The 144,179-nt window shown below is 41.9% G+C and overlaps 2 protein-coding genes and 1 non-coding gene across 7 annotated transcripts; 2 read left to right on the top strand and 1 right to left on the bottom strand.

Moving 5' to 3' along the window:
• Window positions 1-5,412: 5,412 nt before the first annotated feature.
• TRNAA-UGC (transfer RNA alanine (anticodon UGC)) lies at window positions 5,413-5,485 on the top strand. Its single transcript has one exon. It is a non-coding gene; the product is annotated as a tRNA-Ala (tRNA).
• Window positions 5,486-27,040: 21,555 nt separating this feature from the next.
• On the top strand, window positions 27,041-29,289 carry LOC147423076 (uncharacterized). The gene is made up of 3 exons (XM_086502311.1): window positions 27,041-27,256; window positions 28,090-28,386; window positions 29,066-29,289. The coding sequence occupies exons 1-3, from the start codon at window positions 27,041-27,043 to the stop codon at window positions 29,090-29,092; spliced, it is 540 nt and encodes a 179-aa protein (XP_086358437.1). The 3' UTR covers window positions 29,093-29,289.
• A 2,057-nt stretch (window positions 29,290-31,346) lies between these two features.
• Window positions 31,347-91,096, bottom strand: LOC147423077 (BRCA1-A complex subunit BRE-like protein). Of its 5 annotated transcripts, XM_086501753.1 has the most exons (15): window positions 90,941-91,096; window positions 90,776-90,863; window positions 90,497-90,686; window positions 62,354-62,444; window positions 62,230-62,265; window positions 62,049-62,135; window positions 61,848-61,978; window positions 61,713-61,761; window positions 61,534-61,623; window positions 39,546-39,599; window positions 32,678-32,743; window positions 32,497-32,591; window positions 32,386-32,405; window positions 32,306-32,332; window positions 31,347-31,708 (listed from the first exon to the last, which is right to left on the bottom strand). In XM_086501753.1, the coding sequence occupies exons 1-15, from the start codon at window positions 91,031-91,033 to the stop codon at window positions 31,539-31,541; spliced, it is 1,287 nt and encodes a 428-aa protein (XP_086357879.1). In that variant the 5' UTR covers window positions 91,034-91,096; the 3' UTR covers window positions 31,347-31,538. The 5 variants fall into 5 exon arrangements, 1 of the variants encoding a protein (XP_086357879.1); XR_015186612.1 differs by lacking the exons at window positions 31,347-31,708; window positions 32,306-32,332; window positions 32,386-32,405; window positions 32,497-32,591 and adding exons at window positions 45,546-45,580; window positions 45,765-46,271; XR_015186613.1 differs by lacking the exons at window positions 31,347-31,708; window positions 32,306-32,332; window positions 32,386-32,405; window positions 32,497-32,591 and adding exons at window positions 45,546-45,814; window positions 45,906-46,271 and having other exon boundaries at window positions 32,684-32,743.
• Window positions 91,097-144,179: the final 53,083 nt, after the last annotated feature.

Here is a 144,179-nt window from a genome sequence, read left to right on the forward strand (position 1 = left end):
GATTGGCTACGGTAGCAGCCCCCCGCCTGTTCTTCGGCTACAGCCTAAAGCGGGTAACCCACCGATTCTGTATAGGTGGTAGCGAACAGGTGCCGTACTGAGCTCTTTTGGTTAAAGTAGGTGCTTTCCCTTGGCCAGAAGAGCCTATAGAGCATGTAGCATGCATTAACTGCCGCTGTGCACTCGTCGTTGAGTCGCTTGACCAGGCCCCGGCAGCGACTCGGGGTGGCGGTTAGCCGGGTTTTCCCTAGCTTAAGGTGCCGTGCCAAGGGGTAAGGCGTCCCGGCCAATGTAGTGCTGGGCTCCAGGCAACAGGGAAGTTTTCATTACAATTTGAATTTCCTAGCCTAGTTATAAATTTAATGTGCTAATCTGTATACGAATGGAGACGATCGGACTTGAACCAATAACTTCATGCTTGCAAAACATGCGTTCTACCGATTAAACTACGCCCCCGCCCTCGTTTCATGTGCAACACGTATCATATAGGCAAACAAAACTTTTCTTTTAAAGCAAAGAATTTGTGTGGCTAGCGCCATGTAGTCCTTATTCCACTGATGCTCAGGCGGAAGAACCGAAGCTCTAAAAAAAGGTCGGCACGCGTAAATCGACTAACTGCTTCTCTCCGGACGAATCCAAAAAAACAAATTAAACGACTATTCTTTCGAAAGCTCTTTTAAGACGCTACGAATAGATAGGCATGGTCAAATGCTAAAAGGGTAATCCGTGATAGATAGATAGAAAAGGACGCGGTAAAGGGAGGAATCCTTGGGCCTGACCTAATCTCGTAGTCATAGTGCTATCGTTGGCTTCTGCATTTAAACGATTAATTTCACAACCCATCATTCACGCATGCCAGGAAGGCATTGGCTAGATGCCCTTGCCAGCACCTGAGGTCAAATGGCATTTCATCTTAACATGATCCGGCCCCATAGCTTGTTAAGAGTCTATGTGCTTACTGAACCTGGGATGCTACGTAGTGGTTGCCAAGGCGGGACTTCAAGTTGCAACGAATTATCATGATTCGTTTACGTCATAGAATCAATCGACATTCTTCTAGCAATTTCTTTGTTTTCAACGCGGCGTTTATGGCATTTCTTTATGCACGGTTGACATAGCGAAGACAGCAGCTCTTGCCAAGGCAGTAGCTCTATGTCAATAAGGGCTAGCAACAGAGCCTCCTCCTCGCGTGTCCAAATCCCTAGCAAAAGGAGTAGGTAGCTGGGGGGAACCCACATACATCCATTGCATTCTTAGCTAGGGTCCCTTGTCATGTACCGTCATGCCACAGTGGGTTTACTTTAAAAAAACTGGGGATGGAGTCGAACCATCATTCTAGGACTGTAAGTCCAACGCATTACCATTATGTTACCTAGTTGGGGGGTGACCAAAGCAAAGGCCACCCCGAAGTAACCGTTATTTATCTAGACTTATCTTCAGGGTTGTTTATTGATTTCCTTAAAATACGAAGAATATCGAAAAGGCCATCATCAAAGCAAACAGGGCAATAGCTTTTGTTAAGGCAAAGCCTGGAGTAACCCGAATAATTGTTTGGCTAATGATAGATTTCACGCCACAGGGCTTGTCAAAGGACTAAATACGTTTCCAATACCTACTGCTGCTCCTTTTCTCATTCTCGGGTTCATCCTTGCCATTCTCTTTTTCGGGAAGCAGGAAGGGGCAAAGCCAGGAAATTCCCCCGAGTGCTTCCTATTCTCCGGGGTCATTATCGCCCGACCCAATATCCTGACCGTTCCCTTCATTTCCGGAAGGAGTGTCTTCCTCCGGTTTTGGTCCCCTACAAAAACACAAAACCCGGTTCCACCAAGAACGTTTAGGCACTTGTGATTGTGCAAGGTGATCCAGCTTGGAAATCAGCTCCTCTTCTTGTTGTCAAGAAAAGGGGCTCTGGCTCTTTGCCTCGCTAGTCTCGGGAGCCTCGCTAGTACCCTCCTCCTTCCTGTTCTTCGATGACGAAGGGCTTCCCTCAACTTCGCTTGACGGCCCTGAGCTCAATTCGTGTCCGGCCTTGTCTCCTTCTGGAGTGGAGTTGTCATCCTTGATTTCACGAGTATCCCCTCCAAACTCCTCTTCCCATAACGGCGCCCCCGAAGATGATGGAGGAGGAGGAAACGATAAATTCTCTGTCGGCGTCGAGCCTTGTTCGGCGGGCTGCTGGCTTCTTTCCGCTTCCGGCCTGTCTTCTGAACTGTCGGAATTGGAAGAATAGAAGTAACAAGTTAAAAAATTGCCCCCGCTTATTCCTTCCAAATTCGTACATTGAAATGGCGACCACTAAGAAAACACATTCGATATGAACTCCCGAGTCACTCTAGAGTGACACCGTACGGGTAACTCTTAACGAACAAACGAAAAGGGATTTTTCTTTTTGGTAGCCAAGTTCACTGAAACCCCCCGACGGCTAATCATTGAAAGAGTTAGACTTTTTGAAGTTTCGAATAGGTTATTTTTCATCATTTTTTGTTGATGATCTCTTAGTTAGTTACTAGCAAAGCCAATAACCGTAAGCGGAATGGCCACGGCAAGGCGGATCATCTTACATTCCGGAAAAGGGTTGCCCCAATAATCTCCAGTCACCATACCAGTGCTCAACTTAATGACAGAGTAGTAGATGATCCTTCCGATCCAGTTTGGCTCATGACCGGGCTTGAACCGGTGCCGTTTCACAGACTCTCTCCTTTAAGTTACATGAGCTGCGAAAAACTAAACTACTGCCAAGCGAGGAAAGCAAAGCTCTTTTGAGATAGAATGTGGGCAGATTGATTCTTATTTGTAGGCAACTATGGCTCCTCGAAGCGAAGAACTGTACGAACTATAACGTAGGCTACCGCTCTACCCTTCGAAACTCAACCAACTAAACTCTCGGTGTCTACGGCGTTAGAGTGAACTTCGTGCCCAAACGAGCACGCAGACACGGGGATTTCAAAATACCTTGATCAAATAGGGTGTCGTTTGCTTAATTTCCTCGTCCGAGCAATGAAACAACTCTCTATATTACGTAATTAATGGGAGGCAGGGAAACGTAATTAATTGTCCGTCCGAGCAGCAGGGAAAAGGTATTTTGAAATCCCTGCAACCAAGCAAGCACTCCCTGTGGCACTGCTTTAGTAGCAAGAAAGGCGGTCGACTGGTAAGCCTATCTGTCCATACGGTGGTCTACTTACTCGATTCTGCAGCTACCGCGGCTCTAGCCGGGGCCAATTATGCCACTTTTTGCAAGGTGGAATGAAGTCTAATCATGAACCGTGATAGATTTCTATGACTGCTCGACCGAACTACGAATTAGTGAGGGATAGCTATACCGAAATACGTAATAGCTACTCGCTTATTCGGTCATGCAAAAGGGAAGGGCCAGTATGAAAAAATTGAAGCCCGTAGACGTTAGTCAACACTTTGCCCTTCAACCACCGAAGATACGTATTTTATAACTGTTTGTCCAGTCAATGAACGTAGAGGCTTTGCTTTGTATTCTCGAAGCTGCTGCTTAGCGTTGATTGCTTCGTATCCCTGAACTGAAGAAGCTTCAACTGTTTGGCGTTGTCTATGGCTATGATTGCATCGCGGCGGTTCATGCACGGCACGGAGACCCTTCTCACAGTTGTCCTGACGTTAACTAACCGGGGCTAGGGAACTGAACTGTTGGTAGTGTAGTGTTTGTTAAATGTAAAGACGTATCCTTTAGCAATAAAGGCCTGACACTGCCGCTGGGTGATCTAAGCGAGTCGCCCGTCTCGCCTCAACGTACCAAGCATTGCTAGACAATAAGGTGATGGACCAGGGCTTATACGACTTTACTTTAATAGTGAACTATTAAAGGCCATTAAAATTAACGATTTAACCCTTAAACAAAGAATCTATTATGGTTAATAATTAAACCCTATTTACCCTTAGAAAACAAGTTGTTATTAACAAGTTGCACTAGCTCTTCCTTTGCTTTAGTAGCACCTTTGTTCCTACGACATAAAGCTAGCCCCTGTAATGGCAAGCGAAGGGTTTTCCGAGGGAAAGCCCGAGAGATTAAGCGCTATATCTTTTATTAGTAAAATGCATTTACATTCAACGTAATGGTAGGATTAACGAAAATGCCTTTAAGAGTCTAAAGAGCCACGGTCAAAGGCAAGTGAAGATAAATCCCAATTAAAGATGCAAGCGTAGCAAAGGGTTTTTCGTGGGGAGGGAAAGCCCGAGCGGAGCAGCCAATTAAAGAACAATGATTGCATTCCTAAATGGTTAAAGACAGAGAGCTTCACCCGTTTAGGTAACCTAGCTATTACGTTGATTTGTTTCATCCTTAGTTGTTTGAGTTCTTTTCCAGAATACCATGTAGAATGTTATTTTAACACTCTACCCTAGTTTTTTTATGAACCCGGTGGTTCGCGTGGTAATGGATGGTGCTTAATATTCCTTTTTCCTTTCTTTTTCTTTGCTTACAGCTTGCTTTCTTTTTCTTTGTTTGTAGTCTCGTTGATTTTAAACGCTTTACAAAAGAAAATCCTATTCTATTTATTAAGCCTCGTGCTATGTACGAACCAGTTAAGTTATGAAGCGACCTAAAGCAGAGCAAGTGGTTTCACGCAAGAAAAAGTTATGAATACCCAGCCATGTTACTATTGATAAACAATCTTTGAGATAAACTCGGTGCCGTGCCCCTTTCGCTTACTTGTGCAATTCCCCTGGATTTTACTCGACGCATCGGCCTTCGACGCTTCTATTATCATTAAGATGTATATGGGGGCAGGGGGCAGACCCCCGAAGAGATTCAATGAGACCACTCGAATACATAGACAACGTGCCATTTCATAAGTAACTAGGAAAAGCGGGGCCACTAGCTTAGTTCCTTTTTGCCTTCAGGTTTTCTTTGACTTTTATAAGAACTGCGAATCTTTGGATAAGCAATTCTTGTTTATCAAGCGCTTCTTCTCGGATGTATTCCTGTATAAGGGCATCTATCCAAAAATCTAAGTGAGAAAAAAAGAAGCCATAACTATCGGTTGGTGGCTTTTGAAATTTCATCTTTCAAACTTTTTTTGTTTTTTGTATCCAAGATTGCGGTTTTTCATCTCTTGTATCCATAACCTTTTTCTTTTCGCTTCGCTTTTGGCCTCAAGGCTTCCCTTCCGAGAAGACAAGACGGCTTATCCCCTCCCTAACGCCGATACAATCAAAATGGTGGACCGAGAAAAGATTCGTGAACTATTACTGCTTGCTGCCAACGACACATCTTTACTTTATGACATTTAGCCTCTTTCATTGACAGTGTGATGAAATGGGGCCGTGTCTTGGATAAAGTCTAAACTCTGTAGAAAAAAGGCTATAGGCACGCACGTATGAGCAATAGCTCTCTTGTGTTTTGTTTGCCCACATGATACGTGTTGCACATGAAACGAGGACGGGGGCGTAGTTCAATCGGTAGAACGCATGTTTTGCAAGCATGAAGTTATCGGTTCAAGTCCGATCGTCTCCATTCGTGTACAGATTAGCATATTAAATAGAAATCCAAAAGAAAAAAGAGAAAAAACGCTCTCTTTTTCGTGCTCTAGCTACCATCAAACAGTCCTCCTCGGATAACTCCTCCAATCCGAGAATAGCTATAATATCTTGAAGTTCTTTGTAACGCTGCAAAGTCTGCTTAACCCTTTATGCCGTCTTGTAATGCTTCTCACCCACAATCCAAGGCTGCAGCATAGTTGACGTCGAATCCAACGGATCCACGGCCGAATAGATACCTTTTGCTGCTAAGCCTCTTGAAAGCGCAGTTGTAGCATCTAAATGTGCAAACATCGTAGCGGGGGCTGGGTCAATCAGATCATCCGCAGGTACGTAAACAGCTTGAATGGAAGTTATTGATCCTTCCTTGGTGGAAGTAATTCCTTTCCTTTCCTTCCCTTTCCTTTCCTGCAGTAATCCCATTTCCGTACCAAGGGTAGGTTGATAACCTACGGCGGAAGGCCAATAAAAAAGGGTACTCAACAACGCATTAGCGTGCGGAACCAAAGCAGCCCTTCACTCAAACTGACTCATGCGAATGCGGGATGAAGACAAGTGAAACCAAGACCCTAAGGAAACGCACGTTGGAAGAACCAACGAGCCGTCCTAGCCGCGCCTTATCGAGGCGCATGTTTACTATATTCTTAGTACGGCCATCGAGCTGTGAACAAGATATGCAAAAGGCAAGTGAGAATGAAAGGAAAGCCTTGAATCTATGTAAAGCTTACAATCATAACGAAAATGCAGCTCACCAAGAAACACCTAGTCCTATTTTACCACACCACTTGAGCTTAATGAAGAAAGAAACCCGCTGATTTCAATCGTTTAAACACACGACGACGTTAGATAAGAACATAATTAATTTCTTGTATATATACAAAAAAGCACCTCTTTGGCTAACTAGCTAAGTGACACCTTTTTGTTTAGTCCCTGCGAAAGGAAAGAGAGAGCACCTCTTTAGCTGAATAACTAGCTAAGTGACGCCTTTTTGTTTAGTCCCTGCGGTTGGCTTACTTTATCGACTGTGTAGTAACCTTTCTCTTTTTTTCAAGCGTAAGCTTGTATTGAGCTTCAACAACTTTACAGGGCCATTTCCTGCATCCCTTGCCAACTCCAGTAGCTTGTATTGAGCTTTAACAACTTTACAGGGCCATTTCCTGCATCCCTTGCCAACTCCAGTAGCTTAGAGGTCCTTGACCTTAGTGCAAAGCAAATGTGTTCACAGGAAAGGGAGTATTCCTGCGTTTTTCAAGCATCTGCATGAAGATCTATGCACAGAGTATGGCTTGGGTTCAGTGCTTACCATGAGAAGAGTTCACCCCTTAAGGCTGTTTACAGGAGATCCCAGAGCCTTAAGAGCACTAGTAGTCGTTACGTATGGCTCTTGCTGAGATTGTTTTTTTCCTGTGCTCTAGCTATTTTGCCTTTCAAACCTTTTACCGTATGTATAGTGACGGCAGCGTGATTCCATATTATCAAGGAAAGGCAGGGGGCTGCAATTTTCCCTGCTTTAGCAAAACCTAACATACCGCGACCTTTGTTAAATACGCCTACCATGCCTTTATTCATTTTAACATGCCTTGTGGACAAAAAAAAGGAGTCCGAGGCTTATTAACTCACGTTCTTGCTAGCACTACATTAACTCTGGCCTTTACGTCCCTATTGTCGCTTTTTGGGCTCGTAGAGTCGAGTTTATCGTTTACCCACCACGGAGCTTAGGGCTAACAAGTCATGACATACTCCTCGCACAACAAATCCACTTTAAAGTTAACTTATTTACTTAGCCAATTTCCGGAATGTATACGAAATCCCATAAGGACCTGAGATCTCAATAGCACCCTTGTCTAAGGCTTTAAATGAGACTTCGTATCCAAAATACAAAAACGATCTCACTATAAAGTCGTTGAAAACTTTATCAAAGAACCGGCGCTTATTCAAGAAGCAATAAAGTCTATTACCGAAAGTACTGGTTTTAAAAGCAAAAAGTAATTCGTTTGCAAAAAGATTTACATTATACGCCGTAAGAGCCCCTAAGATGCTAAACGTAATAGGTACTAGTTTGATAGTGATTAGAGTAGCAAACTCAGATTCAGCAAGAATATCATTTTTGGGTAGCATTGAAAGGGAATTGGCCCAAAAATTAGTACCTAAACCAATCATCATATCGGTCCCTAGGCCACCCCATTGTTGCTAGAAAGGCCCGGCTTCAAAACCGTACGTGAAGCTTCTACCTGCCTCATACGGCTTCACCCAGGATCGAAGATCTTTATTGGCTTTACGAACGAAGGTTCAAAAAGGGATTTTCAATATGACAATGCCTGCATAGGAGCTGAGGTTGCCTTTTATTAAGTCTTTGTTTCAAAAAACAATTCTATACGGATATGTAAGGCAATCTCTAAATATATGTATACCTGGAGATAGATTACCTAAACAATTTTTCTTTGGGCCACAAAGGCTTCTGGCCTTTGTTTGCGTTTGCAAAGCTTTTTTTTTGTTGTTTGTAGTTTCGTTGATTGATTTTAAACGCTTTACGTTTTACTAAGCTTCTGTCTTACTTTTATGTGCTCTTAGCTAGCCATTCAACTATTCGGTTCGGCGATTACTTTTCAACTGAAAAAAGAAAGTAAAAAGAAAGAAGGGGTTGTGCAGCTTTTCCTGGCATAGCCCCGGGAGCCTTTGGCCCTATAAGTCTTTTTGTTGTCAAGTATTCTTTGTTTTGTTGGAATGGAAGTTATTTTGTTGGCCGGCTTTACGAGACGAGTAAAGGAACCTTCAGGGCCCTCTCCAGTTCCCCGCCCTCCCTTATGTAATGTGCTTTCGAGGACTTGCGTTCCCATTGAACCTTTATTCGTGTGGTCAACTCCGCAGCGCGGGGTTCACCTCACCTCCACCTGTTAGTTTAGTGGTTGGCAAAACAAATAAAAGCTAAAGGTGCGAAGTAGTCGCTTTTCTCTTTCTCAGGCTTTAGTATCTATATTCAACAAATGAGTACTATAGCCTTTCTACCCAACAGGAGACCTTCTCTTGCCGTCTCTATTCCGTGCGACCCTAAGGTCACCACTTACCCCATTGTCGAGGTCTGGGGTGTTTGTTTTTTGGTTACCCTATGTGACTCGTATTACTATAATCTTGCGTGTACATTTTGTATGAGTTGCCTAGATTAAAGAACATACATTTTGTTCATATCGTTCGTTGGGGCAAGAAGCTTGTTGGTAAATGCTAGGTCTACAACTGCCTTAGCTTTGGGCCAGGGGATTTGTTTCCATCAAGGTATTGTTTAAGTATTATCTATGTAAAATATACTTATAGTCCATTTCTCTTTCCATTGACCATCGAGATCCTAAATCTCCAAATGGGCATATCCCTAGCCTTTATTTGTTAGGGCTTTTGCTTTTCGGAGAATCCTGCTCCCGTAGGGCTTGTAGCTTGGCAGCCCACCGCAAGGGAACCTTATTAGGGTACTCCAGTTTCAAGTGTATTGAACAGTTATAGTGGCCCATAGGCGCAAGATGTACCTTGTGGGGCGGTCTCTTGGACATAGTCTTTTCATGCAGTGGCTGTTTATTAGTCCATGGTCCATTGGATGTTCGATGCAAGGCCGAAAACTGACACTGCTTGTACCCTTTGTTTTTGCCCTTTGCTCACTGGGCCTGTCCCTCGATGTAGTCAGTACTGGATACTGTTGGGCGGCAAAGCTTACACTTGTTCACTTATGAAGGTTCGCCGGGGCCTCTTTTCTCTCTTCCTTTTTGCTTATCTGTGACTCAGAGGCTGCCAGACCTCCTACAAAGGGAAAAGAGTCGACTGAACATCTCAGCCATTGGCGGGAGTTTCGCTCGCATCCAATCCTCAATTATTGTTCACTTTGCTTGGATCATGCTAGGTGAGCAACAGTCGTTTCGTCACGGGACTGACTTATGGGCTAACAGGTCACACTTTGGCTAAGTATCCTACAAAAATGCTTCCGAAAGCCAGAAGGATCAAGGGGATGGCCATAAGAATAGGCGCATCATGGCATCATAAGATGTCTCGCTTGAATGAATTGGTTGGTGCTAGAAATGTTAAGAAAAGTAAACGAAAAGAGTGATAGGAAGTAAAGAAGACAGAGACGCTTCCTAACCGGAAAGCGAAGTTACCACTAATGGTATAATCAGGAAGGATAGGCTCTTTCAAGCTTTCCCCCCTCTTTGAACCGCACATGCAAGTTTCCTTGCATACGGCTTAAGCAGCAAAAAAAAGTGACGGCTGGGCTGGCCTCAGCAAGTCACTGATGGACACACGTAATGTTACTTCGCAAGTTACGCATTTGCCTGTTTCTAATTTGCTTTTCCCTAGCCCAGTTGTAACATCTTTCTTTTCTCTTCTTTTGGGGCGGGGCACGCATGAAAGGCAAATTCTTTCCCTTCCCCCGCCAGCCGTAACTTCGCGATTGACTCATATTTACTTAGTACTACTCACAGTCCCGACTACCTCTACTCTTGTGTGGTTAATGGAAGTGGCCCGGCAATAGTGTTTTGTTATCCAGGATTCGAGTCAGCACTTTGGTCGGCAAATTGTTGCCTATCTTACCTCTCTTGAAGGTAAGCTAAAGCTTTTCATATCGTCTTCTGCCCACTGGACGGTATCTGATCTTACGACCAGACCTCCTGAGGGGAGCCCATTGGGTTTACCTTGTCGACATGTTGACTTTATTACAAGGAAAAGCGATCCTGTGCTATACTCCGGTGATCATTTGCCGATCGGAGCACGCAACCAAACGTCGTGTCTTAAATCACATCCCTTCCCTACAGGAGCAAGGGCCTATTTAATTACAGCTCGTAGGTGTGTGCTAGGCCGCTTTGTAGAAGCGAAGCGTCGTTGCACAGTTCACTGTGGTTAATCAAAAGGAATAATCTTGCTTCTTTTAGCAGGTTCTATGTTGCATTGTCTATTCTTTGCTTTGTTTTCCATGCTTCACACCCTCCCCAAAGGAACGCATGGTGGGGTAGGAGCCTCCCACTGGGCTGAGATGGCAATATAGCCCTTTTCTCTTCTCTTATAGGAGGGCTATACATATTGTCTTATGTCCCTCAAGTCGCACTTTGGTATAGGCGGGCTCCAAAATCGCATCTTTAGAATGAAATCCGGTCAAGAAAGGGAATCCAATTAAGAATAAGCTGCCTATAAGCATCATAACATAAGTGGAAGGTAATAGAGAAACAAGCCCTCCCATTCTACGCATATCTTATTCATCTAACATAGCATAAATTGCTGAACCTGCGCTCAAAAAAGGTAATGCTTTAAAAAAAGCGTGATTCATTAAATGAAATACGCTAACTGAATAATTAGGAATGCCGCGAGCAGGGATCATATAGCCTAATTAACTACAAATTGGATAAGCTACGACTCTCTTTAGATCGTTTTACAACATTTCAGTAGTTGCCGCGAAGAATAACGTTATAGCTCCCACAAAAGTAATAACAATCAAAGCATTGGGTGAATATTCAAATAAAGGGGAGCACCTTGCTATCATGAATACGCCTGCTGTTACCATAATAGCTGCATAAATCAAAGCGGATACTGGAGTGAGACCCTCCATTGCGTCGGGTAACCGAGTATGCAATCCCATTTATGCAGATTTCCCAATAGCGCCGACAAGAGGTAAAATACGAATAACAGTTATGGCATAAAATCCCGTATTACAAAAAAGAAAATAATGATTAGATTTAGAAAAAACACTAACACGAGCAAAAGTGGTAGAAGAGTCCACTACTTAAAAAAGAGTAAAACGACCAATAATCCCGAGAGCTGATCCGAAATCACCTACTCAATTAACAGGCATAGCTTTAATAGCTGCTTTATTGGCTTAAAGTCGTGCGAACCGAGAATTAATCGACAAATATAAAACGAGACCTACTCCCTCCCGTCCTGGAAATAATTAAATAGAGTTATCCCCAGTAACCAACATTAGCGTAAGAGGGGTAAGGATAGATAAGTAACACATGAGTCAGGGGCTATGTGGATCCTCGGACATATATGAAATGGAACGCTAAGTTAGCTACAGCACTTAGGGGTTGATACGCGCAGCGCAGCGATTAGTCTCCATCGTTTACGGCTAGGACAGGGGTATCTAATCCCATTCGCTCCCCGCTTTCATCTCTCAGTGTCAGTGTTGGCCTAGCAGAGTGACAAACTTATTGTAATATATAAATAGATAGATGTAAATAGAGAGATTAATTGCACAATGTTTGTTGAGACTTGCACAAATCAACATATCTGCATTGGTATAGAGGGAGCCCCCTCCCCCCCCCCCCCCCTTTCCCATTTCTTATGAATTGAATGAATCCCTGTAAAATACAAAATTAATTGCGGAACAATCTCATAACTTGGCATGGTATTCACTATCTCTTGGCCTTGGGCACATGATGGATTCCCACATACTAGTGATGTGCTGACATACTACCTGGTTTTCAAAACACTCTCCTGTATCATCACTTCTACAACACACGGAGCAATTGCAAAGGTGACCTTTCCCATGATGCCCAAACTTGTTTTGCCGCATCTGATTAAAAGCCTCTTTGAAATAGAGTATCTGCACATGGGATACACAACATCAGGTATATCGCTCTTTCAACTTTCAAACAAAGTACGGCTTTAATGCCTCAAATCATCTAAGAGACACGACCACTGTAGGGTGATTCCTCTTGCATCTTTGGTATAGCTCTACCTGTGGAACCAATACAATAAGAGTTAGAAAATTCCAACTTCATGCAAATGGTAAAATGCCACTAATGTGCAATAGTACCAAAATTGGCTGTATATAGTACCAAAGAATGTATTATATAACCAAAATTGGTTTTAAACATTACCAAAGATAGTAATGTACCAAAATTAGATGTACACACTACCAAAGCTTGTACTGTAATACCAAAATAGGTTGTAAACAGTACCAAAGAGAGTATTGTAGAACCAAAATTGGATGTAAAGAGTACCAAAGATTGTATTGTAGATCCAAAAAATTGGTTGTAAACAATACCAAAGATAGTAATGTACCAAAATTGGATGTACACACTACCAAAGATAGTACTGTAGAACCAAAATTGGTTGTAAACAGTACCAAAGATAATAATGTATCAAAATTGGATTAACACTACCAAAGATTGTACTGTAGAACCAAAATTGGATGTAAAAAGTACCAAAGATTGTACTGTAGAACCAAAATTGGTTGCAAACAGTACCAAAGATAGTAATGTACCAAAATTGGATGTACACACTACCAAAGATTGTACTGTAGAACCAAAATTGGTTGTAAACAGTACCAAAGATAGTAATGTACCAAAATTGGATGTATACACTACCAAAATTGGATGTAAAAAGTACCAAAGATTGTACTGTAGAACTAAAATTGAATGTAAACAGTACCAAAGATAGTATTGTAGAACCAAAATTGGATGTAAACAGTACCAATTTTAGTAATGTAGAACCAAAATTGGATGTAAACAGTACCAAATATTGTACTGTAGAACCAAAATTGGTTGTAAACAGTACCAAAGATAGTACCATAGAACCCAAATTGGTTGTAAGAAATACCAAAAATTGTACTATCTGTCTACTTTTGACTCATTTTAGAATTGTTTGCAGAAGAGTATTCATATGGAAACTTTGCAAATGCTTTGGTGATAAACAAGAATGTTTTGGTACTATACAGGGAATAGTTTTGGTACTGCACGAAGACTTTGGTACTACACAAGTAGGCGTTGGTGAAATAGAGTGAGGCTTTGGTACTAAAGATTGAGGCTTTGGTGCGTGTAGGGATGGAAAAGATACTATACAGAGGCTTTGGTATTGTACAGATAAGCTTTGGAATCACTAGTATGCAGCAGACTACCAAATTTGGTACTACATAGGGGCTTTGGTTCTTTATGCAGGATAGCTTTGGAACTAGATAGGAGTGCATTGGTACTATATATAACCTTTGTAAGGTACTGCATACCACCACTACCATATAGCAGACTACCAAATTTGGTACTGCACAAGGGCTTCGCTTCTATAAAGGATAGCTCTGGAGCCACCCAGGAATGCATCGGTTATGTATACAACCTTTGTAAGGTACTGTATACCACCACTGCCATATAGCAGACCACCAAATTTGGTAATGTCTTGACCAAATCAGCCTTAAGAATCACCAAATAAATTACAATTGCTAAGATTTGTTGGTACCTGAGAGTCATCGAGTAGATGCACGGATGTTTGTGAACACTTTTCCTTCCAATTCTCTTCTTACATATGTCCTTCTTGTTTGGTGAAACTCTGGTTTCTAATGTCCAAAAGGCATACACCAAATCTTTGTTTCATTAGTGATAATGGTTCCTTGTGGCAATTGTCTCTCACAAGCACTCAATGGCAACACTTCATCCTCATCTTTATTCTCCAGCCTTGAAGTTGCAGCAGCTATATTCCTTCGATGGACACCCAGGACACTAGCAATTTTGGATTGGTTTACTGAGGCTACACTTGTACCATTGTTCAAGATCATTGTCAGAGAGGTTCTCTTAACAAAAATTTCACTTGCTAAGTGCGGGACCTGAATTCGAGCCAAAGTGTTGAGCACACCCGATAGAACAGTGTCTTTGACATTGTTGAAATTTGTTTTTTGCAGCTTGGAAAATGTTTGGTGGTCCAATAGTTGCTGAAATATTTCCTTTTGCTCATTCCTTGACAGCCCGAGTGTTTGCTTGCGCCAACATCGTGCCACCACTGCACAAATGTTCTTCCTTGCCCTAGCTTTCGGTAATCCAAGTGCAAAATAAGGATGCTGTTCTTTCCTTCTCTATTCACGTTTCTTTGCAACCCAATAATCACGAAGAAAAGCTTGATTAGTGACACATGTCTCAATGGAACTGACAATGGGATGGTTTTGTATTTGTTCATCCATGCGTGATTCCTCCTCATCCAGCTCATCGAAAGAGAGTAGCTGTGAGTCACCCGAGCAGTAAACTCTTGTAGTATTGTCCATTGGCAAGGAGCACGCACACACACACACACACACACGCACACACACACAAACTCACACACACACACACACACACACATACACACACACAGATGCAGCAGTGGTCACTAAACATCAATTAAAACCAGGTTTTCGTGTGCATCTTTCTGGTGTAGAGAGTGAGAGAGAGAGAGAGAGAGAGAGAGAGAGATGCAGCGGTTGGTCAACCAGGGTTCAGCTTGCTGGTGGAGAGAGAGAGAGAGAGAGAGAGAGAGAGAGAGAGAGAGAGAGAGAGAGAGAGAGAGAGAGAGAGAGAGAGAGAGAGAGAGAGAGAGAGAGAGAGAGAGAGAGAGAGAGATGCAGCGGTTGGTCAACCAGGGTTCAGCTTGCTGGTGGAGAGAGAGAGAGAGAGAGAGAGAGAGAGAGAGAGAGAGAGAGAGAGAGAGAGAGAGAGAGAGAGAGAGAGAGGTGGTGTCGTGAAAGCCAATAACCATAATGTGGGTCTAGCCCTCTCCCCCCACCTCCTCTCTTGGGGTGGCCCCTCCAAATAGTGAAACATCTAAATACAAAGAAATATATGTTCATTTTCTTTTTCCAGTTAAAAGGTCCAATGTATACACAAATGAACCGCCAAGCCCATGTTGTGTCAAGGACAGTCCTTTTTGTACCACCATTGCATGCTTTCAGCCTCTTACGTAACCCCAACCAAAAGGCCTATTCTCCCTTGGGAATTTACAAGCACACACCCACCTAAAGGACATAGCACATAGGAATAAAACTGTGTCAAAGCGTGAATTTACAGCACATGTCCAATGCGTATGAATACAAGGGCCTCCCCTTTTACAATTGAACATCACAAACCCACAACTTCAACTTCAATTCCACAATTCATGGATACATGTCCTTCCAATCTGTCTGCACACAATTTGCCACTAGGCTACCATAGCCATAACCTTGCAAAGAACTAACTGTAACCCGAAGAGCATAACTCCAATTGGGGCACTTTAAAGCTTGAAAAAAATATTGAAAAATGTCCGGCAAGAAATCTTAAGATGACCAAAATTGATTCTACACACTACTATGGGCAAAATTGACGCGAGCAGAGAGATGTCCCGGTATGACTACATGTAGAGAAGGCAAGGCGAGGACAATTTTTTAAGTTTGTACAGGAGTTTTAGTTATATACAAGTCTCACTTCAAAAAACTCACTAAAGGGCACATATAGTAACCCAATAGCTGGCACTATGCTAGTCACTTGCCTTGCATGTACATACGCTTGCTAAAGCAACCTAAAATACGCACAAAAATGAAACCCACACACCCTTTTGACATCGGGCGTCATGTCCATATATACAAATTTACAAAAAGTAAGGTTCTCAAAATGCGTGCAACAACGTGTAGGATGTCTATCTAGTCAAAATGGAATGAATTTCACTCCAGAGGATCTCCACCACACAAGAAACTCACTACCACTTGCAGAATGTAATTTCACCATCTATTGTGTTAGATGTAGTCAAATCAAGCATTCACTTGGCTTAAATCCGCCGTCTCTTGGTCTCTATTAGCCTTGAATTGCTTCAAAGTCAATGGGACTTGGCCTATTTACTCCCTAGATACCTTTAAACACAATTGGTCACAAAAGGTGTCCTTTTAGCTCAAAATATGGCCTCCAAGACATCATACACGTATGATTTCTAAGTTGTCATAATGAATTTGTGTTTCTTTCCTAGGTACCCCTTGATGTGTACAGCATGCACAAGTGCTCACAACAAAGTTTGGATATCACAATTGCACCTTATCACCACTTCCAAGAAGATTCTCAAAAAAATTAAAACTTCTTCAATACTCAGTTCACCTTTAAACACAATGGGTCACAAAAGGTGTCCTTTTAGCTCAAAATATGGCTTCCAAGACATCATACAGGTATGATTTCTAAGTTGTCAAAATGAATTTTTGTTTCTTTCCTAGGTACCCCTTGATGTGTATAGCATGCACAAGTGCTCAACAAAGTTTGGATATCACAATTGCACCTTATCACCACTTCCAAGAAGATTCTCAAAAAAAGTAAAACTTCTTCAATACTCAGTTCGTATGCCCAAATGAGATGAAACTTGGGGTATGTGCTCTATAAAATATGCAGACTATGGGTATTAAGTCAAATGCCCAGTTTTATTGTTAGATCCACTCTTGAGACATCATACGTGATGTCTGCTAGTGGGAAGATTTGGTCCAGAACTCAAGCACAAGATTCCCCAAGTCTTCAACACTGCTTCCAAAGCACTCTTACAAATTTTCAATGCAAATATACGTATTGAATCACAAGTTTCCTATTTTATTCATTTTCACACTCGACTTTTATCTTTTGGGGATCAAATGTTGGTCCAAACCTTAGTCCCAAGGTGTACTTAGGGTAAAACACTCCTTTCGAGCACTCTAGTACAATATGTTTTGTCAAATTTGGTCTCTTGCTAGGCCCTACTACATCATATGCGTATGATGTCTGCAAACAAAAAATTGGAGATTCTTCATCCATATCTCTTGCATATGTGTTCTTTTATACTCAACGTCACTCAACCATGCATAAATGTCTATTGAAGCTTTTTTATTGCAAGTTATCTCTTAAAAATCAACTTTTTTGAGATTACATATGCAAGTAAGCATACAAGAAAATAATATCGATGATGGATAGAGCTAGATCACAATCTTATGTCCTATCTATAACTACTCCTACTCATCATGTGGGATTTTTCAATCGTGGGTAGAAACACACTTTACTGCCACACACGGACTAGTAACACTTTCACACCACCACAACCACTCACATACCAACAATCACAATTATACCAAACTAACGAAAATTGTCTACCGCAAAGCCCCAAGTGAGACACATGCTCCCAAGAACCTCTCTAAAATCTCAAGAGTGCTACTCTTGTATCCTACATAGAGTAAAATAACACGACTCCGACAAACCATAGTAAATCTCACCTCTTAGGACTAGTCTAAGGTCACCTACCTAGGGATCTCATCCCCAACAGCGGTGCCAATGTTGTCAGGAAGATTCAGTGCTCTAGCAAAGTGAGAACTAGGCCAAAAAATAAGATGTCAACCAAGGACAAAGCTTGACCCGTAGGTGCATGGAAAAAAATAGATGGGTGTCATTTATCTACTCGGCCTTCTATGAAAAGTCACTAGCAAGGAAAACCAACTCAAAACACACTATGTTTGCACAAAAGTTATCTTACCTGTCATAAAATCTAATATCTAACTAGCCCAAATGATTTTCTCATATTAAACTGATCATTTAATGTGGATGAATAGACGGAAACAAGGGTTAGAATATAGACATGTGCTTATGAGTCTATCTCAACACGGGGCCAATGGTAAAGGGGTCCAAACGAGAAATGATCTGTCATACAGCAAGGCTAGCTAATGAAGCTTAAAGACCTTAAGGTTAGCTTCATTAAAGACCTCCAATCTTTAATGTTAAAAGTCCTTTGACCTTAGGTAAAGCTAGGGCTATGCTTGAGGTGGGAACCCGGCCCAAGATTGAGGTGCTTGTTGTGCTTGCTAACTAAGGTGCTTGAGGTGCTTGTCATGCTTGCTGACTAAGGTGCTTGAGGTGCTTAATGACTAAGGTGCTAAGATGCTCCATGACTAAGGTGCATGAGGGTAAGGTGTTCCACAGAGTCAACATAATCCCTACTCATGAGGGGGTGAGCCCTAATTGTAGGGGCTAGAGAGAGAACACACACATTCTCACACAAGGCAAGCTTAGTACAAAGAAAGAAAATGGGACACTTGTCAAGATCCTCTTCATGTTGCCCTCATGGTGTGCCTAAAGCCTATTTGCTGGCCTCCCAAGGGGTCCAATGATAAATTAGTTAATATAATTAATTATTTTTGCATTTATCAAGTCCTCTCTCTCAAAGGGGAAAGGGGGACACTTGTCCTAGGGCTACTCTTGTTGCTTGTTATGCACTAGGCCTATGATTGACCAACCCAGTGAGGAGGTCCAATCAAATGCCAGGGAGTGCTGGAAGAGGGGGTTGACCAAAGCAAGAAGGGGCTAGCTTGGGGGGTATACTCTCCCACACACACACTCAATGTGTGAAGTGCATAGTGCAAGAGCTCTATCTCCTTCTCCTTCTCCAAGCTAGTAGAGATGTTGAGATCCTACACCAACACTCTTGGCTATGGAATGAAAATCCAACCAAGAGCCATGCTTCAATGCTTAAGCTTTCCATCTTCTCCATCTTCATTACTATGCTATTATGTATGCTAGCAAGAAGAGGGATGATAAGTGAGGAACTACTTCTTTTTCCTATGAATGTTTCTTCTTCCTCTTCCCTACCCTCATTCCCTCCTAGCTCTCTCCACCTTTGAAGGTGTTTGAGGCCTTGGGACTGAGGCTTGGGATAGTTAATTCTTTTTGCAAGGTCTATGTTATGTTTGTGATGCATGAAGCTTTCCATATTCATTGAATCACCTAGGTCACTAGGAACAGAAAGATTATAATATACCAAGTCTCTCTTGATGAAAGAATTCTTAATACAAATGCCTATTGGAGGGGGGACCGGCTTCACATAAATCTGGCATCAATTGTTGTCAAGTTTTCTAAACTCTCTCTCTCTCTTGCAAAATTATTGTTCATGCTAATTTAATTAAGTACTGTGATTATTTTGCTACAATCAATTAAGTCTACCCTCTATGTTCTCAAAGTAGTTTCACAAATATGCTCTCTTTAATTCTCCTAGTTCCGCTATCATCAAAGTTCATAGGCCATTTCCATTACATTGGTACCAGAGCTATCGATTTCTCTTTTCTTGCTTAAAAAGAGAGGTCCTTAAGTTTTCCATGAAAGGTTGGGCCTTTTTATTGTAATAGGGTAAGTGGGACAGGGATCTATTATCTTGTTGAGAAGGACTTAGTTTGAGGTACACCGTTGGGAACTATATTCTTAATAATGGAGCCTCTTGGGGCTTGCCTTTGGCTTTAACCATTATTGAGCTACGAGCAAGCTCAATAGGAACCATAATCAACCAAGCAATATTAGACCCTCTCCACTAGCCTTTGCAATCAATAGTGTCTAAACCACGAGTGTGGCTACTTGAGGACTGATTTAGACAATAAGGTTTTTGAGGGTACCAAAAGCACACACTATTCTATACATAAGTTTAATTAGCATGGCTGACAATAACCAAGAGAGTAGAATAAACATTGATAACTTTGATTTTGTACATGAAAGTGCTAATGATGATGCCCCCATGTTTGTTAATTACCTTGTTACTAGTTTGCAACAAGCTATGGACAACCCTGCTTTGCAAGCCGAAGTTACTCAACAACTTCGTGCTTATGGGATTTCCCTTCCTCTCTAAGAGGAGAGAGAGAGATTAGGAGTCCTCTTGATGAGACCCCCAAAAGAAGACTCTCTCTGATATGAGAGGAGGAATCCAAAGAGCGAGGAAGTAATGAATTTGTAAGTTCCTCTGAAGATGTATCTCCACAAAGAAGGCGGTCTGGACGGTCGCCAACTCCTCCCAAGAGGAAACGGTCAACCTATAGTCCTTCTCCTTATCACTCCAAAAGGGAAGAGAGGAAACAAAGGAAGAAAAGGGCAAGAAATAGGTCACCCTCTTCTCCTTCTTCTTCAACTTCCTCCTCTTCCGACAAAATCTATGGCTATTCTCTAGAGAATACAAGAGGGGAGGACATCACAAATTATACCCTGCATGGTGAAGGTCCCAAAAGCTAAAGAAGTTCAAGGAGGGAGTAAATAGTATATCTCTTTTCACCTTATGATGGCACCTCTGGTGCTACCGACAAAGTATTGGCCTTCATCCATCAATTGGATGCGGCCTTTGGAGACAAGGGCTTCATGGAGTCCTCCAAGCTACACCATGTAGCTATGCACTTCTAGAAATCGGATTGTCAATGGTGGGCTAGCCTTTGTCAATGGTGGGCTAGCCTTTGTGGCAATGGTGAAGCCCCAAAGATATGGAAAACTCTACGAGTTTCCATCATGAAGAAATTCCTTGCAAGCGATGCAAAGGACAAAGTGCTTACCGGATGGAGGAGTTTGAAACTTCTCTCCCATGAGTCTATCCACAAATATGTAGACAAGTTTTGGGATTTACATCTCAAGGCTACTGTCTTTCAAAAGATAGACTTTATCGAGAAAAAGCAAAAATTTTGTGCGGGATTGCCTGAAGAGATGGCCGAGTTCGTCAACTCCCAATGGCATGGTTCTATCACCAAAGTAATCCATCAGACTATGGTTGCTTTGTGCATCAATTTTCAACAAGGAGCTAGATGGAATGTCAAAGCCCATGGAAAGCAAAGACAAAAGTGATGCAAAGGGGAAAACCAATGCCCAAAATTCTTCCCAAGGCAATTCCAACAACAACAACAACAACAATCGGTACAAGGAGAAGGAAATTTACAAAGGTAAAAAAAAACTCTCTCCTGAAGAGCTTGAAACTTTTTGCAAGCACCATAAATGTTTTAAGTGTGAGGAGCAAGGACATGGCTATCATTCTTGCCTCAAGAGAAATGCCCGCAATAAGACTCCTAGAGCTTCCACCATAGAAGCTCCAAAAGTGGATGCTCATTGCAACGAATCACCTCTCTGCTATGCTTGGGGAAAGGTAAGGAAGCAGGATGCCTTCATCTTGTTTGACCCTGGCTCTACTCACAACTTCATATCCGTTGGTGCCTCTATTGCACGTGTCAAAGCAAGGGACTTGCCGTACACTATGTGCAAGCCACAAATGGCTGCAAGCACACAACCACATTAATCTAGCAAGCTCAAGAGAGCAAGGGTGTGTCACTCACCACTCTACACTCGCTTTTGTGGAGGATTCTTCGTTGTGAAGAAGAGGGAGTTACCGTTGTGCCGTGCTCAACCACCTTGCCGCCGCCACCGCCATGCCGTTGCAATTCTCTCTCTCTCTCTCTCTCTCTCTCTCTCTCTCTCTCTCTCTCTCTCTCTCTCTCTCTCTCTCTCTCTCTCTCTCACGCATACACACACAAACAAGGAGATGAAGAAGAAGAACATGGAGATGGAGCAAGATCACTCTTCAATTGCACAAATGAGAGAATGAGTGATTTTTAGGTTTAGGTGACTTTTATATGAGTTCGTCCATTCACACTTGAGCGCCCATGCTTAGGCAATTGGTTGTTGTTGAATCGCTCGTTTGGATTGCATCGAGAATTCAAATTCTTTAGGCGACTAATGAAGTCTCTCACGGATTCACCTTCTTCTCGTTGGGCTTTCTGGAGCTGAGAGGCTACACCCCAAAGTACTCCTTCTCGTATGTATTCTTTTAAGAACAGTCTCCTAAGAGTAGAGTAGATCTTTTCCTCTTCTACTCTTAAGGTTCTATACCAATCTCCAGGCTTTCCACTTAGGGTCAAAGTCAAAGCCTTACACTTATGTAGCTCATTGTGCTCTTCCAAGGAATCACACACATGTTCAAAGACTTCCATATTCTTTCTAGCATCTCCGTCTCCACTGAATTTGTGTGTGAGCTTAGCTACTTGAACTGCCTTGCTCCTAGGCTCTCTATCAGATGCACTACACATGTTTTCCGCAATAGAGCGACCGATAGTTTGAGCAAATGCTGCCAAATCTCCTATTTGAGCAGGTATAATGGGTGTATGTGCTCCTGGAAGCACATGTGAGATGGGAGTTGGCCTTGGCCTTGGCATATGCGCGGCTCTTGGGTCCCATATTTCGTATGGTGGTGTACCAGACGGTGGTCCAAAGTTTATAGGCGTGCCCTAGGCATAGGGGGTGCCTGATATGGCATGTTATTATTAAATGGCATGGCTCCACTTGTATAAGAGCTTGGATAATGCCATTGTGGATTGTAAGCTCTTGGAATAATCGGAGGTGTAGGAGCTACATGAGGCTGAGGTACGACAGGTGCACATGATTGATACATACATGTAGGTATAGTTGGGGGCACTGTGCTACTAGGCATTGGCGCAGTGTTAACAAATGAACTCCATGGTGTACTTCTTATCATGCTCACCACTGGGATATGCATGGTAGCCGTAGTGTCATTAAGCGAAAGATGAGCTAGATCTGGGAAGGTAAAGCTGCCACTTGTGGGCTCAGATTGTACTGAGGCTCCTGGCAAAACAACATATGGAGGATCAATGGGGCTCACTGAGGGAGTCTCCATTTGTGATAGGGTTGGTTGGTTGGCCTTTCCCGTATCCAAGAATCTCATTAGGCCTATTGAAGGCATGTTGATCCCTGTGTTCTGTCTTTCTAACTCGACAATCCTATGGAGGACATCACAGACTTTTTGTTGTTGCTCATCTATGCTAGTAGCACCCGATGTGGATTGTAGAACATCTAACCAACCCACATGATAGGTGTGTCCTGTGTACCAATCAGTTAAAGCTTCTGCTTGTAGGTCATACTCCCAATTTTCGTTTAGGAATATCCCATCTAGGCCTGGCGTGCTGGAGGTTTCCCTCGAAGTGGAAGCATTATTGCTCCCCATCGCTTGCCCCTCCGTGACTGCTACCTTGGGAGCACTTGGTTGCTCGGCTGGCATGATTTTTGTCATAGGAGCCTTTGCTTTCAGGGCTCGACTTTGTTCTAGCCTTCGTAGGTTCTCAATTTCCCTCTCCCTTGTTGCTTGCATATAGCGTTCGATCTCTTGTACTTCGGCAAGACTCCTACCATCGGGTAGTAAAACCTTAGAGGGAGATAGTCCTAAAGGATCAGGAGGTGCAGTGGATGGAACATTCACATGCACACTCTCAAGAAGCATAGGGTCTATTTTAGGCATGAATGACGAATTTACTTCCCCACTCCCTTCATTTATTTCATTAACCGCATGTTCGGAGCGAGTAGCTCTACTAAGGGTCTCTTTTAAGCGGCTAAACACGCTGGACCCGGGCCGTGGGCCCATGGCATGCATGTCTTGACTTGAACTATCAGGGTTTGGTGTAGGATACCCCTCCATGACTTCGTAGTCAAAGGAAGAATCACTAGACGCGATATGAGGATCTTGGGTTGCGCTACCTTGAGTCCCAGCCGAAGGTCCAAAACCTAGGGTGGAGGAATAATGGGTGCCCGCGTAAATGGAGGCACTACCAATATGCTCGTGCTCTAACACTCGTCCAGAACGTAGGTTCATATGACTTGGATCCCCTAGAAGTGTCAGTGAGTGCCCGTGAAGGTTGCTCACCTAGTATTTTTGGGTGTTTTGCAACCCAAGTCTTTTCTTTAATTTTTTTTTATTATTTTTTGGTCCTTTTTTTTTTGACCCAGCTATAGAATAGAACGTATGATAGCTCAAAACGAGCGTCTCGGTTAGAGGGACGTGCCGTGCTTTATAGCCCTCCGTTTGGTCACTTTATGCCCTCGGAATCCCTAAAACCGTCAATTTCTAGTAGGGAATTAGGCCCAAATTAGAAAGTCTAAGGGTGCAAGTGGAAAGAGAAGGGAGGAGAGTGGAGGACTTGCCCCACATGCTCTCATTCCCTTTTGAGGGGGTAGGGTATATATATAAGAGTGAGTCTAGTATATATCATAGGACTGAGGACTGGGGCCTGGGCCTAGGCTTGGGCTTGGGCTTGGGCTTGGGGAAATGATCCCGATCAAAATTTTAGTGTAGCCCCCCAGTCACTCACGCTTAAATATTTTCAGTTTTTTTTTTTAATTTATTTTTTAAAAAAATTTATTTTATTTTTTTTTTAAGGCGACGACCGCGCGCGGTTTAGGTGACCCTTTCTTGGCCACACACACTGTCAACACCTACCTAACCTCTCTGTCAACAACTCACTACCTTATCTACTTACTAACAGTGCTGCTAACCACTAACTAATCTACTAACTAATCTGTTAACCACTCTGCTAACTGCTTACTGACAGTGGGCTAAATGTCCACCTACTTCCTCTCTCACTACCTTACTATGCAAAGACTGTGTGCAGGCAAACCTTGACAGAAAACTGTGTACAGACTGTGTGCAAACAGAAATTGCTAACTGCCTTCCTACTTATTCATTCACTGCGAACAAGCTAACGACTACGAACCTTGCAAAGACTGTGTGCAAACAGAAAACGCAACATTATGCAGAAATCACAGAACTTGCAGACAATACAAAAATTAACAACTTGCAGAAAAATAACTCGTTCCTCTTCCTCTTCCTCTTCTTTCCTACTACAAACAACTCATAGGAGAAGCACAAAGTGCCTCTTGGGCTTAGTGCAGGGCGATTCCCCGGCAACGGTGCCAAAAATGTGCGCTCCTTGCCGCACTGTCGAAGCAAGGGCCTTGCCTAACACTGTGTGCGAGCCACAGACGGCTCCAAGCACACAACTAGCTTAACTAGTAAGCTCAAAAGAGGGCAATGGTGTGTCACTCACCGCTCTATGCTCCTGCCGTGGAGGATTCCTTGCCGCGAAGAAGAAGGAGACGCCGCTACGTCGCGCTCAACCGCTTCACCGCCGTCGTGCCGCCGCAATGCTCGATCACTCTCTCTCTCTCTCTCTCTCTCTCTCTCTCTCTCTCTCTCTCACACACACACACACACACACACACACACACACAAGGAGGTGAAGAAGAAGAAGATGGAGATGGAGATGGAGCAAGAGCACTCTTCTATTGCACAAATGAGAGAATCCATGAATTTTAGGTTTAGTTGGCTTTTATATGAGCTCACCCCATTCACACTTGGGCGCCCATGCTTAGCCAACTAATCCCTTGAATGTCCCAGTTAGAGTGCGCCTCTCATCGGCGATCACTCTTACCCTTTTCCTATTGGTCCGACAAGCCCGGTACCTGACTCTACCAAATACATAATACACGTCCGTCGTAGGTGATGGGGTGTTCGTGAGCCGTGAGGGTTAACAGCGTGAAATTGTGCAATTTGATGAACAAAAATAATATTTTCTCCCTTCTTTTTAAAAGAGCTTGGCTCCAAAATGTCGATTCTCAACGTAACGTTAGCCTCTTCCTCATTGGTCGAGCGCCACTCTCTCTCTAGAACTGAAAGGCCCAAAAGTGAATCCAGCTTTCTCCTATGCTTCAAAGTTTATGTTATGCTTGTGATGCATGAAGCTTTCCATCTTCATTGCATCACCTAGGTCACAAGGGACACAAAGATTGTATTGTAACAAGTCTCTCTTAATGGGAGAAATCATAATACAAATGCTTATTGAAGGGGAGACCGGCTCCACATAAATCCATTCCTCAATTGTTGTCATGTTCTCTAAAATTCTCTCTCTTGCAAAAGTATTGTTCATGCCAAGTTAACTAATTGCTATGTTTATGTTCTTCAACTATGTTCACTCGTTATACTCACAAAGTAATTTCTTAAAAGTATTCTCATTAATTTCCACTATTCTCAAGTTAATAGGCCAATTCCATTACACATTGGTTTTTCATAGTAGTGTTTGTTTTGCAAAAATTATGTATTCTAAACTGTTTGAAATAAGCTTCAATTACAAGATGCATGTGAGCTTGAAACTTTGAAAAATTCTTAGCTGATGGATGTTGGCATATACATACATTATAAACCTAAATTTTCTTCCATAACCTCATCATGTTAATGAAAGCGACTACATTATAAACCTTAAGTTTTTCCTCATTGACGTTTGTCAGGAGATATTATATTCAATTTATGAAAATTTTGTTAAAATTGCACTAATTTTTTATGATTTTTCATCTTAAAATTCATCACTATAATCTTGTTTTTAGTTTCACCAAATAATTATGACAGGTTGTTAGAAAAACATGACACTTTAGTGTCTCAAAACGAGTGTTTAATTACAAAACTAGTGTTAAAAGAAAAGGAAGAGAAGAAGTTTTGTTTCATCATTCAATCAAATTTTCCATGTGGCACTAATCAACAAACTTTATCAAATGGTCCACAGTTGCCCCCAAGAGTTCAACACTTTACTAAGGCCTTCTATAGGCCAAAAAAATAGAAAGAAAATTGATTGTGCAAAGTGAGGGATAGAATGGTGGATTAATCTAAGAGCCGGTGAGTTTTGCAGTATAAAAACCTTAAAATCTTAAAATGATGGTTCCACAAGCATGACATCAATAGAAGATTCTTAAGGTTATATATACACAAAAGCAGAATGTGGAACTAAAGCTAAAAGAAAGGTTAAATTCCCGTGCAATAGTTCCATTTGGAGGCTCACAAGACAAAGAAAAGAGGGGGTAATTGCAACGTTACTATAATCGAGGACCGTGTCCCCTTCATCATCCAAAATTCAACACAAGCAAGTGAGACCAATATTAGACTAATGCAAACATCACTAAAATGGCAGCAATGAAATTCTAAGATCCAGGATCGCTGACCTTTTTCAGTGAGTGAGCATATGTAAGAGGTGTCCATTCCCCCTACTTGAGAGACACATGTATCTTTTTTTTGCCATTCTTTTATTAGTACAACTTCTTACTTCTCTCAAGAAAAAATACATTAGACTAATGCTACTTAATACCACAAAGAATACTACTACGACTAGGGAGATTAAAAAGGGTGGGCATGTGATTATATAGAAGGGGCCGTGTTGAGAAGAGGGGCCGAAAGGATGGGTACGAAGAAGAGGAAGTTATTAGTAGGGGTGGGAGTGTTATTAGCGGGGTGGTGGGCAGCGGCGGCGGGCGTGGAGGGCGCCAACGACCTCAGCCTCATCCTGCCGGCCACCTACTCCATCTTCGTGGCCGCTGCCAATGCCGTCAATATCACCCCCTACAACCTTCCCCCCTTCTACACCATCTTTGCCCCACTCAACTCCGCCTTCGAGGTATGCACGTCTCCTTTCATTGACTTATGTATATGATAGATAGCATGCGCGCGCGCGCACACACACATACATTGTTTGTATGAGACCTGCACCTTGGCCGTCTCCCTTTCAAACATAGCGCACATGCATTACAAACTTGAGGCGCTTCAAAGCATTGCATACACTCAAGCAAAGTGTTTGTGTGAGTGCTTTAAGGTACGATTGAAATTTGATAGATCCTGATGGGTATCGAACTCGGGGCTTTACGCATCCACCTAACCACTAGGTTACAATTGCATTGGCTGTGGGCACAAGAAGATTTAGAAATTTTCTCATGTAGGAAAAGGGAGCCTACATAACATCATGAGCTTCTGTTCGGGAGGCACCGCATACCTAGCTAGGTATGCCGTGCCTCCCTCACAAAAGCTCATGATGTTGAGGTAAGTCATAATGTGGGAGTTATTGTGTGCATTGTCTCCCTTATATGAAGACATACCCACATCAAATCTTACTTGCCCTTGCATGCATATGCACTACAAATTTGAGGCCTTTTAAAGGATAGCATACATTCAAGCTGAGTGCATTCCTATGAAGGCACATGTGCATTAAATCTTACTTTGCCCTTCCAAGGATAGCACACATGCAATACAAATTTTGAGGCCATACCATTCACTCAAGCAAAGTGTTTGTGTGGGTGCATACACGGATCAATTCTTTCTTGCACTTCCCAAACCTGCATAGTAGCTTAAGATGTGACAAAGTACTCATAAGTAGAGATTGAGATTTCTAATTTGTTTCTTACATGAAAGGGATCAAGTTAAGAGTGAGTCATTAATCAACGGTTATGTGTATAGAGACTAGCGTGCTTGACAGACCCAACTGCCAACAAGACATTGACATCAGCCATTTTGAAGTACCACATGGTCAACAATCCCCATGACTACGCAAACACTATCGAGCTAGCCACCGCAAGGAATCCTTGGATGCCACGCTCCTTCTTTAATAGCTACCAACTCAGCATTTTCTTTGAAACAGACACTACTCTTATCTCCATCAACAATCGTTCTTGGGTTGTCTCCCCCGATGTCACCAACTACGCAACTCTCTCTGTCCATGGCATTGACACTGTGCTCATTCCTCCACGTGTGAAGGTAGGTTACTATCTCCTCTCTATACTGTGTAAAATTTGTTTCAAGGTTTTTAAGTTTGCATCCATGTTTTGCATGCTCAATGTCATGCACACTTGATTAAGTGCTTATGGTAACTTTTCATGCGAGGGTGTTCACAAAGGTATATGTTGCACGATAGAGGACGCAAACACATCGTAATCATAATAGTCATTCGTTCAAATGTGATGTGTGTTTAGGTTGAGCTGGAAGTCGAAATCAATAGCTTACAGCTCGTATCGTGTGCTTGTGCATGCACACACAACATGCACAACACTTAGCCCTACTGTTTCTACCATTTATTAGCCACTTCTATAAGAGCAACACATTGAACAGCCAATTCTCATTTTCAATGCAACAAGTAGTCCACAACATGAAACTTATCCGACCAAAGCATAAGCTGCAACTTCTCATTATTATAGTCAAAGATATGATGCATATGTGTGGCTAATGCACATCACACATCCCCAATTTTGAATTCCTTGCGTATGTGGGTATTTAGGAAGCACCTACCACACTCACAATCATCGTGTAGGATTAACTTTTTGATCTTTTAAGAAGAAAAAAACGGAAAATATTTCTCAATTTAAGAGCATTTCTAACAATCCCCAATTACACATTTCTTTCTTTGCAAATAGTTTCTAACTCTCTTTTGTTGTAACAGTTACCATCAGGTTGCAACACATACTAGAAGGTTAAGATATAGCAAAAAGATCAGTTTAGAAAGGAAAGTGACATTCTCTTTTTTGAAATGGTATCCAAGGTTGTTGGAATTAAGTTGTATCTTGATGAAGCTAAGCAGAGAGCTTACACTAAAGTGGAGCTTTAGACAATTCAGAAACAAAGTGTTGAAGGGAAAAAAATGCATGCTTAGAATAAGAATTTGGATTTACGTTGCACAACCAATTTTTTTGAATCTCTCCAAGTTCTGTTCATTTGTAGAAGTCTTGTAGACTTTAGACCATATTGTTAATGACATTACTCGCCAAACAACTTCTTAATTGCATGTAGGGCCCTCTCTCTCTCTCTCTCTCTCTCTCTCTCTCTCTCTCTCTCTCTCTCTCTCTCTCTCTCTTCCATGCATCCCGTAGGAGAGCACTTTACCCCCAAGGGATTCACTGGTAATAATAGAGAGATGTCACCTACATGCACCAAAATTGACTTAATTATCCCTATATACGGTTCTCTCCTTGGTAGAATTTACCTCAAGTGCAAGCATATGGTGACTAGTGAATGCCCCAGTACTTTAGACTACAACGTGTAGGGAGATCATTTGCACCCTATGACCATTACTCACCAAGCAACCTCTTAATTGCATGTAGAGCTACCTCTGTCTCTCTCTCTCTCTCTCTCTCTCTCTCTCTCTCTCTCTCTCTTCCACGCATCCCGTAGGAGAGCACTTTACCCCCAAGGGATTCACTGGTAATAATAGAGATATGTGACAACCTACATGCACCAAAATTGACTTATTTATCCCTATATACGGTTCTCTCCTTTGTAGAATTTACCTCAAGTGCAAGCATATGGTGACTAGTGAATGCCCCGGGACTTTAGACTACAATGTATTTGGAGATCATTTGCACCCTATGACCCATCTTATGAAGCACCGACACAATCAGGATCATTGAGAAAATTCGGGTCCATAGGTGCACCAACTACACAAATTGCATACTAAGGAATAGTAGACTAAGAAATAAATTTTGTGCCAATGTTGGTATATGCAAAGAGCTCACCCAAAGGCATGCAAATCATATGGAAACTAATGAAAACTGAGAAATAATCAAACCCTAAAAAGGCATTCTACCATAAAAGTCCCCACAGAAAATGAAATAGAAAAGGATTCAACCAACCCATTAAATCCGAGTCAAAAAATGTGAGAATCTTCTGGAGTTAAAAGCATCGTCTCTCAATGCACACATGATATTTGTAGAAGTCGCCATGGCACATTCCTTTCAATGGCTATAAGCAATTGCTTGAAAGTAAGTTTCAAAATTTTGACATCTGAAATAGGCATGAATATCTTTGGATTGGGGGTAAGTTTACAGAGTACAACCTGTCTGACAAAAATGCTCAAGAAACTACCAATAAGAGAGAGAGAGAGAGAGAGAGAGAGAGAGAGAGAGAGAGAGAGAGAGAGAGAGAGGATGCTGGCACATGCAAGATTGCCACATGGACTAGTAATGTGGGTCATGAATTGCACTTGTTGCACACTCTGTCCTTGAGTCTATTGCATTGGCTAAGGATCTGCCCCATGCTCATTTGGATTAGAGAGCAATTAGTGGCATGGTGTAATGTGGACCGCTATCATGCTTTGTGGTCTGAAGTGAACTTTCCTTGCTCTTTGAATCTCATCTATTTTGCAAGGGGCCAGCTGAGGAACCGACTTTCTCACTTACCGGGATTGGTTATAACTCAAAGACTTTTTGATATGTTACCAATTACAGTGCAGGCTTATTGGAATGCACGAGGGAGAGCCAGTGTTAACAACTATTTGCAGCACCACACTCGAGGGAGTATGTAAAGCACAATGCTCACAAGTTCTCAGCAAGGAGCTATCCACTACTCCAATATCTTGCCAGAGATCATTCACGCGCTATGGAGTCATTGGCGTTTATCAACCAGCTCTTCCAGATAATGGAAGAGCATCAACAATGGAAGAGCTAAACCATTGGATTCCAAGGCATCAATCGCACACTTCCATCGACTTTAACCTCATGCAGAAAATATTTCCTAGTCCCCCACCCCCTTCTCTACTGATATTGCACTCTTGTCTCATGCCATGTTTGCTTTGCAGACTTTGCACTCTTACTAGCACCCCAAGGACCTCTTACTTTTAACTTAATAGAACTCAAACAGAACCAAATACACACGGAGTCTTACGCAATAATTAAAGGCTTGTTACAACTTCTCACTACTCCGTACTCGGCATATTTTGACACGTAAACTTGATGGAAGGCTTATGTCGCATTCGTCATTCAAAAGCGCTCGATAAATAACATTCAAGAAATAGCAATGGCACTTGGCCATGGGTAACCTTTGTCAAGAAAACTACAACATAATATTTACAATTCCCTGTGGCAGTATCACCTTGAATTTTGTACACATTATTAGAAGGCAAGTGTGCAAGATGCTGGAGACTACCTCAAAACCACTTTGCTATTTGTGTGCACAAAGTGTCTTTCACTTCTTAGGTCAATAATCAGAAGCAGGTAAAATACTGCCGGAGTAATCAAGAAGAGTTGCTTGTGATCCTGTGTGTGACTAATGGATCCCACGCAACCCATGGGTCCTATGTAAGTGCTGAATTCTGTGTCAAAACAAACCACAATGTAAGTTCCAGTATCTGTTAAAATTCAATTTTTTAAAAAGCAAAGTTCCCTTTTATTGTTCTTCCAAAAGAAAATTTTGAAAAATTGAGCTAGTTTTACTACTTTACACTATTTTTCTCAGCATCTAGGTAGAAATTCATTTATCTAAGCATCTAGGTAGTGATTCATTTTCTGAAATACAAAATTCCCTTTTATTGTTCTTCCAAAAGAAACTTTTGAAAAATTGAGGTAATTTTACTACTTTTACACTATTTTTCTAAGCATCTAGGTAGTAATTCTCCTTTTCTGCTGATCTCAAGCGGCACTTTTGAATCTTAAAGCGGCACAATTGTAAGCTGAGATGTAGCAGGAATTCTGGGACATTTGCGTTTACATCACTGCAGATTTTGATATTGAAACTCAAATATTCTTTAAAAATAGATGAGGTTTCAAATAGAACATGACAAGTTTTTGTGAACAGCTTTCACTAAAGACAAAAAGTGTGACCCATATTGATCACTCGACAAAGCTTCTCTATAAATCACGTTGTAGAGTCTGTCATCCAACATGTATCTAAGATCAGGAATCGAACATACCTCCCACAACCACCAGCATGGAATAAGCTTCATTCATCGATGCTGCAAGACATCATTGCAGAATTTCTTGAAGTTGGTACTCTCCTCCACGATGTACTCACTGTTGCAACACTGCCTTTATTAGTGCACAAGTGACTCAGGTTGATAGTTCAAAAGATAGCTCTACCGCAAAATGTCGGTTAATAACTTACTAAATGCGCTGCGCCATTTCAGATGTTTCCCACCTTGGGCTCCAAGGATACTCCTTATACGTTCGCATTATAGGTTTTCCAAAATTGTCAAAATGCTACATGTAAACCAGACAAATTACAAATTTTATCAAAATGTACGTAGAACGTTTGCATCTTCATGTGACAAAGAACATGATATTACAAGACAACTCTGAAGAGTTACTGCGGGCTGCTGCTTGGGAAACTGACTTGAAAGTGCGAAGTGGACCTACAAAATGAAGGTGTTCAGATATCTCAATGCAACCAGAACAACAGTTATTAGACGCAACCATATCAACAGCCAAAAGATTTGAAATCCAAGGGAAACCAACTAAAATGGAAGACCACCAATAAACTAAAGAACGTGATTTTGAGGGGACACATCCCTAAAGTTACCACGGGGAAGCTGGGGAAAGAGAGAGAGAGAGAGAGAGAGAGAGAGAGAGAGAGAGAGAGAGAGATGAAATGAAATGTTATATTAAACGTCTTCAAAAGGCCAAATTGACCTATTGACCAAACTGATACAATCTTGGTGGATCTAATATAATGTCTGGATACAATAAACAAATGAAGGAAAAAAACTAAAAATCATCATCATCATCAATGTCCAAGGATGCCCGGCATCAGGAGTTGTCCGAGAATGTATTGCATCGGCCGCCGAAGAGCATTGTCAATGTCCGCCTCTATAAATAGTCGTATTGGACGTCTCTCATGTGGTGCTAGAATAGTCTTGATCCTTTGATGGAGCCTCCGTTGATGTCGTGATCGGCCTCGTAGACATGGGCGTCTAGCTCTCCCAAGCTCAACGGCTTTGTCAACTAATCTACCTTTGCTATAGATGGCTCTGAAGTCTGCTATGAAGCTTGCTCATCAGACTGTCGAGTCTCTGCTCTAAAGAAGTCAGTGATCTCCCTCTCAAAGTGTCTCCCGCTGTCTAATCTCCTCACGAGACTTCGCTGTGTCTATGCAGCTCTAGCAAAAACTGTAACAAACTGCTGACGTGTCAAAGCGTAAAGAATGGAGCCAACTTACATATGTGGCCGAGGGGCCTAAACTGTCACAAAGTGATGACATGGCTGCCCGAGAGAAAAAACCCTAACCCTAATTTCTGCCAAAAACCCCAACTGCTGAAACCCTAATTCTGGAAACCCTAACCCTAAGGGCAGCAGGGAGATTTTTGAAAATTGCATTGACTGACGATGTGGCAGGCTGTACGGATTTCTGTGATTTATGCTTGTAGCGATTTGGCTTTGCTTTTGGACCAGATGCTTTTAAGTTTGAAGGCTTTTCACTGTAATTGCTTTCTAGGCCAAGGGCCTTTAAATATGAGGTTAGGGCTCATTCTCTGGCATGCTTCCTGGAGAAGGTGCAGAGACTGGATTACCGGCTTGTACTGTGTTGATGCAATATAAAGAAATACCAAAAGGGACGCCAAGGTTTGGGGCCAATACTCTCTAGGGTCGAATTCCGCCACTCCATGTCGCGTGTCGTCTCTCTTTCAGTTGAGTTGTTATTGAAGTGCTAAAAGTCTGTTCGGTCTGTTCTTTTCTATTGGCAACGTGGTGCCCGTCTTGTGACAAAAACAACCCACGCCATCTCCGATCCTAATATCTCAGGACTCTAGCGAGTGGTCCAAAGCCCTCTCCGAATAGACAATGAAAGCGGCCTCGTATCTCATAGTATACCGAACAATGACATATGTGACGCACCAAGATTGGGGTTAGGTTTCTTCCATAATGTTGTAGCCGACCGCATCATGGTCCATAAGCTCTTGGACAGACAGTGTTCCTGTGGCCGTGATGGTAGTCCCAAGACATAGCAATCACACTGGACCTCCAAGGTTACCAGCTCGAGAAGAGACACCTGTTGAGAGATGTCGAAAAATTTCAAGTTTTCATCTGCTATGGTTTCTGTGGCAAGCATTTCAGAATACCCCACTCTGCCAGAAGCTGCAATCCGAAGGAAGATGTATGAAAGCATGTAACTTTGGGCCAAAAAAATTCTTGAAAGCTTGCCAAGTCCTTGGAGTGTACGGCTTGGTAGCTATAAACATCCACCACTACATGACACTACCTCTGAGAAAAACAGCAGCTTGAAAAGAATCCTTGATCCTTCTTTGCAAGTGATCTTTATGGCTTATGCCCTGTAAGACAGAGCAATGAAGACGAGAGCGCGCCCGATGCGTGATGAAGTAAGGGCGGGAGTGGCTAATAAGTCTAGGGTCGGGGCACAAAGCTTCTTCAAATGTCTTGTTCACCTGAGGGGTGATGTGAATGTGATAGTAATTGCTCTTTGGTGGGACCGGTATGCTTTCAGAAAAGCACACGCCTGAAGCTTTGATACCATTGTCACGAGACGGGCACCACGTGCCAACGGAAAAGAACAGACTGAACATCTTTAAGCACTTCAAATAACAACTGAACCGAAAGAGATAGAAGACACACGAGACGGGAGTCAAGGAGTTCCAGCCCAAAGAGCACTGGCCCCAAACCTTGAACTTAGTACATCGCCGGTACTCCATCCTCCGCACCCCACGCGGAGCATGCCAAAGAATGAGCCCTTGGCTCATATTTGAAGGCCCTTGGAGGCTTGGCCTATAAAAAGCAATTTACATGAAAAGCTATAAACTCAAAAGCATCTAGTCCAAAATCGGGGGGCCAAAAGCTAATAGCGTGTTTTGCGGAAATCCATACAACTGCCACGTGGCATGTCAGTGCAAAGTCCAGGATTCTCCATACAATCTGTCACGTCAGCATGTCAGCGCGTTTTGGGGGAGTTCCGTACAACAACCACGTCATCAGGTTTTTACGTTGTGTGTGTGTGTCCAACTTTATTTATTGTCTGTGTGTAACAAACTTGGACACCCCAAGTCTAAATTCTGTCGCGACACGAGAGAGATTCAATTAACACACTTCACAATTTAATTGATTCGACACGGCTCGACGTAATTCCGTGCCAAGAGAGATTGGCCCCAGAGACTGGCACCCCTTTCGGTATTTCTTTTTGTATTAATCTTTGAGCAAAGTACAACTCCCGTAGGGGACCTCCGCTCTCATATACTCTGCGTCCGAATGCTCTAAAAAGTGAGGCCCCTAAGGCTCTTTTTATTCTTACAAAGGATGCCAAAAGCAGAGCCCAAAAGCAGTTAAACTCAAAAGCATTGTATTCCCAAAAGAAAATTTTGCCAACAACATTTTTAGCAATCGCATCTAGATCCCTCCCGGACCTCACTGATGTCGGATTAACTAATCCTTATTGCGATCATGTCTATAGAGATTTTTAAGACCGAAATGTTGTAGTCATTTCATCTTTCAGTTCTTGCACTCAAACAAGTCACATGAGAGAGTACAAATCATTTATGTTCAATTTCGGGAATTCCATTTCACAAAGTCATACAACAGAATACTGTCAGCACAGCAGTATCCTTGAAATCCAAAGGGATATCAGTGACTCTATTCAATCGAGGTAATCTATGACAAAGGAGCGGAGTGACTCCCCTCTTGTGCAATCCCTCTGCACCATATTCAACCCTACTGATCTGTGGAATCTCTCAGAGTAGACGCAACTAAACCGAGTACTTCAAGGTAAAGTTCCAAAATCTGAAGAGTATCTGCTAGGTCCTCCTCCATCCACTTCGCATTCAATGTCGTATAGTTCTTGAATTTAACTAAGAACCGCCGAATCACTTTACCTTTCACTTTCTTTCCTTGTGTGCCATAATCTGTTCAGGAACGAGTATCTCCTCGCTCTCTTCCACTTTGAGTTGCTCATCTGGCTCCCCATCAATTGGCACCTCACCTTTAAAAGGTTTCAAGAGACTCACATGGAATGCATTGTGAATCTTCCAGGTATCTGGAAGCTTGAATTGAAAGGAGATGTCATTTATCTTTTCTTTAGTCTGGAAAGGGCCATAATACCTCATGCTAAGCTTTGGAAAAAGCCGCTCCTTTCCCTTTAGTTTCCTTAGGCGTACCTTTTCAAAATGCCAATCGTCTTCCTTTAATTTCAAGTCGCGTCGATGTTGATCTGCTGCCTTCTTGTGTCGTACTTGAGACTTCTCTAGAGCGTCGCGGACCTTGGCAAAAGCAGTGTCCAAGTCCCTCGTGTATTGGTCGGCTTCAAAAATCTTGTCTTTGGTGCTGAGAAAGAGAGGAACCTTCTAAGCACCTTCAATTATCACAAAAGGCGCTTTCCCTGCCGAAGAGTCAACCATGTTATTGTAGGAAAATTCCACCAAAGGCAAATATTTTTCCCATTGAGTCTTCTGGTAAGAGAAGTAAGACTTCAAAAAACCCAAAACAACTAAATTTGTGATCTCGGATTGCTCATCTGTCTGCGGACGGAAAGATGACGAGAACTGCAATCGTGTGCCAATGTTCTCCCAAATAGCCCTCCAAAACAAACTCGTGAATCGGGGATCTTTGTTGGAGACTTTTGTCTCAGGCATGCCATGTAACCGAAATATATCTGTAATGAATAGTCTCACTAAATAGTCCGGCTTGACTGTTTTCTTCACTGGAATGAAGTGAGCTTGCTTGCTAAATCTGTCAATGACAGTCCAAATGCCATCGTTCCCACTCCGGGTCTTTGGGAGATCAAAGATGAAATCCATTGCAATACTTTCCCAGGGGCGGGTGGGAATGGGTAAAGGTTGTAGTAATCCTTGTGCCTTATGCCTGTCAAACTTGACCTTTTGGCATACTAAACAATTGCGAACAAAGTCGTCCACATCCTTCTTGAGTCTCGGACAAAAGAAATAACGCTCCACCCCCTTCAAGGTGGTATCGCTGCCACGGTGACCCGTAAACGGTGGACAGTGGCACTCTGTCAAGGCCTTTTCCCTTAAAGGTTGTTTGACACATCCCCACATTCATATTCTCATATTTTGAGTAGTGACCAATCCCTTTAGGTACATCAAAATCACCTCCTAAAGGTCATGAGGTTGTCGATGCTGATTAGCATAAAAGGTAGCACGATTCCACAAGGTAGCACGAACCCAATAGACCCCACATCCCCACATTCATACTCTCATATTTTGGACTCTTCCACCTCCTCCTAGAAATTCAAAGTTACTAGGGAGAAAAAGTAGTCTTCACTACATCGGGCATAAGTCGCTCATCCGAGGTTGACTTGCCAAAGTCTTTTATCAAAATTTAGCTCTTTTCAAGCTCTACAACTTTGTAGAAGAAGTTGAAAGCTAATTCTAAGATTACGGAGGTCATCTAACAAGATTATTGAAGACTATTTCAGGAACATCGACTAGTATCCATATACTACTATGCTATGGAGCTTCTGCTCATAACCAAAGCCATGAGGATTCCACTCCTTGCCCTTGTGGTTGTTCGTACTATATCCCCACGCCATCAACTCCACGCCATCAACTGGTTCCGCGAATCGCAGACTTGTCCGTACTATCCAACCACGTCATCATTTGCTACAAAAATTGTGTGTTGGGGGTGTTTTTAGGGTTTAAGGCCCCTTGGCTACTAATCTGCAAGTTGATCGGCCCTTTCGCCTTTACACCCCTCGGTCGGCTTCAGTAAGTTGTTTGAGACATCTTTTGTTAGGGTTTAGGCCCCTCAATCGGGATCTGCAGGTTGGCCAGGGTTAGGATCAAAAAGTCCTAACGCACTAGTTGACCCATCAGCAGTTTCTGTGTGATGGGTTATGGGTTTCTGCGTCGAGGCCATAGACGCATTTGATCACTGCGTTCCTTTGGCCAGTCACACAGCCTTTGGTCCATGCCAATCTCTTTGTCAGAGCCAAAATCCTCTATGCCATGATCAAATCTTTTCTTGTTTTACAAGTACTGCACTTGCCTCTGTAATCATCTGTGTGGTACCAGGAACATCTGAGAGACCCTCGGGTTTTAAACTAACTTGATTGAGTTTTGCATATCTCGACTGAGGGGCCTAAACCCTAGCAGAAGAGGTGAAAACATAAGGTTTACCAACTTATAGAACATCAGTTGAGTGGCCTAAAAATTAAATGGGTTCAGATTTTTACCTAAAAACAAATCCTAATCCCCAACAACTTACAAAACCTGGGCCAATGGGGTCTAAAAATTAAAATAAAGCAACACATACACACACACACAAGATTAAATTGCGTAAAGATGCTGACGTGGCAGCTGTTTTGACAGCCCGCGATTTGCAAAAAACAGGATGACGTGGCAGCGTTGGACAGACAGCCACAAGGGCACTTGCTTTTGGACACATGTGCTTTCAGACTCCCCGTTTTTCATGTATTTGCTTTTAGATGGGCCGAGTGCCTTTAAATATGTATGCAGGACTCTCACTCTAGCATTCTACCATGTGGAGAAGCACAGGAGAGTCCCACAAAGTTGTACCTTGTTGAAGCAATATAAAGAAATACACGAAAGGGGCACCAGTCTTTAGTCTTTGGGGCCAATGTCCTCTGGGTGGAACTCCACGACTCCGTATCTCGGCTATGAGCATACATATATATGTATATACACACAAATGCACACAGACGTCATATATATACACATACATATATGTGTGTGTGCACACATATGTGTGCACCCACACAGATGGTTTCATGCTTAGCTGAACCAATTTAGCTCAAGTGCTCCAAGTTTGTCTGTAGACATTTGGTCGAAATACTATGCCACAGTAAACAGCCTGCCTGACTTCCTTGCAGAATTTGCCCTCTCCTCTTCAAATCTCTTGGTTTTTTCAGTATCCTGTGCTAAGACGAATACCAGAGCTCTCTCCTTTCTGTAAGGGCAGTAAAACGATATGGATGCTAAATTTGTTTCTGGTTGCCCAACTTTTTCCATGTCAATACTACAGAATTGTCATTGTATCCAACCTTCATCATCGCTGTTTTGTGTGTCTCGAATGTTTATAAATCAAAGAGTTTTAGGTCAGTCACTCTTTCATTCATTTCTTATTTCTTGGTCATGCATTAACAGAACTGGCAAGCACAGTAATAGCATGACATGACAATATTTTATGAAAACCATAAATACAAGTTGAAAAGCCTAAAGACAGATTCAGAAAACTTACCAGAAATACAAAAAATCCGGAGGAAGCGATTACCGAGACCTTCCTTCCATAGACCTGTGGCAGCAAGCAAAAAATCATGTTGGCCTACAGCTGTGAAGAATTTCTTATCAACATAAGAAAACCTACGTGGTTACTAGCTACCCTGGACTTTCACCAAGAAGAGTTCTCTGTGAAATGCCTTTACGATGCACCATATATGGCGGGGGGGGGGGGGGGGGGGGGGGGGGGGGGGGGGGTAGTGTATATGCATGAATGCATATATGTATGTAATGTTAAAATCATGCATATCTGTATGTAATGTTGAGATTTTGGGAGTCATCTCCTGCTTTATTCAATCTCATAAGGTCACTTCAGCCCCATCAGACGGGGTCGCATAAGTTGGCGGGAACTCCTCTTTGAAAATAGGCCACTCGGCAGGACTTTGCAAGTTGGTAAAACTTCTTCTGCTGATTCTGTTTCTTCTATTGCTTCTCCTTAGGGTTTCGGTCTCTCGGTCAGGACCTACACGTTGGCTCTGTTCTTCAGTGGCTTGACACGTCAGCAGTTTGTGACACAGAGCGCGAGTATCGGCATTGTACTGAGTTCAAGCAATATAGAGAAATATTGAAAGGGACACCAATGTTTGGAGCTAGTGCTCTCTCGGTGTGGAACTCCGCCACTCCTCGTCTCGTGTGTCGTGCATCTCTTTTAGTTCAGTGTTATTTGAAGTGCTTAAAGTTGTTCAGTCTGTTCTTTTCTGGTTGGCCTGTGGTGCCTGTGCTCGTTACAGCTGGACAGAATTTGGAAAATCCACCTCCACGTGCCTAGAATCTGGAAAACCCTTACAAGGCCAGGCACATCCAAGATCTCGACGGGAAAACCCATGAGATGACCTCATGCTCAACGAAAATGTTGGACCCACATCCCAAAAGCCCATGATCCATGAAATGGGGAATAAATGGAAATCCGGCACCTAAAAGTCCTAGAAGTGGCCAGCCAGAAAAAATCTTGAAAATCGTCCCCACGTTCCTAGGATGTGGAAAACCCTTACAAGGCCGAGCACAGCCACAAAGAAGCCCTCACTCACAAGATCTAGACGGGAAAACCCAAGGGCTTCAATCCATGCCTCGTACACTCTTGAGTGATAGGTAAGCAAAATGGTCTCAATTCTTTAAACAATTTGGTGGAATGAAGGAATAAGTGCTTGGTCGTACTAACCCTATTGCAGATGCATTGAATAGGAAGGGTCAAATTCTCTGTAGAGTGTAGCTCTTCTCTCTTTCTTGAAGGACATGAAAAATAGTACATGGATTTTGAATCTGAAAGCATCAATTGCAAGCAATGTCTACGCAAGGTCCATGCAACTATGCCATACGTGACTTTTCTTTCGGGATCGACTATGCATGTTAAAATCTCATAGAGCACCCATTTTACATGATGCACATGACGCACTCATAGGCATAATCACGTGAAAACCCGTTTCATCCCTTCAAAATGAAATGAAAAGCTCGAAACATTTTGAAACAAGAGGACAAAACGTGTTTCTCAAGTTGAAAGAAAAAGGGGTCTTATTGTCAAAATTTAAAATTACCATATAGTGTATAATGCGCAACATAGTTTACCACTTGTATAACCATTTATATTGGAGGTATCCACCAACTAGACTCCTAAATCTTAGGTTTCTTATATATATATATGCAATTCGTATTACGTTTCGTCTTGGCATTTTCAAAACGAAACAAAACGAAACGCCTCAAAATGATGAAACAACGGGACACACATAACGGTTCTTGTTACATTGCACAGGTGGACATCATGACGTTAATGCTACACTAGAGAAGGTTGAGCGGTATTTCTTTTTGCCTGAGATGCAAAAGGACATGTATAATCATGTAACAAAGTGTAAAATTTATCAAAAAGTTAAGGTTTCTCATGGCAAGTAGTAGGGTTCCCAATGCCTTTGCCGATCCTTAAGAACCTATTGGAACATCTCTATCAATTTACCTCCTCCATCCGTAAGGAACACACAATGTCTGCCTATTCTTTATCGCTTTAGTAAGTTTTGTATGCTTATCCCTTGCAAGTCTAGTATAACCGCACAAAATGTTGCTAGACTCTTCGTTAAGCATTGGTATCCTATTTGTGGTCTGCCTAAATCGATTGTCTGATCATGATACAAAGTTCACATCACGTCTTTTTCGTGTACTGTTTGAATATTTTGGCACACAACTATTCGAGTGTATTTCAACACATTTTTATGGTCAAACTCAAAATAATAATCAATTAGCTTTTCATGTTCTCAAAGCGTATGTTCTTGATTAACAGTCTAAATGGTAACTATTCTACGATATATGCCACTAGTTCAAGCTATATTAAATGGCTGCACTTCTTATGAGGCTGCATTGGTCGTCCTTTTCAATCATTGTTGACAAGGTCTGTTTCTAAATTGCATGATGCTAACCAGCTTAGCCAATGTGATGCTTAGCTTCTTGAGAGCGCTAAGTTTAGGCTTAGCATGGCTCAAGAGTCTTATTGCAAACACACTAACAAAAATCAATAACATGTCTCATTCAAGGAAGTTGATTGGGTGTGCTTGAGAATCATGAAGCAACGTCTCAAACAAGTTGGTCAAAAACGTCCTTAACTCTCTTTTTCTATGTATGTTTCAATTTCTGATCATCAACAATGTAAACAATGTTTCCATGCAACTACAATTGCCCTCTTCTTGGACAATGCATAATGTATTTCATGTTTTGTGGTTGAAATTGTTTCAAGAAGATTCCCTAAGGAGAGTTCCGGACAAGAAGCAACCTGCAATCATTCATGAAGCTTAAGTGATGGAATCTGACGGGAGTCTTTGCACGAAACATGGAAGCAAGCAAGGCAATATTTCCTCAACTTCAAGAATAAAGGATGAAGTTGCATAGGTGCACGAGGATATCTTCATCCACATTTGCTAGCCTCTCACATGCTGCCATCTGGGGAGCATTTGGTTGTAAAAGGCCTCTATATCTCATGGCACAGACCTTTTTAGGTTATTTGTGGGAGGAGTGACGAGGGAGTCATTGAATATCTTATGGCCAAACCTTCTTGGTTATTTGCAAGAGGAGTGTTCATCGGCGACTGTATGTGTAAGGTGCAGCGGAATGAATGTTGTATTTTCTCAAGATGAGTGATCCATACTTGCTCAAGGTTCTTTTTAGTTCTTATGGAAGGGAGAGCCTTCCGTTCTTTATGGAGAGTGTTGTGATCACGAACAAAGTGAGTGGATATTGTGCGTGCAAGTGTATGAGACTAAGAGAAAGAGAGAAGAGAGATACGACACCAGAGATGTTGTAAAACCCTCCTCCGAATGCCCCACTCTTGTCGGCGAGAGTGGTCTACTATTGATTGCACAAAGTTGTACAATGATGATGCATGGAAACTGATGCAACTTAGGACTATGTCGGTGACGACGACGGGGACGACGACGATGACCTAAGGGCTGAAATCTGCAACTTTCTAACTGCTGTCCACAAACACGCTATTGCTGAAAATCTGGGGCTGATTCGGGGCTGCTGAAAACGCTGATCTGGCTGCGTTTTTGGGAGGCTGAAAATGGTCGAATCTGCTTGTGTTTATGGCTGAATTTGCTGCGGTGCTTGAGGCTGAAAACGCTGCTTTGTCTGCTGCAAATGAAGGCTGAAAACGCTGATTATCTGCAGCCTTGATGGTGATAGATGAAAACGCTAGAGGCTTGGTGCTGTTGGGGTCCAACCAAAGCTGAAAACGCGAGTTGATTGCAGCTTTGAGGGCGATCTTGAAAACGCTAGGTGTAGGGGATGCTGGTGATGAGATGCTTGTTGAAAACGCCAAGGTGTAGGAGATGTTGGCGATAAGCAAAAACGCTAGGCTGTAGGAGATGATGGGATCGCCAAGGGAAACTTGGAGATGTCTTGCTGAGAGAGGGGAGTACCTGCTGCCTGGGGCCTGTTGTGCTCCTTACTCATCTGCCAAAAAGTGCTAGCTTTGGTTTGCTTATATATTTCTTACCCAAATTTCCCTAACTACTTTGTTGGAAAGTCACTTAAATTAATAAGTGAAAAATGTCAAAAATAGGAAAAATAGGCTAAAATCGTTGGAAAATTCCCCTAACTGATTCTAATGGATTCTGATGGAAATATTGATGATCATGCTGTGTGCAACCGGAGGATATGCATCTATGCTAAGTGACTGGGCATGCATGGTCTACAAATAGACTCACAAAAGTGCCAGATCACTTCTAATCTAAACTGACTGGACTAACGGAAACCCTGTTATGGTGTAGCTTGTCCACGAACACATAGGGTTGGATGTGTCACGTGACATCTCCTCCTTTTTAAAGTGAGGTATTGGTACCGAGCTGCATGGCTTCCTTGTAGTCTGCAAACAACTCTGGATAATCCTTGAAGAACTCTTCGTCTACCCACACCGCTTTCTGGGTTCCTCGATCTTTAAACTTCAAAAAATATTGTCGCACTTGCTTCTTCGAACCATGGCGAAACCGATGCAACAACACTTGCTCCGGCTCCATGACTTCAGCTTCATCGATGATCTCCGGTTCTTCTTCCCTGAAACACTTTCAACCAAGAAACATGGAAAACGTTGTGCATTGACCATGAGTTAGGCAACTGCAATTTCATTGAAACCTCATTTATCTTTTTAATGACTGGAAATGGACCATACATACAAAAAGACAACTTTGGACACTTCTTTCCAACTTGCTTAAGACGTTGCTTCATAATTCTTAAATACACCCAATCTCCTTCCTTGATCGAAACATCCTGACGATGCTTATTAGCCTGCCGTGAATAAGATTCCCAAGCCTTGCTTAGCCGAAGCTTCACACTCTCAGAAATCTCATCCAATGACTGACTTTCAGCATTGGCATCAGGCATTTGACTAACCGAGCGAGTCAAAAGTGACTGGAACGGACGGCCAGAAGCTGCCTCATACGGAGTTCGACCAATAGCAGAAGAAAAAGAGTCATTCAAAATAGCTTGTACCAATGGAAGATAGAGCTCCCACCGAGACTACTGATCATGCACATAAGACTTTAAAACATCAAAAGCAAACTGATTGTAAATTTCGGTTTGACCATCTGACTGTGAATGAAAAGCTGATGAAAAATTCAACTTAGTGTCAAAATTTTCAAAGAGTGCGCGCCAAAAATTGGACGTGAACTTAACATCCCTATCTGAAACAACGGACTTTGGCAAACCACAAAGGGGGTACCAATGCTTAATGAACAATCGTGCTACATCTTGTGCAGTAACTGTGGCTTTACAAGGAATCAACATGCAAAATTTGCTGAAACGATCAACAATTGTTAAACACTGAGTGTTCCTTGAATGCAAACTTGGTGGTAGGTTAGTCACAAAATCCATAGAAATATCCTGAAAAGGTCCATCGGGAATAGGCAGCAAACAGGGTTAGCTTTTCAAGGCACATACTCAATCAAACCTCCAAATTGCTCAAAAATTGTGACCACCGTGCTTGGCGATCACTCCAATGTGCACTAGGCATAGACTAGAGCCACTTGAGGGCTTGATGATCTGTACGCACTGTAAACTCTCGACCATAAAGAAAATGCTTCCAATGCTTAAGAGAGTGAATGACAGACAAAAGTTCTTTATCACAAACTGAATAATTCTTTTCCGCACTATTGAGCTTCCGGCTAAGGAAAGCTACAGGACGACCATGCTGCTGAAGCACAGCGCCTATGGCAACATTGCTCACATCCCTCCATACCTCAAAGGGATCATCCCAAGAGACAAGGATAAGACACGGTGCTTCTGTCACCACCACCTTGAGAGCTGCGAAAGCCTCAATGGCTGCCTCGGGCAAATCTACGCGCTGACGGCGAGTCTTTACCCCTTTCAAAACATCAGTCATAGGTGCAACAATGCGTGCAAAATTCTCTATGTGCAAACTATATGCTTGACATAAACCAAGAAAAGAATGTACATCATATGCAGTTTTGGGCAAATCTCAATTACGAACCTGTTCCACCTTCGCGGGATCTAGTTTGACGTCTTCTGCAGAAATGATATAACCCAGATAAGTGACTTCAGTAAGAAAAAATTCAGACTTCTTAGCTGCAATGTACAACTGACACTCATCCAAACCAGTAAGTACCCTTTAAGCATCTCTTTCATGTTGTTCCCACGATGCAGAAAAAATGAGAATATCATCTAAAAAGATGAACACGCATACACTTACCATATCGCCGAAACAACCTACCATGAGACGATTGAATGTACCCACAGCACCTGTCAATCCAAAAGGCATAACAATATACTCCCATTGCCCTCGCTCGGTGCGAAAGGCAGTCTTGACAATGTCGCCTTTGAATACCCGTACCTGATGGTATCCACTTTTGAGATCGACCTTGCTGAAAACCTTTGCCCCATTGAGCTTATCGAGGATATACTCAATGCGAGGCATCGGAAACTTGTTCTTGACGGTCATCTTGTTTAATGCCCTGTAATCAACACACAAACGAGACGAACCATCCTTCTTGCGAACAAACAAAATAAGAGCAGCAAAAGGACTTACACTAGGACGTATGAATCCTCTAGCCACCAACTCCGTGAGTTGTCGCTCTAACTCTTCCTCCTGTGTCTTGTTCAATCGATAGGGAGCTTTACTGACAGGCTGTGCTCCCTCCATAAGCTCGATGTGATGGTCCTCCGGTCGCTCGGGTCGGAGACGAGGTGGAAGATCATCCTGCAAAAAGGGATGTTTAAACTTCGTAAACAACTCTGAATACTTAGCTGGAGCCTGAATGCTCTGGGAAACTGGAGCACCATAAATGAATGCCGCTTGTGCTCCTCGTCGTAATTCACGCTTTACCTGCACATGAGAGATGAGAGGCAAAGAATGCAAGCCCTCCTCAGCACGAATGATGAGGGGGGAATCAGTTTTGGCATGTAAAGTGAGAGTGTTAGCCTCCCAATCAATGAGAGGGTTGAGTTCACGAAACCATCTTATGCCCAAAATCATATCACATCCTGAAAGAGGAGACACAAGAAATTTCCTATTGAAAGAAGCTTGTTGAATGGTAAACATCACATCAAGGCACTCCTTCGTGATGAGAGAGGCCATACCAGGAGCGAAGCCAGAAACCTCGAGAGGAGATTTCTGACTAACCTCTAGGCGGGCTCTCTCAACAAGAGGGGGAGTAATCACATCATGCATACTGCTTGGATCAAACAATATGATAAAAAGTTGACCTTTTACATAACCATAACACTTCATGAGGGACTCATCAATATGTGTGTCAGAGTCGGGAGAAGATGCAAGTTGGTTTGTGATAGTGCTTGTGGTTGTTGTGGGTGCCTTTTGTTCTTTAGGTGGAACTGCTGTCTTAGGACAGGCTTTCTTAATGTGACCCTTGACGTGACATTGAAAACATGTACCTTCTTTAGCATAAATCACTTGTTCTTCAGCCGTGATGTATCCTCCTACAATTCCTTGTGCAGCTTTTTCATATGGGGTTAGCTTAGGTTTTGCAGGTGCTTTAGCTTTACCTTAGATTCATTGTTAGAGTTCTTTTCCGAGGAATTAGAGGAAGAAGGGCTAGAAGAATTACCATTCTTACCATTCTGTGTGTTCTTAGAATTCGGCAGGGTTCCTTGAGAAGTCTTGTTTTCCTTAGGCTTTCCTTTGTTGTGCTTCATCTCGTGTGCGAGAGAAATTGCTACCGCTTTGTTGAGATCGATTCCTCAACATCATACTTGATATACTCGTCCACTCCGTAAAGAAATGCCTTCTTGCGCTCCAAATCTGATTTGCGTAATTGAGTGCCGAGCTGCAAAACACGATTAGAGAAAGACATAACCGGCATACCATTTTGCTTGAGAGCACGCCAATCGTCCTTCAATCGTGCGAGGTATTGAGGTGGCATAAATCGCGCCTTGAGCTTGTCTTGGAAATCATCCCAATCGAAGAAAAGGGACGTGAATTCGTCGGCTTCCTCTAGGTGGGCGGCTAGCTGTGCCTCTTGCCATGCGTGGTACCAATTGATGGCATCACCGGCAAGGTACATAGCTGCCGTCAAAACTTTGCTATTTCCTGTCTTCTTAGTTGTTGCAAAATAAGCATTAAATTGATGCAACCAAGAATGAATAACCGTAGCATCCATCTTACCATCATACTTACTGAAAGTCAACTTCTCTGTGACTGGATGGTTGAAATCCGCATCGTGGCTTGCACCACTTGATGAACTCCCACGATCTTTGGGTAGGTCGGACTTCGAGGCAAGTACTTGTCGAATCAATTCTTGAGTGTGTAGTTCTCTTTGAGCCTCACGCTCTATCTCCAAGGCCACGCTTTGGGCGGCACGCTCTGTCTCCAAGGCCACGCTTCGTGCTGTCGCTTCCGCCTTTCTTTGTTGTTTTCTTTCTTTGCGTTCGTCGTGCTCGCGTTCTAAAGCAAGGCGATTTGCTTCTTGTTTGTCCAACATATGCTTGACCATTGCCTCCATAGGGTTAGGTACACTTGGTGGCGTAGATGGCAAAGGGGGAGGGTCGAAAAAATCTCCTCGTGGGGAAAATTCTTCGTCGCCTCTCTCATGCTCATGACCTATATTATGCGAAGTATCCATTCCGCTTCAGGTGACGACCATGCACTTTGATCTTTGGTCTTAAGTCCACGACGAACTTGGGTTCTTGAGGGTCTTGAGGTTCTTGAGATTCTTGAGGTTTTCTTTCGCTTGCAAACCATGTTTGAGAAGGATCTTCTCTTCACCCGAGGGCCGAGTTCTACTCCTTTCCGCGGGCGCACCCCTTGGCGGCCTTGCGCTCACACCAAGGTTGCTTTTTCCCACCTCATGTCGATTGGTTGGCCGCTAAGTGCACGGTCCGCTCTCAATGAGTGAAAAGAGACACAAGGGAAGGCTGGACAAGCCCTTCTTTCCTGGGATTCCTGTCACTCTTCAAAAACACGATTAGGAATCAAAACGCCCAAGCGAACTTGGGTTCGTGCGACCGCAACAAGCAAAAAAAATTCTTGTGATTCTTGTGGTTCTTTCCTTGAGTGATATAGAACACTACCAAAGCTCTGATACCAATGTAAGGTGCAGCAGAATGAATGTTGTATTTTCTCAAGCTGAGTGATCCATACTTGCTCAAGGTTCCTTTTAGTTCTTATGGAAGGGAGAGCCTTCCGTTCTTTATGGAGAGTGTTGTGATCACGAACAAAGTGAGTGGATATTGTGCGTGCAAGTGTATGAGACTAAGAGAAAGAGAGAAGAGAGATACGACACCAGAGATGTTGTAAAACCCTCCTCCGAATGCCCCACTCTTGTCGGCGAGAGTGGTCTACTATTGATTGCACAAAGTTGTACAATGATGATGCATGGAAACTGATGCAACTTAGGACTATGTCGGTGACGACGACGGGGACGACGACGATGACCTAAGGGCTGAAATCTGCAACTTTCTAACTGCTGTCCACAAACATGCTATTGCTGAAAATCTGGGGCTGATTCGGGGCTGCTGAAAACGCTGATCTGGCTGCGTTTTTGGGAGGCTGAAAATGGTCGAATCTGCTTGTGTTTATGGCTGAATTTGCTGTGGTGCTTGAGGCTGAAAACGCTGCTTTGTCTGCTGTAACTGAAGGCTGAAAACGCTGATTATCTGCAGCCTTGATGGTGATAGATGAAAACGCTAGAGGCTTGGTGCTGTTGCGGTCCAACCAAAGCTGAAAACGCAAGTTGATTGCAGCTTTGAGGGCGATCTTGAAAACACTAGGTGTAGGGGATGCTGGCGATGAGATGCTTGTTGAAAACGCCAAGGTGTAGGAGATGTTGGCCATAAGCAAATACGCTAGGCTGTAGGAGATGATGGGATCGCCAAGGGAAGCTTGGAGATGTCTTGCTGAGAGAGGGGAGTACCTGCTGCCTAGAGCCTGTTGTCACAAAGTGATGACGTGGCGGACAGCAGAAACCCTAATTTCTGCCAGAAACCCTAAAATTCCTGCAAACCCTAATTTTTGCCAAAAACCCTAAATTCCGGAAATCGCGGAGGCGGATTATTAAATTTTAAAAAAAAAAAAAATTGGAAAATGATGAGCGACGCGAATTTTGCTTTTGCTTTTTTTTTATTAAAAAAAAAGAGAAAAGACTCTCTAAGAGAGAGAGAGAACTGATGCTTTTGATTTTAAAAGCTTTTGGGGCTCTGCTTTTGGGCATCCCTTGTAACCTTTAAATTAGTGGTGAGGGCCTCACTTCTCAGAGCATCTGGACGCAGAGTCTGAGAGTGAAACCCTAACCGCTCTCTTGTACTTTGATGATTGATTAATACAAAAAGAAATACCGAAAGGGGCGCCAGTCTTTGGGGCCAATATCTCTAGGCACGGAACTCCGCCGGGCCAGTGCAAATCTATTGTGATCTGTGAATTGTTTTGAAGTGGTTATTTGGTGCTGTCGCGGTTGATTCTTGACTTGGAGTGTCCAAGTTTGTTACAGTGGTATCAGAGCACGGCCGATTTCTCTTCTACGGGAAATCCGATCCCCGAATTTTTTTTCCGCGGCACCTATGGCTTCAGGCAATGATCAGTCGACTCCCTCTGCATCTGGAGATGCGGGCTGGGATCACAACGAAGATTCAGACAGAGAGTATGGCCCGCCTCGGCCTACTCAGGCGGAGCAAACAGAGATGGAGCGTCGTCAATTGATTGGCGATGCAACAAAGATGATGCTCAATTTTGCCAAGGACCCGAAGATGGTAAAATATATGAACCAGACCTCTTTGAAAGAGGTACAGATGGAGTGGCAGAGAACCACAACACCACTCCCGAAACCCGCTCTCAAGAAACCTTCTACCTCCAAGAAATATACGGAGAAGGAACTGGAGAACGTGGTTGACGCACGGATTGCTCAGCTTTTCGACGTGCAAAAGAAAGGCAAAAAGCACGGCAAAAAAGCAGAACAAAGGTACTGACTTCCCGGGATATTTGGGTCGTCAGTCGACATTCGACAAAGCAAAGAAACGGAAGAAGCGTGTTCGATTTGAAGGAGTACCCAGTTCTTCTTCTTCTTCTTCTGACAGTTCTTCTAGCTCCTCGGATTAGAGCGAAGAAGACAGAAAAAAAAGCAAAAAGCGAAGCAAGACACAAAGCTTCGGAACGGGCAAGAAAAAGGCAAAGAAGGCTACATCTCGCCCAGAGACTGACAGTTCTACTGAGGACTCGTCTACAGACAGCTCAGATTCCGATGACGGAAAGTTTTATGCGAACAAGAAGAATTTTTACAAAGCCAACCAGTATGACTTTCTCGAAGATAACAGCAAGAAAGTCCGAGAGTTTAAGGAAGGTGGCCACTCGATCAAGTTTGATACTTTTCAGGATACTCAGATGCTTCGAAGGCTTTGTCTCTTATACAGCAGTTTGACATCGCTTTCGCGGGAGGACGCTATTCAGAGCACTCCAAGATTCGGAGAGCTGCCTCTTACTCTGAGGGGAATGCTCGTACTTGGTGGTCCACGCTTCTATTAAGCAAGACTGTGCCAGTTACATGGCTGAAATTCAAGAGGCTTTTTATTTCTTCTTGGTTGACTCAAGAGTTTGAGCGAGATATACGAGCTGCTTGGAACCATCTCCGGATGACCAAGAGCGATACAGTGAATTCTTATTGTGAAAGATTCTGGAGCTCTTTTCTACCCGCCTCTTCATTCAAGAAGATCTCGTTCAGAGAACAAATTGAGCGGTTTACCTTGGGTCTACCTACAGAGATCCGAGATCACTGCTTGGAACAGAAGTCAGCTTCTATTCAGGAGTTGATGAGTCATGCGAAGCGGGGCTTTGCCATTCACTCTGGCAGTCTGACCTACCCCACAGATGAGGCCATGACACAACGAGCCAAACAGACTTCTGGGAATGAAAGTAGAATGAAAAAGAGCAACCCAGAGAAAAAAACGGATGCACGACCCAAGCTTACTCCTGAGGAGAGAGCTCGCTTCATCAGAGAGGGGAAGTGCTTTGGATGCGGGGAACATGGACATATTTCCGCAAAGTGCCCTGATAAGGCACAGAAAGAACAGAATGATAAAGACGACGACAGGTCTGAGAGTTCGAGAGCAGCTGAGGAATGTGGCAGAAAAGGCAGATAGAAAAGCAGAACTGGTACCACATGGCGTGGGACTTGCACCGAATCAAATGAATGAAAGTACAAACTTTGCCGTTTTTTTTTGGGGCAAAGTGAAGGATCAAGAAGCTCTTTTGAAGGAGCCAAGGCCAACTTCTTTTCACTTGGAATTGGCGGCTCGATTTGGAACTGCGCCCGACAGACTGACGCCACTGGCGGAGGTAGTTCGACTGGCACCCGGATGGGATGTTGCCATTACACCGAGCATTGGCAAACTTCGTTTGCAATGACAGGGGTGTTCAGGGCACGTGAGTGACGTTCTACTCGGGATCCCTTGGTACCACAAGAACTACGCCGTGGTTGACTACCGGGCCGAGAAAGCGACTTTGATAAATGAAGGGCTTAGAGATTGTACTTGATGAACTTCAGTTTTCTTACTCATTCTTTTGGGAGAACTGAACCATGGATAAAAGTTGAATATGTTTTGACCTGAAGAAAAGAACGCCAAGATTTTTTTCTCCACGCTCATGCCGATTGCTTTTGAGAGGGCCTGAAGATCATACCATTGATCTGATATCTGGAAGCACACCACCGAATCGGCCACCTTATTGTGTGAGCCGAGTACAGAATGAAAAGATTATGAACTCAGTGAAAGACCTCTTGGAAAAGGGTCTTGTCCAGCTTAGTACTTCACCGTATTGCTCTCCAGTGTTGTTGATTTTGAAGAAAGACAGATCTTGGAGAATGTGCATCGATTATAGCACTCTCAACGAAATCACCATCAAGAACAGATTTCCGATTCCTAGGATCGATGATATACTCGACAGGTTACAGGGATCCTCGTGCTTTAGCAGGATTGACTTGAAGAGTGGATATCATCAGATCAGGATAGCGCCAGGAGATGTCTACAAGACAGCTTTTCGGACGACTTTTGGGTTATTTGAGTTTTTGGTGATGCCTTTTGGCTTAACCAATGCTCCTGCGACATTTAACCGGATGATGGACAGGATTTTTCGAGAGTACAGGCTATTTGTTGGCACTTTCTTTGACGACATCATTGTTTTCTCGAAGAATGAGGCAGAACACAGAGATCATCTGCTTCAAGTCTTTTAGGCATTACGAGATCACACGCTAGTGATTAATGCAAAGAAAAGTGAATTTTTTCCTACCATGGATACACTTTTTGGGACACATTGTGTCAGCAACACAACAGGAGTGCAAATGGACCCGGCCAAGATAGAGACTATCCGTGATTGGCCCGATTTGAGGAATGTCCATGAAGTTAGAAGCTTCTTGGGACTATGTTCATACTACAGGCGGTTCATACGAAAGTTTGCAGAGGTTGCTTCCCCTTTGCATATCTTGACACAGAAAGGAGTACCTTTTTCGTGGGGACCCACAGAGGTGACTGCCTTTCAGACATTGAAAGAGAAATTGACTACGGGACCTATTTTGACTTTGCCGGACTTGCAGAAGTCATTCGAAGTATATTGTGATGCTTGTGGTCGTAGTCTGGGTGCGGTCTTGATGCAAGAAGGCCATGTCATAGCTTACGAGAGCCGTTTGTTCTCTAGGCCGGAGATGACAGCACAGATTTATGAGAAAGAGCTTTTGGCGGTTATCCATGCTCTTACTCAGTGGCGGCATTACCTACTCGGAGCGGATTTTATTGTCTTTACAGACCATCAGAGTTTGCGCTACTTCTTGTCACAGAAGCAGCTTTCGGAAAAGCAGATGCGGTGGGCGAACATCTTGTCACAGTTTCACTTCCAGATTGTCCATGTGCAGGGACAGAAGAATGTGGTGGCAGATGCTTTGTCTCGGAAACCGTTGGTGCTGGCTATTTCCGCGATACATCATAGGAGCTTCGAGGATATGGTCGATCAGTGTGCCACAGATACAGATTTTGCAGATATTTTCACACGGATACGGGATGGGGAGACAGTAGTTGGATACTCCCTTCGGGAAGGCTACTTGATCAAAAAGACTATGTTGTGCGTTACACAGCCGTTGAGGGAAAAGGTTATGACTGATTGCCACTGTCCACCTTTTACGGGTCACCGCAGCATTGCTACCACCATGAAAGGGGTAGAGAGAGATTTCTTTTGGCGGAGACTGAAGAAGGATGTGGAAGAGTTTGTGCGCAGTTGCTTGGTATGCTAGAAGGTCAAGTTTGACAGGCATAAGGCACAGGGATTGTTACAGCCTTTACCCATACCCACCCACCGGCCCCTGGGAAAATATTGAAATGGATTTCATTTTTTTTTATCTCCCGAGAATACAGAATGATCACGATGATTTTCCGATTACATGGCACGCCTGAGACGATTGTCTCCGACAGAGACCCCAGATTTATGAGTTTGTTTTGGAAGGCAATTTGGGAGAACATTGGGACGCGGTTGCAGTTCTCGTCATCGTTCCACTTGCAGACTGACGGGCAATTTGAGATTGCCAATTCAGTGATTTTAGATTTATTGAAGTCTTGTATCTCGCATCAGAAGACTCAATGGGAAAAGAACTTACTTTTGGTGGAATTTGCCTACAATAACACGATACACTCTTCGACGGGGAAGACGCCATGAGAGATTGTTGAAACTGCTGCGAAGGTTCCATCCTTCCTGAGCACGAAAGATTAGAAATTTGAAGCAGATGAATATTCGCGAGATTTGGATACGGCTTTTTGCCAAGGTTCACGAGACTTTACAGAAGTCTCAAGAACGACAGAAAAAGGCAGCGGATCGCCATCGTCGCGACTGGAAACTGAAGGAGGATGATTGGGTGCTCTTACTTTTGAGAAGGCACGCCTAAGAAAAAAAAAGGGGAAAGGAGAGGCTTTTTCCAAAGCTTAGTATGTGATACTACGGACCTTTCCAGATTACTGACAAGATAAATGATGTCTCCTTCCGATTGGACCTGCCAGATACTTGGAGGATTCATAATGCATTGCATGTGAGTCTCTTGAACCCTGTTAAGGGTGATGTGCCTGATGATGGGGAGCCTGATGAGCAACCCGAAGTGGAAGAAAACGAGGAGATCCTTGTTCCTGAACAGATTTTGGCACATAATGATACGAAGAAAGGTAAAGTCCGAAGGCGGTTCTTGGTTAAGTTCAAGAACTTTCCTGCATTTGATGCGAAGTGGATGGAGGAGGAGGACCTAGCAGATACTCCTCGGATTGTGAAACTTTACCTCGATGTTTTGGTTTAGCATAGTCTACTCCAAACGGAACCCAGAAACTCAGCTTGGCCGAAGATCTGGTGCAGTGGGATGCACAAGAGGGGAGTCGCTCCACTCCTTTGTCAACAGATGCCTCGATTTTGATACTAAAGTCACTGATGTCTCTTTGAGCTTCAGGGATACTGAGAGCTGACAGTATTCTGCTGGATGACTTTATGAAATGGAATTCCTGATTATGATACTGATTTGTTCTTGACTTCTTGTGAGTACAGGAACTGATAGACGAAATGACTGCAGCATTTTGGTCTGATTGATCTCGAATAGACATGGTTGCAATAGGGGTTAGTCAATCGGACATCGATGAGGTCCCGATTGGACCTAGATGTGATTGCTAGCTACATTGCCGATAAATCATGGTCTAAGATCCGAATGAATGTTGAATGTCATGTGATGTCCTGTGATGTCTGGTGATGTCCTGTGATGTCGTGTGATGTGACTGTCGATTTTGTACATGTGCTAGATGTGTGTTCCTAGTACGTAGGTACTAACAGTCAGTGTCTGCTAAGACGGTTTATGGCTTTTGTCGGTTTTGCAGGCGTAATCGCGGTCGATTACAATGCTTTCAAGAGGGGGGTATGTCACAAAGTGATGACGTGGCGGACAGCAGAAACCCTAATTTCTGCCAGAAACCCTAAAATTCCTGCAAACCCTAATTTTTGCCAAAAACCCTAAATTCCGGAAATCGCGGAGGCGGATTATTAAATTTTTAAAAAAAAAAAAATTGGAAAATGATGAGCGACGCGAATTTTGCTTTTGCTTTTTTTTTATTAAAAAAAAAGAGAAAAGACTCTCTAAGAGAGAGAGAGAACTGATGCTTTTGATTTTAAAAGCTTTTGGGGCTCTGCTTTTGGGCATCCCTTGTAACCTTTAAATTAGTGGTGAGGGCCTCACTTCTCAGAGCATCTGGACGCAGAGTCTGAGAGTGAAACCCTAACCGCTCTCTTGTACTTTGATGATTGATTAATACAAAAAGAAATACCGAAAGGGGCGCCAGTCTTTGGGGCCAATATCTCTAGGCACGGAACTCCGCCGGGCCAGTGCAAATCTATTGTGATCTGTGAATTGTTTTGAAGTGGTTATTTGGTGCTGTCGCGGTTGATTCTTGACTTGGAGTGTCCAAGTTTGTTACACCTGTTGTGTTCCTTGCTCATCTACCAAAGAGTGCTAGCTTTGGTTTGCTCATATATTTTCTTACCCAAATTGCCCTACCTACTTTTGTTGGAAAGTCACTTAAATTAATAAGTGAAAAATGTCAAAAATAGGGAAAATAGGCTAAAATCACTGGAAAATTCCCCTAATTGATTCTAATGGATTCTGATGGGAATATTGATGATCATGCTGTGTGCAACCAAAGGATATGCATCTATGCTAAGTGACTAGGCATGCACGGTCTACAAATAGACTCACAAAAGTGCCAGATCACTTCTAATCTAGACTGACTGGACTGACGAAAACCCTGTTATGGTGTAGCTTGTCCACGGACACATAGGGTTGGATGTGTCACGTGACAGTATGTTTCTATGTTTTGTAACATGCATCTGTAATCGTCTGTGTTGCATTGTGATGTGTCAACCACTGAATATTCCTGACATAGCAACTAAAAAACGCGTTTTTTAAATAAGAGTACAAAACGGGACATTTTAAAATGTTCAGTACATTGCTTTGTTAAAAAATGTGGGCAGTTTATAGACTTTAATAAAAGTTGGCTTGCCTTAGAGTTTAGGGTTTATAGATGTCAACTTTCCATTTAATTATATGCAACATTTGACTTCAATAAATTATATACCTTTGTGTGGACCCATATAATATAATACTTGTAAAATATATATATATATTTGAAAAAATTGATGTATTTATTTTGATCTTTGAAAAATACGTCTAGTACGCGTATTAACGCCCCGTAAAAGACGTCCCGTCTCGTACCTTAGCTTCTATGAAATTTCTTGATTGAATGAGATTGCCTAGGTATATAACTTTCGTGCATCGAGACACCCCTCTAAAAATCAATGCGATCTGGGTGTGATGGCTAATTTTGCTACGCTAGAATATCAAGAGCTCCGATATGAAATGAGAAAACTAAATGACCCCCGGATTGACCCTCAAAATGACACTCAGATATTTTTTATCTGACTTGAGTTGTTTTGCAAATATAATCACGGACAACTACTCTTCTTTCAAGAGGGGGAATGTCACAAATTGTTGACGTGTCAAGCCACTGTAGACCCAGAGGGTTACGACTCCTTGAGCCTAACCCTAGCCAACCTGCAGATTCAGACCAAGGGGCCTAAACCCTTACCCAAAATTGTGTAAGGACTGATGACGTGGCAAGCTATATGGAAATCCGCGATTTACTTTGGCTATTGATGACATGGAATGGCGGGAGTTTTTGAACCAGATGATTTTAGAACCACCTGCTTTTCATGTAACTACGTTTGGATGGCCAAGGGCCTCTATATATGTACTAAGGGCTAACTCTCTGGCATTCTACTTGCAGGAGATGCAGAGCAGAGCTACAAGTGTTGTACCTCGTTGAAGCAATATAAAGAAATATTGAAAGGGGCGCCACAGTTTGGGGCCACTGCGCACTAGGGGTGGAACTACGCCACTCTGCGTCTAGTGTGAAGTCTCTCTTTTTCAGTGCAATTGTTTTGAAGTAGTCTGTTCTTTTCTGTTGGTGTCACAAACTGTTGAAGTGTCAAGCCACTGAAGACCTGACGGGTTAGGGTTTCACAGACCTACCCCTAGCTAACTTTGTAGATCCCAATCGAGGGGCCTCAACCCTAAGAGAGGCAGCTATCACGATGTTGTGACAATCACTATCTATATTTGCTGGTTTCTTTCCCTTGATTATTTATTTAATTTTTGGGACCCTCTTTTTGAAATCATAAATGCCCGGACATTGCATGGCTAGTGTGCAACAACCGTTGGCCCAAAGTTTCACCCCTCGGAGTCAGCCAAGCAGCCACGAGATGCTTGGGGCGATCGGCACTAGAATCTGTTACAGACTTGGACACCCCAAGTCAAAAATCTGGCACGAGACACAAGATAATCACTTAAAACACTTCACAAACTTTATCACAATTTAAAATAGAGTCGACATGGCCCGGCGTAGTTTCATGCCCAGAGGTATTGGCCCCAAAATCTAGCACCCCTTTCCGTATTTATTTTTATATTAATGTTTGAGCAAAGTACAAAGACCGAGGGTCCTCTCTGCTCAACTGCTCGTCAACAAGTCTGAGGGGGAGAGTGGCCCTGGGTACATATTTATAGACCCATGGCCTCAAACTGAAAAGCAATTACATGAAAAGCTGCACTCAAAAGCTTCAGGTCCCAAAAGCACCCAGAGTGAAACGCGGAAATCCGTACAGCCTACCAGGTGGCACAGCTAGCACAAAACACGAGATTTCCGTATTGCTGTCACGTCAACATGTCAACCCAATTTGCGGAGATTTCGTATTGCTTTGCCACACAAGCCTTCCAACGTGAGGCTGCCACGTCATCAGTTTGTGACATACCCCATTCTTGAAAGAATTGTAATCGGCCTTGATTACGCATGCAAAATCAAACATAAGCCATAAACCAGTTCAATAGACACTGACTCTAAGTACCGACGCACTAGACGACACAAATCCATCATTTGCACAAAGACGATAGTCACTGAACATTCACCCCACATTCAGATCATATCACATAAAAATCCATCCAAATCTAGGACCATGATTCCTGGCAATGTGTTTAGCAATCACATCTAGATCCACGCCAGACCTTAGTGATGTCGGATTAACTAATTCTTATTCCGATCATATCCATAGATTCTCAAGACCGAAATGATGCAGTCATTTCATCTTTCAATCTTGCACTCACAATCACGTGAGTAAGCACAAAAATCAGATTCACTTTCAGGAATTCTGGTTCTCAAATCACACACTTAGTTCATAATGAACACAATGTTTCAATCATTCAGTCTAGTGATCTCATCGGTTCAACAATCTTCATGCACTTAGATCCCTGTGTGGCCATCTCGTCCCTCGGGAACTCTTGATGCGCTCACCACAGTATCCAATCATCTCATTCAATCATTTATCATCAGCCATCATCACTCTCACATGCACATCTAACCCTATGTGCATGCACACAAGTTGTACCTACTTCTAGGGTTTAGGTAGCTTAGGAAGTGTTATGGCACCTTTTGTGAGCCTATACGCAAGACGTGCATGTCCAGGCACTTAAAGAGTAGCTCCATACCCTCTAATTGCACAACCCATGATCACTAGCATCATTACCCAATACCCAGCATAAGCATTTTTACCGCACGAACCCTTTTTTGCAAACTACATGTGAACCAACCCTTGTAGTCAATTTATTAATAAATTGACTTTTCATATTCCAAATCGTGGAGGCTGAATAAGGGCTGCTCGATCCAGCTTTTTGCGCCTATATATGTGGCTCAGGGGGCGCCAGTAGAAGCCAGAAGACCAAAGGATCAGAAGCTCTTGCAGTAGAGCACCCTCTAGCGTTTTCTCAGCAGATACCTCAGCGTTTTCAGCCACCCGAAGCACCAGCGCAGAACCCCATTTGATCAGACCTTCCCTCGTCGCATCGGTCGTTCCATCGTGGCCAAGACAACGCAATCAGATTCCAGCCCACAGATAAGCCAGCGTTTTTCAGTTTTCAGCCATCATCGTCGTCCCCGAAGACAGATCAGCCATTAACTTCGCTACATGGTCCAGATTCCATTAGCATTCCTAGCGTTTTCAGTTTTCAGCCAATTCAGCCCTTAGCCTCGACCTCGTCGCCGACATCGTCATCGTCGTCGTCGTCGTCGTCGTCAAGTACCACAGCATTTAGAACCATTGTACCAAACTTGTGCTATCTAAAGCAAATACCTCTCTAGCAATAGAGAGGGGGGCCCTTGGAGGGGGGTTTGGGACCCCATCTGGTGTCGTCTCTTTTCTCTCCTCTAGCACTCTCAGTACCATCATTCACAGTTTTCCACTATCTCTTTTGTTTTGGTCATTGCACATTCTCTTATTAAGCAAAGGAAGGCTCTCCCCTCCACTAAGTAAAAGGAACCATGAGCACTCACTGATCACTCATCCTGAGCTTACACCATCATTCACTTCCGTTGCACATTACATTGGTATCAGAGCTCTTTCGCAGTGTTCGGGATCATTACTTAAGGAAAGAATCACAAAGAACCACAGGAATTTTTTTTGCTTGTTGTGATCGCACGTAACCCAAGACCACTTGGGCGTGTCGATCCCTAATCTGTGTTTTTGAAGAGTGGCAAGTAACCCAGAAAAGAAGGGCAGCCTCCCCTCGTTCCTCTTTTCCAGTCATTGAGAGCGGACCTTGCACTTAGCGGCAAGCCAATCGACGTGAGGTGGGAAAAAGCAACCTTGGTGTGAACGCAAGGCCGCCAAAGGGTGCACCGCAGGAAGGAGTTGAGCTTGGGTAAGAGTACAACCTTCTTAAACGTAGATTGCAAGCCAAGAACCCAAGTACCCAAGAACCTCAAGAACCCAAGAACCCAAGACCTCATTGCATGGTCATCACCAGAAGCGGAATGGATACTTTGCGTGAAGGTGATGAGAGTGGAATTGGAGAAACAGAAGTCCCTACATCAAGAGAATTGTTCCCCGATCCTTCCCCATCCCATCTACGCCACGGATCGCAGGAAGGAGTTGAGCTTGGGTAAGAGTACAACCTTCTTAAATGCAGATTACAAGCCAAGAACCCAAGTACCCAAGTACCCAAGAACCCAAGTACCCAAGAACCCAAGTACCCAAGAACCCAAGAACCCAAGACCTCAGTGCATGGTCATCACCAGAAGCGGAATGAATACTTTGCGTGAAGGTGATGAGAGTGGATTGGAGAAACAAAAGTCCCTACATCAAGAGAATTGTTCCCCGGTCCTCCCCCATCCCCATCTACGCCATGGATTGCACCAAGCCCTATGGAGACTTTGGTCAAGTCGATGATAGAGATGATGCTACAACAAGAGGCACAATATGCTACCTTGGATCGAGACCATGAAGAACGAAGGGCAACTATGGATCTTGAGCGTGAGCAAGCATGTGAAACTCAATGCATAGCGGCTGAAGAAAGAAGGGCAGCTATGGAGCTCGAGCATGACCAAGCACGCGAGGCTCAACGCATAGCGACCGAAGAAAAGCGAGCAGCTATGGAGTTAGAGCGAGAGGCGCAAAGGGACCAACACATGCAAGAGTTGGTCCTACAGCTACTCTCCACAAAGAGCCAGCCACTCAAGGAGGCCGGTGAGTCATCACATAGCACAGGTGAAGACGACGACTCCAACAATCCAGTCATTGAGAAGTTGACGTTCAGTAAGTATGATGGTAAGATGGATGCTTCGTGCCTTAGCTGTCTAGAGGCTGATGTAGTATCGCCAGGTACTAGTTATGAGGCTACCACGGGATGGCCAGATGGGTTGACGAAAAGACAGCAAATGGATGGCTGTGGTAGGGCAGCAAAAAAGCAAGTGCAAGTATCACAGCCATCCATTTGCTGCCTTCTCGTCAACCCTTATCACTTAATAACCATGAGATTTATTAATAAAAGCGGAGTAGTTGTTGCGTACAGCTTACTAGTAAACAACAAACCAAGCAACACAAAAACTTTAGCAGTTTCAAAAGGAATGCATACAGTGTCAGCCTCAATAGGTCGTCCAAAGGGCATGAACAAGTTCTCTATAAAACTCTTTCGCAATGTCACAGAAGTGTATGCCTCTTGCACCTGTGAAAATTTGGTATCTTTAAAGTCAGTTATCATGATTGAAACAGAGAGAGCAAGAGAAGCAGCAAGGGCCAGGTAGGGAGATGTACCTGTCTCTTAATCCTTTCTTTAAGTGAAGGTAAATATTCACTAATGCACCTGTTTCCAATTTGGAGAAAAAAATTGGCTCTTGGAGTGATACAGAAGGTACCAGATCGACCTTGACAGGTTATAACAAGACCTACATTTCATCAGGCCAAGTTGGCAGTTTGACATCCTCTACATCAAACACGTCCCTTACTGTTGGAGGAGCAAAGAGCTTCAGCTGAGGAGCAGAAAGATTCCAGGACTGCCCTATCTTCACAGGAAAAATGACCTGCAAGCCTACCATGAGTTTCGACATGGGCAAACATATCCAGTAAAAAAAAACATCACATCCAACTTACCTGTAAATGGATAACTTCTTGGTGCCTCACTTTTCCAAGTTCACAATCTACTTGAAGCAAAGGAACCGCAAATTTGACTTCATAGGGCTGCCTTCATTTATCAGACTAGAGCTTAGCATCATCAACCAAAACTCCAACAATGCACTTACATGACTAGAATTTCATCGAGTTATAAGCCCACCTTGTCAGCTACCACGACCAAGCACATCTCCAACCCCTATTGATGCAAGAAAGGGCAGTTATTCATTACAGGGAATTTTATAACATCCAATTGTAAGAGACGAGGAAAGGATGGGTTCAAGTACAGGCATACTACTCAAGGTCCCAATCTCAAACCGTACTCTCGGGTCATCAACCTGCTCCACTAACCTCCGCTGGTACTGCATATATAGTGACCTAGAAGGCAACGTTTAACATTGAATAAAACACCGCAGCAACTGACCTTCAAGAATCTGCAATCGATTTATACAAAGAGGCAGGACTTTCATCGTGAACTAAAACACATTGAACGTGAATCCCTTGATTACAAAATTTGAATTCTCCTACAGACTTGGAATAGCTGCAAGAATTGTAAGCAAGTCTAAGTATGTCATTGTAATGCCTTCACGACTAGAGAACATTGAATCTGCTTTCAGTGATTAAAAATCATCACAACTCAATATTCATTCCTCAAAGAGATTTTGTTCACTCCATATTATGTTTTGGTTCTCTCATTTGTTTTCTCTATTCTTTTTTTTACGCAGCTTTAACTTGTGCTGTTGTCTTTTTCATTATGTTCAGATTAAATATAAAAATTGAACTAGTCTTTACTTAATCATCTTTCGCAGTTTTAGCAGCAGTTCCAGAATGGAGGACTTGGCTTCTCTGCCTCAAATGAACTCTCTCTCTCTCTCTCTCTCTCTCTCTCTCTCTCTCTCTCTCTCTCTCTCTCTCAAGTGTGGTAGATTGGTTATGTCATTTACCTCTTGAATAACAGGTCTTGAGTTCAACTCTCCTCATTGAATAGATCTTTAAGGTCTCTCGGAATAGTTTCCTACGATGTTAAAATTCTCTTCTTCTTGGGTGTGTGTGGGTGGGTGTGTGTGTGCGTGCTAATAAGAAGAGGAAAATGGTATAACCTTTCTATCACCCAAGTGTGGTAGATTGGTTATGCCATTTCCCTCTTGAATAACAGGTCTTGAGTTCAACTCTCCTCGTCTGATAGATCTTTTAAGGTCTCTTCAGATAGTTTCCTACGACGTTAAAATTCTCTTCTTTTTCTTCTTCTTCTTCTTCTTCTTCTCTCTCTCTCTCTCTCTCTCTCTCTCTCTCTCTCTCTCTCTCTCTCTCTCTCAAAATAAAAGTGGGGTTTTGACCCTTTGCATTACATAAAATCCACCATATGTCCATATACAAGAAATTGGGAAACCCCTAAAAGGTATACAAGGAGATCATGGGGAAAAATCCCAAATCAAACCACAAGAAATATCTAGGGTTAAAATTACTCTAATCAGGTGGTGAAGACTAGCTATCCGGATAGCTCTATCCACCTCATGCCATGGAGCAAAAACCACAAATTCCAATGTTGGGTACCTTACTAGTATAAAGCATCCGCTGTAAAAACCTCTTGCAGCAACTCACAAAAGCCAAGGGACTATAGCAGCTCATTAGGCCGACGATGTACAATCATTTGATGTCTATAAAGGCACCAAAGGACTTTAAAGACATAGGCCAAAGTTTGAACACTTTTTCAAGGCCTCGAGATGAGAGCAAAGCTTTGTCTTTTGTTTAGCAGAGTGATGCCGCATTTTCCGAAGGCAACTTTACCAAAGTTTGAAAAGTAGCTTTATTTGTAAAGAGGAATGCACAAACTTGGCATCCAATCCAAGAATTTTGATGTGACCATCAATCTAGTTTGTCCCATCCAAGCCAGAACTCTTGATGCATTAGACTTAATTAAATTGTAATGTGCATTAGAACTCTTGATGCATTAGACTTAATTAAATTGTAATGTGCATTGGAAGTGACTGATGGTGTATGCTCAGGATGAGTGCTTAGTGCATACTCAAGGTTCCTTTTACTGAATGAGATAGTTCCTTTTAGTTCGTGAGAGATGTGCAAAGACTAGAGAGAGAAAGAAGAGAGTGATACTGTGAGTGAAGGTTCTTTAAGTAATAGAGAGAGAGAGAGAGAGAGAAGACTGACACCAGATGGGGTCCCAAAACCCCCTCCAAGAGCACTCCTCTCTCTCGCTAGAGAGGTATTTGCTTTAGATTGCACAAATGCTAATACAATGGTCATAGATGTTGAGATGCTAACGGGACCTTGTGGTAAATGCTTGGATCTGCGAGGCTAAGGACAGAAAACGCAGAACGCTAGGGATTCTCGTTAGGGTTTGCAACTTTGCAATGCAGCTATGGGCTGATCTGCTATTGCCGATGTCGGCGAGATGAGCTGAAAACTGAAAACGCTGGCTGACTTGAGGACTGAATCTAAAAACGCTGGCTGATCTTATGTCTTGGGCTGAAAACTGAAAACATTGGCTGATCTGGTACAATGGGCTGAATTATGAAAACTGAAAACGCTTGCTGGTCCTGGCTGATTTGGCGCCGGAAACTGCAAACGCTAGGCTTGATCTGCTACTGAAAACGCTGGGCTGATCTCCAATTGATTTTCCCTCAACTGCTATGTCACACACAACATTGTTTTTTTCATCAAGTAGCCATCCGGTATGCAATATCCTGGCACTATCTCCCCATTCTGCATCCAAGTAAAAACATCGATAAAATCCGGATCGTTGGCGTACTGGTCAACCATATCCTCGAAGCTTCTATGATGGATCGCGAAAATAGCCAAGACGAGGGGCTTCCGATATAATGCATCTGCCACTAAGTTTTTTTGTCCCTGAACATGGACAATCTGGAAGTGAAACCGTGACAAGATGTTTAGCCCACCGCATATGCTTTTCCGAAAGCTGCTTCTGTGACAAAAAGTAGCGTAGACTCAATTGATCAATAAAACCCGTGAAATCGGCTCCGAGTAGATAATGTCGCCACTGAGTAAAAGCATGGATCACTGCCAATAGCTCTTTCTCATAAATCTGTGCTACCAATTCTGGCCTTGAAAACATTCTGCTTTCATAAGCAATCACATGGCCTTCTTGCATCAAGACCGCTCCCAGACTACGACCACAAGCATCACAATAAACTTGGAATGGCTTTTGCAAGTCTGGCAAAGCCAACACTGGTCCAGTAGTCAATTTTTCCTAAAGTGTCTGAAAAGCAGTCACCTCTATCGGTCCCCACGAGAAAGGGACTCATTTCTGAGTCAATAAGTGCAAAGGCGAAGCTATCTCTGCAAACTTCCACATGAACTGCCGTGATAGTAAGAACACAAGCCCAAAAAGCTTCTAGCTTCATGAACATTCTTCAAGTCAAACCAATCGCGGATAGTCTCAATTTTGGCCGGGTCCATCTGTACTCTTGCTGTTGAGACGATGTGTCCCAAGAAATTTATCTTCGGCAGAAAAACTCGCTCTTTTTGGTATTGATAAACAATCTGTGATCACGCAATGCTTGAAAGACTTGTAGCAAATGGTCTCGATGCTCTACTTCATCCTTGGAGAAAACTATAATATCATCAAAAAAAGTGCCCACAAAAGATCAATGCTCTCGGAAAATCATATCCATCATTCAGTTGAAAGTTGCTGGAGCATTGGTAAGTCCAAAAGGCATCACCAAAAATTCGTATAAACCAAAGCTGGTCCGAAAGGCTGTCTTGTAGACAACTTGTCACAAATTGTTAACGTGTCAAGTCACTGAAAGAGCCAACCTTCATATCACAGCCGAGGGGCCTAAACCCTAAGAAGAACAAGCAACAGCAGAAGAAGAAGTCCTACCAATTTATGGGACCCCATCCGATGGGGCCCAAGTGACATAAAGGAATCAAAATAAAGCTGGACCCTCTCACACACACAAAAGACAACGTGGAAGCTGATGACATCGTAGCAATACGGATTTCCGAATTTTGCTTTGACTGCTGACGTGGCAGCCTGTACGGTTTTCCATTTGAGTTTGACTGCTTTTCAAGGCCAAGGGCCTTTAAATAAGTGCAGAGGGCTCAGTCTCTTGCACGCTTCAATGAGCACCTGCAGAGCGCGAGTACCGGCATTGTACTAAGTTCAAGTAATATAAATAAATACCAAAAGGGGTGCCAAGGTCGGGGGCCAATACTCTTTGGGGTGGAATTCCGTCACTCCGTGTCGCGTGTCGTCTCTCTTTCACTTTCAGTTATTAATTAAGTGCTAAAGTCTGTTCAGTCTGTTCTTTCACTTTGCCACATGCGCGGCAAAGTTCTGTACTTTCATCCATCTTGCTTGGGTCCGTTCCCATCCAATCTGGTAGCAGTCCTGCTTTCATCTTGTCTTTTTTGCCACGTTCCTCCGCTGTTCTAGAACTCTCTGGCCTGTCTTCAATATGTCCTCGTTGTGCTTTTTTGGGCACTTTGAGGAGATATGCCCTTGTTCCCCGCAACCAAAACACTTCCCCCTTTAAGATAGTCAGCTCTCTTCTGCAGTCAATCGGGGTCTGCATCTTTCTTTCTTTGGGGATTCTTTTTCTTTCTATTTTCATTGATCGAGGTCTGTATGGTCTTCTAAGTCAAAACTTCATCAGTGGGGGTAGGTCAAATTCTCTAAATGTATCAAGAATCCCCGTTTCGCATGTCCCATCAATTGTTGTATAGACTCAAACTTTTGTTCAAGACAGTAATCTCGGATCTCTATAGGGAGTCCGCAACAAAACTGCTCAATCTGTTCGTTAAAAGTAACCTTTTTAAACGAAGAGGTTGGTAGGAAAGAATCCCAAAACCTCTCACAATATGCATCCAAAGTGTCACCCTTGGTCATCCAAAGATGGTTCCAAGCAGTTCTCACATCTCATTCGTACTCCTGGATCAACCACGAAGAAATAAAGAGTTGTTTGAACTTCAACCAGTTTGTCGGAGCTTCTTTCCTTAGAAGAAGAGTGGACCACCATGTTCGAGCATTTCCCTTTAAAAACGATGTTGCCCTCCTGATCTTGGAGTGCTCTGAGTAATGCCTTCCAGAGAGGCTATGTCAAACTGTTGAATGAAAGCCAAAGCCCTCGGAGCATCTCGGAATCCATAAAATTTTTCAAAATTTTATTCACAGTCCACCCTCTTTAAATTCCTTTGTCTTCTTGCTCTTATCTTCGAGAAAATCATATTGGTTCCCTCTGTAAAAATGTTTCTTCTTTGCATAAAACATGTGGTCGTCGGAGTCCAAACTGTTAGAGGATGACTCCTCCATAGAACTATCGAAACCTGGTCAGAATCTGATCTTCTTTGACTTTTTCTTGTTCTTTCCAAATCTTTGTTTCTTTCTTCGCTTCTTGCCCTTTCTGTCCTCGCTCGAGTCGGAAGAGGAAGAGCTAGAAGAATTGTCGGAAGAAGAGAAGAAGAACTAGGTAGTCCTTCAAAATGCACATGCTTCTCTTCTGTTTTCGTGCAGATGCAACAAAAGATTGACGGCCCAAGTAACCGGAGTAGTCAGTCCCCTTCTTGCGCTTCTTCAATTGCTTCTTCGATGGCTTTTTCGTGTCCAGAAGCTGACTGGTTTGGGTCTGGACCACATCATGAAGTTCTTCTTCAGTGAATATCCTTGGAGTAGGAGGCTTCTTGATTGGTGGCTCGGTGGCTTTCTGCCACTGGGTATGCACTTCAGCCCATTGACTGTTGGGTCAAAAGTTTTGCATATTGGGGATCCTTAGCAAACTGAAGCATTCGTCAACCTACTGTCAACGTTCATTCTGTGTAGGCCGGGGTGGCCCGTACTGAGTCTCTGCTAAGTCGCTGGAATTTTTCGTAATGCCTCCTCCCACCTCAGCGGTGGCAGAAGAGGTAGATTCATTCTTTTCGGGATCCATAGGTGCCGCGAGAAGAAAGATCGAATTTCCCGGTAGAGGAGAAATCGGCCGTGCTCTGATACCAGTGTAACAAACTTGGACACCCCAAGTCTAGATTCTGTCGCGCCACAAAAAAGATTCACTTCAAAATACTTAACAATTCAAGAGTCGACACGGCCCGCCGTAGTTCCGTGCCAAGAGAGATTGGCCCCAAAGACAGGTGCCCCTTTCGGTATTTCTTTTCTATTAATCTTTGAGCAAAAAACAACTCCAGCAAGTGCTCACTCTCAGACTCTGCGTTCAGATGCTCTGAGAAGTGACACCCCCCTTGGGTTAATTTATTCTTCCAAGGGATGCCAAAAGCAGAGCCCCAAAAGCATGTAAACTTAAAAGCAAAAGGCCCAAAAGCAGCCAACGCTGCTTGCGGAAATCCGTACAGTAATGCCACATCAGCAGTGTGAATCGCGGACGTCCGTACAACTTGCCACGTCAGCAGCGTGAATCGCAAGCGTCCATACAACAACCATGTTAGCATTCTTTACGCATTATTTTAATGCTAGGTGTCCCTTCGGCCCCTCGGAAGTTATCCATAAGTTGGAACTTCTTATTGGTCATGCCACGTCATCAGTTTGTGACAGCCGGAAAAAGGTGAACAATGGCACTCTGTCAAAACCTTTTCCCTCAAAGGTTGTACCCCTCCCGTATGGAATAGCCTAAAACTATCTCTCCACTCTGTATCCGGTGAAAGAAATCTGCAAAATCAGATAACTGGAATACAAATCTACCATATCCTCGAAGCTTTGATGATGTAAAGAGTAAATAGCTAGAATCAAGGGCTTTCTAGACAACGCATCTATCACTAAATTCTTATGTCCACGAACATGGACTATCTGGAAATGAAATTGTGACAAGATGTTAGCCCACCGCATCTACTTTTCCAAAAGCTGCTTTTGCGCCAAGAAGTAGCATAAACTTTGGTGATCTGTAAAGACTGTAAAGTCGGCTCCGAGAAGATAGTGTCACCATTGCGTAAGAGCATGGATAACTGCCAAAAGCTCTTTCTCATAAATCTGTGCAACAATTTCAAGACGTAAAAACATCCTGCTCTCATAAGCCATTACATGGTCTTCTTGTCTCAAGCCTGCTCCCAAACTGTGACCAGAAGAATCACAGTAAACTTCAAATGGCTTTTGCAAGTCTAGTAAGGCCAACACTGGTCCCGTAGTCAACTTTTCCTTCAGAGTCTGAAAGGCTACAATCTCTATCGGTCCCCAAGTAAAAGGAACTCCTTTCTAAGTCAGCATATGCAAAGGAGAAGCTATCTCTGCAAATTTCCAAACGAACTGACGATAATATGAGCACAAGCCCAGATAAGCTTCGAACCTCATGGACATTCTTCAAATCAAACCAATCATGAATAGTCGCAACTTTGGCCGGATCCCTCTTTCTCCTTCTGCTGAGACAATGTGCCCCAAGAAGTGTATCTCAGGCAAGAAAAAAAAATTCGCTCTTTTGGCGTTGATAACAAATCTATGTTTCCGCAATGCCTAGAAGACTTCAAATAGGTGGTCTTGTTCTGCTTCATTCTTGGAGAAGACGATGATGTCGTCATAGAAAGTGCCCACAAATGGTCGGTACTCCCTAAAAATTATGTCCATCATACAGTTGAATGTAGCCGCATTGGTAAGGCCAAATGGCATTACCAAATATTCGTACTACAAACCAAAGGTTGCCCTGAAAGTTGTCTTGTAGAAGTGTCCAGGAGCAATTCGTATCTGATGATGACCACTCTTCAGATCAAGTGGGCAAGTAGAACCCTAAAGTGTAACAGACTTGGACACTCCAAGTCGAGAATCTACCGCGACACCACAAACAATCACTTCAAAACAATTCACAGTTCACAATTGATTCGACACTAGCCCGGCGAAGTTCCGTGCCTAGAGATATTGGCCCCAAAGATTGGCGCCCCTTTCGGTATTTCTTTTTGTATTAATCTATGTTCAAAGTACAAGAGTGTAGGCAGGCGCTCACACTCAAAACTCTGCGTCCAGATGCCCTGAGTTGTGAGTGGCCTACCCGCTTATTTAAAGATTACATGGGATACTAAAGGCAGAGCCCCAAAAGCTTCAAAAGCTGTCCATAAAAAGCTGCCCCTAAAATAAAGCAACTTTCAATTTTCCCTCTCAAACCCTCTTAAGGTATTAAAGGAAGGCCTAAAAGCGCTCTCCAATTTGCGTGGAATAAAGAAGCAAAAACTGCGCAAAACTCTGTCCCAAAAGCTGCCGTAGGATAGTCCGCCAAAAGCGCCGCAAAATCCGGGTATGCCACGTCAGCTGTCAATCCGTACCGCAGGCCACATCAGCCTTTGCGGGGCTGTTTTCAGCAGTAGGCAGCCACATCATCATTTCTGCAATCCTTTTCCAGGTGTGTGTGTGTGTGTACTGGGCAGCCACGTCACCAAGTTGTGACATACCCCCCCTCCCCTCTTGAAAGCATTGTAATCGCCCTCGATTACGCCTGCAAAACAGAAAGAAGCCATAAACTGTCCTAGCAGACACTGACTGTTAGTACCGACGCACTAGGAACACACATCTAGCACATGTACCAATTGACAGTCACATCACACGACATCACAGGACATCACATGACAAATCACTGTAACAGATACCACTGTAACAGACTTGGACACTCCAAGTCGAGAATCTACCGCGACACCACAAACAATCACTTCAAAACGGTTCACACTTCACAATTGATACGACATTGCCGGTGGAGTTCTATGCCTAGAGATATTGACTCCAAAGACTGGCGCCCCTTTCGGTATTTCTTTTTGTATAAATCTGTGTTCAAAGTACAAGAGTGTAGGCAGGCGCTCACACTCAGACTCTGCATCCAGATGCCCTGAGTTGTGAGTGGCCTACCCGCTTATTTAAAGATTACATGGGATGCTAAAGGCAGAGCCCCAAAGCTTCAAAGCTGTCCATAAAAAGTTGCCCCTAAAATAAAGCAATTTTCAATTTTCCCTCTCAAACACTCTTAAGGTATTAAAGCAAGGCCTAAAAGCTCTCTCCAATTTGTGTGGACAGCAAAAACTGTGCAAAACTTTGCCCCAAAAGCTGCCATAGGACAGTCCGCCAAAAGCGTCGCAAAATCCAGGTATGCCACGTCAACAGTCAATCTGTACCGCAAGCCACGTCAACATTTGCGAGGCTGTTTTCAGCCAGCAGGCAACCACGTCATCGTTTCTGCAATCCTTTTCTGGAAGGTGTGTGTGTGTACTGGGCAGCCCCGTCACCAAGTTGTGACATAAAGTCTGTCGAGTATATCATCGATCTATTCTGGTTCATTATTTCTTCATTTTGGGCTTGGCTAACTTTGTAAGGTGGCGGATTCCGTGGTGTACTACCGGGAATCAATCATGTGATCTTCAGGACGTAAGGAAGGCAACTTGCCTGGTAAGCCCTCAGAGAAACAGTCAACTTGAGCTTGCCAAAAATCTTGTCGTTCTTTTTCGAGGTCTGACATATTCAACCTTTGATCATCATTCAGTTCTTTCAAGAAAATCGGGCAAACCAAAAAACTAGATTTCATCAAGTGGGACGGACTCGCCTTTCAGTTTTCCATAAGTACAATCTCTTTGCCTTTCTCATTCTTCAAGATGGCTTTCCTTGCCCTATAATCGACCCCATTTCCTTGGGCGAAATTCCAAATCGAGCTGCCAATTTGGTTGAAGTTGGCCTTGGCTTCTCCATCAAAGAACATAAGGGTTTCCTGGTCTCACACTTTGCCCCATGCTGTGCAAAGTTCGGTATTTTCGTTTATCTGATCAAGGTCGGCGGTCCCCACAAAATCTGGTAGCAGTCCTGCTTTCATCTTTCATTTTCTTCCGCGCTCGGCTACTGCTCTGTAACTCTCTGGCTTATCTTCTGGTGGTCCTCTGGTTCATCTTCTTTTCAAGAATTCTGTCCAGCTCTTTCTGCGAGTATAGGTTCCGCTTGTCTGCACTTGTCCGGGTAATTCTTCAGGTGTTTCGCAAATCTCGGGTCTCTCGACTCTCGAGTACTTGCTCAATCTTTTCACACATATGTCAACCTACATTTGACGTTTGTACTCCATTCTGGCAAACTTTTCTGCCAAGAATTTATCCAATCTTCATTCCTTTCTTCACTTTCCACACCGAATTTCGACTTTTCTTTGCCTACCCACTAAGAAGTGTTATCTCTGTCAAGTTCTCCGTGAGAACCCATGTATAATCTGGGGCTCTTTATGGCTTATGCCCTGTAAGACAGAGGGATGAAGACAGGAGCGCGCCCACTACGCGACGTACGAAGGGTTGGAATGGCTGATAAGTCTCGTCAGGACACGAAGATTCTTTCACAAAAAACTGCGTGTGCTGCAAAAAAAATCGATCCTTCGTAGAAGAAGAATCTTTCTGAGCTCTAATACCACTCTAACAGGCTTGGGCACTTGTAACAGACTTGGACACTCCAAGTCAAGAATCTACCACAACAACACCAAATAACCACTTCAAAACAGTTCACAGTTCACAGTTCACAATTTATTTAACACTGTCCCGGCGGAGTTCCGTGCCTAGAGATATTGGCCCCAAAGACTGGCCCTCTTTCGGTATTTCTTTTTGTATTAATTTGTGTTCAAAGTACAAGAGTGTGGGTAGGCGCTCACACTCAGACTCTGCGTCCATATGCTCTGAGTTGTGAGAGGCCAGCCCCTTTATTTAAAGGTTACAAGGGATGCCAAAAGCAGAGCCCAAAAGCTTTTAACTTTTCTCTCACACGCTCTCTTGAGCCTTAAAATAAAGCAAATTAAAAGTTTTGTCTCTCTCCCTTTAAGTCCTTACGTAAGAATCCACGCAGTCAAAACTTTACGTAAAATAAAGCAATATCGAAAGCTGCGCCAGGCTAAAAAGCGAACTGCCACAAATGTCCTGCTTTTCCGTACGCTCAGCCAGCGTGAATCGCGGAAGGTGCCGTACAGCATGCCACATCATCTTTTTGCGCAAAATGAAGCTGCTGACAAAATTCCTCACGCCAGGGCTGTCCATGCCACAAAAGGATGTATGTACGGGGCAGCCCCCCCTATCCTTGCCCGAGAGGATGTGTGTGTATGTGTACTAGGCACGCCACGTCACTAGGTTGTGACATACCCCCCTCTTGAAAGCATTGTAATCACCCTCGATTACACCTGCAAAACAGACAGAAGCCATAAACTGTCTTAGCAGACACTGACTGTTAGTACCTACGTACTAGGAATATCCATCTAGCACATGTGCCAATCGACAGTCACATCACACGACGTCACAGGACATCCCTAGACATCACATGACAAATCACATTCAACATTCATTCGGATCTTAGACCATGATTTATCGGCAATGTAGCTAGCAATTGCATCTAGATCCAGTCGGGACCTCATCGATGCCCAATTGACTAACCCCTATTGCAACCATGTCTATTTGAAATCATTTAGACCAAAATGCTGCAGTCATTTCGTCTATTAGTTCCTGCACTTAATAACAAGTCAAGAACAAATCAATTTCATATTCAAGAATTCCATTTCATAGTCATACAACAGAATACTATTAGCTCTCAGTATCCCTGAAGCTCAAAGAGACATCAATGACTCTAGTATTCAAAAAAATCAAGGCATCTGTTGACAAAGGAGCGGAGTAACTCCACTCTTGTGCATCCCACTGCACCAGATCTACGGCCAAGCTGAATTATGGGTTCCATTTGGAATAGACTATGCTAAACCAAAAGCTTCAAGGTAAAGTTTCACAATCTGAGGAGTATCTGCTAGGTCCTCCTCCTCCATCCACTTTGCATCCAATGAAGGATAGTTCTTGAATTTAACCAAGAACCGCCTTCTTACTTTACCCTTATTCTTTGTGTCCTTATGTGCCAAAATCTGTTCAAGAACAAGGATCTCCTCGTTTTCCTCCACTTCGGGTTGCTCATCGGGCTCCCCATCTTTAGGCACATCACCTTTAAAAGGTTTCAAGAGACTCTGTTAGGTGCAGCGGAATGAATGTTGTATTTTCTCAAGATTGGTGATCTTTATTGCTCAAGGTTCCTTTTAGTTCTTAGGGAAAGAGAGAGCTTTCCGTCTTGTAGAGTGTTGTGGTCACGAACAAAGTGGGTGGATGTTGTGCGTGCAAATGAATGAGAGTGAGAGAAGGAGAGAGAAGAGATACGACACCGAGAGGTTTGTAAAACCCTCCTCCGAAGGCCCCACTCTCGTCGGCGAGAGTGGTCTACTTTGATTGCACAAAGGTGTACAATGCGAATGCAATGGGACTATGCCGATGACGACGACGACTTGACGGCTGAAATCTGTGGTCTTCTAATCGCTGAATTCGGGGACTGTTTCGGTGGCTGAAAATGACTGTTTTGGCTGCGTTTTCTTGGGCTAAACTTGGGGGATCACTTGCAACTGAATGGGGGCTGATCTGCTACTGTTCCTTGGCTAAGAATCTGCGTTTGTAAGGGCTAAAATCTGCGTTTCTACAATGGCTGAAATCTGTGTTTTCTTCTATGCTGAACTGCAGATTTGCTAGCGTTTTTGATGGACTGAAAAACGCTGGGAAGAGCTGAGGTCTGATGGCGTTTTTGCTTCAAAAACGCTGGCTGAAAGTGAGGTTTCTTGGCGATGAAAACGCTGGGCTGAATGCCTGTAGGAAGTCGCTACCAATGCCAATCGACGGCGAGGCTGATGCTGTGGGGAAAACGCCAAGGGGGAGATGGGAGGTATGGCGATGGGGGGTCATGAGGGGGGGTACTGCTGAGAAGTTGCCTGTTGAGCGGTGTCGTGCCATGGCACGTTCATCATGTGAAATTAAAGTATCTACCTCAGTCTTAATGTTTATGATGTGTGGGACCAAATGCTACAATGTACATAGTGTGATATATGCGAAAATGAATGTCACGGTTGCAGTCGTGTACATACCTTGCCGGGCGGGCGAGGCCCTACACGTGGCGCCATGGAATGCTTTTTCACATAAATATATGCCTAATTTTCTTTAGGAATGTACAAATGTCAAGTGTTTTGAAGTGGCACGTTCATTTTGCCTAGAAAGTTCAATGCGGGCAATCTCGGCCAATAATAGCAGGTTTCATGCGCTGGCGTGAAAGACGTGTCCAAAGTGCTTACCAAGTGGTAAAATGAGGTTCAACATGAAATTTGAGCCCAATATGATTTTTCCACAATTTTAGGGATTTTTCCCAGCTCGTTTGGGCTTTTTACAGACAAAAAGTGACATTTTTGGGCTAAAAATGACCTAAAAATGACCTAAAAATGGTCAAAAATAGCCTTAAAAATACCCAAAATAGCTCAAAATGCCACATCAACGACGCTGGAGTTGTTGCTCAAGTTGTGTGGGAATTTTTAGAGCCAAGAATGAGCTCATTTGGGCACATGAGCAAGGAGATACAGCCATTCCTCTACAGGGTGCTAGTGCAGTCCCGTGCTACTTCCACTACATGGTTGAGGCTGTGAGGCCTCCAATTAGGGTTTCCCCTCCTCAAATAACTACTTGGGCTTCTCCAATGAAGTACTGAAGCTTCCATGAAATGGTCACGACGAAGAATCGAAGCGTAAATTTAGGGTTTTTAACAGGTCGAATGAGCACTACATCTGTGCAATTGGGAGCGAGGCTACACCTAATCTTCACACACACAAGAGTTTTGAGTTAGTATTGGTTCTTTTTCAAAGTGGAGCTTTCATAGCTGGAGTTTTGTTCTTTTTTAGTGTGTTTTTGGCTTCAAATCGTCTACGCCTTGCTTAATTTTGCTACGAATCCTCATAGTCAGAGGCCCGATGCTTTCCTAGTCGCACTACGCACTTCCTGACACGTTTTTGGTGAACCCGATGCGAAGTAGGCTAGGGTGAGGGTTCAAAAGCTTCATTGAAGGTCTCAAAAGAAAGGTTTAAAGCTATGGAGCAACAAGAGCAACAGGGGGTTCGGTTTGATCCAGTCATAATGCAAATGTTTCAAGCTTTTGCAGTGTTTATGCAGCAACAGCAAGCTGCAGAAAGGAGAGCAAGCTGCAGAAAGGAGGGAGCTCTCCTCAACCAAAGCGCTTCAATCTGTGGTGAAGAAATTGGACCAATTTAAAGGTAAAGATGTAACAAAGTATCTTTGTGGATATGTAAAGGAGATGGAGCTTCATCCAGTGCCCGAAGCAGAGATGGTGCAAAGTTTTGAACTTGCTGTGGTTCCCGAGATCAGAGAGCATGTAAGGGGAATTAGAAATGAGCATGGGGCAACTTGGGAAGCATTCAAATTAGCCTTGAAGGAAGATTATTTCATGGAGGACTCCGAAAGGGTAACAAAGAGGACTTTCTTAGAGTGGGTAGTTCGGCCAAAAGAGGGGCTCTCACCTACCGAGCTGCTAAGGGAATTCGAACGCCGTTATGATCAACTGTCAAGGACTGAAAAGGCTACGCTAAACTCAGAGAAGACAGAGCTCTTTTTGCAGGCATCAGGTAAAGAGATTCAAGAGAAGTTAGAGCTACTACTTGAGGATAAGAATGCAGAACAGGGTTTGAAGACCGATTGAAATAAGGTCGAAGATGCCATTTCACTGCTAGCTAAGCGACGACGACGAAGAGACAAGATGATAGTCAACCCTACTCAATCCCCACGTGTTCCTGAGAGTCCTATAAAGCCTGTGATTGTGGTTCCAAAGAGTGACAAATCCATTCTAGATGATATTGTCAAGGGAATGCAAGAGCTCAAGTTAAAGCTTACAAGGCTAGAAGAAAAGGGGCAACCATCAAGTCAATCTACAGGGCAACGACCGCAAACCAGAGAAGGCTTTGTCAATAGATGCATATGGTGTGATAGTACTGACCATGGAAGGAGGGATTGTGAAAGTTTTAAAGATGCTTTGACAAAGGAGCTTGTTTTCTTTAAAGATGGAAAAATTCACTTAAGTGAAACAGGTAAGCTCTTGGGAACGAACTTTGGCAAAGGCGGGATGAAGAAACTAGTTGAGGACATGGCTACTAGCCATGCCATCTCAATGGTTGAGGCAACCGCCTATGGGTTGAAGGTGGATCCTATTAAGAAAAAAGGATCAGTCAAGGTTGGAGAAGAGGAATCTAATGGTATTGGAGAGCTATGGCCATGCGCTATAGAGTCTGCTATGAAGGGTAAAATGCCTACAGAGGTTTTACATGAAGCTGGAGATTGCATTCGGCTTGAAACAGGTTGGAATGACCCTGTGGACTCTTTGTCAGTGCATGCATATATTGCCAAATGTCAAGCAAATGAGGCCATTGTTGAAGAGAAACGTAGGCACCAGAATGGGGATGAAGGGCCTTCAAAGCGAGCAACGAGGAGTGGAGGTAGAAATGACACAGTGCCTCCTAGATCACCTTCCCCGCAACAAATGCCTGTCCCCGAAGTGCCTATGCAAGAAGCCTCTAAAGACAAGAAGAAGGATGCAACAAAATCCAAAGCAAAGGGTCCGGCCTACAAACTCCAATCCGATATAGAGGCAGCAACGGATCTCAAAAAGGTTTTGGAAGAGAGGATTCTAAACAATAAGGTGGAATTTACCTTGGGTGAGGTCCTTGGTATAGCAAAGCAGGAATTTCACGAAGAAATAATTGATATCATAAAGAGGAAGCGGCAGTCTCTTACTGAATCTATCCTTGTACAGGGTGAAGAAGAGACTTTAAATGCACAGGGTGTACACGTCTATGGCAAACAAGGTGATGAAACTATTGTTGGGTACAAGTCTAGGGGAGGAGTAAAACACGTTCGCTTCTTGGATGATGAAGATGAATTGGAGACCACTCACAAGAGCTACTACTTGAATAGTCACTGGGCAAGAGGAACTACCGAGACGCTGGTAAAAGTGGGAGACTTGGAAGAGCCATACATTGCGTTGATAGATCATGGGTCAGAAATTAACCTCATGTCACAGAGTCTTTATCAAAAAGGAAAATGGCCAATTGATATAAATCATGGATGGATGATTCGTGCAGCAAACAACTCATCAGGGGAGCTGTACGGAGCTTGTCCAAATGTAAAGGTGACTATTGGGGATGTGAAAGATGACCAAAATTTCTTTGTACAGGAGATATCTACATATCCTCTTATCCTTGGGCAGCCGTACATCACTGCTACTCGCATGGAAACCAAGGTGATGGATGATGGGTCAGCTTATGCAAGAATAAGGAGCGGGGATGGAAAGCGTGCAGTACACTTCCTTACTGTTTGTGTAGACCATGAAAGGAACCGTGAAAGTCTTAGAGAGCAACCCTTGCCAAAGACGAACAAAGAATTCAAGGACTACAGGGATATGAGGGGTTTTGGCCATGTACCATTGTAGAGCGGGATTGCAGTGGTACAAGAAGAGAAAGATTCTCGCATGATGTATATGCAAAGGATACATTTTCTACAGGTTTTGTAGGATAATCAGACTATGGATCTATTGCTTTTACAGAGTGTGAGGACTTAAAGCGGCGTGAACGACAACATGTAAATAGTGTACAAAGACGTTTGAAGATGAATGGTTTGCTAGAAGATGAAGAATGCATTGCAGGTGTGTTTGATGAGTGTTCTTTTGTGGATACTATGCAAGATTTGGAGTCTTTAGTGGATTGCAATTTGCGTATGGGAAGTGAGGTTGTGAAAGTATGCTCAATAGAAATGTACAAGGCCATTGAGGATTTCAAAAATGCTCAAAGTGTTGATGTACGAGTGGAGACTAAGTATAAGTCCGTGGCAAAGAAAGTGAAACCAGTAGCATTACCTCTACCAAAAGACTGCACAAATAAGATGGAACAAGCTGCTTTGCAACCTAGCCTTCGTGACCCAAGCAAGATTGGACACAAGTTCACAAAGGATTCTTTGAAAGAGTTAAAGGTTGGTTGCGAGGATAGTTTGACAAAAGCTGAAAAGATATGCTTTGAAGCCATGCTTGCCAAACACGGAAAAGCTTTTGCATTTGAGCCTTATGAGATAGGGTGTGTTGATCCATCCATTGTTGCTCCTATGGTGATCTTCACTATCCCTCATGTACCTTGGAACTTGAGGCCTATTCCTGTTCCAAAGGCTCATTTGCCAAAGCTCATTGAGTTGCTTAATGAAAAGATCAAGATGGGTATCTTGGAGCCTTCTTGTGCTCCGTATTCAAATAGGTGGTTCACACTTCCGAAGAAAAATGGTTCTTTACGCTTTATTCAGGATATGCAACCTGTAAATAAGGTGACAATCAGAAATGTGGGTATAGGGCCAATTGTCGATGAGTTTGCAGAGGCATTTGCAGGAAGGGCAATATATTCTATGGGAGATTTGTACTCAGGGTATGATCAGTTCCAACTAGCAATGAAAAGCAGGGACTTGACTACCATGAGGACACCCTTGGGTTTAGTAAGGATGTGCATCTTACCTCAGGGGGCAACGAATTCAGTTGCACACATGAGGAATGGTATGAACAAAGTCCTACGTGACTTCATACCGCAAACTACAATGCCTTTCCTTGATGATCTGCCAATCAAAGGATGTGATGTAAGTGATAAAGATGTGGCTCTAGACTCAAGGGGGTGCCGAAAGTATGTGGCAAACCATATCAACGATTGTGATAATATCCTGTCAAGGTTGGAAGAGGTGAACCTTACCTTGTCTTGCCAAAAGTCAGTGTTTGGAGTGAATGAAGTTCTTACTATGGGACATATGTGCAGGCCATATGGTAGAAGGCCTTGTCCTGCAAAGATTGATGTAATCCAAAGAATGAAAGAGAAATGTACAAATGTCACTGAGGTTCGAAGGTTCTTGGGTGCATGCGTGTTTTATGTTATTTGGATTCCGCATTATGCACATGTAGCAGAGCCTTTGTATCAACTTTTGAGAAAGAACCAAAGGTTTCAATGGGAAGAAGTACATACACATGCCATGAGGAAATTAAAGAAGTTGCTGCTTATGTCTCCAACTTTGAGGAAAGCAAACTATGAATGTGGAAGATATATAATTGTGATAGTGGATACTAGCCCCACAGGAATTGGATGGGCGATTGGGCAAGATGATAATGATGGCAAGCGATATGTGGTGAGGTTTGGAGCAAAAGTCCTAAGTGCTCGTCAACGCAACTATCCACAGGTAAAAAGAGAGTTATGGGGAGTAGTCACAGCTTTGAAATGTGACAAAGAGTATTTGATAGGAGCAAATGTAATAGTGGAGACTGATTGTCTACCCCTTCTTGGAATGATAACAAGTTGCTCAACTCCCGACATTGCTATGTTGAGATGGATTGCCTACATAAAGTCCTTGAATCCAGAATTTAAGCATATTGCAGGGAAAGATGATCCAGTTGCGGATATGCTTTCACGAGCAAGGTATGAAAAAGAAGAAGACATGGTTGTCGAGGGCGATGATGTAGGCACACAGTTCTATAGTATCTCTCATGCCAAAGGTGATCATGTTTGCTTGTCAAATGCACTTGAGTTGTTTACAAAGGACCTGTATCAAGGTGACTAGTTGCTCATTGGACGCTATCTGAGCACTTTGACAAGGCAAGAAGGGGTGACTGATCAAGAGTTCAAAAGAATACGGAGAAAAGCCTATGGATACTTTTTGAAAGATGGGTACTTATGGAAGAGTCCAAACAAAGAAATGGAATGCCCATGAGAGTGGTGAATGATAAGGACAATCAAAATGAGCTTATGAAAAAGTTTCATGAGAGTCTTTATGCTGGACACAGAGGTGTAATGGGCACCTTTACTAAAATAAAAGAGAGGTATTGGTGGAAAGGTATGTATAAAGATGTATCTCACTTTGTGGACTTGTCAAATGTATTCAAATATACGTCATCGTGATGGGTTGCACCCTACTTACCTGTTGGCCATGCATTACAAGTGGGTAGTAGATCTGGTTACAATGCCATTGGGCTTATGGCAAATGAGATACATAGTGCTTGCACGGGAAGATTTAACCAACCAAGTTGAAGGTCGTGCTCTAAGAACGAAAAGCACAGAAGGGGTATGTAAGTTCCTCTTGGATGATGTAATTAGCCGTTATGGTTGTGTTGGGAAAATAACAGCGGACAGGGGTGAGTTGGATGCTGACAAAGCAAGGGAGTTTTTCTCTAGATTGGGCATTAAACTTGCTCTCACTACTACATATAATTCTGAGGGAAATGGAAAAGTGAGCATCCTCCTATCATTAAAGCTTTGGCTAAGGCCTGCAAAGGTAAAATGGGAGAGTGGCCTAGGTTATTGCCTTATGCTTTATGGGCTGATCGTACAACTCACAGCTCGGTTACTGGTTATATGCCTTTTGAGTTGATGTATGGTCAGAAACCTATAATGCCAATTGAGGATGTAATTCCCACATGGAATGTATTACCTTGGGAAGATGGAATGAGTAGGGAAGACCTTCTTGCTTTGCGCATACAACAGTTAGAAAGAAGGCCCCAAGATATTGAGATTGCAGTAGCACGATTAAAAGATGCAAGGTTAAAGAATAAGGACAGATTCGACAAGAGGCATAGGCTCAGACCTAAAGCTATTGAGGAAGGTGATTGGGTGCTGGTGTATGACAGTAGTCTTGAAAACCAACTTTCAACAATAAGAAAGCTTTCAAAGAGAATGGTTTGGTCCTTATGTCGTTCAGCATGTACATGGGAATGCAACTTATACCTTGCATGAATTAGATGGGACAAAAATGAAGATTCCCATTGCAGGGAAAAGAATCAAGTTATTCAAAAGAAGAGGTGATACAGATCCCTTTGATTCACAAGAAGGTCAAAATGAAGGCTCTGATGAAAATGGTATGGAGAACAAGAGGATGATGCGTTAGATTTTGTTGCAAGCGATGATGAAATCGACATGTATGTTGACTTAAATGAAGACTGAACCTGCAAAAGATATTTGTGGCACATGTCGGAGGATGTGCAGATCTAGAGGGGGTGGATGTCGTGCCATGGCACGTTCATAATGTGAAATTAAAGTATCTACCTCACTCTTAATGTTTATGATGTGTGGGACCAAATGCTACAATGTACATAGGGTGATATATGCGAAAATGAATGTCACGGTTGCAGTCGTGTACATACCTTGCCGGGCGGGCGAGGCCCTACACATGGCGCCATGGAATGCTTTTTCACATAAATATATGCCTAATTTTCTTTAGGAATATACAAATGTCAAGTGTTTTGAAGTGGCACGCTCATTTTGCCTAAAAAGTTCAATGCGGGCAATCTCGGCCAAAAATTGCATACGGACAAAAAGTGACATTTTTGGGCTAAAAATGACCTAAAAATAGTCAAAAATAGCCTTAAAAATACCCAAAATAACTCAAAATGCCACATCAACGACGCTGGCGTTGTTGCTCAAGTTGTGTGGGAATTTTTAGAGCCAAGAATGAGCTCATTTGGGCACATGAGCAAGGAGATACAGCCATTCCTCTACAGGGTGCTAGTGCAGTCCCGTGCTGCTTCCACTACATGGTTAAGGCTGTGAGGCCTCCAATTAGGGTTTCCCATCCTCAAATAACTACTTGGGCTTCTCCAATGAAGTACTGAAGCTTCCATGAAATGGTCACGACGAAGAATCGAAGCGTAAATTTAGGGTTTTTAACAGGTCGAATGAGCACTGCATCTATGCAATTGGGAGCGAGGCTACACCTAATCTTCACACACACGAGAGTTTTGAGCTAGTATTGGTTCTTTTTCAAAGTGGAGCTTTCATGGCTGGAGTTTTGTTCTTTTTTAGTGTGTTTTTGGCTTCAAATCGTCTACGCCTTGCTTAATTTTGCTACGAATCCTCACAGTCAGAGGCCCGGCGCTTTCCTAGTCGCACTATGCACTTCCTGACAGCGGGAAGCTCCTGCTGCCTCTTCTGCTAGAAAGTGTGAACTTTGGTTTGCTTATATAATAACTTAGCGAAATTGCCCTACCTACTTTTGTTGGAAAGTCGCTTAAAAATAATAAGTGAAAATCCCAATAAATAGGAAAATAGGCTAAATGCACTGGAAAATTCCCCTAACTGATGCTAATGGATTCTGATGGGAATTCAGATGATCATGCTGTGTGTAACCGGAGGATATGCATCTATGCTAAGTGACGGGGCATGCACGGTCTACGAATAGACTCACAAAAGTGCCAGATCACTGCTAATCTAGACTTGATCGGACTGACTGAACCCTGTTGTGGTGTAGCTTGTCCACGGACACATAGGGTTGGGATGTGTCACGTGATAGACTCACATGAAATGCATTGTACATCATCCAAGTGTCAGGCAGTTTCAGTTGAAAGGAGACATCATTGATCTTTTCGGAGATCTGGAAAGGTCCATAGTATCACATACTAAGCTTTGGAAAAAACCTCTCCTTTCCCTTTTTCTTTCTCAGTCGTGCCTTCTCAAAATGTAAGAGCACCCAATCATCCTCCCTCAATTTCAAATCGCTTGGCGATCCGCTGCCTTTTTCTATCGTTCTTGAGATTTTTGCAAAGCCTCGCAAACCTTGGCAAAAGCCGTGTCTAAGTTGCGCGTATACTCATCAGCTTCACAAATCTTATCTTTCGTGCTTAGGGAGGGTGGAACCTTCACAGCACCTTCAACAATCTCAAATGGTGTCTTCCCCGTCGAAGAGTGTATTGTGTTATTGTAGGCAAATTCCACCAAAAGTAGATACTCTTCCCATTGAGTCTTCTGATCCGAGATATAAGACTTCAATAAATCTAAAACCATTGAATTGGCAATCTCAGATTGCTCGTCAGTCTACGGGTGGAAAGATGACGAGAACTGCAACCGCGTGCCAATGTTCTCCCAAATTGCCTTCCAAAACAAACTCGTAAATCTGGGGTCCTTGTTGGAGACAATCGTCTCAGGCATGCCATGTAATCTCAAAATCTGGGGCACAAACAGTCTCGCTAAGTGATCCGGCTACTGTTTTTTTCACTGGAATGAAATGAGCTTGTTTGCTAAATCTGTCAATAACAGTCCAGATACCATCGTGACCACTGTGTTCTCGGGAGATCAAAAACGAAATCCATTGCAATACTTTCCCAGGGGCGGGTGGGTATGAGAAAAGGCTGTAACAATCCCTGTGCTTTATGCCTGTCAAACTTGACCTTCTAGCATACCAAGCAATTGCGCACAAACTCGTTCGTATCCTTCTTGAGTCTCAGCCAAAAGAAGTATCTCTTTACCCCTTTCATGGTGGTAGCAATGCCGTGGTGGCCCGTAAAAGGCGGACAGTGGCATTCAATCATAATCTTTTCCCTCAACGGCTGTGTAACGCATGACATGGTTTTCCTCATCAAGTAGCCATCCCGAATGGAATATCCCGCTACTGTCTCCCCATCCGTATCCGTGTGAAAACGTATGCAAAATCCTGATTTGTGGCATACTGGCCAACCATATCCTCGAAGCTCCTATCATGTATCGCGGAAATAGCCAGAACCAACGGCTTTCGAACAAAGCATTTGCCACCAAATTCTTATGTCCCTCAACATGGACAATCTGGAAGTGAAACTGTGACAAGACGTTCGCCCATTGCATCTGCTTTTCCGATAGCTGCTTCTGTGACAAGAAGTAGCATAAACTCTGATGGTCTAAAAAGACAATAAAGTCCGCTCCGAGTAGGTAGTGCCACCACTAAGTAAGAGCATGGATAACCGCCAAAAGCTCTTTCTCATAAATTTGTGCTATCAATTCTGGCCTTGAGAACACTTGGCTCTCGTAAAGCAATGACATGGCCTTCTTGCATTAAGACCGCACCCAAACTACGACCACAAGCATCACAATATACTTCAAATGACTTCTGCAAGTTCGGGAAAGTCAAAACTGGTCCCGTAGTCAATTTCTCTTTCAAAGTCTGGAAGGCAGTCACCTCTGTGGGTCCCCACGAGAAAGGGACTTTTTTGTGTCAAGATATACAAAGGGGAAGCAACCTCTGCAAACTTTCGAATGAACCGCCTATAGTACGAACACAATCCCAAGAAGCTTCTAACTTCATGGACATTCTTCAGATCGGGCATTTAGATCAGAAGAGAAAGATTCGATCTCATTGTTTGCATGTCTTGAATGAATGGGTTGGCACTCCGTCTATTTGTTCATCTACATCGCATGCACAATCTTTAGAAAAGACGAGATTTTTTCCAGTCACTTTCCATGGAATAGGTATGTTCATGTTTTTGTGTTGGAAGTGGTTTCAGAAATTTTCAGCCATGGAGATTCTAGAAGAAGAAAGAAGCATGACTCTTGACGAAGTTGAAGCATCGAAGGAGCCTCAGAAGACTGTCGCCTTCGGCACGGCCCAAAGAAGCAAGCGTTGCAGACCTTTATGAAGTTCAAGTACCGCATGACCCACACATCAGCGTGGGCCGGCGAAGAGTCCCTTCCAGGATTCCGGATGCTATTGGCGATCTCCCTCGACGCCATACATTTCGGTACCAGTACCTCACTTTGAAAAGGAGGGGATGTCACATGACACATCCAACCCTATGTGTCCGTGGACAAGCTACAGCACAACAAGGGTTCAGTCAGTCCAGTCAGTCTAGATTTAGAAGTGTTCTGGCACTTTTGTGAGTCTGTTCGCAGACCGTGCATGCCCAGTCAGTCCAGATTTAGAAGTGTTCTGGCACTTAGTGTAGATGCATATCCTCTGGTTGCACACAGCATGATCATAAGCATTCCCATCAGAATCCTTCAGGGGAATTTTCCAATGTATTTGACCTATTTTCCCTATTTTTGACATTTTTCACTTATTATATTTTGAGTTTCTTTTGTTGGGAACTGAGTAGGGCAAATTGGGTAACATAATATATAAGCAAACCAAGGCTAGCACTATTTGGCAGAAGAAGAAGGAGAGCATCAAGCATTTACGTGCAACAGGCCCTTCGGAGACACTTCTCAGCAAGACCAACCCTTGGCGATTTCGGCCCCTGGCGTTTTCCCTCCAAGCAAGTCCCTCTCAGCCCTAGCGTTTTTCATCATAGCTTCATCACAAGACAACCTGAGCCCTAGCGTTTCCAGAAACCTCAAATCGCCCCCCTTTGCATGGCGTTTTCAGCAGATAAAGCATCAGCAGAATTTCAACCTTTGACAGCCTAAGAACCAACAGATTTCAGCCAGCAAAGACCAGCCCACAGCAGCAGATCGGCATTAGATTTCAGCCAATAGCGTGTTTGGACAGCAATAAGTTTGCATCAGTTTTCAGCCCTTAGATCGGTCTCGTCATCCCCGTCGTCGTCATCGATCTAGCCTACACTTGCATCAGTCACATGCATCCACTTTGTACCAATTTGTGCAATCAATCATAGACCACTCTCGTTAACGAGAGTGGGGCCTTCGGAGGAGGGTTTTACGTCGTCTCTGGTGTTGTATTCTCTTCTCTCTCTATCTCTCAGTCTCATACACTTGCACGCACAGTGTCCATTCACTTCGTTCGTGATCATTGCACTCTCTCGTTAAGAACGGAAGGCTCTCCCTTCCATAAGAATAAAAAGGAACCTTGAGCACAGTTCGGAGCACTCATCTTGAGCAAAGTTCAAACATTCATTCCGCTACACCTAACAAGTGCAGGCAGGCGCTCACACTCAGACTCTGCGTCCAGATGCTCTAAGTTGTGAGAGGCCTACCCACTTATTTATAGATTACAAGGGGTGCTAAAAGAAGAACCCAAAAGCTGAAAATCAAAAGCCTAAAAATAAAGCAAAGGCTCTTTCTCTCTCTTGCTTGTAAAAATAATGCAAGTCCCAAAAAGCTGTCCCTTTTAAAATAAAGCAGAAAAGCTCTCTTGTTTAATCCAATAAAGCAAAGATGCTTTCTATATTAAAATAAAGCGTTCTCTCTCTCTCTCTCTCTCTCTCTCTCTCTCTCTCTCTCTCTCTCTCTCTCTCTCTCTCTCTCTCTCTGCTTTTCCCAACGTAGAATGAAGCAAAAAGCCTAGCTGCTTTTTTTCCGTGAAACGCGGGGATCCGTACAGCTCTGCCACGTGTCAACGCGCTATGTCAACAAATCAGGGTTAGGGTTAGGGTGGTTTCTGATTTTAGGATTAGGGTTTCAACAGAATTAGGGTTTAGGACAAAATTAGGGTTTCTGATTTTAAAGTTAGGGTTTCAACAAAAATAGGGTTTCGGGCAGCCACGTCATCACTTTATGAGCACTTCACGGAGATATGTCCTAGTTTCCCCGCATCCAAAGCACTTCCCTTCCCTGATGTAGCGAGCCCGCTCCTGAGGAGTAAGCTTAGGTCGTGCATCTTTCTTTTCTGGGTTGCTCTTTTTTTTTCTACTTTCATTTGTCGAAGTCTATTCCGCTCCTTGTGTCATGATCTCATCGGTGGGGTAGGTCAGACTGCCAGAGTGAATGGCAAAACCCCGTTTCACATGACTCATCTGTTGAATAGAAGTTTACTTTTGTTCCAAGCAGTGATCTCAGATCTTTGTAGGTAGACCCAAGGTAAACCGCTCAATCTGTTCCTTGAACGAGATCTTCTTAAATGAAAAGGCGGGTGGAAAAGAGCTCCAGAATCTCTCGCAATAAGCGTCCACTGTATTCTTCTTGGTCATCCGAAGATGGTTCCAAGCAGTTCGTATATCACGTTCATACTCTCGAGTCAGCCAAGAAGAAATAAAAAGCCTCTTGAATTTCAGTCATTTCACTAGCGCAGTCTTGCTTAAAAGAAGCCTGGACCACCAAGTTCGAGCATTCCCCTTCGAATAAGAGGCAGCTCTCCGAATCTTGAGTGCTCTGAGTAACACCCTCCCGCGAAAGCGATGTCAAACTACTGTACAAAAGACAAAGCCTTCGAAGCATCTCTATAACCAGAGAAAGTGTCAAATTTAATTGACTGTCCACCTTCCTTAAACTCTCTGACTTTTTTGCTTTTCTCTTCCAGAAAATCATATTGGTTGGCTTTATAAAAATTCTTCTTCTTTGCATAAAAGTTGTTGTCGTCAAGTATGAACGTCTGTAGACGCATCCTCTGTAGAACTGTCACTCACGGGGCGAGATTTAGACTTCTTTGTCTTTTTCTTGCCCTTTCCGAAGCGTTGCTTCTTTCTTGCTTCGCTTTTTGCCTTTTCGGTCTTCTTCGCTCGAGTCAGATGAGCTAGAAGAACTGTTAGAAGGAGGAGAAGAAGAAGAAGAACTGGGTACTCCTTCAAATCGAACACGCTTCTTCTGCTTTCTTGCTTTTTCAAGTAGACTGACGACCCAAATAACCCAGGAAGTCAACGCCTTTCTTCTGCTTTTTGTCGTGCTTTTTAGCTTTATTCTGCGCGTTAAAAACCTGTGCAATTCGCGCATCAACCACCTCTTCTAATTCTTTCTCTGTATACTTCTTGGAAGTAGGAGGTTTCTTGAGAGCAGGTTTTCGGAGTGGTTCTGTGGTTTTATGCCACTGCGTGTGCACCTCCTCCAAAGAGGTCTTGCTCATATATTTTGCCATTTTTGGGTCCTTGGCAAAATTAAGCATCATCTTTGTTGCGTCGCCGATCAATCGTTGACGCTCCATCTCTCGACGCTCCGCTTGAGGAGGCCAAGGCGGGCCATACTCCTTGCCAGAATCTTCGTTGTGATCCCTTCCCGCATCTCTGAATGCAGAGGGAGTCGACTGATCTTTACCTAAAGCCATAGGTGCCACGGAAAAAAATTGGGATCGGATTTCCCGTAGAAGAGAAATCGGCCGTGCTCTGTTACCACTATAACAGACTTGGACACTCCAAGTCAAGAATCTACCACGACAGCACCAAATAACCACTTCAAAACAGTTCACAGTTCACAATTTATTGGACACTGGAGCGGTGGAGTTCCATGCCTAGAGATATTGGCCCCAAAGACTGGCGCCCCTTCCGGTATTTCTTTTTGTATTAATCTGTGTTCAGAGTACAAGAGTACGGGCAGGCGCGCTCACACTCAGACTTTGCATCCAGATGCTCTGAGTTGTGAGAGGCCAGCCCGTTTATTTAAAGGTTACAAGGGATGCCAAAAGCAGAGCCCAAAAGCTGAAAATCAAAAGCTTTTAACTTTTCTCTCACAAGCTCTCTTGAGCCTTAAAATAAAGCAAATTAAAAGTTCTCTCTCTCTCCCTTTAAGTCCTTGCGTAGAATCCACGCAGCCAAAACTTTACGTAAAATAAAGCAATATCGAAAGCTGCACCAAGCTAAAAAGAGAACTGCCGCAAATGTCCTGCTTTTTCGTACGATCAGCCAGCGTCAATCGCGGAAGGTGCCGTACAGCATGCCACGTCATCTTTTTGCGCAAAATGAAGCTGCTGACAAAATTCCTCACGTCAGGGCTGTCCATGCCACAAAAGGGTGTATGTACGGGGCAACCCCCCCTATCCTTGCCCGAGAGGGTGTGTGTGTATGTGTATTGGGCACGCCACGTCATTGGGTTGTGACAGCACTCCAAGCGTGAAATCAATAGCAACACACGAACAGAAACTTCAAAATCATTGAACTTTAATAGAGAGAGAGAGAGAGTCGACATGGCCCGGCGGAGTTCCACACCCAGAGGTATTGGCCCCTAAGTCTGGCGCCCCTTCATATTTCTTTATCGTTAATCACTGCAAAGTACAACTCCCGAGGGACCTCTGCTTCAGACCCTGCGGAGTGAGGCCCCAAGGGCTCCTATAAACTTACAAGGGATGCCCCAAAAGCAGTAAACTCAAAAGCAAATTGTCCCAAAAGCATCTGGTTCCAAAATCCGCCATTAAAAAACAGCCAGCGCAAATTACGGAATTCCGTACAGCCTGCCACGCCATCAATTGTCACCGCATAACGCGAAAATCCGTACTATTTGCCACGTCAGCCTGTCAGCGCAAATCCCGGGCCTGTCTGTTCAGCCTGCTCTGCTGCCGCGTCAGCTTTCCTCTGTCTCGGGCAGTACTGTCACGTCATCATTTTGTGACATGATGCCACATCATCACTTTGTACATCAAGTGGGCCTAGACTTAACTTGAGCAGCAGATAGCTTCCCTCCCTTTGAGCATTTGAGAAGTTTTACATAAGAGCTCGGTGCACCTCAAGGATTGTGGTGGTCAACCACGTGCTCCTAGCGACGATGTGATACACCACTTTCTTTTGAATCTATTCAAGTTCCTGTAAAGACCGGCTTCAACCGCTTTTCAAGAACTTTCTTTGGTCCAACATGGATGGACAGGCTACGCATACCAAGGTGGCCTGGGCAGTCATCACGCTACTCACTTTGCAGAGTGGTCTTGGGCTCATCAATCTTTCTTTTCAGAGTCACGCCCTACTAGGGAAACTCATCGTAAGGCTCTTTAAAAGGTTCACCATGAAAAGGTTTGAGCAAATTCACATGGAAGGCAATATGGATCCACCAATGTTGAGGGAGACCAAATCTAGTAGCTACTTCATTATCCGATTATAATTGCTTCCAAGCCTCACCCCTAGGAAAAAACCTCTAACAATGAGCTTGAAAAGCAAGGCATGGAGCTCTCTCTCTCTCTCTCTCTCTCTCTCTCTCTCTCTCTCTCTCTCTCTCTCTCTCTCTCTCTCTCTCTAAAAAAACACACAAATGCACAAATAATCCTGCAATTCTTACCTTAGATCAGCAATCAAAGTAAACAGCTTTGAAGAGTCTCTAACATTCCAATCTTGCAAATTGCTCCACACAACATGAGCATTGACAAGATTCTCATCATCAAGCAATGCTGCTTGGAATTTCTCATCCTCGGGTGAAAATATGATATCGGGAGCATGCAATGGGTGCTCAATGTTGAAGACTATGTCCCCTGATAACCAAAAAGGTCAAGGGGAAAAAAAAATTAATTTGGATAAAAAAAATTATGATCACATATTTCATGGAGATTGTAGAGCTCACATTTTACGTAATCAAGGCAGCAGGGTACTAAAACAGAGTACCGATCAGCAAAACGGGCTCCTGGTAACCCTTTGCGTACATTCTCCACCTATTTTCCAAAACAGAAAGACTGACTCTCTCTCTCTCTCTCTCTCTCTCTCTCTCTCTCCACACAAAAACAAGCACCTGAAACTGCAGCGATCCGGACCCGTTCAGAAGCACCTGCGTTTGTGTGGCGTGCAACGGAGACAAGTCCTTTAGAAGAGTCGCGGCCTCCATGATGTACACGGAGTCTACTTGAGCCAGCTTCTATTTAAACAAGTGATGAAGCCACGAGAGCTGCCCCATAAATGCCACGCCCCAAAGTCGAAGGATCTACGGTGGAGGTTTAATCCACCGTTGATCCCATCCCCATGTCATAAAAAATAAGAACTCCCCACGATGGCGATTGTGCCTCGAATCCTAGACCTCCCCACGCCCTATCCAACCCACCTATCGCGCTTGGTTGCAAGCATCATGACTCCATAACTATAAAACCCTGTCCCCTCCCTGCTGCGTTGATCCGACGGCCCAAAGCCCCCTCGCTCCGCCGATCACGCTCTTCGTAGATCCCTCGACTCCCATCCCGTGGCATTTATAGACGAGGGGAGAACTCAGCATGTAGTGTTTTCCAGAACTACAGAGGTCATTGGATGGAGTCCATGTTTTACTTTTGTTGTTTTTTTTTATTGTCGAGGGAGTGAATTGGCTTGTGGGACAAGGAATCCCATGCGAACATGCGGCTAGTGTGTTGTGCTTCCAACAAGAGGTCTTGGCTTCAAATTACAAGCAGGTGCCATGTGGATCAAAGTTCTGGGCACCATCAATCGCACTATCCTGGGGTTATTAAGACCCCGTGCATACAGTGTTCAAGAGAGCTATCTAATTCCATTACTTCCCATGTTGACATGGAGCTAAGCAAAAACAAGTAGAGGTCTCACAATGGCGTCTCTTGAGGAGGGGGCGGGGGGGGGGGAGAGAGAGAGAGAGAGAGAAAGAGAGAGAGATTGTTGTCTTGTAGGATAATAACAAAGCTATCTTCTTTAGCATGATTTTCTAAGACCATTTTTTTGAACAGTGTCACCCAAACATTCCACGTCAATGAGAGTTTTAATAGCAACGGAAAACGATAGCGCTACTATTAAAAGTAGGAAAACAAAGCAAAGCAGCACTGCTAGTCACATAAACATGATCGACATGAGAGAAGGTATGAAAGACGAAGAGACCATGATAAAGAGGATGAATATAGAAGGGATCTTAGCGAAGGGATGGTGATTGAAGGACTCACAAAGAGCATGATGATTGGAGGGACAAATACAATTAATATCTCACAGTGATGAGGATGATAAATGTAGAGACCAGAGCATGGGGGGTCGGATTGATAGAAACCTACATTTGGCAAGCAATCAAAGCTATCAATATAGGAGCCGAGACAAAGTCCTCCCATTTGCAATCTTATGAATGTTGCAACAAGAGGATTCCATGTCAGAGGGTGTATTTGAACGTTCCGCGTGAGAGGAGAGTTTTTAATAGGAGTAAAAAATAGCAATATTGTTATTGAAAGTAAGAAAATAAAGCAAAGCAACACTATTGGGTGGCGAGGAGACATAATCAACAAGAGACAAGATATGAAAGATGAAGAGATCGTGGCAGATTGGATGATTATAGAAGGGATTGTAGCAGCAAGGATGGTGATCAAAGGGCTCACAAAGAGTATGATGATCGCAAGGACAGATACAGTCGATATGATGACAGTGACCACAGTGATGAACGTAGACACCGAAGCAAGGGGGTTGGGCCAACAATCAAAGCTATCAATACATGAGAAAATAGAAAGTCTTCCCATTTATAAGCTAAAAGCTTAGCTAATCCATGAGAAGGAAATTTTAGTTGGGTTGAGGGAAAACCAACACGGAAGGAAGATTGCTTGCCACAACCTTTGTCAAGCCAAGGGTAGTCGGGCGGGCAGGGCCCAATGGGAACATGCACGAGGGCTCGACCCTATAAGTAGGGAAGATACTGGATGGGAGGAGCGGGTGAGGCATTGTACGCTGCAAATGCATTGGAGAGAGAGAGAGAGAGAGAGAGAGAGAGAGAGAGAGAGAGAGAGAGAGAGAGAGAGAGTCCATACATCATCCACATTTGAGATTTGGTGGTAGACTGCTGAGGAGCTTATATGGCCACTCATGGGAAATCGCACAAGTGTTACTTGTGACAACTTCCTTTGTTGGATAACGGACAGATAAATGGAGGGACTCACTACAATTTTCACACTAAAGGGCTCTATTTGTTGAGCACTTGGAAGCTTGGAGTTGTTGCAATGAGGACTTTGGAACTATACCTATTGATTGTTGGCAAGGACTTTGGTACCAGTGCTGCAGAGTGAGCGAGTGTGGAGCGCGAGGGAGTGTTGCACATGTGATTGTAGTTTTGCAAGGCTTGGCAAGGATGGGTAGACTACATCTCTTCCATTTACGTCCTTCGCTCCCTATCCATCTATTGTTGCTATACATCGGTAAGACCACTGACGCTTGTTTCAACCCATCCTACAAATCTACTCTCACTATTGTACCTGCAGTCTCATTCCTGAAACTACTTGGAAAGATAATCCGCAAAAGTTCGCATTGAAGTGGGGCCAGTATGAGGAGTTTTTACTAGTACCTGTCCCATTTTGCCTGACAAGAAAACAATAGGCACATATAGAATCCACACACACTTATCAATTTGCGGCTAGAATTGTTTCTGCAAAACAAAATCCTTGGCTCTTCACATGTATAGGCAATTGATACTTCTTTATTCTACATCATAAAGGGCATGCGATTGAGTGCACGCCATAGCTATGTTCTCTTTCCCTTCACACTCTCGGTTTGTGGGTGTGAGCTTTCCATCACGCTTTACCTCGAGACAAGTGATGAAAACTAGCCTAGTAACAATTGGTAATATCACGTTTGAGTCTCCTTTCCATGATTATATTTCCTTGTCTTTGTAATGACTATCCCTATCTCCTCGAACCAAAATTGTCCCTTTTTAAAACAATAACCTCTCCTTTTTCATTAGCAAAAAGGGGAGGCATCACTAAGGCCTTACCCTTTTGGGGCAAGTATTAGCGGGTTGCCAGGACCGACGTCTGCAGCATAGCTTTTTGGTACTAACATAATGTCAACACTCAGGGAAGTGACTCGGATGGGGCACAGAGACTCTTTGAGATCGTCATTCTTAAGAAGTGAACCTTAACAAGCAAGTGAACCAACCCAACAAGAAGTGAACCTTAACAAGCAAACACACCAACCCAACAAGCAAACCAACACTCAATGATCAGGGAAATCTGCTTATGTCCTTTCTCACAAATGTAGGTCATCACACCATTTTGGCACTCGAACGGACTCGAAATGCAATGAAACTTTACGAGGAGGTCTAGGACACCTAGAGGCACTATCCTAGCAAGGCTGGTCGCAATCCGACAAGGTACCAAAATCACGATCCATCATGAAATCCTAAAAATTTCAACAGATCATGCCAAAAATGTCATCCTATGGTCTAAGAACACTCTCCTATGGTCAAAACGATTATAAACAATGATTTAAGCACTCAAATCTGCATTTACAGCTCACATACGCGTAGTCGCAAACCTCAACAAAACTGACAATGCTTACACTTGAATTAAAGAGCAAAAGAGTGGAACACAATGCAAGTTTCTGAATCGAAAACGGATTATCAAATCATTAGCTGCGATGATTACAAGTTTGGAGCAGCTCGTAGCTTGAGGGTACGTTTTCAGAGCTCCGTTCTCCTTCCAAAGATAAGCCTCCTTTTCACATTAAGGTTATTGACCTTTATACCTAGGGCATTCTAAATGGCCAGTGGCCGGCTCACACGGACCTTTACAAATATCACTACAGCATTACAACTCAAGGAATTGACCTGCTACTCTAGAATTAGGATTTACATAGAGTATCACTACACTAGCTTGGCAAAATAATTGACTACAAATGAGGTGTTCGGCTATGTGTCCGGCCAGTTGGGGATGCTCGTTCGATCTGTTCTCAAACATTCTCCCCTTCCTAATTCGTGTTGTCCCTTGACATGACCTTTGTGGAATCTTGTCATAGGGTTGTCTTTAGCTTTGTCTTGAAGGTCGGTCTTCAGCCAGCTTTGTCTTGAAGGTTGGTCTTCAGCTTGGAAAGTGTGTTTTCATTGATGACGCTCCCCCCTTCCTTGAGTGACTCATATCTGGCATGTTGTTGATATGTGACTTAATCTTTGATTATCGAGACAACTTTTCTTCTCATTGCGCAGTCTTCTCTTTGTTGCCAATCTTGGCCACCATGAAGAAGGATTTTAATAGTTTTGAGTTAATAGAACCAATCCTCTTTGTGGCGTGACTTTATGATGGGTATGCTTTCCATGTCGACTGTAATTTGAGTTGTTTGCACAATAGGTCACCAATGTTGATGCACTGTGTGAGCTTTTTTTGATTGTTGTTGATGACTCTCTTGCGGAATTTGTCATTGCTTGTTGTTGTAGGCCATTCTTTGACTTGCGATTGTTTGATGGAGCTTTGTTGTTGATTTTGGAGATAAAAGATGCTCTTGATAAGCATATGGAGACCTGCAGTGTTTGCTCCAAGTCAGTTAGAAAAGTTTCTGTCCAAAAATTTCTTAGGGGTACATGGACCGCGATCCATGTTCCACCACTTTTGAATCTGAATTTTTGGTATGTTGATAGCTTGTGATGTTTGTAGCTTGCTCCACAAATCTTTTTGAATTTGGATCAGTTTTGCCCTACCAAAATTGTCTGCTGTGACAATTTTAACAATGTTCAGTTTTTGGCTCTTTTGACCACTTTTTACAACTTTTTTGCATTTGGTTCTTTTGGAAAAAGTGTTTTTCTATGTCTCAGCTACCTATTGCTCAAATCTCAGCCAAATTTTTTTTTATTTTTTTTCATGAGATACATGGATCGTGATCCATGTTTGGAAGCCAAAATGACATTTCTTGGTACCATCAGGATCAACGTGTTTACTAGATGCTATGGTATCAAAATTTTTGGATTTGGATTAGTTTTTGTCATTCAAAAGCAAGTTTTTCTGTATGTCCTACGGTTTCTGACTAGTTTCTATGTTTGGCTATTTTGACCAACTTTTTTTAAATTTTTGACATGGTCCCTTTTGGCAAAGTTGTTCCACTAGTTATAAGGAATGTACTTGTCAAATATTAGCCCCAAATGTAAAAAAGGTACATGGATCGCGATCCATGTTTGGCATCATTTTTTCATGATTTTTGTTCTGGTGGTTCTCTATGCCTTGTAGAAGCCAAATCTTACCCTTTTTTGAATTTGGATCCCAAAATCTCAAGGTTTGCCCAATTTTGTGTCTGAATCCCTATTTTGTTGTTTTTGCCCTAACATCCAATTCTGAAGTGATTTTTGAGTTTTTCTTTCAAGCAAACTTGATCAGAGCAGTTTCCCAATGATGTACACTGTAACTGGTCACTTTTCACCAAAAATGGTTTTTGGGATTACATGGATCGCGATCCATGTTCCTCCAAAGAATCTAGTCAAACTTCTCAGATTGATTCTAGAGAGTCTGCTGATGCCCTTGATCCACAAATTTTTGAATTTGGATTACTTTTGAGGTCTTTACCATCAAATTCTCAAAATTTCAGAGTTATGGCCATTTTTGCCAAAATATGGTTTTCACCATTTTCTCCCTTTGATGGTGGTAGTTCCTACTTACCCTACTCTCAAGTACTAAAATGAAACATGAAAGAAAAACAAACAAAATGGTACAAAATAAATTCAAAATGGAAAACGGTACAGCATTCTGAAAGCATTAAAAAATCGGAGAATGAAATGCTTTTGGCTATCTCACTTACAACCCTTTTTACTTCTCAAGAATAGATCTAGCAAGTCCTCAACTTCTAGACTCTACCAAGCACTAAACCTCGTGTTTAGTTGCTTCACTGCTAAGGTGTAAATGGAATGAAGAGACAAATCAATGCTCTAAATACGCACTAGGTCACTCACAATCTAAGGATCATATCCTCGACAACGACGCTAATGTTAGCGGGTCGTCGCGATGGACGTCTGCAGCATAGCTTTTTGGTACTAACATAATGTCAATACTCAGGAAAGTGACTCGGATGGGGTACATAGATTCTTTGAGATCGTCAATCTCAAGAAGTGAACCTAAACAAGCAAACATGACAACTCTACAAGCAAACCAACACTCAATGATCAGGGAAATCTGCCTATGTCCTTTCTCACAACTCTAGGTCATCACACCATTTCGGCACTCAAACGTACTCGAAATGCAATGAAACTTTAGGAGGAGGTCTAGGACACCTAGGGGCACAATCCTACCAAGTCTGGTCTCAATCCGACAAGGTACCAAATTCACAATCCATCATGTAAAAGGTCCTAAAAACTGCAACAGATCAGTCCAGAAAGGTCGCCCTATGGTCTAAGAACACTCTCTATAGTCAAAATGACTAAAAACAGTGTTTTAAGCACTCAAATCTGCAATTATAGCTCACAGACGCATAATTGCAAACCACAACAAAACTAACAATGCTTACACTTAATTGAAAGAGCAAAGAGAGAGGAACACAATGCAAGTTTCCCAATCAAAAACGGATTACCAAATCATTAGGTGCGATGATTACAAGTTTGGAGCAGCTTGTAGCTTGAGCGTATGTTTTCAGATCTCCCTTCCTCTTCTCTAAAGATAAGCCTCCTTTCACATTAAAGTTATTGACCTTTATACCTAGGGCTACTAGGATTCCGTATCCAAACCTGATAATTTCCGTTGTAAGAGCCTTGCTTTTGTAGCTGAAGACAAGGTATCCATCTAGAGTTCTTAGCACTATCAGTGGTGACTGGCTGTTGGCTCTTCCTATTGATTGTGTGCCTTTGGGTGGAGCCTTGTGCTTCTTGATTTCTCTTGGTTGTTCCAGATTGAGCTTCAACTTTTGGTAACCATATTTGAGTGTTACCTTCATAAAGTCCTTGTGCTTCGAGTAGCTTGACTGGAATTTGCCGCTGCTTCACCTGTTTGTGTTAGGTAGCTTCATTGAAGTTTGACTTTGGAGCCCAAACTTGTCACATTTCTTGCTTGGAAGGTCTTTTCTTTTGCCTTTTGTGGTTTTTTTTTCTCCTATTTGAGTTGTTTGTCTTCCGTTGATAGCTCGGTTTGCTCTTTGTAGAACTTCTTTCTCGAGGTGAGTAGAACCAGGCTGTTACTTTAGGCTTTTTGGCCCAAAATTTAGCATTTCCTTGGAAGTAGCCTTGAGCAATGATTGACCCATTTGATGCTACCCACCTTGTCACCTTTTGTTGTTCATGTTGAACTTGTGCTTCATGTATCCAAACTGGGTCTTTGACTTTGATGTGTTCTTTGGATACCAACACTTGGTTGACATTCTGTGGCTTCTTCTGGATGCTTCATGTGATGGAAACTTTGGTTGATAGACTTTTTGTTTCGGTTTCCATTGCGTTGTTGATGGTTTGGCTCTTGATGTAGAGGCTTCATGGGAGGTTTGATGGAGGCTCGTTGAAGGTAAATTTGTCTTGCGAGGTTGATCTTCTTCAGCATTTACTTTTGCTTTACCCTTTTTCGCGATGGTCGGCAATTCTTTCTCCGCATGGATTTGAGAAGCTTCATGAACTCTTACAATTTTTGTTGTTGAAGCTTTTGATTGTTGTCGAAAGAAGATGCTCCTCCAGCTTTCTGTCAGAACCAGACTCTCTTTGATGTGATGGGAGTCAATTATGTGGAAAGTATCTTTATACTCCCTGGTACTCAACTGGAGTACAGCTTCTGCCACTTCGAAGCTAGGAATCGGCATTTTTGAACTTGTGTACACGATCTCCTCTAGCTCTGTGATTGGTGGATTTCCCATCATGATCCAAGTTCCATATGTCATTAGATTCTTTGTTGCTTCTGGATCTATCACAACTGAACATGTAATTTTGAGTCCTGTTTCTCCGCATATGCTGAATTTGATTGTCGTAGGAGATAGTCAATCTTGTTCCTTATTCTTTTTCGTGTCTTGATCTTGAATTTGTTGAAGATTTTCCGTTGAAGTTGGAAACCTTTCTCCTTCATCTGCTTTCATTTGTGCTTTTTGTGGAGTCGACTTCTTTGAAATAGCTTTTGTCGATTCTTCAGGTATGTCAATGATGACATATTCTCGTGGTTGCTCTGCTTCCTTTGTTTGCACCTTGGAACCATGCTCCATGATGTAGCTATCTGTCTCACATTTTCTACTTTCACACTCACAAACTTCATTAGCTTCTTTCAACACCTTATTGTAAATAAGGGAGTTATATCATACCCATCTTCATCGCAAAATGTAGTCAGGGTCACCTCATTCACACACACATAAAGAGTGTCCAGTATTTGATCCCATCCAAAGGGTTCAAATAACTCCTCTGGGGATGGCTCTGGTACATATGCCTTGTCTTGTATTGACCTATCATGAATGCAATCTTCGTTTTTCAAACTGCCACCCTCAGAAGCTCCACATGTCCAATGGTGAGCTTTGTTTTGCAGCCAAGCAGGTATTTCTCCTTCTTGGTCAGTTGTGGAGTTTAATTCCTCTCTAGGGGTTCGCTCTACATCTCTATAACTATGATCTTTAACACTAATTTTTGTAGTGACCTCTTTGTGTCTCAAGTAGATATAGTCATAGCCCTAGTCTTGTACCATTTTGAGCTAACGCATGAATGGTTTGCCCAATATGATATAAAAGTTGATGCTCTTGTCAAAATCCAGTATGGCAAATGTGTGTTCGTACTCTATGCCACACGAGGATACAATGATTTGTTCTAATATTCCTATTGGTCTTCCACGTATCCATCCGCTAATTGCAGTTTCATTCAAGTTTTTGTAAGAGCAGGTTTTTCACATTTTTTCCATATCTCTTTGGTTGCAATGGCAATTCCTACCCCACTATCTAATATAACAACCGTATTTACTCCTTTGTACTCAAGTAGTAAGGTGGTGTTTCCTTCTTCTCCTTCACAATTGTCACCCACCTTATTTACTGGTACTAACTTTGTCTGTGGCTTCTTAGGCAAAGTGTCGTCCATGTTTTTGTCCACAAGCTGGTCACGTGAAGTGATTTTCAAGCCCATCTTTTCGAGGTTTTTGCCCCTTTGGCCCCATAGACGTGTCTAATTTTGGTAGCTCTGAGAGATAAAGTTTGCATTGTATAGGAGAATGTTCTAGAGCTAATTTTACTCCCAGTTTATTGCGCCCTTCATGCACAACAAGTTGGAGACATGAATGCAAAGCAAGACACTTGAGCAACAAGGTTGTAGCCACACATACAAAACATAAGAAAGACCTAGATGCTCTAAGTTGTTTTCTTTTGATGCGGAGTAAGGTCTTCTCTCTAGATGGATACACACAGTTTTCTTCATGAGCTTACTGTTTCAAATAATGTCTATGGTTTTCTTTGGATCAATGAGGTCTTGTATCCAGATGGATGCAAATGAATGTGTAAAATGTTATTGCTGAGCTTTTCTATTCTGAAAACGGTCTCTCACAATGCATGTCGTGATCTTGTGTAATTGAAGCAAATCAAGGAATCAATGATGATTTCTTGATACTCTTGCTTTCCAAAGGCTATGCTATGTTTGGAGAAATTAGCAAAGGATTGAAATTGTTCCATGATGCGACTGTGATGCAGGGTAGAGCAAGGTATTTTTTACCATATATGCAGTAGTGATGTGTGTGAACACACTTAGGACCATCTGGGCACTTTTTCCCTCACTAGGAGATTTTCTGCCCATGCTTTGTACATGGTCCTAAGTATGAACACACTTAGGACCACCAGGGCACTTTTTCCCTCACTAGGAGGTTTTTTGCCCATGCTTTGTGCATACATCCATCACTCTAGGACTATTTTATCCTTCTATTTGTGCACTAAGCAATAGACTCTTTGTTGAGCTTCTTCAGCTTCTCCAAGCTATGCGTGCATCCCTACAACTATAATTCCTACAATTGGTATCATAGCAGGTCATGTACTCCTAATACTGTTTCCTTAAATTTTTATAATCTTTGGAAAGTGTAGGAAGTCAACTAACACTTAGGACTCAAATTTTTCATTCAAGCTCATTTTCGCCTCCATTTCCATTATAGGCAGTAGTGCACAAGCAATTTCATCCTTTTGTGTAGAATTTTTGTCAGTGATTTTTTTTGCAAAACGGGTCCCTTACAATCCTCTTTGGGTTGTTTTATATAGCAGGTGTTAGTCCTACTTTGTTTCTCCTCTTTCAAAGCAGTTTTCACATCGGGTGTAGACACTCACCATGGATGACAACAAAACAAATTTTTTCAAGATGTTTGATGAGATGAGGAAAAATGCATGGGGATAACTACCCAATGTGGGCTTACATGATGACATATGTTCTTGTGTCAAAGGGTGTTTAATACATTGTGCAGGGCATTGTTGTACGTCTACCTTATGTGGATATAGGCTCTATTGAAGATGTTGCAGGTTCTAGCAGATATGTTTCTGCTAGAGTTGTTTTGCCTACGGCTAAGCAATCACCTTGGGATGTAAGAGAATCATCACCTGCAGCCTTGCTTCATCTACGACTTGTCTTCTCCATTCACCACTCATAAGCTACTTGGCTCGTGCTTCAATGTCCATTGGCCCATGCAATCAATGGCATTTGGTTGGTTTTGTTCATAAGACATCATCCCCATACAAAGAACTCCAAGGCGTATTCTCCCGGTAAGAGTGCTTTCACACCAACCAAAGGGAATTCACAAACCAATAAGGGCTTCACATTGGTTGAGCACAAAGCCTTTCAACCATTTGCTTTGATTCTAGATAGTAGTTTTTTCTGTGACATTGAATGACATTGTACAAGTGTGAACACTATTTTCTATCAAAATCCTACACATCATCACACAAGTAAAACCACACAATGTATGTTTATGTGCATTGTTGTTGAAATGTATGCAATTTTATGTACAAAAGCACAATGAGCACGTGACTAGACATTGCCAAATACGGTAAGACCTTCCTAACGCGTGCACACACAAGCACACAAAATGTAACATATGTGTGCTCTTTACCATTAGCCAAGAAAGGTGCATCCTTGAAATTTGGTACCAATGAAAGAAGAAGATGACAACGACATGAAGATCAAGACAAAGATCAACAATGAAGGGGACCACATCGACAGACCTTCACTTATGAATTAAAACCCATGACATGAATGATATAAAAAGCCCTAGGTCACTAATAGACATACTAAGTCCGACTTTTGAACCGTAACGATGAATCCAGTAGAGAACCGCTAGATGTATCCTGGGACATTGAACCATGGTTGTTGAATCCGTTGAGAATTGCCATGATGTATCCAATTGAGAATCGTGAAGTGTTAAATCCAGTGAGAACTGCCATGATGTATCAGATAGATGAAACATGTAAGCCTATGAGTACACCATGACATAAACATATGAACCCAAAAAAACATGAAGTATTTGTAAATCCCCAAGTTTGGCAAGCCCAACATGTGGCAACTTATGGGCAAGCCTTTTAGCCACCTAGGAAAAAGATGGATGATGACATGGTCCAATAGCAAGAGGGTGCAAACCTCTCCAGACAATGATTGCACAGCACTGAGCCTATTTGAGAGGCTCTTTTCTAATGAATAATTGCAATTTTAGTTTACTATCATTATGACTATGCTTTAGCTAATACTTTTTCTCTAAGCACTAAACTAGCCCTAATTATAATTACTCTAACCTTTAATAAGACACCATGGTGAACTTGAGGCTTCACCCTCCATAGCCGAGCTCACATTGTGGCGTTTAGGGTAGAGCACCCATTCTTACATTACATAGACTGATTGGCACAACCACATACATGAAATCTCCCCATTCAGTAATGAATGTTGTTTTTCCTCAATCTTTTGGTGTTACCTTGAATTGATTATACCCATTGTACCCATCCATAAAATTGTACATTTCATGTCCAACCATCTAATCTGACATCATGTATGTGAAGGGTAATGGAAATGGTGTTTTAATTGTCTGAGCATTAAGTTTTTTGTAATCAAAACATACCCTACATTTTCCATTCTTCTTTGAAACTACCACAATGGGAAATAACATCACTGCTTGCCACTTCAGTGGGTGACGAACCCTATCTTTAGTAGGCTATCAATTTCTTCCTTAACCTTTTTTTGCATAATATGGATTCATTCTGTACCTCTAGATTTGTACTAATCATGCATTTGGTTTCAATGGTGTACAATGCTAGCACAACTCTGGGCCGACACCTTTCAGATATGTATGTTCCCAAGCAAAGATATCTTGATATTTCTAAACTAGTTGCATGGCTTTCTCTTTGATCTCTGATTTTAAATGCTTATTGATCTTTATTACCTTAAAATTCGACTCTGAACCCAAATTCCATTCTTCTATTTCTTAATCATTTGGTAATAACCAGTTTGATATTCCACCCCCTTTTTGTCCGGGTAATGATTTAGCTTCTTTTTCTGTGTGTATGCTTGCTGCATATTCATTGGAAGGGTATAACTGCATCCTCCTCTCGTTCAACTAGCACCCTATTGTGTTCGTGTATGTGAAATCTATCCTTTCATCGAGTTATTGTTGTGCAAATAGCTTCTTGTACACCTTTAGAATATGCTAATGCCGCTATAGGCACTCTACCCAAGAGGGTAAGGTCGAAAACTCTCCACCTAGCCTTGAGAGAATGAGGACTTTGGCTCATCCCCACACACACTTTATATGTGTGGCATGTCTTCTACATTAGTCCGGACCACCCAGGCACTACAACCATGTGGTGTCCCCCTAAACCCTGCCTTCTCGGCTCTATGGCCAAAAGGCAGTCGACCTAGTCATGACCGCCATTATAGGCTACATGACATTATCCCCACTTCTAAAGAATTTTCATCCTCAAAAATACAATGGGGAAATCTTTTGGCAATCTCACTACGACGTTCCCAAGTTTTTGCTTCCTTGTCTAACTTCTAATAAGTCTATCCACTTAATTAGTACCTCCTGGTACACCTTATGGACTGGTTTGTCTATCTTGATATCCTGAGATCCTTTTGGGTTCGTGCGTTATCTTTGATGTCTCTATCAAATCAACCAAAATATCTAAAGAAACTACATTCTCCAACCCATGAACTGACTTCTTTATCTTACTAATGTTAAGAACTTTAAAGAGACCATAATATCCATGAGAGAGTTTGTCACAATTTTCCATTTTCATGGTCTCTAACTTCATAGGAACCTTTAGGAATAAAAAATCACCTTCTACAAAGGTAACTTTTCTTCCTCCTTTATCATCATATGCTTTAGTACGATCTTGTGCACTATTGGTGCTTTATTTTGACGCCTTCTGTATATCATTCATATCTTCAAGGAAACCCTTGACATATTGAATATTCTCCTTCTCTAAGCTTACAACCATAGGAGATTTTCACTGGAAACCATACATCAATATGAATGATGTAAATCGACTTGTTGAATATTTGAAACTATTGTAAGAAAATTCCAAAATGGGTAAATACTCTTCCAAATTAGACTGCCTTTTATTTACATAAGAATGCAACATGTCCTCTAGGATTTGGTTAACTCTTTTGATTTGACCATCAGACTATAGATGATCCACTATACTCATGCTTAAGAGTAGTATCCACCAGCTTTTTGAAGACGTCCCTCCAAAAATGACTATTGAACTTCCTATCTCTATTTGAAACTATATCTATGGGCATGCCATATAGCTTGTAGAGATGTTTAGTAAAGAGTTTTTCTACCTCTGCCATTTTAACCATTTTCTTCATGGCAATAAACTTTTCCATTTTGGTTAACATGTCCACTACCACCCACACTAAGTCATTCCCTCGACTAGTCTTGGGTAAATTGGTAATGAAGTCCATGGAAATGCTTTCTCTAAAGGATGGACTAGTCCCCCAACCTTGAGATGCTCATGTTTATCGACCTAAGACTTATTGCATAAGTTTGGGCATCCTTTAATAGGCTAGGCCAATAAAATTGTCTTTCAACTAGTGCATAGGTCATTTGAATTCTAGGATGACCTGCACTTGGACTACTGTGACTTTCTTTAAAAATGCATGCTCAAAAGTTGTTGATAGTTGGTACACACACTTTATCCTTGTAGATTAAGTACCTTTCGTCAATGGAGTAGTTAGCATACTTCTTCCCCCGATAAAGTTTATCACCACCCCTTCAAGCCGTAGTAGCTGTCAAAGGTGATGAAGGATCTACATCAAATCTCTCCAGTTCTGAACTACCTGGAAGTCTCAATTAGTCTCTTTGATCTAACTCTTGCTTCCCTACTTGTTGCACCTATGACTAGTCTCTCCAGATTAGTATTACGTGCCCACAATAAAAGTGGTCACATTTGTGAGATGGTGCAATCGTGCACAACACGCCAAACCTCTATAAAAGATGGATCATGCTCACATAAACCACATAGTGACTCCAAGACATTGTTCTTGAATAATGTGAAGCTTAATTCATTAATTTGTAGCATGCAACTAAGTCCATCCAACACTGCATCATATTTACCTCTTTGATAACGTACTTAAAGGTCAAACTTCTGTAGGATCTCCGCCCATCGAGCTTTTCTTCCCTTCAATTCATTCTGACTTTAAAGCCATTTTAAACTTTCATGGTCCATCCAGACCTCAAAAGTGGCACCATATAAAATAGTGTCTCCACTTTTTAATTGCACGTACTATAGCTAGTAACTCTCGCTCATAGGTCGAGTAGTCACGCAGGGCATGATATAAATTTTTACTTTCAAATGCAATGGGGCATTCTATTTGTATACGTTTGGCTCCAATAGCCTCATTACTTGCATTTGTCTCCATGAAAAATGACTCATTCAAATCCATTATAGTCAATATAGGTGTTACTGCTATAGCCACCTTCAGCTTTTCAAAGATTTTTTGTTGGGCTCCTCCCCAAACTTATACTTTTACTTTTTGACCTCGTCTGTTAATGGGACTGTAATCTTTGTGTAGTCCTTCACATGTTGTCAGTAAAACCTCAACATACCAAGAAAAAGCTCTAGTTTTTCAATATTTCTTGGCACTGGCCTCCTGAGAATAGCTTCCACTTTCTCTAGTTCCATCTGCATTCCCTCTGCGGATGTAATGTGACCAAGATAATTAATCTCAATCTTAAGAAATCACATTTTCTTTCCTTCGCAAATAGTTTATGTTTTCTCAATAACTCAAACACTACTCATAAATGTTGTAAGTGCTCTTTTTGAGATATACTATAAACTAGTATATCATCTGCGAAAACTACTATGAATTTGTCTGAGTATATATGAAAAATGCTCCCCATCAATGTCATAAATGTTATTGGTGTATTGGTTAGCCCAAATGGAATAACCAAAAATTTAAAATGCCCAAAACGGGCCGTAAATGTTGTCTTCTCAGCATCTTCTAGTCTAATTCTAACATAATGAGGATAACTAGATCTCAGGTCTATCTTTGAAAAATGCTTTGACCCAAAGAGTTGATCAAATAACTCATCCATACGCGAGATCAGATACTTGTTCTTAATCATTATGTGATTAAGGGCCCTATAATCTATGCACATCTGCGTAGATCGATCCTCTTTCTTTACCAAAAGAATAAGTGATGCCCACAACTAAGCCTAATAAAGCCTTTGTTCAAGTCTTCCGTTAACTCTTTTTCCACTTCTTCTGCCTCAAAGTGGCTTAATCTATAAGTAAGTTCACTTATAGGTTTGAACTTGGCATAACATCAATGCCATGATCTACTTTTTGAGATGGCGATAATCCATACAATAAATCACCAACAAATACATCATGAAACTCCTCTAATAAATTCATTAAAGCATCTACATCCTTTTTCTTAAGTGTCTCTTTTGCCTTGGATAAAAAAAAAAAAAACACAGAATCGCATTCATGACAAACAAGGTTCTCAAATAGTGGATCTCGTCCAAGGCCCTCTTTTTTATTGTTCTTTCTATGCAAACATTACTTAAAGTTTCAATTACCGAAACATTTTTATTATTTTCATTTGTAACAACACAATTTAAAAGAGAGTAATAAGAAAATACCTCTACTATCTGGCCTATGTGGACTGCTCTTTGTAGCTCCATGGACACAATGAGAGGGTTACGAGGGGACATTATGGTCATCCTGTAGGGTGATGAACCTACCACCATACTCAAATTGTAGTGTGTTATGCAAATAACTCCTAAATAGACTAGGGCCCATGCCATATAGCCAGTCCCTACCTAGGTACACATTTTCTCTAGCCAAGTGCATGACCTAAAAGTCAAGTGAAGCTTTGTCATCCTCAATGGCTAGAGAATATCTAAAGACTATGGTATTCTATATTGTCTTATCATAATCGTTGGCTAACCCAACAATATGCTCATGATCGCTCAGGGTCTCGATCAACCTTAACTTCTCAGCCGATGATTGGTTTAAGAAGTTATCCATCATCTATGAAAACATTGACTCTATGACCAGATATGGTGCCATACATGCACACCATGTCATAATGACTTACGCTAGGCTGTCACATAGCCAATGTCAATGAATAAGCATACTGCTCATCAGAGTGGCACATAGTCACCTCCTTGAACTCTTTGAAACCGAGAGGAAGTCGTTGCATTGTATGAAACTGCTTAAAGGATTTACCATCTCTCTTGGGTTTATTGCCACTAGTGCTAGCTTTGAGTAAATTTGGGCATTTGACCTTGCTGTGTCCTACCTCATTGCAGCTAAAGCAACAATTTTTCTTTTGCACTTTAGTATAATTCTCTTTTTTTTTGGGATTTTGGGACTGTCTTTTCTTTTTGAATGGTCATGATTTTTTATTACAATGACCACCCTGACTTCCTTGGTTTGTCCTCTCCGCATTAGGGAAAATATGAACCTCAAAAGGCCCTTTAGGGTCAAAGATGCTTTTGGAATATACTCTCTACATAAATGAGAATGGGCATGTGACCACGGTCCCACCAATTTTTGCATTTTTTTGAATGGCCATAACTTGAACATTTAACTTAAAATTTGTTGTACAATAGTGTAATGGAAATGGCATATGAACTTTGAGAGTAGCGGAATTAGGAAATTAGGTGAAGTACTTTTGTGAGATTACTTTGGAGCATAGCGGGTGAACTTGATTGATGGTAGCAACATAAACATGCTACTTAGTTAACTTCGCATGAACAATACTTTTGCAAGAGAGAGAGTTTAGAGAACATGACAATAGTTGAGGACCGGATTCATACGGAGTGGTCCCCTCCAATAGGCATCTGTATTATAGTTTCTCCCATCAAGAGAGACTTGATAAAATACAATCTTAGTGTTCCTTGTGACCTAGGTGATGCAATGAAGATGGAAAGCTTCATGCATCACAAGCATAGCATAAACTTTGTAGAAAGCATTAACTATCCCAAGCCTCAGTCCCAAGGCCTCAAACACCTTCGAAGGTGGAGAGAGCTAGCGGGGAATGAGGATAGGGAAGAGGAAGAAGAAACATTCCATAGAAGAAAGAAATAGTTCTCACTTATCATCACTCTTCTTGCTAGCATACATAATAGCATAGTAATGAAGATGGAGAAGATGGCAAGCTTAAGCATTGAAGCATGGCTCTTGGTTGGATTTGAATTCCATAGCCAAGAGTGTTGGTGTAGGCTCTCACTTCTCACAAGCTTGGAGAAGGAGGTGGAGTTCCTCAACTTTTACCAAGTGAGAATGAATCCCAAAATGAGTGTGTGTGTGTGTGGTGTATATCCCCCCAACATCCCCCTTGCTTGCTTGCGGTGAGTTGTAGCTATAGCTGCTTCTTGGAAACCTTCACATACTAAGTACTATGATCGTGGGGCTTTCTACCGCCTTGGGCATGATCACAGAAACAAACCCTATAAAAGATGAGGGTGCTTTGGCCCTCATTTATTAGTCAGTGGTGTATTTCTCTTTGCGTATGTTTCTGAAAGAGAGGTGTAAGGGCTTTGAACACATACTGTGCAGTCATGGAGGTGGTTGAACTACTGTCTCAGGTCGGTGTTTTTTCTGTTGATAGAATCTTGATAACATACTGTGAAGGTTTCTTTACATTGCTCAAGATTGAAATAATCTAGGAACTTTGACTGATTAAGCATTTCTTTGAAAGCCTTGTATAAGCATTCCACTGCATAGGGTATGTTATCGATTGGTTTACTTAGAAAAAATCCTCACTTAAAAAAAAGGGGGGGTACTGCCTGGCTTAACTTGGGAAGGGTGGGGTTCTTGCCTTGATTACATACTACTCATAAGAGTGATTGATAACCACAATAGAAAGATTTGGATTAATGGTGTTACTCTGTACAAAAGAGGTATGCATGGTGTTTCCTCGGACTTGTGGCAGGTTGTGCTGAGGCTTATTTAATTGGCTATCTCGGATTTGATTACCATATTAGGAAGTTTTATATTATGGCTATCTCGGATTTGATTACCATATTAGTAAGTTATGGGATTTTTTTAATAAAATGTACTACTTCTTGGTTTGATGGAGTAAACACCTCTGCGTTAACTGTTTATTGATAAAACCAGTGGTAGGACAACAACTTTCGCGCATTGTTTGCTGGCTACTGTAATGATTCTGATAGATGTCTTCCATATGCACTACACTACCTATGATTGTTTCTTTTGAAGAAAGATGGGGTAATACAATACACCCTTGGCACTTACATTTAAGGGAATGATATATAGGGTAAAACTAGCCCCAAAAGTGATTGTTCTTTATTCATCGAGAACTAATTACTGCTTACCTTGGAGAAACCTACATTCTGGTTGGTAACGATTTTATATCAGTCTACCAACATAAAAAAGAGGGTGGTACTTTTTGACTGATCATTGGGGCACATATGCTTTTTAACTTTGGTAAAACTAAGATGTTGTCAATTAGTGTGTTCTCTTCTCATTTGGCATACAAGCTGAGAGATGATGATTTTGTAAGCCCAAGTGAGCTTGTGTAATGTAGTTTTTGCTTAAATAACTTAGCTGAATTTGATACCCTTACTATCAAATGAAAGTGTTTTTGGGATATATATGAAGCTTTTTAATTTGAGTTACTTTATGGCATCATGGTACTTACAATGCTAGAAGAATTCGAGCATTGACAAATTTGGCAAAATAATATTAAAAAGACTAATAAGATGGTATAGGATTAAAAAGGGTGGTGGTCTCCTGGTCAAAATAATATGTATGCTATTATCTATTTAAGGTCTAATAAAAAATAGGAATATCTAGAAACCATACTTATAGATATGGTTTTCTTTAAAAAAAGAAAAGAGAGAAATCTTTGGGATAATAAAACTTTTTACAAAAAATCTGGAATACATGAACACTTTGGACAATGGTTTTTAGCTTTAAAAAGTTGTAAGTTGGACCTGGATAACAACTGATATAGTCCTTTGACACCTGTAAAACACATCCAAGGCTAACATATCGGTTGACTTGTTTGGAAGGATGTAGGTGAGGACTCTATCCTTTCTTAGAATTTCTTTTGGCTTAAAGCTATTATCGGTCCATGATTACATTGGCCCCTTCTACTTGGGAAGTACTTCTTTATCCGGTCACTACCATTGTATACTTGAATGAGGCGTCATTCTCATAAGCCATGTACAAAGATAATTCTAAGACTGAGTTGTTTTTGTCACTACCATTGTATACTTGAATGAGGCGTCATTCTCATAAGCCATGTACAAAGATAATTCTAAGACTGAGTTGTTTATCGGGTCACTACCATTGTATACTTGAATGAGGCGTCATTCTCATAAGCCATGTACAAAGATAATTCTAAGACTGAGTTGGTTTTGTACTAATTATTGCCTTTTCTCTGAAGCCAACTGTCTTTTGAGTGTAAAAGTTCATTTATGTCTTATTATTTAAGTAAAAACAACTACACACACACACATGCAGTTACTGCATCATATATTGTTCAAAGCGTGTTGTGTGAACCTGTAGCATTATTTGTCCTAAACTATTCACACATAAACACACAACCTCATAGTTGGTGAGGAAACAGAATTTGGAGAAAAGAGGATCTGACCTGAACTCACTAAATAATGCCTGATGAGTGATAACATACGCCTGCAAAAAATTGCATATAGCAGTAGGTAGCGGAACAATTTTTTTTTGGCTTGTTATTCTCCTTCTCTCTTTCGCTCGAACACACACACACACACACACACAAAATAGCATGAGGTCTTTCTTCTGACTCTTCTATTACAAGGGACAAAAAGAAGCAGGACCGATAAGTATTTTGAGAGCACCTCATCTACATCTCTATTAAACCGCCCATTATGTGATCACACAAACAGCTATCGCAGTAAAAGCAGGTGTTTGGACGCTCTGCTAAAGGCAAGCCAAGACTAACCCATACTCCCGGGTACGTGGAGTACAATTAAAATACCCTCTTAATTGATGACCATAACTACGATACAAAAAGATCTTTTGAGATGGAAGGAATTGGGCTAGTAGGTATAACCGCTCTGAAAAACCTGGCTTCATTGAATGTTCTATGTAATAATACTGTGGCCCTAGGCCCAGAGCCTCTGTAACCATCGCCAATCTGATATTGTTCCTAAAATGCTCTCGACCCCAAAGGGTTACATGAGTCACTCGATTTTGGTATGACCACCATTTAGTCTGGGAAACAGAGGTTCCTAATTGCGGGAATAGATATAGTTCATAACGGAGTAATGTAGCTCTCCATGTAGAGTCACCTGATTGATAAAGGTGTGCTTTTGCTATGGAAAAAACCAGTTCTTGATTGTAGGCCATTTCTTAACACACCTGAGGAGCAAATATAAGTATATGTATATTACTTGAGTACAGTTACTCCCTACTGTTACCTTGGATTGGTTTATATATTAGTGTCTTCTGGCTTTTATAGACTCACATTTTGACTTTGAGTCAGAATTGGAAGTAATAATTAATCACAAAAAAGTGTTGTTGTTATGCAGTGAATCGTACACGGTTAAGATCCTTGCTTGTATACTGTACCCCAGTTGATGGGTGCATGACTTAAGCCGAGTATAAGGGTTAGTTGATTTTGTAATGGGATGTGTGGGATAAACCTGAGCCAGGTTCAAAAAGCTCGATAGTTGATTCGAACCGGGTATCGACGGCATTTGTTTTTCTAGTTGGTGTACATTATGAGGCTAGATATTTTTTGACTTGACCTTGCTTTAAGGTAAATAACATCTCTCTCTCTCTATATATACACTCAGTAGAGTATTTTTTAATTACTTCTCTGTTGTGTCGGGTTGCCTGCAACACGCTTTTGCCTGCGCTAGGGTTGAGGTGGCAGGTGAGTGTAGTAGCAAATGATGGGGTGAGTTAATCATGGTCTGACCGGATCTTTAGCTGGGATAATCCCTGAGTATCTGGCCCGTATGAAAGTCGTCTAATGCTGTAGCTGGTCCGAGTCAGAGGTGGATCTGCTCCCGATTTGCTTCAGCAAAGTATAAATGCCCCTTTAAAATGTGAGTACCCTTACTCACTTGGCATCGTGCTGTATTCACTTGTGTGCATTCTATACTGTGTGGGTTAGTAGATATTTTCTACTGTGTGCTCAATCATGCCGAAAAAGAATGGGAAGGAGACTGTGGACACTTCGTCGTCTCCCAATCTACAGGTTAAACAAAATTTCTGTCTTGCTTTATAGAATCTCTATAAATTATTGTGTAGCTTTGCTGAGACTGATTTTTGGAAATTTTTTTAATAATAAACCAGGTAATTTGTTTCCGGTTACTAAACCTTTCTTGTGTAAAAGGTGTAAGAGGAAATGTAAGACTGGTCTGTGTCTCCTAATCTACAGGTCAAACATATAATATCTCTTACTCTAGAGACTGGCAAGTGTTATTCTGAAGCTGTGCTTAAAAAAAGATTTAAAAGGCTCTAAAAAAACCAGTAATATTGGTTTAGGTATAATGGAAAATTGTTCCGGAAACTGTACGTACAGGATTATGGGAGTAATTTGAGTGGGAGTACATGTCTGCTCTGTGACAGTTTGGAATTTGTATACCTTTGTGACTAATGATGGTTGTTTTCGTAAAATAAACAAAAAAAAGAGTTATAACCTGGTTCTGGAAACTGAGTGAATGGCTCAGTTAAACTAAGAACTGCCTGGATTTTTTTGAATGATGGTAGTAGTATGTCTGGTTGCCGTATAAAGTGCTGTAAAACTGGTTTTCTGAGGAAAAGTCTGTGTTTGTTTAAAAGAATAGGGAAACTGCTAGGTATGAGGGAGTTTTGCTACTGAGGAAAGAGTACTGTATGGTACTTATAAGAAAGGAATTGTATATTGGGGTGATGATGTTATGATTCGGTTAAAAAACTGCTCAATAGATGTAATGAACTCTGAAAAAAGAAAAAAACCAGAAATTCACAAAAAAAAAAAGCTGTAATGATCTTATAATTTGGTTTATGGTAACACTACTTTACTGAGGTCCTTTGTGTAAGATGACAGTCCCTTGTATGATATACTCTCTAGTTCTGGTACCTTTTCTATTAGATCAGCTGTAGATTTTTTTGAGGGCACTTAATACTAGTTTCGGAAAAGGTGTCCTGCCTTCTGATATTTGGTTGGTAGTATGTATTATCTCATAACCACGTGTAGGAGTAAATTTTTGGTTTTGCAAATTGAATTAACCTTGTTTACCATATTACATCTCCTACTTGTAAGATCGAATTTGTTTTTTAGAGCTGATGGTTATCTCACCGAATCGGCTAAAAGCTATTTTTACTTAGTACTAGCTTCTGTTATGTTGCTCTTTCTCTTATTCGTTATAATGCTTAGAGTTGCAACACAGACGGTATGGATTAAGAGTGGCAACACCTACCGGATTGTCTATGGAGCTAAAGTGTGGCAACACATACCGGATTGATTAAGCTGGTTCCAAGATACTTGGTTTTTTTTTTACTATGATGTTTAATGATAGTGTTCAGTGACTTACCATTACTTTAACATGGTGATTGAGTTTTGAAGGGCTTGGCTGGTTTTGAACCTCGACTATTCTATAAAATTTACTGGTCTTCATTTGCTGGATTCCTAATTTCACTCAAAAATATATATGAACTGACTCTTACCTAGCATCTTGCAGTATATACAAAAAAAAGCTTCTAGAAGTTGGTTTTAAAGGCCTTAGTATTATAAGGAAAGTCAGATAATTCCCTTTAAACTGATCTTTGCTGGTTAATCGTTTGTCGTATCTTTCTCAGACCAGGTCTGAGTTTGATCGAAGGACTGACTCATCTAAGGGCTTTATGTTTAAAAAAAAAACAGTTTATATCTGGCTTGGGATACAGTATGACAGACATGACATGATAAGCATTGTTATATCTTGAGAAATAAAGTTTTTTTATATAAAAAATATATATTAATCCTATTTAAAAAAAAGGGGGAGTGTACTCAGGTTTATAAATTTGTAAAATCTTCGATGATCTTTTTTGATGATATCTCAGGGTGATTATAAAATGGGTTCTTATAGTAGGATTTGTTAAAAAAGATTGTTTTTTTTTATATATATACTTCAAACCACAAGGATGAGGTTGTCCTTAATCGAGCAGGGTTTTGGCTTGAGATTAACCTTGCCTACCGATATTGAGTGAATTTCTCTCTAATCAGATTAAAAAAGAAGTTTTTCTTTTTACCTAAAAACTTAAGTGTAGCAAAGAATGTTTTTTTTTTTTAAAGAGAGATATATATATATAAAATTGAGGAATAAACAGATACATAGTTGCTTTATGGGTGTTCACTTTCCTTTATCAGATTGGCAAAAATGCCAAAGAATGGTTTTTTCAAAAATAAACAAAATACTAGTCAAGAACTATGTGTTTTTTTAAAGGTGACATGGATAACAATTGGGATGCCCTGCATCACCTGCGTACACTCACGTGCTAACGAATAGTTTTCTTGTGGCTATGGGTGCAGGTGAGGGCTACCTTCCTTGATTAAAATGTCCAGTTCTTAACAAATGGAGGTTCTCTTAGTGTGACGCAAATTATCCCAGACTTTGGGTTTATGGATTCTTGAACTATATCTTGTTATCTTCATTACCTTGTACAAAATTTATTTTCAACTGCAAATAAATTATTGTGCAATGCCACTGTACTTTTCTAGAATTGTTAGTCTGTGAACAATTAGTGTTCGTTTGCATATATTTATATAGATTTAAAACTATTCTACACACAATAAACGCAAAAGGGAGATGGACTTGTCTGTTGGTCTCTCTCAGACTATGACTCTAGAAACTTTCGCCTATGATAGTATAATGATTATACTCTTATGGTCTGGGGTGCTATCACACAGTCTCTGTGTTTTTTTAAACCTGACGGGTGTTAAGGCTGCTAGCACTACCATACCACTTTATATTTATTTTTCACACTTTACTTTAGATACTATCATTTACTTTATTTATTACTTCTGTTTACCAGGTCGTGGGAAAGCTCACTGCAAGAATGAAAGTCTGCTCTGACCCTGAAAAAAGAGCTATGATTTTAGAGAAACTTCGTCTAGCTAAAGATATAGAAAAGACCTTCCCTTGTGTCTCATATAGGGCTAGGCCCTATCTACATAGGGCTGTAAAATTCAAAAAGATGTAACTCTTTGTTTTTGATCCTCAGGTCTAGACTCCTCTTCCTAGAATATGGAATTCTAACTTATGATATTTTTGTAGATTGTTTCCCTTTCACAAGGACTTGCTCTTCCTGTGGAACCTCTCTCCCTTGCCTCTCTTCATGTGCTAAAATGTATCCAAGATAAAGAAGCTTTTGCCCTAATTTATGATGCTTCGAAGGAATCTAGTCTATCTCTTGTCCAGCTGATTTCATTTGACCTATGGGTTAAAGTTCTAGCTCTCCTTGTAAAAAACAAATCCGATGGTATCAACCTTTTGATTGATTTTCTTCGAATCTAGCCGGGCTTTCCAAAGCTCATATTCAAGACTTAGCTTCTTTTTCTTCTAAAGGTTCTGAACTGTCCAATCTTCTTAGAAAGTTTTGTGGCCTTAGTCCGATCTTTGTTACAGCTCCCTCTACTCCTATTGTCCCTCCACCGAATAGCCTCTTCTGTAGAGATGCAGCCGCCTTAGAAGCAGTTAAAGAATTTCAGAAAGACCTTTGTTCACTCAGTGAAGATTCTCTTTTGGACATGGTACCAAAAGTTTCTAGGGCCTTTCCTTTTTTACCGTCACGGCAAGTTGAGGTAGAATCCTTGGGTGTTGAGCACAAGCTGTGGATGTTTCCAAATAAAGGATTTCTTGCACCCATTTCCATGGAAACCTGGGTCTTCCTTGCCAACTTGGCCCCTGCTACTATTGAGGAATGTAACCTTAAAGTGTTGAAAGGAATCCAACTCTTGGACAAAGGGGATCTTATTAAAGCCCCTTTCAATATGTGTTTCCTTGATGATAAAAAATGTAGTTCGAATACTGGGTTATATGCAAGAACTAAAGGAGTTATGACCTTCAGTAAAAGCAATGCTGATTACTACACCGAGACAGTGTGGAATGTGTTCAGGCCTTACCTTAAGTGTGCTTGCAGATTCTTAGACCCTAAAGCTTCCTGCAAGTCAAGCATAATTTGGTTTGACCATGCTATTTGGTATGCCCTCAACAATCTGCCTAGTATCTTTCCTGATAAAGCAGAAGAATTTCAACTTTCCCTCTTTTGCTCATGGCTCGGTGGACAAGCGAAGGATCTGGTCATAGCCCAAATTGCCTTTATTCAGTATAGATCAATTATGCGTGACACTCTTGAAGAGCTTGGATCTGATGGATGTGGGACTCTACTAACCACTTATGGCGGCTTTAAAGGTATCAAAAGTATAGTTGGCCAAATTAAACCAAATATTGAAGAGGATGAATCTCAAGTTTCCAAACGTCCTAATACTCTTATCTCTCCGACGGCTTCTTACACTTCTTTCTTAACTCCCTCCTCGAGTGATTCAGTGTTTGGGAGAGGGAAAGGTAGAAGTTATGTGAGAGGTAGGGGAAGAAACCTACCAGTCAGAAACCTTTTGGATATGTAAAATGCAGGATCGAAGGATGGCTTGCGGAAGACGTTACCTACCTCCAAATGATGAAGCGTGTAATAGGATTTTCTCACATTGCTTGTTTACAAGCAAAATTTTGGATTTCTTTACTCCCCAAGCTGTCTTTTCAGAATGTTTTGGACATATTTTTGGGTCGAATTTATTACTAAAGGATGTGACGTTTGGTTGGAAATACTCGCCAGCCCTTAAGAATCTATTTTATTCCAATGAGTTTCTCCATAATAATGAGGTACCTATTTGCTCTTGTCATCTATTTCAAAAATTCTGTAAACACTTCATTGATTTTGGTTTACACGTTTGTGCATCTAACTTAGAAATCATCTCGAATCCTCATGTAAGGAGTCTCTTGAGTAATGTCTTGAACCATATTCCTCCTTTTCCACTAAATCCTCAATGTGCTTTATCAGCACTACTTGAATGCCTGGCCGACTTGGCCTTAAAACTCCAATTGGAGGAGGAAGTTCACTTCCAACTTACATCAACACTCAAAAGTATTTTTTGGAAAAAGATTAGTCTTTTGCCACAAACGTGGCTTAGCACTGATACTACTTGGCTTACGCATAAAATAAAGTCCTCTATCTATGATATTAAAAAGAAATGGCTCATTATTGGCCTAAATAAAGCATCAAACACTGCTTCCTTTATATGTAAAAAATTGGCATTTGAGGCTTCCAGTTCAAGACTTAATAGTAATGACTTTCTTAAACTTGATTACTCTCCTCTTTGCGTAGCTACAACATTAAACAATGAATTATCAGGACTCGGTTATAGTCCTACATGTCAAAAAATTCCAGTACTCTTCCCAACGTACAAGATGCATAAGCATAAATTCAGATGGATTTCTGACGCTTCAAATAGCTTGTTCTCCTGTGTTACGAATTATATCACCCACTGCTTAAACTTTGTCCTACTAGAAATCGAAAATATCTGTGCCATCAAACACAAAGATATAAAGAGATTTAGAAATGTAGTTTATTGCCCTTTTTGGGTCATAAAAAACGCAGCTGAGTTATTTATCAACCTCCCAGATTCCATTTACTCTATCTTCACTGCAGACATAACTCAATGCTATGAAAATATCCCTTTAGATGGGCCATTTGGGCTTTTTTATACCTTATCGTGTCTTATAAAGATTGCCTTTGCCCACAGAAAGGAACTTGGGTATACTTGTATCTCACAAAAAGGGAATAAAGGATGGGTTAAAAAATCGAATAAATCTGCACCTTTCATCTTTAAAGAGGAAGATCTATATAAGTATATCTTGTGGCTACTGAATAACAGCTGTATCCAATTAGGTAATACCTGCTACAAACAAACTCTAGGGATACCAATGGGTTTTGCATGCTCTCTGATTATGTGTAATCTTTATCTTTGTTACTTCGAATATCATTGGCTCCTTAAAATATTAACTATACCTGCAAGTAATTCATTACTCACACACTTTGCACATTCATTCAGATTTATGGATGACCTTTGTAGCATCAACAACCCCATATTTGAAACTACACTTAAAGATATTTATCCACCTTGCTTAAGTATTGAACCTACATTCTCTGAGAGAGTACTATGGCAGGATAAATGGATCGTTTCTAGAACACACTTTCTGAATATTGAGTTTACTTTAATTCCCCCTTTTTTGGGAAACTTTTATACTCGTTTTTTTTGGAAAAGAGATAAGCTTAAGCTTATGTCTTCTGAATTTACGAAGAAAAAAAGCAATAGACCGTACAAAAATTCGCTACACACTTGTCTAGGAATGCTTTTCCTTATAATGTATGCCTCTTTCGATTGTTTTAGAGCATATGAAGAGATTGATACTTTGATTACCGAGTTCATTAAGAACGGGTTTACAAAAAAAGACCTGGTTGCATGCATCTGCAACTCCTTAGAAAAACACAACTAGACCTACCTTAAATTTGATTTACAAAATGTGATTAGTCTACTTAAATCAGACTAAATCTAACCTCAGCACAACCTGGTGCATAATAATACAAATAATTCTCGAGGTTGTAGGCCCCTATTCTATGGGGTCTACTACCTCATAGGATTTGGTGCCTGGGAATGGGTGGGCACACACACACACACACTCACACAAAATAGCATGAGGTCTTTCTTCTCACTCTTCTATTACAAGGGACAAAAAGAAGCAGGGCCGATAAGTATTTTGAGAGCACCTCATCTACATCTCTATTAAACCAATTTACGTGATCACACAAACAGCTATCGCAGTAAAAGCAGGTGTTTGGACGCTCTGCTAAAGGCAAGATACGAGTCGCCAAGACTAACCCATACTCCCGGGTGCGTGGAGTACAGTTAAAATACCCTCTTAATTGATGACCATAACTACGATACAAAAAGATCTTTTGAGATGGAAGGAATTGGGCTAGTAGGTATAACCGCTCTGAAAAACCTGGCTTCATTGAATGTTCTATGTAATAATACTGTGGCCCTAGGCCCAGAGCCTCTGTAACCATCGCCAATCTGATATTGTTCCTAAAATGCTCTCGACCCCAAAGGGTTACACGAGTCACTTGATTTTGGTATGACCACCATTTAGTCTAGGAAACAGAGGTTCCTAATTGCGGGAATAGATATAGTTCATAACGGAGTAATGTAGCTCTCCGTGTAGAGTCACCTGATTGATAAAGGTGTGCTTTTGCTATGGAAAAAACCAGTTCTTGATTGTAGGCCATTTTTTAACACAGCTGAGGAGCAAATATAAGGATATGTATATTACTTGAGTACAGTTACTCCCTACTGTTACCTTGGATTGGTTTATATATTAGTGTCTTCTGACTTTTATAGACTCACATTTTGACTTTGAGTCGGAATTGGAAGTAATAATTAATCACAAAAAAGTGTTGTTGTTATGCAGTGAATCGTACACGGTTAAGATACTTGCTGGTATACTGTACCCCAGTTGATGGGTGCATGACTTAAGCCGAGTATAAGGGTTAGTTGATTTTGTAATGGGATGTGTGGGATAAACCTGAGCCAGGTTCAAAAATCTCGATAGTTGATTCGAACCGGGTATCGACGGCATTTGTTTTTCTAGTTGGTATACATTATGAGGCTAGATATTTTTTGACTTGACCTTGCTTTAAGGTAAATAACATCTCTCTCTCTCTCTATATACACTCAGTAGCGTATTTTTTAATTACTTCTCTGTTGTGTCGGGCTGCCTGCAACACGCTTTTGCCTGCGCTAGGGTTGAGGTGGCAGGTGAGTGTAGTAGCAAATGCTGGGGTGAGTTAATCATGGTCTGACCGGATCTTTAGCTGGGATAATCCCTGAGTATCTGGCCCGTATGGGAGTCATCTAACACTGTAGCTGGTCCGAGTCAGAGGTGGATCTGCTCCCGATTTGCTTCAGCAAAGTATAAATGCCCCTTTAAAATGTGAGTACCCTTACTCACTTGGCATCGTGCTGTATTCACTTGTGTGCATTCTATACTGTGTGGGTTAGTAGATATTTTCTACTGTGTGCTCAATCATGCCGAAAAAGAATGGGAAGGAGACCGTGGACGCTTCGTCTTCTCCCAATCTACAGGTTAAACAAAATTTCTGTCTTGCTTTATAGAATCTCTATAAATTACTGTGTAGCTTTGCTGAGACTGGTTTTTGGAATTTTTTTAAATAATAAACCAGGTAATTTGTTTTCGGTTACTAAACCTTTCTTGTGTAAAAGGTGTAAGAGGAAATGTAAGACTGGTATGTGTCTCCTAATCTATAGGTCAAACATATAATATCTCTTACTCTAGAGACTGGCAAGTGTTATTCTGAAGCTGTGCTTAAAAAAAGATTTGAAAGGCTCTAAAAAAACCAGTAATATTGGTTTAGGTATAATGGAAAATTGTTCCGGAAACTGTACATACAGGATTATGGGAGTAATTTGAGTGGGAGTACATGTCTGCTCTGTGACAGTTTGGAATTTGTATACCTCTGTGACTAATGATGGTTGTTTTCGTAAAATAAACAAAAAAAAGAGTTATAACCTGGTTCTGGAAACTGAGTGAATGGCTCAGTTAAACTAAGAACTGCCTGGATTTTTTTGAATGATGGTAGTAGTATGTCTGGTTGCCGTATAAAGTGCTGTAAAACTGGTTTTCTGAGGAAAAGTCTGTGTTTGTTTAAAAGAATAGGGAAACTGCTAGGTATGAGGGAGTTTTGCTACTGAGGAAAGAGTACTGTATGGTACTTATAAGAAAGGAATTGTATATTGGGGTGATGATGTTATGATTCGGTTAAAAAACTGCTCAATAGATGTAATGAACTCTGAAAAAAGAAAAACCCAGAAATTCACAAAAAAAAAAAGCTGTAATGATCTTATAATTTGGTTTATGGTAACACTACTTTACTGAGGTCCTTTGTGTAAGATGACAGTCCCTTGTATGATATACTCTCTAGTTCTGGTACCTTTTCTATTAGATCAGCTGTAGATTTTTTTGAGGGCACTTAATACTAGTTTCGGAAAAGGTGTCCTGACTTCTGATATTTGGTTGGTAGTATGTATTATCTCATAACCACGTGTAGGAGTAAATTTTTGGTTTTGCAAATTGAATTAACCTTGTTTACCATATTACATCTCCTACTTGTAAGATCGAATTTGTTTTTTAGAGCTGATGGTTATCTCACCGAATCGGCTAAAAGCTATTTTTACTTAGTACTAGCTTTTGTTATGTTGCTCTTTCTCTTATTCGTTATAATGCTTAGAGTTGCAACACAGACGGTATGGAAGTTTTTCTTTTTACCTAAAAACTTAAGTGTAGCAAAGAATGTTTAAAAAAAAAAAAGAGAGATATACATATATAAAATTGAGGAAGAAACAGATACATAGTTGCTTTATGGGTGTTCACTTTCCTTTATCAGATTGGCAAAAATGCCAAAGAATGGTTTTTTCAAAAATAAACAAAATACTAGTCAAGAACTATGTGTTTTTTTAAAGGTGACATGGATAACAATTGGGATGCCCTGCATCACCTGCGTACAGTCAGGTGCTAATGAATAGTTTTCTTGTGGCTATGGGTGCAGGTGAGGGCTACCTTCCTTGATGAAAATGTCCAGTTCTTAACAAATGGAGGTTCTCTTAGTGTGACGCAAATTATCCGAGACTTTGGGTTTATGGATTCTTGAACTATATCTTGTTATCTTCATTACCTTGTACAAAATTTATTTTCAACTGCAAATAAATTATTGTGCAATGCCACTGTACTTTTCTAGAATTGTTAGTCTGTGAACAATTAGTGTTCGTTTGCGTATATTTATATAGATTTAAAACTGCTACACAGACACACACACACACACACACACACACACAGACAAGAAGGTGACTCCCAGGAAGAACAAGTACATCGTGATGGCTACTTGTTATGTTACCAAGTGAGTTGAAGCTAAGGCTCTTCTTGACAACACAGCCAAGTTAACTGCAAGATTTTTGTTTGAGAATATTGTCTGCCGATATGGATGTCCAGTGGAAATTGTGACCGATCAAGGGACACATTTCATCAATGATACTATGGAAATCCTATTGGATATGCTTTTAGTCAAGCATCGGAAATCTACTCCTTACTATCCCAGATGCAATGGACAGGCTGAAAGTAGCAATAAGACAAGTAAGACTATTCTCACTAAGGTGGTACAAAAGAAAGCAGACCAGTGGGATTTGAAGCTTCAGACTACTCTCTGGGCTTGTAGGACAACTTATAAGGTAACTACTGGAATGACACCATTCAGAATGGTGTATGGAATTGAAGCTGTGGTTCCTATGGATTTTATAATCCCTAGTCTGAGAATGGTTGTAAAGTATGGACTAGACTTCAACCATAATCTTAAGAAAAGACTGGATGAACTGATGCAGTTAGATGAACTCAGGCAAAGAGCTATATTGGAACAGGAAATTGTTCAACAAAGAAGGAAGCACTGGCATGATCACCGAATTAGAGTCCGAGAATTCCAGAAAGGAGACTTAGTGCTTCTATATCAGTCAAGACTGGGTCCAAGGAAGCCGAATTTGAAGATTGCCTGGGCAGGACTTTTTGAGGTTGATTGGGTCTTCTCCAATGGCACAGTGAGATTAAAAGACTTATCGGGACTGATGTTGCCGGGAGTATATAATGGAGCAAAGATCAAACTTTATTACTCAGAGACCAGAGAAACTGGGTTAGAAGAAGTCACTAAGGAACTGGAGGTTGTTGATCAAGAGATACCAGAATCAGATATTTTTGGTCTTTTCCATGTGCAACCAGTTCCAGCTTTAGAACCAGTACCTGAAGAATCAGATCAGGCTGATTTAAGAACCAGTACCAGTATGGTCCAGCCAGAGTGGGAATCAGTTCAGAACCAGTATGAACACATTTTCCAAATTTTAAGTGGCCAACGATCAAATGGTATGCCAGTGATAATTATTACAAGGATGGGTTGCAGTCTTGTCCAATGCATGTTTGCCACGTCAGCAACGACACACACAAGTCTAGGTGCGGCGAGTGGTGGAGCTTTTATGGCGCGAACACGTATAACAGTCAGGAGAGTTAGCGTTTTTCCTCATAAATCTCCTGCGCGACATTTTCCTCCTGTCAACCATTTGCCATCGCCAAGCTCCGAGGTTTCTTCACTACAGCCGCAAACTTCAACCTCTGACGAGACAGCCGACTGTCAGACAACCTTACCAGCGACACCAGGCAACGACTTTAACACAAGTAAGTCCTCTTCGCCTTCGCCTGTTTCATTGTCGTCAACCTCACAGTGTATGGGTAGAAGGAAACGTTCAGAGAAGATGCAGGAAACTCTTGAAGAAACCCAGGCTATCGTTGCAGAGGCAAAGGCAAGCCTTCTTGTTCTTCCATACAGTAAAATCCAACGATATGTCTTTACTGATCATGCAATGACTCTGCTACAACTCTGGGATCTGCGAGTTATATTGCAAGCGCCAAGGATTGCTTTTGATGCAGGGATCATCAAGCAAGTTCTTGATTCCTTTGATGCAGAAAACAACAGTGCTATGATAAATAATAGGAGGGTGTCAGTGATACCAGAAGCCATTGCATTTGCATTTCGGGTGCCCAATGAGCCTAAACCATCGGTGGCAACTGCGCAGCAAATAAGTATTGCTCTAAAGAAGGATGAAGCAGCTCGAAAGAAGCGCAAGGCAAGTGCTCAAGGAGTTCCAGTAGCAGGACTGGAAGCCTCCGCTGCTTACAGGTTTGTAGCCAAAGCAGTCAGTCTTAAGAATAACCCAACTTATGTGTCAGAAAAATTATTTGCTATGCTGTTGGCCAAGATAATGGATCCACAAGTCCATATCAACCCGTGTCAAATACTCTCGCATAATGTACTTCAACAGACTGCCAAGTTGAAATCTCAAACTGTTTTCAAGGCATGGTATGTCTGGCAATTTCTGTATTGGGCTACTGCTGCAGATGTTAATGAGCAGGTAAAGCTGGATTGGAGTGAACAGCCTATTTCTGAACCTAAGAAATTTGAACTGTCCTCAGACGACGAGGAAACGGACAGTCAAACGATTTCCAATGACCTGAAAAGGAAAGCCACTGCAGAGGAAGCTGGCAGTTCAAAGAAGCCAAGAATTACACTTACAAAAAGCAGTGAGTTTCTGAAGCAAATAGAAAGCCAGGTTAAGGCAGTGAGCATTGAGAAAGCTGAGAGAAGTGAAACGGAGCAGCATATTGTTCAACAAACTATGCCTGATCAGTTAGTTGGTGCTACTGGGAAAGATCAGAAAAAGCCACTCACTGAGGCAAAGGTACCAGACCAGTCAGGGGACAAAGCCAAGAATCAACTGGATAAGGAGAAAGGTCCAACGTCCTCAACTATGTCTGAAACAGTTCCTGTCATTTCTCAAAACCCTCAGCAACTGGTTAAAAAGGATAAGTTACAGCAAATGCAAACTCAGAAATTAAGAGGGCATCTCTTACTCACCAAAACTGATTATGCATCTCTACCTTATGTGGCTCCTGTGGCAATATATGAACCAGTTGATTCTGATCCAACAACGGTCAAAGACAGATGTTCAGTACTGATACAGTCCTCTTGGAATACCATTGTCAGCTGTATGGGACAATTGGTGGAGGCTGATGGATCAGAAGATGAAGTTAAAAAGCTTAAAGCTGACTTGGCAGAATCACAGCATCAGATTGCCACACTCCAGAAAGCCCAGGAAGTGCAGAACATACAACACAGGGTATTGGAAGCTCAATCAGAAAGAGCTCAGGAGTTGTTGAACAAAAAGTTAGCTAAAGTTGAGTCTGAAATTATGATCATAAAGAGTCAAAGGAATGAAGCATCGAGAGCTGCCGAGCGAGCTGAAATGGGGCTCAAAACAAAGCGGGCAGAATTTAGAAAGCTGCTATTACACCATACAGCTATGAAGCGTTTGCTGACGGACGGATACATCTACAATAGCTTGTCTGAAATTTTGAACCCCGCAGGCAATGCTGTTTTTGATTTAGAAAATTTAAAGTCCTTGATGGAAAGTCTGCAAAGTGATTTGCAGGACAAGGTGAGTGAGTTCAACAATGCTCTGATGAACCAAGCCATCATGGATTATATTGAGCAGCAGACATCCCCAGAGGAGGATGAAGAAGAAGAAGAAGATGAAGCTGATAAGGAGGAGGATGATCAAGAAGCCGGGCATACACAGGATGATGATGATGCCCCACCACCATCTCCATCCCCAGGACCTGGTACTGGTGGGACAGGGCCAGATGAAGGAGGCCAGTCACAGCCAGACCAACCAGACCAGATTGAGGAACAACAGGAAAGACAGGAATCAGAACAACAGCCGGGTCATCATTAGACTGAAGAACAGCAGCCCAGTAACACTGGAGATGAGCCAACTAATCAGTCCCATCACAATAGAGAGGCTAAAGGGAAAATGAAGGTTAAGGATGAAGGACCAGTGAATGATCATCAGCATTCACTGTGGCTCATTACCTTGAATAAGCAGCTGAGACATCAATAAGCCTCCATCACCAGACAATATCTGGAGGATGATGCTCTATGGATTGATTTAGAAAGGTTCCAAAGATTATATGTGGGAGCCAGGGAAATGGTGGAACATTGGAAATCTGCTGCTTTCCATGATAAAGAAGCCTGCAGACTACCTACGCCTCCCAGTACAGTTCAGCTTTTGTGAGAATGTAAAGTCAAAGACTTTCCTTTTTTAATTAGTAGAAAGTGTTTTAGTAATAGAAAGTCAAAGACTTTCTATACATAGAATAAAGTATTCGTTTAAATGCACATAACAAAAAAGAGATAAATTTAGTGAAATTTTTATTATTTAATGAGAATCAAATTTTTGAAGATATATTTAGCTTTATCTTTCCAAGCAGTTTTTTTAAGACCAATATTGATATTTTTTTAATAAAAAAGTTTGTATTTTTGTATAGAGATTGAAAAAAAGAAAGAAACTCATGTGGTGTCGGCTTGGGTTGTTTTGCTTTGAGAAAATGCATGCAAATGAAGTAGTTATTGACCATGTGTGTGTGTGTGTGTATGAGAGAGAGAGAGAGAGAGAGAGAGAGAGAGAGAGAGAGAGAGAGAGAGAGAGAGAGAGAGAGAGAGACCATCGCACTGCCGTTGCATTGCCTGTGTGTGTGTGTGCACGTGCACATGAGAGAGATAGATAGATAGATAGATAGATGTCATTATAGTCCTCAGAGGTCAAATTTGACCTATGGGACCAAAGTTACTTGTGATGTAGTATGTGTATGGTTCATGAGTGACTCTCGATGCTCCAAAATTATGGTGATGAGAGTCACAAATGGAGAGCCCACACTGTGGTTGGGAGAGGAAAGTGTGTAGGTCTAAGTCACGGCTGAAAATGTAAGAGAAGCAAGTTCGGATGTGACCAAAAGTTGAGCACTCTAGCAGTGTGTGGTACTCAGACTCTCGAACTTGCAATGAGCATAATGTGCACATTTGATTTGACTCTTCTCCATTGTCCCAATGCACTATCTCTCATCAAAGAGAATGGGAGCTAAGCCGGATGGCTACAACAGTGCGTATCACCAACAAGGGGAAGGCTGAAGCATGTAAGTGTGAGTACGGTTTCCTCTTTCAGCAAAGAACATGTTTTTGTAGTTGGGGCAATATGGATGGGGTAATGTATGAAGCATGACCCACCAGATTTTTCCCAAGCCGTAATACATTGGCATTGTAGAAAAGCTTCATTCACTTGGGAGTCAATTGAAGCATCATGTAGCAAGTGTAATGCATCTCATCTCCCAAACCACTTCTTTATGTCTTGCATCCATCCCGTGCTTAAGATCTTGCCTTTTATGCATCTTTTGAAAATTTTTGCTTTCTTCCCATGCAATTGTAGGAAGGCGATGTGAGGGGTTTTGACGCATTTTTATCATGTACTCCACAACCCTTTCAATGCCCATAACCTCAATTGGAAGAGATCCTGACTCAAGAAGTAGGAGCATATATGGTGTTTGTGTCTTAACTTGGAGAAAGTTCATAAGAAAACACTTTGGACATTCTCAAACTCTTTCTAAGTAGACTTTGAGATGCTCCCGCCTCACACTTCAACTCCATAAAGAAGAACCGGTGTCATCAATGCATCAACAAGCTACTTCTTGAGAACCCAACACTTGATGTTTCCTACATTACACATGTTCTCAAATGCATAATATGCTCTCTTTCCCGCTTCCAAATGACACATAGCACATTCATGCCACTTGTGATTGGACGGAACCTCAAGGCCAAGGTACTTAAAGCTCTCAACAACTTCAAGTGTCTCATTGTTGTACACAGTGCATGGCTTCTCCTTATGGTTGGTTTTCACAAGCATAACCTTTGTTTTGGATTCATTCACAATCAGCCCACTATGCAAGCAAAAGTTCTCAAGGACAACCATAAGCTTTTGTGCATCTTCTAAAGTGTGTGCTAGAAGCACTACATCATCCACATACAAAAAAATCATGATTTCATCATTGCAAATAGTGACCTTTTCAATACCTTCTTCTTGCATAAAGTCCAGTACCATAATTTGTTCCAACTGATCGATGCATAGACAAAGAGAGTTGGTGACAACGAAAATCCTTGTTTAGCCCCAATAGTGCCTACAATTTTTTTTGAAATTCCTCTTCCCATGCACAATTGACACATCACCTTCTCATAGATTCGAGAAACTGCAAGCATTAACTTACTTGAAACTTGGAGTTCTTCCATCCTTCTCCACAAATTGTTACATGATATCAAAGGCTTTCTTAAAGTCCACAAAACAACAATACAATCGCTTGCCTTTCAATTGATTTTCCTCCATAAGAACACGAAGAGTGACAAGATGATCAATAGTGCTATGGCATGGACAAAAACCCGCTTTTCCTTTTGCACACTTGTCATTCTCTTCAACCTAATCACTCAATTTCATTTCCATTATGCACCCAAATAACTTTTTCATAAGAGACCCAATCATTATAGTAAGTAGTTGTTTACATTCTTTACATCCCCTCCTTTATGCAAAGGCTTAATCCAATTAGTACTCCAATCATAAGGCATATCATGTTGAAGTGCAAGGTTGAATATATCACACATCCACTCATGGATAAAATCTCATGTCCATTTGATCATCTTCGGCTTGATAACTTGAAGATCTCCCGCTTTACGAGTAGCCAACTTTTCAAGCCCACCGCATACATGCTCAATAGTAAAAAAAGAGGGCATACACGGGAGTGAACCATAAAATGGCTGTTTTCAGCATTTGGTTGCTCATATAATTGCCTACAATGTGTGTACATATCCACAAGACTCAAGTTACCAAAATTCTCTATCCGCTTGTCCCTCAAGTTTCTCCAAAATCTTCAACATGCACGTGCCTTTTCTTGGACTTCAAAAAGTTGTTGCTTTACTTCCCATCTTCTTCTCTTCTTTTGAATGCCTTGTATGTATGCAAATAACTTTGATAGTTGTCTTTGTCTATAGTTGTATCAAGCTTTATCAAGGACTTTCAAGAATCTTGATATTCTTTATCAAACCACCTTTTGTGTGATCTATCTTTCTTGATACCATGGAGATGCTTTATGGCAAAGTATCCTTCGTCGCAAGAACAAATAAATTTCTCGAAAGATTCCCATTTAATTTTCAATGGTGCGTCATATTGAAGCTTTGTCATCCATAACTTTTGCTCAACCATTTCAATGTACATTGGTGCCCGTTTGAAATCCATACATAGTGATAAGTTCTCTTCCCTTTGGCTGAGATTATCATGCTTAGTTGCTTCTTCACATGCAAGGTCAATACATAAGGTCCAATGGATTGATTCTGGGTTCCATTGGCCAAACATAAAACTCTTTATGTGATACATGATGGATTTGGAGAGTAGCATATAGTCAATCACACTGTCCCCGTTATATTTTCTACATGTAAATCCATTGGTTCCACTCAACAAAGATACACCATTGTCAATGATCATACCCATGGTATTACACATGTATAAAAGTAACTTTCCATAGTGATCCAGCTCTTTACTCATCCATTGAAGCATGATCATACAAGTGAACTTTCTCCAACTCCCTTGAAATGTATGGCATATCAAATTGTTGAGTATCATGTTGCAATGTTTTTGTGCGAGCATTCATATGCCCAAATACAATAACATCACCTTCGACTTTGAAATAAGCAATGTCCTTTTCTAAATAAAAAAATGGCTGATTTCTATCCATGCAAGCATAAAAAGGGGAATCGTGATGAGGAATGTAGCAACCGACTACAAAAATAGGTGTTTTTTGGGTGTCATAATTTTCAGCCATACATAACGTTTGCACTTGTCATCTTTCACAATTGATACAAAGTCTTCCAATCCTTTCTTAACCATACATGCTACCCCTCCTTGCCCTCTTCATTGCTTGAGATTATTTGACCATATCAATGAATTTACATTGTAATCATCCAAGCAGTTAATCCTTTGTGTATGCTCCCAAGTTTCAACAAGAAGAACAACATTGGCTTTGCTTGTTAGTTCATCAATGCCAACCCCGCATTCCATGGGTATCCATTGCATTTCCAAAATCATATTTTTGATTGTAACTAGGCCTCATAGGTCACATATCCCTATTTGCTCGAGGTACTTGCCTCCTCCTTGGGCACATTTTCTTTGTGAGAGTTCTCCTTGTTTTTCTTATTCTTTTCCTCATATGCCTTGCGACGCATATTTTGTTGCTTAATAGTGCAATCTTCACATATAAAACATTATGTCTCTCTCAAATAGATCCAACTATTATCAAGGATAATCTTTCGTTTGGTCTCATCCGGCATGGTACATACAATGGGTTGTTCTCCTGAGCGAGGAGCTCCTTGCTTACCCACTCTATGTGCTCCATACATCAGCCCAAGACTTGTTTGTGCATACATTTTTCATGTCGCATACATCTCGGTTCATGGTGTCAAATTTCTCCTCTTTCAATACATGGTCATGCTCTACTTTGCTCATGCGCTTCTTCAAAGTATTCAAGTCCACAAGAGAGCGTTTACATTCCTTGACTTCCTCTTCAAGTTGCATCAAACATGTTTTTTGCTCAATGACAAGTATCCTTAGCGTGCCATTCTCCATTGCAAGTGCCCGTAAGTCTTCGCCTTGTTGGTTTTCGGTCTCTTGCCAACGATACCAAGTATGCCATGATCATAGTTTTCAATGTCGTTGGTTGAGTGGTTGTGTTGCTGTCTCCACATCTGGGAGATTTTGGACCATTTTTCATAATGGTTGTGGACCTTGTTGAAGAAGAACCCATACAAGTGCCGGAAGACATTGTATGTAAAATAAGAGATGAGAGTCAACTTTCTTGAACCTGTTCACTTTAGAATGCTGCTACAAAAATGCCCTTCCATAAGTCTAAATTTTTCTGTCTTTACATCAATGCATAGAGGGCGTCGTGCTCTTCAATTAAGGCTATAGATCACCCAAATCAAAGTTTGGATAAAGAAGGTATGATCAAAAGAGTGAATTGTTGTCTACTAGGTCAAAAAACGGTTACACGAGAGAGAGAGAGAGAGAGAGAGAGAGAGAGAGAGAGAGAGAGAGAGAGAGAGAGAGAGAGAGAGAGAGAGAGAGAGATTTCTATCAAGGTCATAGAGTTTCGTTTCACCAAGGACACCCTTCAAGCCCTTCAAATTTCCAAGACATTATGGTTTTCTTGGAGATATACTATATTTTCAAAAGATCAGCTAACGTTTTTCACCCATAAAGAATAAATAAAATTCCCAACAAAAACCGCATTTCACATTGGCACCCAAATGGAAAGAGAGACTGGCCAATTGATGGACCTTTTACCAGTTCCTGGATATTTTGCCCTTTTCATTTTTAAGAGTTAAACCGTGGGCCATGCTAAGGAGTCGTTGTCCATGTTATTGACCATGAGAGAGAGAGAGAGAGAGAGAGAGAGAGAGAGAGAGAGAGAGAGAGAGAGAGAGAGAGAGAGAGACAGAGAGAGAGAGACCATCACATTACCTGTGTGTGTGTGTGTGTGTGCACATGCATGTGCACATGAGAGAGAGATATATATATTTCTATTGAGCTCATAGAGCTCCGTCTCATAAGGGCACCCTTCAAGCCCTGCAAATTTCCAAATGATGATGATGATAGTGATGATTGTGCATCCATGATACTTGAAGTTACACAATGCCAAAACCCCTAAGTGGGCAAGTCCATGCTTTTCCTCTTGGTCAGAATATATCTTTTTGTCCTCATAGTTTTTGTTCTTTCTATCCTTTACTGTTGCTCTTTACTATTGTTCTTTCTATCCTTTATTGTTGTTCTTTCTAGACAGTACAGTTCAAGTACCAAACAGACAATTTGGTACTTTGTAAGTACCAAAAGTTGGTACTGTGAGTACCAAATCAGGTACTGTGTAACACCCGGATACACACAGTACTGGTACCTACTGATACTATTGTATTAACACCAATGTCAAGGATCTTAAAAAGATGATTTTAGACTAGAAACTACTAGACAACACTAAAAAAAAAGACAGTACAGTTCAAGCACCAAACAGACAATTTGGTACTTTGTAAGTACCAAAAGTTGGTACTGTGAGTACCAAATGAGGTACTATGTAACACCAAGATACACACAATACTGGTGCTTACTGATACCATTGTATTAACACCAATATTAGGGATCTTAAAAAAGATGCTTTTAGACTAGAAACTACTAGACAACACCAAAAAAAAGATAGTACAGTTGAAGCTCCAAGACAGTGTACAAAAAAAGTGGGTTTCCATTATATATGTGCACGACACGATACAAATTTGGTTCAAGTACCGAAGTTCAGGAATCTCCATTACATTTTATGTGACATGATACACAAGTTCACCAAGTACAACACTTTAGGAATCTCCTAGGTCAGGGGGATCTAATCTATAAGAGTACCCCTCCATCTGAGTGAAGTAATCAGCAACGTATGGAGAGACATCATCTTGTGTGTCAAAAAAATTGGGTTTTTGTGAGTTATGCTGTTGGGTACCGATCTTTAATCCATCCTTGCAACCAGGGAAAAATACGGTTTATCAGGTAAAAAGGGTAATCTTTTTCAACCACCAGAGGTTCATATGATCTAATGGCAAGACAATTCTCATAGTCATTTTTCAGCGACTTGTATCTGCAGTTATCCACCAATATTGTGTTGCTAGCATCAAATTGGGGGTGCCTTGCCCACACTGTCTGTAGGTTCTTCAGAAAAACAGGCTTGCTGGCCACAACGTCGGGCACGTGCGGCACCTCCGCCATACTTTGTCGCCAGGTCTCACAGTCTTCTTGTGATAGTATATCTGCCATGCCATAAAGGAGGTTAGAAGTCTAAGTAGCTTAACATCTAGAACACTCAAGGCATTGTTATCTGCAAAATACTTCTGCCTCACATGCTGGGGGAAGCAAGCATTCAACATCTTTACCATTTTTGGCCTTCTATAGTAGGACCACACAATTATCTTGGCTTTCTTCTTACGAGTTCGTATGAACTCGTCAGCATTTGGCCTTACACAACAAACCAGCGAGCTATTGGGATGGGTGATCCGTGGTTGATGTTCATCCGCCAAAACCCAAAGGCCTTCTGGCAGTTCTTTGTAGCTTGTCAATAAGACCCCATTAAGGTCAAGCATAATCAATCGGCCAGGTTTAGCAGGTAGATCAGCCGCAAGTGTTGTGTTTGGTTGTGTCTCATCTTGCCACCAAGATCTTACTACAATACCAACAGTCCAAGTGAGTATGGGAAAATATACAATGCAAACATTATATAAAAAACAGAGCACCACTACGACACAAGAAGTACAAAATTTGATACTTTACTTTACAGAATTTGATATTGTATACGATACCAAAGTTGATACTATACAGTACCAAATTGGGTACTATACAGTATCATATTGTGGTACAATATTGCACAGTAGAAGTGTAACATTGGAAAACTGCATTGTACCAAACTGCAGTGTAGTACCAAATCATAACCATGAGCTACCAATTAGTACCAAAAATCCTAACAGCCACCAAAAAAGCGTTGTAAGAAGCTACCCTGAAACCCTAAAAGTACCAATACGAGAAAATTCAAAAAATCCACCTAGACCTAGCAATCTACCTAGAATATGCAACTGTCATACAGAAGCAAAACCACCAAACTCTGTCAAACTAGCAAAGCAGCATTTATAGATACTAAAAAGCTGCATGCACTACCAAAACCACTTTCTTAAGACATGATAGGAATTACTTGCTATAGATGAACCTCCTTCTCTAGCTTCAGCATGTCCTCACTGTTTGCAAGTCAACGAAGCATGCGTCGAATGGCTCCCAGATCAGCCTCAACCTCTTTGAGTTCCTCATCATTGAAAGGGTTTTCCTGCTTTAGTTTTGCAAGTTGCACTTCATAGTGCTCTATGTCATGCTTTATCCGCTTCACAACAGCATTGGAACCCTCAGCTCTCAATAGCAACAATACTTTCCAATGCTGTAACATAATCAGGCAACTCTACGTGAAGTTGTGGGGGGTCTAACTATGTACAGAGGTTACTACCACTTTGCGTAAGGCGGGGCTTCTTAATAGATGACCCTAAACCCCCGTGGGAGGCACCGTTTTCCCTTCGCCATGTTTCGACCTTCCGCTCCAACCCTCCCGGGTGGCTGGCACACATGTTCAGTACTGCCTCTCCAAACCTCGCCCAGGCGACTTTATGGCGCGCAGGGTCCTTTGTTGCCACATGGCATCTCTCAAAAGCATAGCAGCGCGCAAACTTTGCAGTGATTTTCCCACAAGATGGAGGGGCTTGATATACCTTGTGGAAGAGGAACCTGCAATCTTCAAGGAGTCTTGGGTGCACATGATTCAAGTAGATCTTTGCATTCTTTTGGTAGCTTTGCTTGAACACCGTCATCCACTCGTAGTGAGGGAGGTCTTCATCCCTAATATCCTTTGCAAGCACCCCCTCCATGTTGAGACCATACTCTTCGTGAAGCTCCTCGGCTGTATAACAGAACTTGGTCAAAATAAGGTATTCTTCCATTTTGTTTTTACCTGCAATGTGGAAACACAAAGCTCAAATCTTAGACATGCCCTCCATCTACCATCCAAAATACCTAAGCATGCTGCCTAAATGAACTTCTATTGGCAACATTTCAACAATGTCAAACAAAACCCTACACCCTAAACAGCCCTTCGGTCACACAGATGTTCTTTCCAGTGCACAATTTGGTACTGACCAAATTTGAGGCTATACAGAGTTATCATTGTACAGTACCAAATTTGGTACAGTAAAGTACCAAATTAGGTAGTGTATAGTACCATATTTTGTACTCTAAACTTCCTCATTTTCTTAGTAAACCCTCTTGTCCTACAGGATATGATAATAGGGATACAAGAAGACCCTTCTGCATAGATGCATAGATGAAACAATACATTCACAATTGTTGAAAAATCTCCTGAGATTGTGTTCGGCTGAAGGCACATATGCTTGAATCATGAATGCATGCAATGTGAAAAAAGGATAGAAATGCAAAGCTCCTGATCAAGAAACAAAACATTGACTTACATGCAATGCATAGATGTACACTCGTGCAATTGTTGAAATTTTCATGAAATTGTGTTCAGTTCAAGGCACATATGCTTTCATGAATGCATAATGCAAGGCTCTTGAGCAAGAAACAATACATAAACTTGCATGCAATGACCTTACAACCTTTGAAATAGATACCTCTCATGAAACAAAATCAAATCCTGTAATAGGACATGACAACGTAGAAACACCAACCTCTTGTTTTAGTTGAAGACCAATTCTCATCCTCGGCAAAAGGTGCTGCAGACTTTCATGATTTCTCCTTATATCAGGGTTTGGAGCTCATATAAGGATCTTGTCTTGATGTACAATAATAAGTGAGGAGTACTAATTTGACAAAGAATTGCATAGACAAAGTTGTGTACAGATAGACAAAACCAAGGACCCTGCAAGTTGGTAATCAGTTAAAATTTCAAAGTACTCTACCAGTCTGAAAAGCGACTTGGAAGAAAACGAGGACAAAGGAACAAATGTAGGTAGACTTCTAAGGTAATAGGTTTGGGTTGATAGTTGTTTGTATTAAGAATTTGATGAATTTGAGATCCGAAAGGTGTATTCAAAGAGAATAGAGAGTGGTCGGAGATTAGGTTAGCTTAGTGTTGACAGATTGGAGTGTAAACCAAGCAAGGAAATATTCCTTAGCACCTATCATAGAAGAGGGAATGATACAAACACCTATTTTGAAGGATCATATCAGTGGATGGCTAACCGACAACTTGGAGGCTTTGAGCAGCAAGGGACCATGGGGGGGTAGCACCTCTCAAAAACCCTTAAATATACCAAAATACACTACAATTTTTCTTAAGGGAACCAATGACCATGGGGCCCTAATGTATGTTGATGTTCGAGGACGTCAATGCATTTGTATTGAAGAACGAACAATGAGAGGATTAGCAGTAATCATGGTAATTGATGATGGTGATAGCCTTCAAAATGAGGAGTTGAACCACTATCTCATTGTCAAAGACCTTGAAAATTACAATCGATATGGAGACAAGGTAGCAAAAGGGAAGATGGTCATGAAGACTCGAGAGATACCTCCTAAACTCTCTTTTTCCGGAGACTGCTACATTCATGACAAGAGAATGGAGAGAATGGCAATGATTCATAAAAATATTGGGATTTACAAGCACGAGGAAGGAAGAGTCACCTCTTACTACCAATTCATGGAGCCCCATGTGAACGAGTTAAGCATGGAAAAAGTCCTATACTTGTTTTCATATGAATTGATAATAGGAAACCATATTATTTTTGTCAATAAGTTTGGATGAGAATATGAGCCAATTCACCCAGACGATGTAGGGAGAATGATAACGTGAGAACTCATGGCACAAGCTTCGATAGAGAAGCAAAAGCTCATAGAAACCCCAAGCAAAACTACAACTCCCTTCTTAGATGATTACGAAACCACAACACAATTGAATAAACAATCACTGCCTAACCCTCAAAACTCACAAGCATTGCCACTATCATTTCAAGCGCGGTTTGAATAATTTGCGACATTAGATGCGAACATGAAAGGGGGTGGATATTAATCGTGTCTCGGTTAGAAGAACCACCAAAACCCCAGTGCATCGGCAATACTAGGATGAGAGTAGGATAAGAACGCTAAATCCTATTAGGATGGAAGCACCACAATGAGAAAGAGAAGAAAGAAGCCAAGCAGAAGAACAAATACTTGCTAGACCCGTCAGGAACTATGGATTAGGAGCACCCCTAGGATAGGAACATGTACCATATCCCAGGTCAAAAAGGGCTTATAGAGGAGGAATAGAGGATCCTATGTTTAGAATGGTGGATCAGACCTTCTCAAGTCTAAAAATGGATTAACAAAAAATATTCAGGAAATAGGAATCCAAGGGACCACATGGCAGCCTTTGTGCATGTCATTAAGGCTAAGGAAATACTGAAATTTTCCACACAGTTCAAAAGATTTGGGTTAACCCTAGAGATAAGTTATACACTCTCAATTGTTTGCCTTGAGCTTCCTTCGTCTTCTCCAAGCTGTGTGGTTTTTTGCAACCCTAATTCCAACAATTGGTATCAGAGAAGGTTGCATCCTCCCGGGCTTAGTCGCCAACAGCTCCAACACACGCCTGCTCACTTTCTCCGATTTCAATGAGGTTTGGCGAGCATTTGTAGGTCAACAAAACTTTCAGAGAAGCTCAAAGAGCTTAGTTTGCTCAAATATTTGATTCGGGCTCATTTTGGCCTCTACAAGCAGCACTGCACAAGCTATATCGTCATTTTGTATAGAATTTCTGTCAATACCATTTCCACATAACACGTCCATTATAGTCTTCTACTATTTGTGCTATATAGCACGTGTTTTCCCCCCTTTGTTTCTCCTCTTTTTGGGTAGTTTTCACATCAGGTGCAGCATTTACCATGGCTGACAACAACACATATGTGTTCAAGATGTTTGCTGTTGAGGATAGATTCGATGGGGACAATTACCCTATGTGAGCTTACATGATGCAACATGTTCTTGTGTCAAAGGGCATCCGGAATATTGTGTAAGGCAATGATGTACGTCCCGGTTCTAAGGATACAGGTGATGTTGAGGATGTTGCAGGTCTTATTGCAAGGATTACTATTGTTAGAGTTGTTTTGCCTACAGCAGAACAAGCTCATTGGGATGTCAAATATGCATAGGCTCATGCATTGATTGCATTGTCTATGAAGTGCACTATTACTCCTTACATTTGTTCAATAAAATCTGCAAAACAGGCTTGGGATATTTTGGCTGGTCTTTGTCCAAGTTGCAATGAGGCTAAAATTGCATTGATGTGTAAAGAGTTGGAATCAAAGATTATGCATGAGGAAGATGATATGGGCACTTTCCTTGCTGGTGTTGAAAGATGGATTTGCAGGATAAACCCCAGTGGCCTCAACACAAGGACTAACGCATGACGACATCATCATGAAGGCAAACAATAGGGTACCACCTAGCTTGGAATGCGGCTAGGACGCAATGACAATACGATACAACACACCATGCACCATGTCACGCAGCTGAACATGTTATGAATTTTTATTTGAGGTGGCAGAGAAACACTGGCCCTTCTAGAGTTCTTCACTTGCATTGTGTAGTCAAACTCTTGCAGCCTTGTGAGCCATTTGGAAATCCTAGAAGAAACATCCATGTGCTGCATTACATAAGGAAATACTTCTTCCATTGTTAAGATTATTAATGGTCTAGAAAATAAATAAGAGCAAACTTTGGTGGTAGCAAACATTAATGCAAGCACCATGTGCTCCACTACTGTGTATTCCTTCTCTGATGGAGTCATCATGCTGTTAAGTATGGAGCCTGATTTACTCCTTGTAATTTTTTGTGTTAAAAATGCACATTTGTAAGGCCCCCATTATGAGGAGAAGCCATCGTGCGTGAAGAAAAATCTTTTGCCAGAAATAAAAATCACTCGGGGCAGAAACCAAAATTTTCACACCCAGTCTCAAGCCCAAGCTCGAGCCAATTTTCAACCGGAATATTCCTTTTCGTCGGAATATTATGGCTAGTCGGTGGCCGAAAAGTGTTCAAAAAAGGACCGGTCGGTTGGTCGACGGCCGAATTCAAAAAGGGACTTGTTTTCTGAAGGGCGGCCACACATGGGCGGATTGGAGGGTCCGATTTAAACTTATCTACACAAGGGTAGCTACACATGGTTCCCTCTCATGAGAGAGGGCAGCCCTTTTGGCCTATAAAAGGAGGCCATTTCTACATTTCATAGTGTGAAGTTGATGCAACAAGGTGGGTGTGAAGTGGTGAGAGTGAAGCAAGGCAGGAGCTCCAAAATGGTATAATCCCTTTGTAATCTACTTCTTGTTCTGAAGTACTAAAGCCATTGAGTGGCTGCTTTTCCGTGGACGTAGCCCACATTGGGTGAACCACGTATATCGTGTGTACTCTCTCTCTCTCTCTCTCTACTCTATAATCTCTTGTGTGTGTAAATTATCTCTCTCAATTAAGTAATCTACTCAATTATCTACTTAGCTATGTCATATTCCCTAACAACTGGTATCAGAGCAAGGTTTGCTCGTAGCTAAATTATCTCAAGGAAAAGATTCCTTGAATTGAGTGGGAGTAATGGTGGATGAAGGGAAGCTCAAGATCAGAAGTTCACCATAAAAACTACCAACATTGGAAGATGCAAATTGAAGACTATCTCTACCAAAAGGACCTCTATTTGCCACTAGGCGGTCTTGCAAAGAAGCCCACAATGATGGTAGATGAAGCATGGATTGTCCTTGATTGAAAGGCATTGGAAACAATCCGGTTAAGCTTGGCGTCAATGGTGGCCTTCAATGTTTTGGAGATGAAGACCACGGAGGATTTGATGAAGTCACTTGACGACTTCCATGAGAAACCATCGGCATCCAATAAGGTATTTCTCATGAAGCGCTTATTCAATCTAAAGATGAGAGAGAATGATTCATTTGCAGAACACCTAAATGACTTTAACACAAACATAAGTCAACTTTGATCAGTGAAAATCAATTTTGATGATGAAGTGCGAGCTCTCCTTATACTATCATCTCTATCGGATAGTTGGGACAGCCTTGTTATGGCTGTAAGTAATTCTATCTCTGGCACAAATACTCTTAAGTTTGATGATGTTGTGGGTGTTCTCCTATGCGAGGAAATGCAAAGGAGAAGCACAGGAGAATCATCAAGTGATGCACTGTCAGCGGAAACAAAAGGCCTAAGGAGAGGTTCAATAACCAAAAGGGTCGTGATCTCTCAAGACGGAGCAAGTCACTCACAAAGTCAGTTCTTGAATGTTGGAACTGCGGCAAGAAGGGCCACGTTAAGAAGGATTGTTGGTCCAAGAAGAAGAAGGAGTCGGAGTCTCAAGACAACAAGCCAACATCGGAGGCCAATGTGGCAGGTAAAGTAGAGCAGGATGCTCTAATTCTCTCATTAGACAATGTGTCTAATTCCTGGATAGTAGATTCCGGGGCTTCATTCCATGCGACACCACACAAGCAGCATTTCCAAGATTACACCAAAGGTAATTTTGGGTATGTATACTTGGGAGATGATGAAGCTTGTGAAATTGTCAGCAAAGGTACAGTTTGTGTCAAAACTGCTAACGAAAATGAATGGAAGCTTAAAGATGTTATGCATGTTCCTTCTCTTCGCAAAAATTTGATCTCTACAAGACAATTGGACGATGAAGGTCACAACATTGCATTTGGAAGCAAACAGTGGAAGATCTCAAAGGGATCTTTGGTGGTTGCCAAGGGAGAAAAGGTTGGTACACTTTACTTGTGTAATGTTAGCACGCAACCTTCAGCTTGTGCAACAACTGTAGAGGTCGATAGTGCGGTGTGGCACTATTGCCTTGGGCATATGAGTGCCAAAGGAATGCAAATCCTTCAAACAAAGAAGCTTCTACCAGGTTTGAAAGAAGTGGACTTAGAGTTCTGTGAAGGTTGTGTTTATGGTAAACAAAAGAGGGTAAAATTTCAAAAATCTAGAAATGAAAGAGAAAATAAAAAACTTAAGTTGGTTCATTCTGACGTTTGTGGTCCTACAAGTACACCATTATTTCAAAGGTGGAAAGCCTTTGTGGAGAATGAAACAAGTACTAAGGTTAAATGCCTTAGATCTGACAATGGAGGCGAATATTGCAGCCAAGCTTTTGAAAGCTTTTGTGCTAGCAATGGTATTCAGAGGCAAAGAACAACCCCAAGGACACCTCAACAAAATGGAAATTCCGAAAGGATGAATAGAACAATCATGGAGCGAGCATGAAGCAGGCGGCTACATGCAAGCCTACCACTTGAGCTTTGGGCGGAAGCTATAAGTATGTATGTGTACTTAATCAATTGGTCACCCTCAATGGCATTGGATGGGGGAGTTCCAAAAGATGCATGGACATGTAAACCGGTGAATTATGCATTTTTCAAAGTGTTTGGGTGTGAGGCTTTCATGCACATAGATAGAAGCCTAAGATCAAAGCTAGATGCAAAGTCCAAAAAGTGTTTCTTCATTGGCTATGGAGAAGGTGACTTTGGATATCGCCTGGTACAATCTTAAGGAGTAGGCATGTAATTTTTAACGAACAAAATATGTACAAAGATTACTTGGAAAGAAAACAAACAAAAGAAATAGGTGATGAGTACATGGAGCTTGAGGACGGTGAAGACTCAAGGACTACAAACGGTCACAATGTGCAACAACGTCAACCAAATGAGGAGCCTCAACCTATTCCCTGAAGATCTACAAGAGCAAGTACACCTCCAAAAAGGTTTGTTCCTTCCTTCAACCATCTCTTGATCTCAAATTCTGGAGAGCCGGAATCATACGAGGAAGCTATGCAACACGAATCCAAAGAAGAATGGATGAAGAGCATGCAAGTGGAGATGGAATCATTACATCGCAACCAAACATGGGAGTTGGTTGAGTTGCCTAAAGGTAAGCGGGCACTTCAAAACAAACGGGTGTACAAGCTGAAGGAAGAAGAAGGTGGGAAGAAAAGGTACAAGTCACAGGTTTGTGGTAAAAGGGTTTTCTCAAAAGAAAGGTATTGACTTCAATGAAATATTTTCTCCTGTTGTAAAAATGAACTCAATTAGGCTTGTCTTAAGCCTTGGGGCTTCTCATTATCTAAATACTGATCAAATGGATGTAAATACGGCATTCCCTCACGGTGACTTAGAAGAGAAAATTTACATGCTTCAACCAAAGGGGTATGAAGTAAAAGGTAAGGAGAAAATGGTTTGCAGATTAAAGAAGATCTTGTATGGTTTAAAGCAAGCATCAAGACAATGGTACTTGAAGTTGGATCGATGGATGTTGGATTTTGGATTCATAAGATGCAACTCAGATCATTACGTTTACACGAAGAATTTGGGAGATGGGAAGTTCATCATCCTAATGTTGTATGTTGATGACATGCTGATTGCAAGCGTTAACATGTAGGACATCAAAGACCTAAAAAAGGAGCTGTCTAAATCTTTTTCAATGAAAGATTTAGGTGCTGCAAAGAGGATAATTGGTATGAAGATATCAAGGGACAGGACGAAGAAGACAATAAAGGTATCTCAAGAGGATTACATCAAGAAGGTACTAGATAGGTTTGCAATGCAAAATGCAAAAACGGTTTCCACACCTTTGGATGGTCACTTTAAACTAACCAAGGATATGTGTCCAAAGACACAAGAGGAGATAGCCTATATGTCTAAAGTTTCATATGTTGCAGCGGTAGGTTCTCTTATGTATCCTATGTCTAAAGTTTCATATGTTGCAGCGGTAGGTTCTCTTATGTATGCTATGGTCTAGACAAGGCTATACATTGCACATGCAGTGGGAGTTGTAAGTAGGTTCATGGACAACCCAGGTAAAGAGCATTGGCAAGCTGTCAAGTGGATACTTAGGTATCTAAAAGGGACAACAACAAATGATTTGTATTTTGGAGGAACTGATATTTTTCTAGAAGGGTATACTGATACAAATATGGCAGGTGACAAAGATACTCAAAGGAGCACTACCTGCTATGTCTTCATGGTTGGTGGCACAGCAATAACCTTGGCTTCAAAGCTGCAGAAAGTGGTCTCACTTTCTACCACGGAAGCAGAGTACGTAGCAATAACGGAGGCAATCAAAGAAATTCTGTGGCTTCACAGATTCTTAGAAGAGCTTGGATTCAGACAAGATAATTATGTCTTGTAGAGTGATAGCCAAAGCGCTATCCATCTTGCAAAGAACTCAGTCTTTCATTCAAGGACAAAGCACATTGAGGTGAGATATCACTTCATACGCACTCTTTTGGAAGAGGGACAGCTAAAGCTAGGAAAGGTGCATACAAGTGAAAATCCTGCAGACATGTTTACAAAGGTGGTCAACAAGGATAAGTTGAGCTTTTTCTCATCTTCAATTGGCATTCAAGGATAAGAAGCCAGAATGGAAAGTAGTCACCGGTTTGTTTTGGAGATCAGTCTCCAAGTGGAAGATTGTTAAGTATGGAGCCTGATTTACCCCTTGTAATTTTTTGTGTTAAAAATGCACATTATAAGGCCCCCATTATGAGGAGAAGGCATTGTGCATGAAGAAAAATCACTCACCATAAATAAAAATCACTCAGTGGAAACCAAAATTTTCAGCCGGAATATTCCTTTTCGTCGGAATATTATGGCCGGACGGCGACCGAAAAGTGGGGTGGCCAAATTCAATGGCTAGTGGCCGAATTCAAAATCGGACTTGTCTTCTCAAGGGCGGCCACACATGAGCGTATTGGAGGGTCCGATTTGGACTTATCTACACAAGGGTGGGTACACATGGTTGCCTCTCATGAGAGAGGGCAGCCCTTTTGGCCTATAAAAGGAGGCCATTTCTACACACATTTCATAGTGTGAAGTTGATGCAACAAGGTGGGTGTGAGGTGGTGAGAGTGAAGCAAGGTGGGATCTCCAAAAGAGTATAATCCCTTTGTAATCTACTTCTTGTTTTGAAGTACTAAAGCCATTGAGTGGCTGCTTTCCCGTGGACCTAGCCCACATTGGGTGAACCACATATATCGTGTGTACTCTCTCTCTCTCTATCTACTCTATAATCTCTTGTGTGTGTAAATTATCTCTCTCCATTAAGTAATCTACTCAATTATCTACTTAGCTATGTCATATTTCCTAACACATGCCACTAGAGAAGTAGATAGGACGCATGAAAGAAGTTTGAGGATCCCTTTCCATCAATATCGCCCCAAGTGTGTCATTGCCCACACTAGGATTAACATAAAATGGCTCATCCCACTTTGGAGGTGAAATGGTGGGTAGTGAGGCTAAGATTTGTTTTACCTCATTGAACTATTGTTCATTTTCTTTACTCCAAGTAAAGATCTCTTGATGGGTAACTTGTTGTAAAGGGAGAACCACTTGTGCAAGCAGGTGAATGAACCTACTCAAATACCTCACCTTTTGAAGAAAATCAACCAACTTCTTGGTCATAGTGGGTGATGGTAAAGACACCAAGGATTGAACGTTGCTTGGGTCAGCTTCAATACCTTTGGTCGAGATTACGTGACTAAGAAGAGTAACCTTGCTTTCACCAATGTGGCATTTCTCCACATTGAGTTGGCCACCCAAATCTTACAACCTAGCTAGACCTTCATAAACTTTCTCCAAATGAAGAGATCAAGAGCTATAGATACAAAAGTCATCAATAAAAACACGGATTGGTTTTCTAAAGAATGGTTGAAAAACAAATGTCACATAGCACTGAA

Source organism: Adiantum capillus-veneris, chromosome 26 (assembly GCF_014529385.1).
Source record: "Adiantum capillus-veneris isolate H3 chromosome 26, ASM1452938v2, whole genome shotgun sequence".
Classification (NCBI taxonomy): Eukaryota; Viridiplantae; Streptophyta; class Polypodiopsida; order Polypodiales; family Pteridaceae; genus Adiantum; species Adiantum capillus-veneris.

Excerpts from the sequence above, each read along its gene's own strand:
- LOC147423076 (XM_086502311.1), top strand. The coding sequence starts at position 27,041 with ATGGGTACGAAGAAGAGGAAGTTATTAGTAGGGGTGGGAGTGTTATTA. Across the intron at positions 27,257-28,089 it reads CACTCAACTCCGCCTTCGAG|AGACTAGCGTGCTTGACAGA; the intron begins GTATGCACGTCT and ends TTATGTGTATAG. Across the intron at positions 28,387-29,065 it reads TCATTCCTCCACGTGTGAAG|TTACCATCAGGTTGCAACAC; the intron begins GTAGGTTACTAT and ends TTGTTGTAACAG.
- LOC147423077 (XM_086501753.1), bottom strand. The coding sequence starts at position 91,033 with ATGGAGGCCGCGACTCTTCTAAAGGACTTGTCTCCGTTGCACGCCACA. Across the intron at positions 39,600-61,533 it reads GACCTATTGAGGCTGACACT|GTCTATGGAAGGAAGGTCTC; the intron begins GTATGCATTCCT and ends TTGCTGCCACAG. Across the intron at positions 31,709-32,305 it reads CATGCTGGTGGTTGTGGGAG|AATTCAGCACTTACATAGGA; the intron begins GTATGTTCGATT and ends GTTTTGACACAG.